Below are 121,896 nucleotides of genomic sequence, written 5' to 3'. Positions count from 1 at the left end.
AGTGGCTCTTCCTTCTAAGATTCATAAGGTGGCTACGTCTTACAGGGTTCTTATTTGCAACCACAGACATTTCTCTCAGTCTTATAAGCAGAAAGGGTCTTATTATAGGATACTGATAACTCACAGAATCTCAGGGAGGACAAGAGAAGCAGGTGTGGAAACCACACAGCCAGGAACAATGCAGTGACAGCAAACCACACCAGGTACAATTTTAACAAAGCCATCACGGTGTCACCCCATTGGCACCATGCACACCCAGAGCTAGACTGGAGAAGCTCCGTCTCAGCCTCCCCAGAGAATCTGAGACAGGAGATAGATGGTCTCCTGGGCTGGACAGCTGGTGTTTGTCAAGGGCAGTAAGATTGAAGCTTTGTTCTCACCCAGATACTCCAAGGACAAAGCTAGTGGCAGAAGCTGAGCTCCGCTGAAATAAAGAGATAAGATAGCCACTCCTGAGGTCAGGAAAACTTCCCTGACTGCACATGCGCAGGAAGGCTCCTTGGGGGTCAGAAAGGGAGGGGGCGCCACTGCATATAGTAAGTGTGGACATGCGCCCACAGGCCTCTGCGGTGGGATCCACCTTAACGAAAAGTTGCGCATGCATGTTGGGGAGTGTCCTGGGACCAGTCAAGTGTGGAAAAAGAAACAAGATAATTGGTCAAGTGTAAACAAAGACCTGGAAGGACTGTCCTATATAAGTGATTTAAATCATCTCTTTCCTGCACTCCCCATTCAGGACTCCCCAACTGTTCTCTGGGTGTGTATTTCTGCCTTGCTTCTGTCTTAAATAAATGAACTGTTTCTCTGTGTGCTCTCCCACATGTTATGCTGTGTCTCTAACAATAAACTTTGTACCTGTTTTTACAGTTTTTGCCTCCTTGAAACATTCTAGCTTTCAAACGGGGAAAAGAGTCAGGGCCACTTTGCCTATGACCTCTAGCCCCTGCTGTCTCTCTGAGATCAAAACTAGATACTTCTGCTACTGCTGTGGCTGGAGGAAAGTTCTAGCTCACACAGCTGTTGCTTCAGTTTGCTCATTCCCATACCCAACTCTCACGTGACTGGCAGAGCCCACGTCACGTGATCAGTGTTAAGGGAGCCCAGCTAACGTGGTGTTTGTGGAGGCTACCTTAAGAAGGTAAAACTCAAAATGTGAGATATTAAATCAGAGCGATGTTTGAAGGACATTGTGCATCTCTGAATGACAGATGTCCGCTATGGGGCAGAATTTTCCAAATGTAGCAAGAGGTTATAGGTGTTGGCAGCCAAAACAATGACAAAGAAGAAACACGACGAGTAGCCACCATCAATATTCCCTATCTCATTTTTCTCATTGTCCCACAAACAACTGGCAACTGCTTGAATTCATCATTCCACTAAAATGGAAACTTCTTGGTCATCTCTATTTTTTGTCTGTTTTATTTACCAGTGAATCCCAATTGCCAAGAAAGCACGTGGCACATAGCAGGTGCTCCATACATATTTGTTGAATGAATAAAAGAAATTCATTTGCTGCACGAAAGAAAGACAAAGCTTCAGGTGGAATGTGGGTTTAGAAAACAGCTTGAGACAACTTTAAGCTTGATTCAAACACCTACAGCAGGAGAAGCAGCAGTGTGAACCTCTCTCTCAACCACTAGGAATTAAACGGAGTGTTAAAGTAGCGTTGGAAAACCAAGGTCTAACAGGAGGTGGGAAAGGGGTAGCAGGGGCAGGAAATCCAACACGAAATCTCATGAGTTCAGTGTAATGAGTTCAATACAAATTTAGTGACTGACAGCAGGTGTAACTTCTGAATTTTCACTACTACATTAGCCGTGTTTTATGAATCTGTGCTATCACCTAAAACAAATTTTATAAATATTCAAATTAGCAGACATAAGGGTTAGGATGTACATTTCAAAAGGATATCCCATTTCCATAGCCCAGCTGAGTGAGCTCTCATCTTCCTGTACCTTGGGTGGCAGAAAGCATAGCAGAACAATGACCCATGAGAAAGAGCAGAGCACAATAAAATGCAATCGAGACCTCTAATCCTTGCCTAAGCAATTCATCCAGGAAGTTCTGTAACTCACCAGGTATTATAGTTTACAGCCCTGGAATAAACAATGGTCCATAAGACAGCTCCATAACTTCCTCTTCACCAAAGATGATTTCCATCTAAAGTGGAGTCTCATATTCTAAGTTTCTTATTTTTTTTTAAGGGGGATTTATAAAATCCAGTTCTGTCAGTGTGACCTTTCTCTTCACTTTGCTACATTTTACAAACACATAATGTATTCCTAAACAGTACTGCACCAGTCAGGCAACAGAAATCACTCTAGTTAATTTAAATAGGCAGAGATTGAATACAGGAAATTAGGAATCTGCAAAATCTTTGAAAAGAATGGCGGAGTGAGCTCCAGACTGGGCCTTTAAGAAAGTCTCCCAGAAAAACACTACCACTGATGTGGAAGCTGTCACCTCTGCCCCAATCAGTTGGCCAGCACTGGGAATGAGTTCAAGGACACAGGGCTTAGCTGGGAACCGGGGGTCTGGAAGCAGCTCCAAGTTCTTTGAATTGAGCAGCTGAAAGGGAATGCCCTTTAGTAAGACCAGGAGCAGGCTTGGGAGGTGGGAATGCAGCCAGAGTTCTGTTTCAGTCATGAGAAACTGGAGATAGATACCCTATGAGACATTCATGAGGAGGTGCTGAATAAGAAACTGCATATGCAAGTGTGGAGGTGAATGGAAGTCTAAACCGGAGATTTCAATTTAAGTGGTTTCATACTACATAAGCATGCTGCCATTTGCTTTCTTTTTTTTAACTCAATTTTACTTTTGAGATCACCAACTTCTTGAGCAACTACTGTATGTACTCACTTTAACTCTGGTTCAGTCTTCAAACCTAGGGCAATCTAGCGTCTATCTCCAAAAACTCCACTGAAAGTGTTCTGAAACAGGTCACCCAGTGAAATCCAAGTGCAATATCGAATTTTTTTTTCCAGTTATTTCTACATTTGGGGTTGTTAATTAATTCCTGCTTCTCAGGAGTGGATCTCAGAAAACACTGTCTCAGGCACAATCCCAGAAGAGGTTATGAAGCAAGAGAAGCAAGCGTGGTCCTGGTTCACTAGAACAAGACACCCCAAGGCAGACTCATTTCTCTTGTCGATCAGATTGATGGTTGGTAGATCAAGTATTTCTTGATTTCAGCAGGGTATCTATCTCTTACAACATTCTTCTAGCTAAAGGGGGAAAATATCTTGGGTAAATTCACAGATGACACTGTGAAGGAGGGAGGGAGGTCAAGAGGGAGGTCTTCGGCACCTATGTCCTGAGCTGTGCTCATGGCAAGTTGGAACATCAGGCCAGGAGTATGTTTTAATTCATGGAGCTGACTACAAAGGCACAGAGAGTCCACAACCCGTTTGCAAGCACAGCTCGGACACTCCTAAGGCTTAGGTTTTCCAGAAACACAAATGAGCCAAGAGTGTGGTTTAAAACAAAGCTCAAACATTTTTAGGCAGCATTAGTATAAGAAGACTGTACAAAGGGGTAATCATAGTTCACATTTATTCCTTCTAAACTTCATTTCACAAAAGACTGGGATGGACGTATTCTGGGTTGGCATACAATACCTGGAGCATGATATTTTATTCTAGAAATACATTTTGCTTTGACAAAGAAGAGCGTGACTAGAGGCTCATGGTCAGGATAGTGACAGACCTGTAACTATACGTACAGAATCTAGAAAAGAAGGGCAACAAAGCTATTACTTTACTAGATATGACAACCAAAACAAATATAGAGGATCCAAATATTTAATGAAGAAACTTTTGGCATCTCTCTCTCTCTCAAGGGTCTGTGGCCTCTGGCTCTTTCTCAGGCCCCCCTTCTCTCCGGGCCTGCCCAGACTGTGGAAAGTCTGGCAAGCTCTCTTTTAGCGGTCAGCCTCTCCCAGAGCTGGGTCCACCTCTTCAAGCAGCCACTGCCGGGGCGCGGGGTTACTTAAGGCTAGGCGACGGAAGGTGATTCATCCAGAAGTGAGATTCTAGCCCCGGGTCCAGGCGCCGGGAGGCGGTGGAGATGGAGCCCCGGGCCGCCGTGGGTGCGGGTACATCAAGGGAGGCCCTGTGGGACGCAACGCCGGCTGGATCAGGACAAGGGGTTGGGGCGGAGGTGGGGCGTGGTCAAGTCCGGGACAGGGGGCGAGGCGGAGGCCAAGGCAAGGGGCGGGGCGACCGGGGCCAGAACAGGGGGCGGGGCGGAGGTGGGGCGTGGTCAAGTCCGGGACAGGGGGCGAGGCGGAGGCCAGGGCAAGGGCGGGGCGACCGGGGCCAGAACAGGGGGCGGGGCGGGTGTGGGGCGTGGTCAAGTCCGGGACAGGGGGCGAGGCGGAGGCCAGGGCAAGGGGCGGGGGCCCGTGGCCAGGACAGGGGGCGACGTGGGTGTGGGGCGTGGTCAAGTCCGGGACAGGGGGCGAGGCGGAGGCCAGGGCAAGGGGCGGGGGCCCGTGGCCAGGACAGGGGGCGACGTGGGTGTGGGGCGTGGTCAAGTCCGGGACAGGGGGCGAGGCGGAGGTCGGGGCAGGGGCGGAGCCGGGGCCAGGACAGGGGGCTGGGACGGGGCCCAGCTCGACTTGGGAGGCCCCGTCGGCTCGCCGCTCTGGTCCCGCGCCCCGGCCTTCGTCCTGGGTGGAAGGCTGAGGCGCAGGCAGTCATGGCGCTGCGTGCTGCCGTGTTCGACCTGGACGGGGTCCTGGCGCTGCCCTCGCTCGCCAGCTCCTGGGACCGTGCGGAGGAGGAGCTGGCGCTGCCCAGGTAAGGGGACCCGGGCCGCTGCCCGCACTCAGAAGCCTGCGCGGGTGGGTCCGGGCGGCAGGGGCGCGACCCCTTGGAGAAGTTGCCTTTCGGGACTCCCAGCCCTGGTTTCAGATTGCTGTTGGGCGAGAGCGCTAGGTGAAAGGTTAAAACAATTACTCGACCCTAAAGTACCAGTGTGTGTAACTAGATCCACTGTCTTTCTAAATGCTGGTTATTTAAATCTCTCTAAGGACTCCAAAATTGACCTTTATATTGAAAGCTTTTCTTAAAGTAAGAGAAATTGCTCCCCGAGCTGTCTGCTACCCGCTTACTTCTCTGTAATGGAATGGATCTTAAAGACCTAAGCTGAGGTTTCTAGAGAAAAAAGTCCTGTGCCCTGCACATTATAACAGCAAACCAGAAACGGCCCCAAAGCCTAAGCACTGGAAAATGGTAAACAAGGAAGCATCACCAGTAAACGTGACGTTCAGGAAGAGATTTCAGTGACATCAGAAAAGATCTGTCATAATAAGTGCAAAAAAACTAACCCACCAGAGCGTACAACTATTTATACAACATGGAAACTATGGAAAAACTATTTTTCAACTATGGAAAAAAGCTACATGTTGAATATGCCTGGAAGAAATATACCATAATATCCCTCTGGCTGCACCAATTTACATTCCAGTCGGCACTACACAAAGGTTTCCCTTTCTCCACATCCTTGCCAACACACATTATTGCTTGTCTTTTTGATAATAGCTATTCTAACAGATATGAAGTGATATCTCACTACGGTTTTGATTGCATTTCCTGGAAGCTCTTTTAACCACGGTGTTGTTTCACTTTTTTTTTTTTTTTTTGGCCCGTAAATTTTATTTTTTTTTTAAAAAGACATAAAAAGGGAGTAAGCTACAATATGAGATATGTTTGCACCTGTGACCTCGTCTATGTGGGAGTGAACATGACTTGTGAATATACAAGTCACAAGTATACTTGTGAGTATACCAGTGAATATACTTGAGAGTATATTTGTGAGTACACAGGTCACAAGTGTACAAGTTTACAGATGTGGGGAATTCCAAAGAGCACTGGTCTCTGAGTCAGACCCAGGTGAAAATCTCAATCCTAACACTTAGCGTTGGGTGACCTTGCTTAACCTGACTTAGTCTTAGTCAACTTAACTGAGACCTTAGTCTTAGTCTTAAAATAAGAAAACACCTCCCCCAGAAATTTTTGAGCTAGTTAGATTAGATGACATGTAAGGTGGGTGGGTAGCTGTGTTCCTGATACATTTTTTTTATTTATTAAAATCTCATGCACATTCAGAGTGATTATTGGGCATATTTCGTTCATCTAGTGTGACACTGACTCACACATTCTCCCTGTGACCACGGTCACGATTGTTCCCAGAAGCCATAAACAGGTTATAGCAAAGCTAGCTGACCCCAGGAGGTCAGAGTCCATGACTTTGACCTGATTAGCCTATGGAGTCTGTGAACTAACCATGAAGGTGTGAATTCAGACAGTGAGCCTCAAGGGCCTACCTTGCACTGGGCATTTCCAACTTGCTTGCTATCTGGTATAAAAACTCAGACATCCACAGATGCCATAGTTCAAAATGAAGGCAGTGCCACGAGAGGTACAGAGTTCTTAGTTGCTTCAAAGGTGGGAGAGATTAGGTCTGATCAGGGGGAATCAGGCAGACCCTGAGAAGGCTGATAGGCTGCTGATGAGGAGAGATGTGAAGGGAGGACTTTCCAGGTGAGGGAACAGCATGAGCAAAGGCTGGGAGGTGGAAAACAGGGAGAGTTCACAAAACACTGACTATTCCAGCCTAGCCAGACAGGAGGGAAGGCATGAGAGGGAAGTGGGGAAGTTGGCTGAGCCTGCACTGTAGTACCACGCAAAAGTCAGGCTGAGCATGTACCTAATTTGATAGCAGTTGACTCTGAGTTGAGTTGGGGTGGAGATGTAGTAAAATAATTGTTGCTCACCATCAGCTGCGGTGATGGATCAAGTACATCGGCGAGAGGAAAGAGGCCACCACTCCCAGTTTAAGATTTGAGAGTTTGGCAGCTGGAGGGGGAGCAGTGTGGAGAGATGGTGAAGCCCGGTGGAGATTGGAACGGAAGCAAACGAGACCTTCTTGAGCTAGGAGTTTGCAGGGTCATTGGCATGGAAGACGAAGATGAAGATGAAGAATCCAGGCTACAGGGCCCAGCGGAGGACAAAGGAAGCCTGTGAGGCTGGTGTTGAAGCTGAGAGTGCATTAGGGGGTGAGGGCCCAGACATCTGTAAATACCTGCCTGAGGACAAGGTGATGCGGGGGCCAGTGGCTGTGCTGAACTCCAGAAGTGGAGAGATTGTTGAATACCTGGGGTGAAACAGAGAGATGCAGATTACTCCAGCATCATACAGGGGAAGGAGGGAGAGGGAGCTCCAATCTCATCTGTGGTCCTGCAGACCAGAGGCCGCTGAGGGTATGCTTGCTGGAGATGGTGGTACCTCGGCAACTGAGGCTGACATGATCTGGAGGAACCAGGATGGTTCCTTGAGATCCAGATCTGACATGTAGACAGTCATCGTGTGCTTCATTTAATACCTTCTCACCCAGCCTCGTGGAGGGTCTGCGTGGCACCACTGGACTGACTGAACCCTTGGAATGATTAAAGTGTCAATTTCTCACAAAAATGTTTACCCTAGAACTTGAGGTGCTTGTCATATGCAATGCTCAGTGAACATTTTCTGAGCAAGAGAAACAAGTGACCAGCAAATACAGGAAGAGTATTTGAGAACCAGGACTTCTACTCATATCCTGTGTGCTATTTCAGGAAATATTTATTGAATGTTTCCAGGAGCTTCTGGGGCAGTTCCCAGATTTGGGGTTGCTTTTTCCACCTCTGGGCTTTTCTGTACTCTCTGAAGCATCTTTCCTTATTTTTAATTTTACATATGGGTTTTAATTTGACAACTGATAACATAAATGCATTCTTATTATGAAAATATTCAAATGAACAGAATAATGTAGAACAGGAAATGTAAGTGCCTCTTCACCTTTCCTTGTTCCTCTCCCCATCCCAGATATCATCTTAGTTGATACATAGTTCATCTATCCAAAACCAAGGGTTTAGTTTGTTTGTTTTCATGATTTTTTGGCAGTAAAATCCGACCTGTCTTCATTTGGTAGCAAGTCTGATCTGAATAAGCATGAGGCTATTTATTACCATTATCTATCCGACTACTGTAAATAATCACACATCTCATTGTAAACATATTAATGAGCTTGATTATGAAGGCTGCGGCAGACTCTCCTGGAGATGTTACTTAATATGTGGTATATCCCCCATTTGACCTTTACAATCGGAAAAATTCTGACTTTTGAAACTCATCTAGTTCTGAGGTTTCAAATAAGGGATCGTCAGCCTGTCACTTATTTATATGAATTTGCAGACACATTTGTGCATAGATTGGTAGGTAGGTAGATTGGTAGACAGGTAGGTTAAAAAAAACACAATAGAAACATAGAACATATATTGTTCTAGGTTTTAATATTTTTACGGAATTTTAACTATTTTATTTCATTCGACAGTTGGATATCTTCTGTGTCCGTTTACATAGATCTACCTTGCTCTTTTTAACCACTCCTTAGTATTCCACAATATGGAAGTGCCATAATTTATTTAACCATTTTTCCCTGTTGGTGGACATTTATTTATTTGTTAGTTGTCACTGTTACAAATAATATCACTGTAATATTTCTGTAGGGTAGTTTTATAAAAGTGGAGTTGCCAAGTAAAAGTGTATGTATTTACATTTAAAATCTTGACAGATCCTGCCAAGCTGTTCAAAAAATGCTGTACCTGTCCCAACATTGCATGAGAAGGCCAGCCCAGATCCTCCCTGCAGAGGAGATGATCCTCTTAAACCTTTTTTTTAAAAATAAGTTTATTTCTTTATTTATTTTTGGCTGTGTTGGGTCTTCATTGCTGCGCACAGGCTTTCTCTAGTTGCGGCGAGCGGGGGCTATTCTTCATTGCGGTGCACAGGCATACAAAATGTATGCAATATAATCTGATTTAAAATGATGGCTGGGAGGGAGAAAGAGGAGTATTGTTTAATGGGTACAAAATTTTAGGTTGTAAAGATAGGAAGATGAAAAAGTTCTGGAGATGGATAGTGGTGATGGTTGCACAACAATGTACTTAATGGCACTGATCTGTACACTTAAAAGTGGTTAAAACGGTCAGTTTTAGGTCCATATTGTTTAATGTATCGGTTAAAGCTTGAGTTTCCTTATTTATTTTCATTTTGGATGATCTGTCCATTGGTGAAAGTGGGGTGTTAAAGTCCCCTACTATGATTGTGTTACTGTTGATTTCCCCTTTTATGGCTGTTAGCATTTGCCTTATGTATTGAGGTGCTCCTATGTTGGGTGCATAAATATTTGCAATTGTTATATCTTCTTCTAGGATTGATCCCTTGATCATTATGTAGTGTCCTTCTTTGTCTCTTGTAATAGTCTTTATTTTAAAGTCTATATTGTCTGATATGAGAATTGCTACTCCAGCTTTCTTTTGATTTCCATTTGCATAGAATATCTTTTTCCATCCCCTCACTTTCAGTCTATATGTGTCCCTAGGTCTAAAGTGGGTCTCTTGTAGACAGCACATATATGGGTCTTGATTTTGTGTCCATTCAGCCAGTCTGTGTCCTTTGGTTGGAACATTTAAACCATTTACATTTCAGGTAGTTATCAACATGTATGTTCTGATTACCATTTTCTTAATTGTTTTGGGTTTGTTATTGTAGGTGTTTTCCTTCTCTTGTGTTTCTTGCCTAGAGAAGTTCCTTTAGCATTTGTTGTAAAGCTGGTTTGGTGGTGCTGAACTCTCTCAGCTTTTGCTTGTCTGTAAAGCTTTAAATTTCTCTGTCTAATCTGAATGAGATCCTTGCTGGGTAGAGTAATTTTGGTTGTAGGTTTTTCCCTTTTATCACTTTAAATATGTCCTGCCACTCCCTTCTGGCTTGCAGAGTTTCTGCTGAAAGATCAGCTGTTAACCTTATGGGGATTCCCTTGTATGTTATTTGTTGCTTTTCCCTTGCTGCTTTTAATATTTTTTCTTTGTATTTAATTTTTGATAGTTTGATTAATGTGTGTCTTGGCATGTTTCTCCTTGGATTTATCCTGTATGGGACTCTCTGCACTTCCTGGACTTGGTTGACTATTTCCTTTCCCATATTAGGGAAGTTTTCAACTATAATCTCTTCAAATATTTTCTCAGTCCCTTTTTTTTTTCTCGTCTTTTTCTGAGACCCCTATAATTCGAATGTTGTTGCGTTTAATGTTGTCCCAGAGGTCTCTGAGACTGTCCTCAATTCTTTTCATTCTTTTTTCTTTATTCTGCTCTGCAGTAGTTATTTCCATAATTTCATCCTCCAGGTCACTTATCCGTTCTTCTGCCTCAGTTATTCTGCTATTGATCCCTTCTAGAGTATTTTTAATTTCATTTATTGTGTCGTTCATCATTGTTTGTTTGCTCTTTAGTTCTTCTAGGTCCTTGTTAAACGTTTCTTGTATTTTCTCCATTCTATTATCAAGATGTTGGATCATCTTTACTATCATTACTCTGAATTCTTTTTCAGGTAGACTGCCTATTTCCTCTTCATTTGTTTGGTCTTGTGGGTTTTTACCTTGCTCCTTCATCTGCTGTGTGTTTCTCTGTCTTCTCATTTTGCTTAACTTACTGTGTTTGGGGTCTCCTTTTCACAGGCTGCAGGTTTGTAGTTCCCGTTGTTTTTGGTGTCTGCCCGCATTGGGTGAGGTTGATTCAGTGGGTTGTGTAGGCTTCCTGGTGGAGGGGCTTGGTGCCTGTGTTCTGGTGGATGAGGCTGGATCTTGTCTTTCTGGTGAGCAGGACCATGTCCAGGTGTGTTTTGGGGTGTGTTTTGGGGTGTCTGTGACCTTATTATGATTTTAGGCAGCCTCTCTGCTAATGAGTGGGGTTGTGTTCCTGTCTTGCTAGTTGTGTGGCATAGGTGTCCAGCACTGTAGCTTGCTGGTCGTTGAGAGGAGCTGGGTCTTAGTGTTGAGATGGAGATCTCTGGGAGAGCTTTCACCGTTTGTTATTACATGGGCCAGGAGGTCTCTGGTGGAGCAATGTCCTGAACTAGGCTCTCCCACCTCAGAGGCTCAGGCCTGACACCCAGCTGGAGCACCAAGATCCTGTCATCCACATGGCTCAGAAGAAAAGGGAGGAAAAAAAAAAAAAGACAGACAGACAGAAAGAAAAATAAAATAAAATAAATAAAGTTATTAAAATAAAAAATAAAAAAATTATTAAAAAGAAAAAAGTAGTAAAAAAAAAAAAAAAAAGTAAGAAGAGAGCAACCAAACCAAAAAAACAAATCCACCAGTGATAACAAGTGCTAAAAACTATACAAAAAAAAAATGGACAGACAGAACCCTAGGACAAATGGTAAAAGCAAAGCTATACAGACAAAATCACACAAAGAAGCATACCCATACATACTCACAAAAAGAGAAAAAGGAGGAAAATATATATATTTATAAAATTTTAAAAAAAGAAGAGAGCAACCAAATCAATAAACAAATCTACCAATGATGATAAGCTCTAAATACTAAACTAAGATAAGCATAAAACCAGAAACAAATTAGATGCAGAAAGCAAACCCCAAGTCTACAGTTGCTCCCAAAGTCCACTGCCTCAATTTTGGGATGATTTGTTGTCTATTCAGGTATTCCACAGATGCAGGTACATCAAGTTGTTTGTGGAGTTTTAATCCGCTGCTCCTGATGCTGCTGGGAGAGATTTCCCTTTCTCTTCTTTGTTCGTACAGCTCCCAGGGTTCAGCTTTGGATCTGGACCCGCCTCTGCATGTAGGTCGCCTGAGGGCGTCTGTTCCCGCCCAGACAGAATGGGGTTAAAGGAGCAGCTTCTTCGGGGGCTCTGGCTCACTCAGGCCGGGGGGAGGGAGCGGTACGGAGGAGGCGGGGCGAGCCTGCGGCGTCAGAGGCCGGCGTGACGTTGCACCAGCCTGAGGTGCGCCGTGCGTTCTCCCGGGTAAGTTGTCCCTGGATCACGGGAGGCTGGCCGTGGCGAGCTGCACCGGCTCCCGGGAGAGGCGGTGTGGAGAGTGACCTGTGCTCGCACACAGGCTTCTTGGTGGCGGCAGCAGCAGCCTTAGCGTCTCTTGCCCGTCTCTGGGGTCCGCGCTGTTAGCCGCGGCTCACGCCCGTCTCTGGAGCTCGTTTAGGCGGCGCTCTGAATCTCCTCTCCTCGCGCAGCAGGAAACAATGGTCTCTTGCCGCTTCGGCAGCTGCAGACTTTTTCCCGGACTCCCTCCTGGCTAGCACCGAAGCCCGAGCCTCAGCTCCCAGCCCCGCCCGCCCCGGCGGCTGAGCAGACAAGCCTCTCGGGCTGGTGAGTGCTGGTCAGCTCCGAGCCTCTGTGCGGGAATCTCTCCGCTTTGCCCTCCGCACCCCTGTGGCTGCGCTCTCCTCCGTGGCTCCGAAGCTTCCCCCTCCGCCACCCGCAGTCTCCGCCCGCGAAGGGGCTTCCTAGTGTGTGGAAACCTTTCCTCCTTCACAGCTCCCTCCCACTGGCGCAGGTCCCGTCCCTGTTCTTTTGTCTCTGTTTTTTCTTTTGCCCTACCCAGGTACGTGGGGAGTTCCTTACCTTTTGGGAGGTCTGACGTCTTCTGCCAGCGTTCAGTGGGTGTTCTGTAGGAGTTGTTCCACATGTAGATGTATTTCTGATGTATCTGTGGGGAGGAAGGTGATCTCCACGTCTTACTCCTCCACCATCTTGAAGGTCCCCCGCTAATCTCTTTCAAGGGTTTTAATTTCTCTTAATTTTGTAGTTTTTAGTGTAGAGGTCTTAAACCTCTTTCATTAGATTTATTTTTGTGTTTTTTTTAATGCTAAGGTAAATGATATTTTTTAAAAATTTCATTTCCAATTGTTTGTTATCATTTCTTTTAAACCATCTCTTTCCTGTCCTCAAGATTTTTATTTTGCTCTGTCTTTAAGTTGACTAGAAGTCTTTCTTGAATTCTTTTTCCAGGAAAGGCGTGATAGCAAACTGTCGTATTAGTTTTACCTGTCTGAAACTGGTTTGTGTGCTTCTCAGCTTATCAATAATCAATGCTGTGGTCGGACCAGTCCTTGTGGTTCTACTGTGACTGCAAGACGCCCTTCAGGAGTAGTCATCAGGGAAAAAAGTAAAGGTTTGTTACTTACAAGCCCTGGAAATTACACAGCACTCCTAGGGCCACACAGTGAGGACGTGAGGAGAAAGAGAGCGAGCACATGGGCCCGAATTCTGCTTTTACTGGGGATCATGGTGGGGGCCGCCGTGGTTTTGTGGGCTCACTCTTTATCGGTGAATTTAAAACAAGAGCAGGAATTTAAAGCATGGGAAGAGGAAAAACCAAATGACCCAACTGGTCAGTTATTGAAATCAACCAAGATCTCTAAAACAAAGGCACCTCACTGGACATAAAGTAAGTTGTCTGCAGATAGATTTGGGGGGTATTGTTTCTAGTTATCTTTTTATCTCAATGTCTCCTGAGTATTACTCCACAATCTTCTCACATTTAAAGTTGCAGAATAGAGGGCTGTTATCAGTCTGAATTGTTTTTCTTTTGTGTATAATCTGTTTTTCTACACAGAAGGTTGTCTGTTATACTTTCTTATCCCAGGAATTAAAACGTTTCCCTACCCTATGCCTGCTGTGGTTCTTTTTCATTAATTTTGCCTGGTGTTTGGCGAACACTTTTGATTTAAGAGCTCAGATTTTTCTTCAGCCCAGAGATATCTTCTCCCATTATTCCTTTGACTATTGCTTCTCTGATCTTTCCTTCTGTGATTTTTCTTCTTTATTGAAGGAATTTGGCCTCCATAGGTCTTATCTTTTTGCACATTAATTTTAATTGCTTCATCATTTTACTCTTTGTTCTTGGAAAATTTGTTGGGTCTTTTGATTGACTAATTTCATTTTCTGTAATAGCCATTTCACTGTTCACTGCTTTTATTAACCTTAAAATTTGAAAGTCATGCTTTCCAATGCCAACAACTTATCTGAAATTGCTTCTTTTTTAAAAAATACTGCCTGCTTTTGTCCTATAGAGTCACTGACATCTCCTTCCTCTATAGCTTTATTCTTCCTTCAGTTCCTCTTCTTTTATCAGCCCCTAATCTTCAGGCAGAAAAAACAATTTTCCCTTTGCTTTTCCATCTCACTCATCCACTGTGTAATAGTTATTTGTTTATATGTTGCCTCCCTTGTTCTCCTGTGAGATCCCTAAGAATAGATCCAAATTTTTCCATTTTTATATCACGGCATCTGGCACAATGCCTTGATGCCTTTGGTCCTCAGTGCAAGATTGTTGAGTTGAACTGTATATTGCTCCTTGAAATTGGATGGCAGCTGGGGAAGGGCATGAGGGATCTTTTCGAGGTGATGGAAATGCTCTAAAACTGCAACGTGGTGATATTTGCACACCTCTATAAAGTTACTACAAGTCATTGAATCGTACACTGAAAACATGGGAATTGGGTGTTATGTAAGTATAATTTAACAATGCTGTTTTTTAAAAAAGACAACCGATGGCAAAGATGTGCCAAAGCCACTGCGGATACTGGAAAATTGAGCAAGGCTACAAATAGTAGGGATATATATTTTTTTAATGTTTTGTCTAAAGTTGATTATTGTTACCTGCAAGAGGGTGAGTCAGGTAAAAGGTTGTTGACTGTTATCAGATATGAAACTCCCAGATATTTGTTCTCTTAACACGGGAATGGTAAATACTTTTAACTGGGTTGCCAATTCCAGTCCATTGTAAATATTTGCCTGGAACACTGTCCTAAGAGGGATCATAAATCAGTGTGTGGAGGCAGTGGTATAGGATGTGGTGGTGGGTTATTAAAATCGGCCGGGGACTCGAGGGAACAGAGTTGTGCGGGCATGCCAGGTACGGGCCATCCGTTATCTGGCTGCTGTCACCCAGCCAGCCATGCTGGGGTCGCTCACCATTACTGGGTGTGGGAAATGATGAAGGAAGTGGAATGGACCTTATGTTTTGTAATGTAGGGCAGTGAGAGGGTAATGAGCTGGTCTCTCTCTGTGTCTGCTACTCCTCAGGACCACATATAAGAGATGAATATGAATTGAGGTGTATTAATCACCTAGGGTTACCCTAACGAAGGACCACAGACTGGGTGGCTTCAACAACAGCTCCAGAGGCTAGAAGTCCAAAATCAAGGTGTCTGTCCCCTACCTGCCATTGTGATGAAGTCATTTGAACGTTCCTGATGTTTCTTTGTGTCTTGCAGAGGCTTTCTGAATGGAGCTTTCATGAAAGGAGGCCCAGATGGTTCCAGTGCCCGCATGATGAAGGGAGAGATCACATTTTCCCAGGTGTGGCGACACCTCATAGACCCCCTTGAGAAGGTGTTCTGTAACTACACACCCATCTCCCCCGCTGACCGTAAGCTCCGTGAGGGCAGGGCCATGTCCGCCTCACCCGTTTACCCCTTATAACACTTAACTCACAAGGCTGGGCTGGAGACATTTAAGACTGTTTATTGTCTCTTTGATCCAAGCAGAGGGCCACACCCCAGTGATTAGGAAATCTCCAAGCCCTTGAATTTCTATGCCAGGGAATTACAGCAGCCAGAGTAACTTTTTTTTTTAACCCCCTTAAGCTGTGGTTAAATACACATCACATAAAATTTACCACCTTGATCATTTTTAAGTATACAATTCGGTAGTGTTAAGTATATTCATGCTGGGTAACCAACACCACCGTCCATCTCCAGAACTCTTTTCATCTTGCAAAACTGAAACTCTATACCCATTAAACAACAACTCCCCATTCCTCCTTTCCCCAACCCCTGGCAACCACTACTGAACTTTCTGCCTCTATTTAGCTACTATACATATCTTATATAACTGGAATCATGCAATATTTGTCCTCTAGTGACTGGCTTATTTTGCTTAGCATGATGTCTTCAAGGTTCATCCATGTTGTAGCATGTGTCACAATTTCCTTCTTTTTTAAGGATGAATGATATTCCATTGTATGGATAGACTACATTCTGTTTATCCATTCGTCTATCGATGGACATTTAGGTTACTTCCTCCTTTTGGTCATCATGTCTAATGCTGCTAGGAACATGGGTGTACAAATATCAGTTTGAAATCTTGCTTTCAGTTTTTCTGGATATATATCCAGAAGTGGGATTGCTGGATCATAGGGTAGTTTTCCATTTTTAGTTTTTTGAGGAACCACCATAGTGTTTTCCATAGTGGCTGCACCATTTTACATTTTCCTCCAAACAGTGCACAAGGTTTCCAGCGTTTCCACATCCTTGCCAACCTATTATTTTCTGTTTTCTTGATAGTAGTCATCCTTAGTTATTTTCAGACAAGGGCCACTGGGTCAGGGGAAGTTTTGTTAATTAATAGCTATAAGATGGGTGGACTTTGGAATCTGATGTCGGGATTTGGATCATAGCTCCCACTTACAGACGTGTGAGCACAGCAAGTCACAGAACCTCTCAAAGTCTCAGTTTTGCCACCTGTAAAATGAGATCGATAACATGCTCCGTCTCCTAGGTTGTTATGAAGCTTGGAAAGTGCTTAGCACAATGCCTGGCACGTAATCAGTGCTCAATGAGTAGTAGTTATTGTTGTTACTACAACCTCGAGTTTTTTAAATTGAAGTGTAGTTGTAGATTATTTTTAAATAAAGTAATCAGGATCTAAAACCACTTCAATTCTCAATTAGTGCCTCAGAGAAGAAAGGCTATTGAGAATCTACTCTATGAGCACACAGATAAAACAGTCTGTTGTTTTTTTTTTAATTTATGAATTACAGCCACCTATCAGTCTAACAGGGAACTTGGGGCCCATCCTAATAGAAAGCAAAGCCCACCTTTCCAGTGAAGACAAGTGTGGTCTTAGTGTGGGGAGTGTAGTGAATTGTGGTCACTTTAAAACTCTCTCTCTTTCACATACACACACACATGCACACACACACACACACACACACATATTTTGGCAACTTGTGAATGAAAACTGTAATGATACCATTGGGGATAAACATTACTGAAGCTTGAATCAAAAAAAAAGCTGCAGTAATATTGTTGGAAGGTAAGGAAAGGGAGAAGTGGTATGAATTTCATTCATTTACACGTGACTATACAGTTTTCCCAACACCATTGATTGAAGATACTGTTCTTTCCTCATCGTGTATTCTTGGCTCCTTTGTCATAAATTAATTGACACGTGGGGTTTTTTTCTGGGCTGTCTATCATTCTGCTATTGATGGGTAGTTGGGTAATTTTTAGTTTGGGACTATTATATACGAGACAAGAGTGCTACTATGATAGTGTATAAATATACCACAATCCATTCTGCTATTAATGGGTGTATTTGTTTGCTAGGGCTACCATAACAAAATACCACAGACTGGGTGGCTTAAACAACAAAATTTATTTTCTCATAGCTCTGGAGGCTAGAAGCCCAAGACCAAGGTGTTGGCAGGGTTGGTTTCTTCTGAGGCCTCTCTCCTTGGCTTGTAGGTGGCCAACTTCTCCCTGTGTCCTCACATTCTTTCTTCTGTGTGTGTCTGTGTCCTAATCGCCTGTTCTTATAAGGACACCAGTCAGATTGGATTAGGGCCCCCCCCCCGACCTCACTTTTGTCGTGGTCCGAACGCAGGTTGGAAAAGAATTTCCAGACACAAGGCAGAATGTAAAGAAGATAGAATTTATTAGAGGGAGGGGTGGCTGCCTGAACAGTGGGCCGGCTGACTTCCTAGTAGTCTGGGAGAGTCAAGCCCGAACATGTGCTATTGATCAGTTTTTATAGCCAGAAAACAAAGGAATGGTCCGAGGTGAAAATTTCATTTACGGATTGGTCGAGGCACATATACCTTCCTTCTATAGGGTGGAGTGGGACAGGCAAGATGCCTTTCCTTATTTGGGACAGGTCCCGTTGCCCAGGTGGGCATTGCCCAGGTGGGCGTTGCCCAGGTGGGCTCAGGAATTTCATAACCATCGCAACATGGTGGGAAGAGCGAGTAAGAGTCCTGTAGGGGGTGTAACGCTGAAACTTTTACAGGCAGGGTCGTCCTTTGTCCTTGAAGCACCATTGTCCTTGGAGCACCACAATTTTACCTTAATGATCTCTTTAAAGACCCTCTCTCCAAAGGACAGTCACATTCTGAGGTCCTGGGGGTTAGGACTTCAACATGAATTTGTCGGGGACCCAGTGCAGCTCTAACAGGGGGATTTGAGTAGTTTCTAGTTTGCAGTTCTTAGGAAAAGTGCTGCTATGGACATTTTTGTACGTGTCTTTTGGTGAACATATGTAGACATTTCCACTGGGTATGTGTCCAGGAGTGGAATTACTGGATCACAGGGAATGCATGTGTTCAGATTTAGTAAATGCTGCCCAAAGCTTTTCCAAGTGCTTTCACCAATTGACAATCCCTCATCAATTCACTTTCACAGTGGATGCCATTCATGGAAGAAAACTGCAGGAAATGTTCTGAGGACTCTGGAATCTGCCTCCCTGAGAATTTCTCTATAAATCAGATCTTTGGCAAGGCGCTTGCAGCAAGAAAGGTCAACCACCCCATGCTTCAGGCAGCTCTCACTCTCAAAAAGAAGGGTAAGGATCTGATACTGGCCGTTCTCTGACCCAACCACACCAGAACCCTTGGGAGGGTCAGGTCAGAATGCATCTAAATGTGCATTGAGATCACGAATCTTCTGGACCTTGATGAAAAGCTGTTCTTCAAACATAGCCTCAAAGTAAGTTTCAACGAATGGCCAAAATCAGCCCTGTCAGCTGGAAAAATGAAAGAATTTTGTTTAATAAAGCGATTTATGCCTCATGAGCAAAATTCTCTCCCTACCAATGTACTAGTAATGACCCTAATGACCCAACCTCTTGTCACATTTATTAGAAAACAAGGCCTTTTTTTTTCCCCCTAAGCATGCAGAATCTTAGTTCCCCAACCAGGGATGGAACCCGTGCCCCCTGCAGTGGAAGCGCAGAGTCTTAACCACTGGACCACCAGGGAAGTCCCCAAAACAGAGCCTTTCAAGGAACCATGATTTTCTTAACCTCTGATGTCAGAGTGGCTGAGCTGTGAGCTGGCTGACACGGATTCAGGCAGTGTGAACTAGGCTAGGATACGAGGTCATGTTCAGTCAATGGGAATTTATTTATTTATTTATTGCACAGAAAATTTAATTGTTAATTACAAAGATGATTTTAAAATATGGAAAAATGCTTTAGACGTGAGGTTAAATAATAAAAGCAGAATGCAAAACGGTCAGAACACTAAGATCACAGATATGTAAAAATGCAGTTGGATGTAGAGAAGGAAAAGGCAAGGTGTTGTATTGATAGGATGATAAGCAATTTCTTTTTTTTTTCTTTTGAAAATACCCTTTAATGTTCCTATGATATTCTTATAAGAAAAGTTATTTTAAGTCAAAGACAACCCCTTATGAAAAAGTTAGTCACTCCTTACCATGAAATCCATAAAATAAAACCTGCATGTGATAAATGCTGAAACATTTTTTTTTCAGGTTCAAAAATAGTGTTGGAATCTGCCAAGGAGTCGGCTCACATTATTCAATGACAGGCACATTTATACTCATATGTGTTAGTAATTCCTTCGGTTGATTTTCCTCGAATAGGCATTTATTTAGTGGCAGAGCCCAGCTCTTCGTCACAGGCATATTTGAGGTCATCCTACCCACTTACCAGGAGCCTTACCTGGTTGTGGCTGAGACACATTTTTCCTGGTCCATATTTCCCACTGGTCCGTATTTCCCACTCATATTACATGGAAAGGGTGTGTCCATTGACTTATCCTTGTCTTGTTTCCAGCATCTCCTGGTTCTTGTCCTGTCTGGTTAGGCAGGGGATAATGCTGTCTCTGTTTACATTTCTCTAGTTTTGAAATGGAAACACCATCTCTGCCAAGGCAGGTGTCTTGAAGCGTGGTCCAGCAGAGTTTGCAGTAATGTAGACTGGGAGGAGGGCTGGAGTGGCAGTCCAAAGGTGGGATTCTGGGCCCGCCTCAGCTCTGCCTGCAGTCTGCGGCTCTGGGCAGCTTATAATTTGTCTGAGCCTCCATTTTCCCGTTGGTAAAAGTGGGATGGTAAGATCTGCCCTGCCTGCCCCAAAGGTGTGAGGATTGAGTGGGCTGATGAATGTCAAAACACTGATCAAGTGAGCTGACGAATATCACAACTTCTTGCTCTACGATTGCAAGAAATGAAGGGATGTAGTGTTTCCATCTGAAAGCCCTTGGTGCACACTGTTAGCTGGCTCTAGCGCCTGCGCCGGGAGGGGCTTATGGGTAACGATGGTGCTTTTCTGACTTGTCAGTTTAGAAGCCAGGCATCAGGAGATTGATGTAAGTGAGTAGAACCCCGCCTGGCCCCGTCTTGGGGCCCCCTGTGGGATACCCGGAGCTTCTCAGAGCCAAGTTCTGTAGCTGGTCTATTCACTGGCACCTTCTCACTCAGGATTTACAACCTGCATCCTCACCAACATCTGGCTGGATGACAGCACCCAGAGAGGCAGCCTGGCCCAGATGATGTGTGAGCTCAGGCCGCACTTCGATTTCCTGATTGAGTCATGCAGGATCGGAATGGCCAAGCCTGACCCTCAGATCTACAAGTTCGTGCTGGACGTCTTGAAGGCCAGCCCCAATGAGGTACCTAGACACTGCCTTTCAGTGGAAAAAAATGTTCTAGAGATATTGCAATCAAGAAAAATTGAGGAGGCGTGAACAGATGGGGGACGCCTGGGGCCTGGCAGGGTGGTCCTATGTCCAGTGACAGGTGCCACTTCTCCCAGGCCAGGACTTCTAAAGGGCTTTTACCCACCCCTTCAACCTAGAAAGTTCTACCGGAGGTGGGCATGTGGCTTCTCTCCGTGGCTCTTACAGGACCTTGGTTAAAACAGGTATTGTCAAAAGTTGCCAGACCAGCTGCCTCAGTTTACCTAAAAGAAACGTAGACCCTGGGAGGCTTTCCCAAGACATAGGCTAGTCAGGGTCACCCCACCAAAGGCTGGGCGGGAATGGGCTCCAATACTGCAGGAGTCTCCTTGTAGGGTATCCCCGCACCCCTAAATTCTGTCTTCATGCCGTCTCTAGATTATCTAGTCTAAAATGCTGTTTTTGTTGTGTTTCCCTACTCTAATCTCCAAAAAGGCCTTTGGACCAAGATGAAATTCCTTTCTCTGGCATTTCTGACCCTTTCTTGTTAACCCTGCTTCACCCACACGCTGATCAGAGGGAAATCCTTACCTGTTCAATCCCAGAACTCTTCCCTGTCCTCTCAAACTTTGCTTCTGCTCTTCTCAGCCCCCAGATTAAGCATTATAACTGCGCTGTAAATTTTAGTATGCATATAAATAAAAGTCTTTTCATTGATGGCTTTTAGGTTGGAGGAACTGCTTAGATATCCAGGCCTGCCCTAATCCAAGATTATTAATAACTGCCCCACGCTTTCTTCTACAACTTTAAGGATTTTCTTTTTTCTTTAAGGATCATTTCTTTTGACATTTAAATCTTTGATCTATTCAGAACTTATTTGGGGAATAAGTGAAGGAAGGACCCACTTTTTTCCCCAAACAGTTGAAATAATTAAATAATCTTTTAAATAATCTTTTTCCTCACCAATTGGGCATGACACTTTTATTAGAAACTAAATTTTCATTTGTATATGAGTCTATTCCTCAACTCTCTTCTATTTCTTTAATATGTTTATTTCTTTTCTAGTACCGAACTTTTTCTTTTTATCTTTTGTAGCTTCATAGTTTTTCTTTTTTTTTTTTTGGCTGCACTGTGCAGCCTGCGGGGTCTTCCCCGACCAGGGATCGAACCCTGGCCCCCCGCATTGGAAGCTCGGAGTTTTAACCACTGGACCGCCAGGGAAGAACAAGTAGCTTCATAATTTGTTTTATTATCTGACTTTATAATAGTTCTTTTCCAGACATTTTTGGGGGGCTCTATTCATACATGTTGATTTTCCTAGACGAATTTTAATGTCATCCTGATAAGTTTATATTCTTCTTTAATCTTTTTACAGTTTCAGAATTCAGGGAACATGTGTATCTATCTGTGTGTTTATGTTTATGCTTAGGTAATTAAATGTTTTTAATTTTAAGAGTAAACAGTTACATGGAGAGAAAAAATAATTCTTAATCTCTGATCAATCAATCTTATTATGAGATTATTGATTCTTAATCTCAACCACGGTTCTCACTTTAACGTGTTCCTGGCCGGTGGCCCTTGTGCATGAGTTTTGCTTTGGTCGAAGTGATGCTAGTGTCCATGCTCTGCATTCAGGTGGTTTTCTTGGATGACTCCGGGGTTAATCTGAAGCCGGCCCGTGACCTGGGGATGGTCACCATCCTCGTCCGTGACACTGACACTGCCCTGAGGGAGCTGGAGAAAGTAACCGGGATGCAGGTAACTTGCTGTCTGCGCTGAGTCGCATTTCCCGTCGCTCGTCTGTGTTTAGGTACGCAGGCGACAAAACAAGTGAGGGCATTCCCTGCTCCCGGTGTGGTTCCCAGTAGGGAGCTCCTCGGTGGGAGACCGTGACCCTTTGTGCAATCAGCATGATGTCCCTGAAGAGCTTCCTCTTTCCTTCTCTGCAGTCAGTGAACAGGGAAAGGACACTCTGAGAGAAAGAATCTATACTGGTCAGACTTAGGGGACCAAGACTTGAGTGGGGCCTTCAAAGCCACCCATTCAGAGTAAAAGTATACTGAGAATGCAGCTGCTGGGTTTGCCCCTGGGGTGTGGATGGGCCCCCAGTCCTCCTCTGCTCTGCCTGGTCATGCTGCTCGCGCTCAGGTGTAGTGGCTTAGTTCCACCTGGGTCACGCCCTCTTGGCAGTCAGAGGGAAGGCTCCTAAGTCAACCTGTCCTGAGCCCGGGAGGCTGGGACACCCGTAATAATGCCTCTGGGGGCTGATGGGATTAGCCTGCTCTGCCAGAGCTGAGGCACCTTTTGTTCTTGTAATTTCACCTAAGATCACTGATCCCACTGAGTCTGGGAGTGACAGTTTCGTAGGCTTTTGCAGGCCATGATTTGCTCGTGTCAGTGTGATGGGAAAGGAAGTGCGGGAGCCCATACACTTGATTGACGTAAAAGGCGTCACACTGTTTTTGCAAAGGGAACTGTATTAGCTCCCTACGGCTGCCAGAAAGTAGCACAGACTTGGTGGCTGAGACAGCAATCTCACTAGGAGCCTGGAAGTCCAAGAGCAAGTTGTGAAGGGTTGGTTTCTTCCGAAGCCCTCTCGCTGTGTCTTCCCACGGTCTTCCCCTGTATGTGTCTCTTCTTGTAAACACGCCAGTCAGATTGGATTCTGCCTCCAGTGGGCCCACTACAGGGGCCTCATTTAAGGTTCATCACCTCTTTAAAGACCTTATCTCCAAATATTAGTCTCATTCTGAGGTCCTGGGGGTTAGGACTTCAGCAGAGGCATTTGGAGGGCACACAGTTTTGCCCCCATAACAGGAACAGCTGACTTTTCGTCTTTAACAAATAAATTAAGACGTGTATCTAATGACTCTACAACCTTAGAGCATCTCACCCAAGCTTGATGTGTCCTTCTGCAAGCCTGGAGGTCTCGTGCAGCAGAGACGAAATCATCCCGACTTGGAATCGGAGCATCCTCTTGCTGGTCCCACTTACCAGGTTCCTCCCCTCATTACACCTGAGCCACAGACACCTGTCCTGTAAAATTGGGAAAGTGAGCCATTGTCCCACCTATGTTTTCCTCAGGGGTATGGGGAAGGTATAAGGAAAAATGAGAGTCATTTCTTTTTAAACAGAAGAGAAGCGCCTCTTGTCTCTCAGGAAGGCTGTGGGAATCATTCATGAATGGGCTTTATAAACTGGACAAACACATAGCAGAATCATTACAGTAGGAAACCCGCACCCTCCCCACCCCTGGAACCAATGGGACATCCCCTGGTGTGTGACCTAGGAAGTCGGGGACACATCAGATAAAGGACCCCAGGGGACGCTGACCCTGGTGGGTGTCTGGGCTCCTTCACTGCTGTCAGAGGCACCCAGCTGCCCATCCCCACGGGCCACACCCTGGGTCCTCTCCAGACGCCACAGAGGTGGGCGCCCACCTATCTCAACCTCTGAGGTTGCCCAGGCAGACTCTTCTGTGTTTCAGAGTAGGTGAATTCCATAGTCTACTCCCCCCCATTTTAGAGGGCAGAAAACTGGGTAGTGGAGGAGAACGGCTTCTTCCTTAGGTCTCACCTTTAGGACTAAAGATGAGAAGTCAAACAGTGGGAGTCACCAACATGATGCTGTTCACAGAAGGCCCACTTACATGTGCTCAGCGTCCTGTCCTTTGTCATTTCTGTCTCAGGGAAACCGACACCAATACATTACAGAAGCTTCTTAAGGATCCTTTGCTCAGGAATTTTCCTGTTTACCCAAGATGGGCAAAGATGGGTAACCTGACCCCCCTGGGGCTCCAGAGGACAGAACTGGGGCGGCAGGCAGAAGGCTTTCATCAGCTGAATTGCGTCCCCCCTCCCACCAAGTTCATATGCTGAAGCCCTAACCCCCAGGACCTCACAATGTGACTGTATTAGGAGATTGGATCTTTAAAGAGGTATTTAAGGTAAAATGAGGTCATAAGGATGGGCCCTAATCCATTAAGACTGGTGTCCCTATAAGAAGAGGAGATTAAGACACAGACACACACAGAGGGAAGGCCATGTGAGGATACAGGGAGAAGACGGCCATCTACAAGTCAAGGAGAGAGGCCTCAGGAAGAACCAACCCTGCCAACACCTTCTTGGACTTCCGGCTTCCAGAACTGTGAGAAAATAAATGTCTGTTGTTTAAGCCCCCCAGTCTGCGGCACAGCGTTGTGGCCGCCCGAGCTGACCGTACAAGGCCCGGAGAGTTCGATTTTGGCCAACTTGAAGAAGAAACCCTTCAACAGAGTCATGTAATGATGGGATGACTGCTCTGTGAACTTGGCATTCCTGGCTGTGTCCAGCATGAGCCTGGCTGACCACTTGAGGAACTGCCCTAGAGAAGAATTATATTCATTAAAGTCCAAAATCTCAGTGTTTGGGAGCAAGTGGTGTTTATTCCTCGCAGATGCGAAATTCAGTGGGTGGTGACCAGGGGCTTGCCTCACAGCCATTCTAGGACCCAGGTTGATTGAGAACCCCCGTCTTCTACTGGTGGTTTCCTAGGTCACACTGAACACCAGATGTAAAGGGGGAAAAGAATATAGAGAATCACATAGGGATTACCACAGCTCTGGCGGTCAGGCCATGCTCTTCTTTTTTTATTTTATTTTAATGCATTTTTTATATTCTTTTCCATTATGGTTTATCACAGGGTATTGAATATCATTCCCTGTGCCATACAATAGGACTTTTTTGTTTATCCATTCTAAATGTAATAGTTTGCATCCACTAACCCCAAATTCCCAATCCATTGCTCTCCCTCCCCCCCTCCCCCTTGGCAACCACAAGGTTGTTCTCTATGTCTGTGAGTCTGTTTCTGTTTTGTAGATAAGTTCATTTGTGTCATATTTTAGATTCCACATGTAAGTGATATCATATGGTATTTGTCTTTCTCTTTCTGACTTACTTCACTTAGTATGATCATCTCTAGTTGCATAGGCCATGCTCTTTGTCTGCATCCTGTTGGCCAGAACTCAGTCACCGGACTCCACTGACCCTAGAGGAGAGGGGGCTGGGTTGGTCAGTCACCCACAGGACTCAGGAGGCCATGGCAAAGGTGACCCAGGGGCTGTCTTATGGAGTTTTGTGAACTCACTCTGAGGCCTTCTCGTGGAAGGAAGCAGAGCCGTCCCCCTCACTGTGTCTCTCTTACTTTCAGCTTCTCCAAACTGCAGCCCCCCGACCAATCCCCTGCGATCCAAGCACCGTGAGCCATGGGTACGTGCCCATAAAGGTGAGTCAGCGCTCTCTAACCATCAGCTGAGTCTCTCTAACCAGCCCCCCTAAAACGACTTGTGAGACGTTTGTGAAATCTCAAGGGTAGCTACACATCCATCATGTATACGGAAATGGTATTTCCCACAAGTATGATTCCTCAAAAATCAATAGCAGACGTGGACCAATGTGGTCAGACTCCCACGGAACAACAGACCACGTGGGGCCTTGCTCTGTCCCCACAGCCTGCGTGTCTGGCACTTTATTTCATTATTTCCTCCAGTGGGTATTATCGGCCCTTCCTTTGTGTCAGACACGGACCAGATAGGAGGGATGCGGGGAGGCACCAGACCTGCACCAGATACAGAGAGGGAAATGGGCAGTCATTAGCCCAGGGGTCAGGGCTGCAGCAAGACCAAGGCCACGTGCAGAGGGGCCCTGACTCCTGACCCAGCCGGGATACAGAGCAGGGCTTTAGAACATCTTCTCAGGTTCACTTTGCGATCTTTCTTCATTTGTCACTGTGGCCATTTAACTAAGGACCTAAAGCTACAGGTTAGCTCACAAGCAAAACAAAACTCAACAGTTGCTTTGGAGCCAGATGGAACCAGTTTGAATCCTGGCTTTGGCACTTACTAAGTTGCCAAATGTGGGCACATTTCTTATCATTCTGGACCCCAGTGTACACAGCTTTATAATGAGATGGCGATAATACCTCCCCTCAATGTTCTTGTAAGGATTAATTGAAATACCCCATGTTGATCACGGGGTGTAGTACCTCGTGCTCCATAAAGAAGAGAGCTGGTGTCCTGAGCTGTGCAGGTCTGGGACCTGGGGAGGACCTGCTGCCCTGGAGGAGAGCCCCATGGATGTTCGGTGAGCATTTGCTATTTGCTAGGCACAGAGAGAAATACCTAGATGAATGGAGGTCTTCTGTGACCTCAAGGATTGTATGGTCTGCATTCTGCCGAGGTAACATTCCCTGCAGTTACATCACAGGATGCGGCCCTAACAGCAGTGGCTCAAGCACTCAGAACGGGCTCTGTAGAGGGTGGAGAAAGTGACTGTAATTGCGGGGGATGAGATTCAGTGGTGAAGTGAGCATCAGAGGATGAGTGGGATTTGGATAGCAAGAAAGGGCTTTTCTGGTCAATGTGGCTGCTCTTATAACCCTGGGTGCTCCTGGACCGGTTTCATAAGGTTTCATAAGCTCCCTTCAGACCTCGTCTCTAATATTGATGCCGAATAAGGGGCTCTTTGCCTGGGGCTGGGGTCTGTCTGGGCTGTGACCCTGCATCTCTCATTACTCTCATAATCCTCCTGATGCTTGCGTATCCAGCCAGTTTCAGTAGATTCCACATTTGACCTTGAAGGAGTGTGATCAGAGCTGCCTAACCACTTCCTCTGCCCTCACCCCAAAACTAAAGAGCTGGGCAGTGGCCTCTGGGGAGCCCAGGCTCTGGGAGTGCTATTGCCTTGATGCTAATGCAACTCAAAGTGCGTTGATAATAGATCTTTTCCGTTTTCTGGCTTAAGGGCAATTTTAGAACACACTGTTCAAAGGATGGGAAAGTGCATGCATTTGCTGAGCTACTCAGCTGAATCAAATATGTAGCAGCAAGAGCGAGCCTTCTAGTTAAGATCCATTGAGGACAGAGGCGGATTAGGATCATTTGATTGGACATCAGAACTATAATATTTTTCAGTATAAAGGAGCATAGAATTTAAAGTTCAATTCCCTCCTTTTGCCAAGTACTAAAGGGAAGACTAGAGAACATATTCTGATAAAAAAAAGACTGTAGTCCAAGAAAGGGTTTGTAAAATGTCAGCCCGACGTTTTCTTGAGCAAAATAGCTGGTTGGGAATTGTGAATGAAACTTCCGGTTTGGAACGCCAGCTTGGAGTAGTGTGAGATGCAGCGAAATAGAGTTGTTCCAAGTGGATTTCTATAAAGTGAAGCTTATTTCTCTCATTTGTTTCCACTAGAAAGTTAGAGATAAGGTACTTTGGGGGAAAAATAGGGTACTTTGACTATATATTGCTTTAGTTCTTTTGCTTAGACCCCCCTGTAATAGTCAGAGCAGGCTCAGTGCTGTAACAAACAGCCCCATGCTTTCAGTGGCTTGACTCCAAGTTTGTTTCTGGCTTGCAGCACAATCCCGTGTGGGTTGGGAATGGGCTCTCTCCTCGCAGTCATTCAAGCACCCAGGCGCCTTCTTTCTGCAAGTTCTTCCTTCCTTAAGGCCCAGTCCATTCAGGTGCAGATAGGAAAAGAGAGGGAGAACCAGGTGCACGGGAGGTTTACGGCCCAGATGGAGCACACATTTCTTCTGCTCATATGCCACTGGCCAGTCACACGGCCACACCCACTGCAGGAAGGTTGGAGGAGGCCAGGAAAATACCAGCAGGAGCCAAGAAGAAGGAAAGAAGGTGGATATTGGGCCCCAGCAGTCTTGGCCATACCCATGTAGCCCACAAAGGACCAGAAGTATAGCAAAGCTGGAAAAAATTTTCATATTCAAGAGATAAACAGCTTTTAATGAAATAATCATAGTATTCTGCACCTTCATGTGAATACCATGCCCTGTACAAAATCAGCCCCCAGTTTAAAATACGGAAAACATGTCAAATGACAGCAGAAACTCTGACAGGATGAGGGCCTTTTAGGGAGGAAGGCCAAGGTGTTTTGTTTTCCAACATTATGATCTTCTTTTCAGGCTCTTCTTGTTCCAGTGAAACTGCCTGTTTTTATTGCACAGTTTGATCACTTGTCTCTTCTCAGACATTTTCTTCTAACATTGGTGGGTTTTTAGCTGAGAAAGCTGGGTCAGGTGCGATCTGGCAACGTATTGAAATGGCCCGGGGCAATCTACGGAAGAGGTGCCTGGTTACCCCCGGCCTGCGCTGAGGTCACTCCCCGCTCACCTCTCTCTTCTACAGCCTGGGATGTGTCTGCATTTTGTGGAGCTGGGCTCCGGCCCTGCCGTGTGCCTCTGCCATGGATTTCCGGAGAGCTGGTTCTCTTGGAGGTACCAGGTAAGGGAAACTGGGGGAAGTGCGCCCCAGTCAGGGTGAGGGGAGAGAAGAGTCTAGATGGTGTGAGGCAGCCTGGAATATCATTAAGAAGCTGGCACCTTACCGTGGAACATCATCTCCCAAGTATGACCACGATATCTATGAAATGTTGGGGCCGGAGATTGCTCCAGAGCTCAGAGCTGTGCTAGCCTGTAGGCCACCTTTGCAGATTAAAAACAAGCATACTTCCTCAAGATGCTTTATGCCACCTGCTGGGAAATCTCTGTAATGAATATAGAAATCTGCAAGGTCTTTGCTAGGAAAGGTGCTCTGTCAGGTGTGGCATTAGGTGCAGTGCACAAACCCTACCACCATCCATGGCAGCCGGGTGGGCTCATTCCAGCCCCATGATGAGGACACCAGGTCGTGCCGTGTGGCACTTTCAATTGAGCCATTTACAATAACAGGGAGATAGAAGGAAGCAAAGAGGTGGTGTCAGCAAAACACTGATGAGCCCACACTGGAGAGGGTCTGAATTGTTTCTTTTCTAGATCCCTGCTCTGGCCCAGGCGGGCTTCCGGGTACTAGCTGTGGACATGAAAGGCTATGGAGAGTCATCTGCTCCTCCTGGTGGGTTAGCTGTTTTACGGCTGTCGGTGTTGGTCATGCCTTCTGACTGTCTGAGCTCTCCAACTGCACTGTCTTCCCCTGGTCCCAGGTCAGAGCAGGCAGCCCTTCAAGGGGGTCTGACTTCCCCCTCCCTTCCCAGCTCCTGCAGTGTCCGTGTCTGTGCACTTTCGGCCCCAGATGTCTCTCCTCCTCATACTCTGAATGAATACAAGAAACCCAATGGCCTGTGCCCCAAGGGACTCTCCTGCTAGCCATTGAGGATATAGGATGTAGGAGGTACCATCCAGCTCCAGAACTATTTTCATCTTGCAGAACTGAAACTCTGTACCCATTAAACAATAACTCCCCATTCTCCCTCCCCTCAGCCCCCAGCAAGCGCACTTCTGCTCTCTCACTCTATAAATTTGACTAGTCTAGGTACCTCATCTAAGTGGATCATACAGTATTTATCCTTTTGTGACTGACTGACTTCACTTAGCATAATGTCTTCAAGGTTCATCCATGTTATAGCATATGTCACAATTTCCTTCCTTTTTAAGGATGAATAATATTCTGTTGTATGTATAGACCGCGGTTTGTTTATCCATTCATCCATCGATGGACACTTGGGTTGCTACTGTGAATACTGCTGCTATGAACATGGGTGTACAAATATCTCTTTGAGTCCCTCCTGTCAATTCTTTGGGGTATATACCCAGAAGTGGAACTGCTAGATCATATGGTAATTCATAGGCCAGATTCTTAACCCAGCGTCTATGGATCCCAGTGGGAATCTTTCCAAGGATGGGTGTCAGGGACCTGTGGACCCTTGAGAACATGTGTGGGTCTATGAGCATTTTCCTTGGGGAGGGGGGAGTCCATTGTTTTTATCAGTTTCAGAGGGATCCTCAGCCCCAAACCTTTAAGAACCCCGGGTGGAGGCAGGAATGGGAAGCGGCCAGGTGTGCAGCAGAGTCGCTGGTCCTTCCATGGTCAGTGATGCTCTTAGCAGCTTAGCAAGCCGAGCAGCAGCTCACCACCCCTTTTCTGAGCTGCTTTGGCTGCGTGCACGTCAGGCCTGTTGTGTTGAGTCTGAAGCCCGCTGACACGGGCTGGGGCTCTCAGTCACTCAGGAGGGCACCACCAGGCCACTCAGGCTGTCGTGACAGAGATGTGCTTCCGTGGTTGTTCCCTAAATGTCATGGTGTCGACTCAGCTTCTGCTTACTGCCTCTTGAACAATGCAGAAGCATTTTAGACAAAAGGAAGGACTTCAGTCCAAATATTCAGGAAAGACATCTTTTTTTTTTTTACTTCATTATTTAAATGTTTATTTTTATTTATCTATACTGCAATCTTCCCTGAATCCCGTGGGCATTACTTAGTAATATAATTTTATCGTTCAAACTACAACACTATTAAAAGAGAAACTATTAATAATAACACATAAACTAAAACTGTCCTGGACAAACTGGGACTTATGGTCATACCCTAATTATGACTCTTTTTTTTTAAAGAAAAACATAATTTACATGTTAACTGTTGTCAAAGATCATACATAACATTAATTCTAAAGCCAAGTGCAATGATTCTAAAGCCAGGTGCATATATGTACATTTCAGATCATTTGTGTATAAATTTCAGATCATTTGGCAGTAGATTTTAAGTAACAAATTATTTTCCCTTAAAATTATGAAGCCTTTGTCCTAGTGTTTTCTAGCTTCCCTTGTTGCTATACAGCATTCCAGTGCCATGTTACCTTTTTTCCTTACCCTTGAGACTTTTAGGATCTTTATCTGTTGTGTTCTAAAATGTTATGGTATTGTGCTATGATATGGGTCTTTTTTCATCTACTTTGCTGGGTACACTTAACTTTCAGTTCTTGGAAATTTTCTTGAATTATTTCTTTGATAAATTTTTTCTTCTGTTTTCTCTGTTTTTCTTTCTTTTTCTTTTCTGGAATTGCTATTATTGGTAAAATGTCCATACTGCCCAAAGCAATCTACAGAGTCAATGCAATCCCTATCAAAATCCCAATGACATTTTTTACAAAAATAGAAAAAACAATTCTACAATTCATATGGATCCACAAAAGACTACAAATAGTCAAATCAATCTTAAGAAAGAACAAAGCTGGAGGACTCATACTTCTTGATTTCAAAATATATTACAAGGCTACAGTAATACAGTATGGTATTGGTATAAAGACAGACATTTATACCAATGGAATAGAGAGTCCAGAAATGAACCCTTGTGTATCTGGTCAGATGACCTTCAACAAGGGTGCCAAGGCCACTCAATGGGGAAAGGACAGTCTCTTCAACAAATAGTGTTGGAAAAACTGAATATCCATATGCAAAATAATGAAATTGGACCCTTATCTTACACCGTCTACAAAAACCAACCCAAAATGGATTAAAGGCTTAAACTGAAGACCTGACACTAAAATTCCTAAATGAAAACATAGTGGAAAAGTTTCATGATGTTGGTATTGGCAAAGGTTTCATGGATATGACACCAAAAGCACAGGCAACAACAACAAAAATAAGCAAGCAGACTATATCAACCTAAGAATTTAATATGATATATATATTTGTTTTGCCAAAGGGGCTCTTCTAGTTTGCTGGTAATTTTTAAACATGCAAATTAAGTGTATTTCTTTTATTTTTAATTGCAGAAATAGAAGAATATTCCGTGGAAGTGTTATGCAACGTAAGAAGGATCTTTGGGTAACATCTGTAACTTCTCCATCCTTGGGTTTTCATTGATATAAGACAGAAGTGTGGGTGTTCATTTAAAACCTAGGAAAGCAGCATTTCACAACAGTTGGGTACAAATTCTTTCTGAAAGTCGAAGTATTTTGAAATAATAGCCAACGTTGACTGTATATCAAGTACTTTTCTAAGCATTTGATGGAAGAGGAAACTGAGTCATGGGGAGGTTAAGTAACTGCCTGAGGTCAACAGCTTGTAGAGCCAGGTTTAAACCCTGCTCCCATGCTCCTGCTTTTAGCTACTCCACCATATCACCTTTCCATTCTGAGAATTTAAAAAATCACTTTATTGTGGTAAACACATTGTTGGCCAGATCTAGGGAGTTAGTGTGTGGACTGGGGACTGCAGAGGCGTTCCTGTTCTAAGACAGGCATACGCACCATCGGGGAGAGGGACCCTCATCTTAGAGCTTGCAGAGGAAGGCCAAGGCTGAGGTGAGGAGAGACTGCCACCCAAACCTCCATCAGCCCTGGAGCAAAAGCAAAGGCTGGAGGGACCGAGAGGAAGAAACAGCCTCCTGCTTGGCCAGAAAACTGGCGATGCCAGTGATTATGCTAAAATTACAGAAAGCCTTCATCTAGGAGGGTCACATCTCTGCCTGGAGCACCCCATCAGGCCCCACATGTAGGCTTGATGTCTCATAAGGGGAGCATGGGAAAAAACTTAGTTTCCAGTTAGGGTGTCCTTCCTTCCTCAGTTTCTGAATCTTTGCCTCTTTCACTCTGCCACTTCTTGCTCGGATCTACCCCCTGAACTTGCCAAGATCTCACCAGCCTCTATCATCTTTAAAATACAGGGTTATAGAAAACATAATGAAGATCCTTAATGGTGCTTACTCTTAAGTGCCCCTAAAATTTTTTTCTCAACTACCTTCCCCCTCAAAAGTATTGAAAACCCTTTCTTCTTAACTATAAATTTGTGTGCCAGTTCATCAAACAACTGTTATTTGTTTTAGAATGGGTACCTTTAAGGGACCATAAACCTATTCTCTGTACGTTTGTAGTCCTAGGATTCCCAATTAGGAATATTGGGATGCGACACAGCAATAACACTGTCTTCTAAAGTTCATTAACGGGACTTCCCTGGGGGTCCAGTGGTTAAGACTCTGCGCTTCTACTGCAGGAGGGGCAGGTTTGATCCCTGGTCGGGGAACTAAGATCCCACATGCTACGCAGCGCAGCCAAGATATATTAAAAAACAAACAAATAAAAAACCCCACTATCTTCTTTTTTTTTTTTTTTCACACACACACACACACACTGTATTTTATTTTTACAAGAGATAAATACACTGACACCAAGCATTGTAAATGGATGACCACAACAAAAGCAACAATGATTGCAATTACCAAACATGAAACACACTCATACTATGTCATGATATTGACATTCAGTCCAGTAATCCTCCACTGCAACAGCTCCTTTACTTTGCAGTGATAATTGATTTGTATATTTTTTGCCTCTGAGTCCTTGTGGGATTTTTTTTTTTTTATTCAAACTGAAAGTCACAAAAATTATAATCATCCTCATCAGTTCACTCAGTCCCATGTAATTAATTTTTTTTATCTTGATCTTTTGTTAGCACTTTTATGAATTCATCAGTTTTCCATTAGAGTTCTGAAAATGCTTATTTATTCAGTTCAGCAGTATAGTCAGTTACCAGAAACCTGTACTTGTCAGAGTCTTTTCCATGAATTCCTTGAAGATGAAACCCTTTTATAGGAACATTTTTGCAAAAGCATCAGAGTATACCCAGAACTGTCTGTAAATGACAAAAGACTTAAAAATGACCACGGTTAAAGATTTGATGAAAGTTCATAATAATGCAATTGACAAGGAAATTTAGTTATTTCTGAGATATACATTTTAAAGTAATAGCTAGAATTATGACTTATAACATTACCCCACTATCTTCTAAAGTTCATTAATGTTGGGAGGTTTATCTCCACCCAGTTGTCCCTTTCATTGGGTGTGACCTTGGGTAAGTCATTTAACCTTTCCAGATCATGCTGTCAGGTGTAAAATACAGTGAATGGGTGGGCTTCATGCTCTCCAAGGCCCCTCGAGACCTGAGCGTGATTCGCAGTTTGTGGGCTGTGGAAATAACGCTGAACTAGTCTCCAGCTTCTCTGTTAATTGGAAAGTGAAAAAATAGTGGCCTGCAGGCAGTCCAGCAGGGATGAGGGACACTTCATCTATGGAGTGCAGACCCTCGGGAGTCCATGAACCCCTGGTAGTGTGTGCAGAGGTTGAGGCAAAGGTGCCCATGAGTATTTTCCTGGGAGAAGACCCACAGTTGCCATCAGATCCTTGAAGAGGTCTAAGGAGACAGAGGAACCACTGTAGTTGGGGGAAAGGGGTAGGGGGATCACAACATATTCTGTCTCTCTTTTTTTTTTTTAACATCCTTATTGGAGTATAATTGCTTTACAATGGTGTGTTAGTTTCTGCTTTATAACAGTGAATCAGCTATGCATATACATACATCCCCATATCTCCTCCCTCTTGCGTCTCCCTCCCACCCTCCCTATCCCACCCCTCTAGGTGGTCACAGAGCACCGAGCTGATCTACCTGTGCTATGCGGCTGCTTCCCACTAGCTATCTACTTTACATTTGGTAGTGTATATATGTCCATGCCACTCTCTCACTTTGTCCCAGCTTACCCTTCCCCCTCCCTGTGTCCACAAGTCCATTCTCTACACCTGCGTCTTTATTCCTGTCCTGCCCCTAGGTTCTTCATAAACTTTTTTTTTTTTTAGATTCCATATATATGTGTTAGCATATGGTATTTGTTTTTCTCTTTCTGACTTACTTCACTCTGTATGACAGACTCTAGGTCCATCCACCTCACTACAAATAACTCAATTTCATTTCTTTTTATAGCCGAGTAATATTCCATTGTATATATGTGCCACATCTTCTTTATCCATTCATCTGTCGATTGTCCTCTCTGTTTTTAAATTAAAGTTCCCCTGACATCATGGGTTTGGTCTGTTTGGTTCATTGCTGCATCCCCAGCACTTAAGTAGTATCTGGTCCATAGCAGGCGCTGAGTGAGTTTTAACTGTGAGGATAGATGTTGTTAAGCAGGGAGCTTACTGGGTTGTGTGTTGGTGATGGAGGTTTGGGAGGGAAGGGATGGAATTGCAGATGCTTCTTACCAGCAGGATGAGGGGACCTGGCATGTCCAGGTATAATCCTACCTGTCCGAATGGCAAAGTACACTAAGTGAGTTTTCCAATAGATAGTTACCAGGGTAGGCCCCTGAGAATGTGTGTGCATCCAGGGCCTTCCTTCTGGAAACAATTTCACCAGGACCAGGGATCTTTCAGGAAGCTGTGAGAATGAGGCAGTTTCTTGTTAGAAATGAAATGGTCCCAGGAATAGCACAAGATTCTGGCTGCCCTGGAATTAGTGACCTTGATTCCACTTTGACCTGTGAACAGCCTCTGCAAGTTGCTGAAAAGCAAAGCCCACGCTCTGAGTTGCTTCCACAGCAGAGGCGTGGACTCAGCAAACAGCAGCCCGTGCTCGGGCAAGTCTGAGGAGCCAGTCTGAGAACCCCAAAGTTAAAGGAATAATAAAGAAAAAAGAAAGCAGAGAGATGCTATGAATAAAACTGTAGTGCTGAGGGAGTGGTTTGGACAACATCAGCTGGGGGTCCTAGAAGGAGAAGGTAAAGGCGTCCCTGCACCTATTTAATTTCCCCCATTCTTCCTTAATCGCTTCTCTCGCTGATGGGGGTCCCAGCTCACCTCAACCACTGTAGCTGGACCACAATTCTGCACCCTTCATCCCTTAGAGACACTCTTACATCAGTCTGTTTGTTCCTCATCGGGAACCTCATGGGTGCTGCCACTTTGCATGTTATAGGATTTCTGGGAAACCCTCAGCTAAATTCCCCATTAGTGTGTACGTTAGTTGGCTTGGGCTGACATAACAAGCTGACGTAACACCACAGACCAGGTGGGTTTTTTGTTGTTGTTGTTGTTGTTGTTTTTAATTTGTTTATAATATATCTTTCTTATTATTTTATTTTAATTTTTAAATTTTATTTATTTATTTATTTTTATTTATGGCTGTGTTGGGTCTTCGTTTCTGTGCAAGGGCTTTTCTCTAGTTGCGGCGAGCGGGGACCACTCTTCATCGCGGTGCGCGGGCCTCTCACTATCGTGGCCTCTCTTGTTGCGGAGCACAGGCTCCAGACGCGCAGGCTCAGTAATTGTGGCTCACGGGCCTAGTTGCTCCGCGGCATGTGGGATCTTCCCAGACCAGGGCTCGAACCCGTGTCCCCTGCATTGGCAGGCAGATTCTCAACCACTGCGCCACCAGGGAAGCCCGACCAGGTGGTTTAAACAACAGAAATGTATTTCTCACAGTTCTGAGATCTGGGTGTCAGCAGGGTCAGGTTCTGGCGAGCACCCTCTCCTGGCCTGTGGGTGACCACCTTCTCGCTGTCTTCACATGGCAGTGAGAGAGAGCCGGCTCTCTGGGACTCTTCTTATAAGAACGCTAATCTTATCAGGTCAGGGCCGCACCCTCATGACCTCATGTAACTGTAATTACTTCTGTAAAGACCCTGTCTTCAAATACAGTCACACTGGGGATTAGGGCTTCAAACATAGGAATTTTGAGGGGACACAGACATTCAGTCCATATAATAGAGGGTTCAAAAGACCTCCTGACACCATTCAATAATTGTTCCCCTCTCTTTGGGGGGGAAGATGAAAATAAATGATTGAAGTGAATTACACCAATACTGTGAGCCTCCTTCTAAAAACAAACGTGTGTAATTTCACCAGTGGAACCTGTCATCTGTGCTTGCTTTTTTTTTTATCCTTAGTTTATTATAAAAGAGAAACATGGAAATTATTTACATGATGAAAAGATTTCAGAACTTGAGTGGAATGGGCAGCCTCAGTGATGCCATTTCAATAGTGACTTATTTCAGTCTACGTATTTTCCAAGAATGTCACCATCTCTAAATAAGAAGTAATCCTTGTCGTCTAGAACTACTTTGGTGCGTCCATATTCTGGGAAGAGAACTTCATCTCCAACTTTCATGCTAACTAGTTGAATCTCTCCAACCTTTCCTTTAGAGCCCGATCCAACAGCGACTACTGTTGCTTGCAATACTTTTCCTTGAGTTTTTTCTGGAAGCATAATGCCTCCTTTGGATACAGGTTTGGCTGCACTTCTTTCAACTAATACTTGGCCAAAGAGGGGAAGAAACTTTCTAAATGCCTGTCCTGCCATGACTCCAGCCACTGTAGTTCGTACTCTGCTCTCATGCTACTGCTGCCAGGAGGGGCGTGCAGTCTGGCCCTCTGGACATGTCTGTTGTTGCTTTTTTTAAAAAATTAATTAATTAATTAATTTGTTTGTTTATTTATTTATTTATTTTTGGCTGAGTTGGGTCTTTGTTGCTGCGTGCGGGCTTTCTCTAGTTGCGGCGAGCAGGGGCTACTCTTCATTGCGGTGCACGGGCTTCTTATCGTGGTGGCTTCTCTTGTTGCGGAGCACGGGCTCTAGGCGCGTGGGCTCAGTAGTTGTGGCTCGCGGGCTTAGTTGTTCCACGGCATGTGGGATCTTCCTGGACCAGGGCTCCAGTGTCCCCTGCATTGGCAGGTGGATTCTTAACCACTGCACCACCAGGGAAGCCCTGTTGTTGCTTTTTAATATTGCTTTCAGGGGCCAATGAGAGGCTTGCCCATTGTCTCCCCACCACGTGAAGTTGGCATCATGGCCCTGGGTTTACAGGGCAGGCTTGGGGGCAGGGGCCTCAAAAGGAATCAGACATCTGTTAACAGCTTTTCCCTTGGAAGCAGTCACTGGTGTAGACAGAACTCTGCATCGCATCTTCTCCTTCCCTAAAAGGGGGTGTCCATCTTGGAAGGTTCCCCAGCAGAGGACTGAGACCAGGGTGGGGAATATCTGAACACTCTCTGATGCTCTTGGGGCAGAGATACGAGGGCTATGGGAAGAGATACCCACAGCTGTGGGCTGTGGGCTTTTGTCTTGTCTCTGTCTCCTGCTGTCCTGAAATTTCCATCTCCTTGCTTAATTTAGAAGAAAAAATAGACCCAGCCCAGAGGAGGAAGAAAAATCACCCTTTATTTTGGAAGCACCTAGAATAGTAGATGATGGAAATACAATTGCATCTATTTTCCAACTCTTCAAACTCTTGCCTGTGCAATCTCTATAGCTCCCAACGAGGACATTTATCTGGAGAATCAAAGACAAATTAAGATTACTTCCCAAATGGTAGAAAGAGGGGAGGATTCCGGAGCTGGAAAATATTTAAAATAAAGTCGTTGGTCTACGTAATAAAAAAGGATGCCTTTGAAAGTTTTGATTTTGAGGTTGTGAAATCAAATAGACCTGGGATCAGTCCCAGTCCTGCCACTACTAGCTGTGTGGTCTCGGCTGCATCATTTAACCCGTCTGAGCCTCGGTTTCCTCATCTGTAAAGTGAAGACACACCCGCTCCCTGCAGCTCCGCTTGAGGGGAGAGGAAACGATGGTGCTGAGCAAGGGCTCCATACACGCAGCTCTGTCGACGTATTGTAGCGAGCAGAGGCCCCTCGCATTGGCTCAGGTGAACGGGTGGTGCTGACAAGTTATCTGGGAGTTTTTCAGAGGAGCAGGGCTGGGAAACAGGAAGCCACAGTTGCTTTCTGCAGGGCTGGGCGGCCCATCTGGTCTCCGCTTCATTCCCTCCACATGTCTGCCCTGTCCTCCCTCCACTATGTCCCCAGCAGGGTTCCCCTACCTGCTCATTCGCACGTGGCCCATACAACCGTGCCGGCCCTGATTCTAGGTGACCCTTCCTCCCATGCCCAGAATCTCAGAACATAACTGCGTGTGGAGACACTTCCTCAGCACCTCATACACCTTTTTCAGGCTCCGTGGTTGCCGGCCATGTGGCCAGGTGTCCACGTCTGTTGGGGGATGGGGAGCAGGAGCTGACCATCCTGGGGCGAGGTAAGCAGCCAGACCTCTCCAGGGCAGTTTTCTTCCCCTTTCTCCTTCCAGGGAAGGAGCCATGATTTCTGTCTTACATTGAGAATGGTCCACTTCAGTTAGGGATGTGTGCTGACCTACCCTGAATAATTCACTGGGTCTGTTGGGAGTCTGTGTGGTTACGAGAGGATGCTGGAAGGGGAAGGGAGATAACTAAAAAGCTAGTGTGAAGTGATTGAATGTGGTGTTAGTTTGCTGGGGCTGCCATGGGAAAGCAGTATAGACTGAGTGGCTTAAACAACAGGAATTTACCTCTCACCATTCTGGAGGCTGGAAGTTCAAGATCAGGGTATCAGCAGGGTTTCATGTGAGGCTTGTATCAATAGATGACCATCTGCTGCTTTTGTCTTCACGTGGTCTTTCCTCTGTATGTGTCTGTGTCCAAATCTTCTGTCTTATATTGGATCAGGACCCACCCTAATGACCCCATTTAACTTAATCACATCTTTACTTAAGACCCTATCTCCAAATAGAGTCACATTCTGAAGTACCAGGGGTTAGGGTTTGGGCTTCAGCATATGAATTTCGCGGGGGGGAAGGTGGGGGACACAATTCAGACTGTAACCAAGGCAAACATAGTAATTCTAACCTCAAAGCCGCTGAGGTGATGGATACAGTTCTGACTTTGTGTGTGTGTTTTTTTTCTTAGGACATGGTCACCTTCCTGGATAATTTGGTAAGTAATTATTTTGAACTGATCTCTTTGGAGAATTCTGTTTGGAACTGGGCAATTAAAGAAAAGATGTAACCTTTGAAGGTGTCAGCTGTTAGAGCCCTCAAGGGAGCGGTATGGGAGGCGGAAGGTGGGATGGTGGGTCGGAAGGGATTATAAAGACAGGTTTGGAGAATATAGAGGTGAGATTGTTTTGGTTCTTGTTTCATGAAAAGCATCTTCCAGGGAATAAAATGTCTCTGTTGGCTTTAAGCCAGATGAAGAGCCTTAGTGCCAGCTGAAGAAGTTTGGGAAACATCCGATAGGCTAATAATTCCCAACTTCTTAAAACTTCCATCCCTTTTGAAATATTTAAAATTGAATGTCTTCGTTTAACATGGTTTGGAATGTCAAACTCAATGAAAACGATCAATAGTGGTCATCTGAGAATACGCTGCTGCAGGGCACACACACTGTTCTGAGACTCAGGTACATACTCTGCCATCCTCAGTCAGGTCACATGGCAGAAGGGAGACACCGCAGCATGGCTGAGGGGGCAGAGAGCCCAGCCAGGACAGTGGCAGTGCGGGGGGGCTAAGAGAGAACCTCAGAGCAGTGGGATCTTTCTCCTGTTCACTGGGTGTGCGTTGAAAGAAGCAACTGAGATGACGAAGGAGTTCCAGATCTACAGCAGGGCCTGGTGTAGGACGTGCGGTAACAATGTCACGTCCCATCCTCTGCAGATTCTCAGTCCTGTGGAACTGGCTTTTTGGAACTTTTGAGTGTGATGGGGATAGCTAAGGCCCAGTGTGGCCGCCCCACTCCTGACTATTTCTGGAAGATTTCCACCTGGCTGGGAACGTCTCTTATTCTCATGGTTGAGAGGGAGTCTCTGTGGTTGCTGGCCAGCTGGGTCAGGTGTCCGTCCCCAGCCCAGTCATGGCTAGGATATGTGGGAAGGAGACTGGGCCAACCTGGACGACCTGGGTGACCAGATGAGGTGGTCATTTGCCACCTGGAGGTGGTGCCTGAAACCTTTGGAGGAGGTGAGCTCCCCAACGACAGGCCTGAAGGCTGAGCCGTGGAATAGTCCCAAGTGAGAGGTAGAGAGGGAGTAGTAGACTCAGGGAAGTAAGAAGAGTCTGGAAAGCACAGTGTCACAGAAGCCCAGGGAAGAATGTTTCAAAGGAAATGCCTCATGCTGCTGTTGACTAAAAAAAAAAGCACAACCTAAAGGTTGAGAATTGTGTTTTATTTGGTGGACAAACTGAGGACTTAAGCCCGGATACAGCATCTCAGATAGCTAGCTCTGAGACCGCTTCCAGAGAGGTAAGAGAGGAACCAGGATATATAGTAGTTTCTGCAACAAAGACTAGGTAGTCGGAACATCAAAAGATTACTGTTAATTAAAGAAAACCAGACATCTCAAGTTAAAGAATTTAACATTTTTCTCTGTATTGGAAGGTGCAAGAGTCTGGGCTCATAGAAATCATTCCTTCGACATGCACCTCTGCTAGCTGGGGGCCGGTATCCTGCTTTTCTCCATCCTGAATCCCCTCCGGGTGCCCCACTGAGGGTGGCTGCAGTGACTGAGGGCTTGGCAGTGGGCAGCCTGTTTGTCTCCATCCTGAGTCCCCTCAGGGTTCACCATCGGGGTGACTGCAGTGACCTGATGGCTGCAACATCCTTTGTTTACTGATACGCCAGGCAGCATTTTTTTTCACTCACACTGCAGAACAATCGGAAGAATGAGAACCAAGAGGGGGAAAAGAAATTATTAGTGATTAGTAGCCTTTAAGAGAGAAGTTTCAGTGGACTTGGGCGTGGCAGGGAAGAAGCCACTGGAGGGACTTAGGAAGGTCGTTAGGGAGGCACCTGATATAAACCACTGTGAGAAGCCGGAGAACACAGGAGACGGAGCGTGGCAGAGAGCTGAGGCAAGGAACCACCTTTCCAGCTGGTGTTGAGGCTGGGGAGGATGGAGGGCCCTAAAGCGGTCTGCGGGTGGCATAGAGGAGGGGGCCTGATTTTAGGTTAGGGGACCTGGGTCTGAATGGCGGTTCCATCATTTACCATTTACGTGCAGGCTGGGCAAGTCACCCGACCCCTGTGAGCCATCTTTTCATTTGTAAAATGTGAGTTCGAAGGTTACTGGGAGGATTCCAGATAAAGGGCCTGTGACACAGAAGGTCCTCCATGAAGGGAGCTGTCGTTTGTGGTTACAGCAGCAGAGGAGAGGAAGGTGCAGGGAGAAGTTGCGAGGTAAAGGATGCTTTTGAGGCTTGTAGAAAAGATCCGAAAGAATGGGGAACAGAATAATAACCACTCAATGAAAGATGAGCACGGAGGGGAGGGGAGGGGGCATTCTAACGTGAAGACAAAAGGGAGGAAAGAAGGTGAAACAAAGTTTGATTTGTGGGAAGGTAGAGAGGGAATTCATGGTCAATGGCCTCAGTCTTCTGAGAAGATTTAAAAGGCCAACCATTTGTGTGCAGGGTCGGTGGGGCCTGTACATGGGACCAGAGGCTTCAAGGGGGAGGCTGTTGGGAGTCGCCGCTGCGGTTAGGCCTAAGGGGAGCCCCAGGCCTCCGGCTCTCAGCACCCATCCCCTGTCCCAGAAACCTACTCACACTTAGCCCCCTTCTTTGTCCTCCTAGGGGATCTCTCAAGCCGTGTTCATTGGCCACGACTGGGGTGGCATGCTGGTGTGGAATATGGCTCTTTTCTACCCCAAGAGAGTGAGGTAATTAGGCCTCGGGCATCAAGAATTTGGGTCACACTGGACTTAAATTCCCTAGACTCCTTCCTCAGGTCTTGAATTCCAGAAAACTTCTTGAAAACGATAGGTTATTATCTGGGAAGGTGACACCATAGCTCCTTAGCTCATTGGTGTATAAGTAAGGAGGGTTTAATGAGCTAATGTCTTGGGCACAAGGCCTGTCCCAATCACCAGTAATGCAACGCATAATTCAGGGCCTGAGTAGCCAGTGGGAATGCAGGAGAATGAGGGTGGACTTTGAGGGGAGGGAGTGAGGCAGCAGGGGATGTCCGATTCATAGAACTGAGTGCCAGGAGACACTTTAGCCCTGGTCAAAGTCAGAAAATGTGGCTTTCACTTTTACCCTGAACTGGCTACGGGACAAATCACTTCACCCGTTAGGCCCTGGTATCTTCAACCACAAAGTGGTAATGGTCACTCCTACCTGACTATTCAACCTGCAAAATACAGTAAAACAGATGTCAGGTTGGAATGGTCTCCAACATATGGTCTCCACCTTGTTTCATGATCACCATCACATCACTCATAATCATTCTCAGAATGACATTTCAGGACACTAGTGGGAGCTTTCAGATGGTGGGTTTTGAATCTGGAGAGTCAGGTGGTCTTTGTGGCCACACCCCATTTGAGCTGGTAACTGCAGTTAAAGCCTGTCTGACCTCCCATTTCAGCCTCGGATCTTAGCAAATTAATTAAAACAACATCCTTAGCAGCCATCTGTGTTTCCCTAGCTAATCCAGTTACTTTTTATTTGGCTGAGTTTATAGGAAAGGAAACACTGGAGAAACTTTGTTCAGCTCAACCCCAGCTCATATGGTTGGATGATCTCAAAGACCAGAAAGAATCAAACATTTCCTAAAGTATTTTTAAAGTTTTTGCACCCTGTTCTGATCTCTTTAGCTTCTCTCTCTGTCCTCTCTGTCATTCAAAAGTGAGATAAGAAAGCTCTTAAGAATCAAGTTCACCAAAAAGTTACCCTGCAGGCTGTGTTAGATGCTCCTTGAAGGGAACAAAAAAGAAATAGAGCAACAACATATGGTCTCCACCTTGTTGTTTTATTAAACTTAATCTAGTTCTCTCTCCTGTGAGAATTTTAAAAGATTTAACGTGAGCCAAGTGAGGTTTTGTGCAGAGTAACATCAGATCTGAGATGCAGGCGTGCTCTGGTTTCCCGTTCCTCTTCTCCTGTGCTGTTTCCATCCTGCCTGCTGTTGATTTCGGAGTAGTCGCTCATTCTACGTCTGCTCTCATCAAAGCAGCCCTCTTACCTCCTTCCTGGGAGGGCGGGAGGGAGACGAGACCCTCTCGCAGGGCTGTCCAGGATGGGACCCCGCATCTCTGGGTCTGGAAGCATCTTTTATTTAAGGATATTGTTAACAGCACTAATCTCTGCCTTTCTAGCCAGACAGTGAATGAAAGAAAAAAAAAAAGCCCACGTTTAATGTGGAATATTTCTTTGAATCCTTGGTTTCGCCTTTCTACTGAAATAAGCTTTGGGAACCTATTTAAAATAAGGGTCTACTCACTTGTTTGTTTTATATCCTTTCTTTAACAATCACCTGGAGACGCTGCTGCCAGAAGGAGGCTGTGGTTCAGCTTTTTCTTAATCTTAATGCAGTTGGCAGCAGCATTTATATATTATCATCTCGTTTAGTGATGATATTTTTATATATGGAATAAATGATCTGTCAAAGCGATTAAAAAGAAAACCCCATTCTGTTCAGAATATTTAGTAAAAGCTAGAATTTCTTGACTTGTGATTTAAGTAATGCTTAAAATAGGTTCACTATGGTAGCATTAGGAACTTATAGGCATCAATATAACTTATTTTATACCCTAACCTGCACTGTCTAATCGTGGCTATTGAACTTTTGAAATGTGGCCAGTTTGAATTGAGATTCCTGTAAGTAGAAAATACCTTCCAGATTCCAAAGACTTAGTATGAAAAAAAGAATGTAAAACATCTTATTAATAATTCTTAATACGGATTACATGTTGAAATTATTAATACTTTAGATATATTGGATTAAATATTAAATTAACATTTAACATTAAATTTAAAATTAATATTAAGTTAAATAATATTTAAAATTAATCTCACATGTTCCTTTTTACTGGTTTTAATTTGGCTACTGGAAAAATTTTAATTATATATATGGCTTGCATTGTGTGTATATATATATATATATATATATTTGCATTATATTTCTATTGGTTGGTGCTGGATAAGCCTCACCAGTCCTTCCACTGACTGTTTTATTTGCCCTAATTATCCCATATTTCCTATTTTATATATCTATTTCTTTTCTGGGAAAAAGTTTCCACAGGGTAAGCGTGGGATACGGAATTCTTTGCCGACCAGCTAGGCTAAATGTAGTCCTGGCTAACTTCTATCAATTCTGCCTTTGTGTGGTCTCTCAAATTCACCCTCTCTTGTATTCCTTTTGCTGCCATCCTCTTCCCCTCGGGATGACTAATGCAGTAGTCTGCTGGCTTCTCCCCATCTCTGCATCCATGTGATGGATTGCTGCTTGATACATCACTTCCTGACTGCAGCTTCCGTCCACTCTCACCTCTTCCCAGAAGCCCTCATGGCTTTCTTTGTTTTCTGAAGCTTCAAGTCCAGACTCAGGGCCCTTCATGTTCCGGGTCCCACGAGCCTTTCTGACTTCATTTCCCAAGATGCCCCATTAACCACTTGGCCTCTGGCCCTGTAGACTCCTTGCTCCATCAAACTCAACCCCAAGCTTTGCCTCCTTCTAGAAATGGCTCAGGCGAGCTCATGATGTTTCCCTTGCAGGTATCGGTTCCCCTCCCCACCTCTCCCCCACCTGTAAACGTCAAGTTCAAATGCTGTCTCTTCCATAAGGTCTTCCATGATGCCCAAACCTAGAAATCCTTTATCTCCTTGAATTTCTGTGGTATTTTGTAGGAATTCCTATGGCTCATGTTGCAGTCTATCTCATAATATAGTCATGGGTGTATTTGACTAGCCTTCCTTATTAGACTATAATAAGCTCTTGGAGTATTGGTTTTATATTTTCTCTCCCCTAGTATGTGGCATGGAATTACACTCAACACAGAGGAAACAGTGAGTGAAGGAAGGAAGAAATGACTGTGTTTTTACAAACTAGAGAAAGATTGTACTGTTCACATATTCTAATCAAGGTGGATATACTGCATGTAACGTGTGTGTATGTGTGCTTGCGCGTATGCGTGTGTGTCTTTGTCGAAGGCAAGTAGGTGAGAAATACTGCAGTTTAGTGGCAAAAAACAAAAAAACAAAAAAAAACCGCACTGGGCTGGAGAGTCGAGCAGTGTGGTTTCAGGTCCCGTTCTCCCTGCACTGCTGGTGTGAGAGCTTGTGTGTAGCACTCTCCCGCTCTGAGCTTGGGTTTTGACACATAAGGTCCTTTCTGGTCCTTACAGACTGTCTTCTTACTGGGTCTTTGTCTTGACACCTCTTCTGTCCACAGGGCAGTGGCCAGCTTGAATACTCCCTTCATACCAGCAAATCCCAAAGTGTCCCCAGTGGAGATAATCAAAGCCAATCCTGTCTTTGACTACCAGCTCTACTTCCAGGAACCAGTAAGTTTGGGGCCCTGTGAGCAGTGATCCCAGCAAGGTTTTTGTTCTTCTTTTGCCTTCCTCGCTCCTTCTTCCCGTTGATCTGATTTATCTCTGTCCCCTTGAATTTTCTGTGGCTTTAATGAGAAATGAGTTCACAGATGGGTTCAGGTGAAGCTGGCACCAGAGCAGGGCTGGTCCTTCCCGGCTGATGGTGCATTTCTCTGTGTGTGTATTTGGGATGATGAGGGGAGCAGGAGGGGGGGATTGTGCATGGGGTTCCCCTGCTTCTCTGAAATTGGGAAATGGGGGCTGAACTCTATTTTGGAGCCGCTTCTTCTTAACTCTCTGGCCGAGAGGCTGGTGAAACCCACCTCTTATTGGTGACAGCTCCTGGCCTCCTGCCAGGGATTTGATATCTCTGCTGAGGAGTGACATTTGTGATTACAGAGAGTGCCAGAGCCTAAAAGCCCTGCATCAGGCCCCAAGTGTCCTTTGAGAGATGGTGCAAAGTTTCTAGGTGTCACCTATGTGCCACAAGCTCAAGATGCCTTTCATAGATGCCCACTGGGGTTTGGATGATGTGTGATGGGTGTGGCTGCCACCTTTCACTGGGTTCACTGAAAGCAGCATCGTCAGGCCTGGCTGCACCCCCCATAGCTGCCCTCATCTGTGGAGGGTACCTGCTCCTCTGTTTGTGGGCTCTGGACCCCGATGCCCAGCTATGTCTGGGTAATTCCAAGGAGGATAAAAGATGTTTCCTAACACTCCAAAGAGAGAAGAATAGATCGAATTAATTGATAAAGAGCACGAGAGCATCTCACCACATCTCTCATCCAGCCCTAGCCCGTCTGCTACTCATAGGAGGTACCATTGCCAGTGAGGGTCACAACCATCCCAGTTTTGATTTGGCGAGTAACTCTTCTCTAAGAATGATTTTAATTAATAAGATGGTGCCTTGGAAGAGGAACTTCTTGATTCAAGCAATAATCTGACTGATTCAGTAAGACACCAGGAGCCTCCAGCAACGTCATGACAAGATGCTTGAGTATCACACCCTCCACTGAGGCCAGAGCCCCACTGCCACAGCCCAGAGTGTGGACAGCTAATGAGCTTCCTTTGGCTTGAATTGAATCACAGTGTCTTGAATTAGTTTGATCTTGAGAGAGAAAGATGATTTAGATGGTATATTAGTCAGCTAGGGCTGCCATAACAAAGTGCCACAGCCTGGAGGGCTTAAACAACAAAATTTATTATCTCACTGTTCTAGGGGCCAGAAGTCCGAGATCAAGGTGTCTACACAGTTGGTTTCTTCTAAAGCTGTTCTCCTTGGTCTGTACATGGCCCTCTTCTTGCTGTGTCTTCACCATGTCATTTCCTCTGTATGTGTGTGTCCCTGTCCAGATTTCCTCTTCTTATAAGGACACCAGTCACATTGGATCAGGCCCACCCTAATTACCTCATTTTACTTTAATTACCTCTTTAAAGACCTTATCTCCAAATACAGTCACATTCTGAGGTACTAGGAGTTAGGACTTCATAGGAATTTGGGGGAGACACAATTCAGCTTGTAACAGATGGGGGACCATGAGGGTGAAGGGTGGGGACCGTGAGAAACTGACTTATTTGGACTGAGACCCGGGCTCATGGGACAGGAAGGAGGGCGTGTCCTTGTGCAAGGCCTGGAAAGCAGCCCCAGGTTTGTAGTCCATGTCGGAATTAGTAGAGAGTTATTGTAGGTTTAACGCTTATCGTAGGTGGCCCCCATCTAATTCTTTCAGCTGAACTAGAAGTCAGCATCCCAGACCAAGGTGTGATGCACTGCCGGTCACCCTTTCCCAGGTGTTTGCATCACTCAAGTGCATCTCAGACTGGTGAGAAGCATCTGGTGGTGGGAGAGAAACAAAGTGCTGCTTCTAGGTTCTTGAGTAGCAGCTGCCTCAGCCTTTAGGGATTGGGAAGGAAACAGCCCCACATAAAACTGTGAAGCTGGTGTTTGGGTCCCTCTCACCTCTTATCTGACCCTTTCTCAATCTCTGGCTCTGCTCGGTCCCCACCCCCCAAAACCCAACCCCCTCCCACTGCCCTCTGTGTGCCCAGAGGACGCCACCCCGCCTGGCTCTGCCATCACCTCAAGTGCCCCGTGCGTCAGAGCTGCTCTCACCTGCCTGCCTTCTGCCCCGGCCCAGCCCCCAGGCCCCATGGATAGGTTACGACGGGCTCTTGACGCTCTGGCTCCCGCTGCTGTGGTGCCGCACGTGGAGCATCCAGAGGGAGAGGGAGGGTGTGGGGTTGTGTGCCTGCTTCTCTCTCTTCCACCTCTTTTTTCCATTTTCTTTCTTATCCTTTTGAATTGGACGTTCGTAAGAAGACTCCTATCTGCTGCAAAACAGAGGTGGCCCGTAATTTGGGGGAGGGCTGGAGCCTGACAAATCTGTTGAAATGTCAGAAATGTTTTGACTAGTGTCAATTGTAAAGAACTGGTTCATCCAGCAAGTAGCTATGCACCATCTATTGTGTGCCGGTTTCGGGGGACATCTAGAGATGAGTGATGACCTTTGAGGGCTTAAACAACTCTTGGGGAGACAGGCACGTAACAGACACCGAGGGAATAAGGCAGCAGAAAGGACCATAATGGAGGTCCAGCTTACTCTGGGAGCCCACAAGAAAACACAGTTAACTTTTAGCAAAGGAAGGAGCATTTGAACTGGACCCAGGGAGGTGAGTAGGATTTGGGTGGGGGGATCTGAGAGAGAAGGGGCTGCCAGCCTGAGGGGACAAGTGACTGAAGATGCTTATGAAACCCCTTAACTCAGGGATAAATGTCATGAGATGAGAAAGAGAGGGTAACAAAATAGTCAGTGATCCTTTAGGTGAACTTTAGAAGGTCTGGAACATCTGGAAACTGCCCCCAGAGTTTAATAGGTGCACGCATTTTTCCAAGAAGAGTTCCTAACTTTCATCAGAACCTTAGCAGTTCGATAAAGGCTAAGAGGTGCTGAACTGGATAGCCCTGGGCTTTCAGGTGAGGTACGGAGTCGGGGAGGGGGCGGGCAGCAGCATCAGTGTCACCTGGGAATTTGCTAGAAATGCAAACTCACCAGCCCCCTTTGTGATCTGCCCAATGAGAATATGCATTTTAACCAGGTCCCCCAGGTGACCCCCGTGCACATAACCTCCCAGCTCTGACAGCTGTCTTCTGTGATTCTCAGTCAATTTCTGTGACTCTCTAGTCCGATGATCCTCAAATGTCAGTGTGCTTCAGAATCACCTGGAAGGCTAGTTATGACATAGATCCCTGGACACCACCTCCAGAGTTTAGATTCAGTAGGTTTTTGTTGGGGCCAAAGGATTCACATTTCTTTGGTGAGGTCCTGGAGCCACACCTTGAGAAACATGAGGTGGGTAATCCAGCCACTTCCCAGGTAGTGATGGGCGGGCAGCCGTCCTTCTCAGTGAATTGGAGACCTCTGGGCAGCTGGCTCCAGTCAAGAGTGGCTGGAGGGGACCACGCAGGGCATTGACTATCTCGTAGGGTCCCCTTTATCACAGTGATTCTCCGATATTCTGATCCCAGGCCCCCTCTGCACTCTTACAAATTATTAGGGGCCTCAAAGAGCTTTAGTTCATGTGGGTTATATCTGCTGGTATTTACCATACTAGATATTGAAATTTAAAACTGTCAATTCGTTAAAAAAGGATAATGTGCCCATGTTGATATAAATAACATCTTTTTATTTTTTTTAAAATCTTTATTTTCCTTAAAGATTTAGTGAGAATTATAGCATTGTTTTACATTTTTCGAACCTCTTTTATGTCTGGCTTAATAGAGACAGATGGATTCTCCTATCTGCTTCTGCATTCAGTCTGTTGGGATGTCACATGTTATTGGAGCCTCTGGAAAACTCCACTGTACGCTTATGAGAATAAAGAAGATATATAACATGTTAGTATTGTTATGAAAGTTTTTTGTCATGGATTCTCTGAAAGGGCCTTAGGGCTCCCCAAAGGTCTCCAGACTATATACTTTGAGAATTACTGCTTTTTATTTTTTTTAGGCTATATTAGTTATAGGAGATAGAAAAAGGGAAGTATTAGTTTCACTATGTATTATCTTTGATCAAACTACATTTAGGGTATTTATCAACAGAATTCAGCTCATTAAAAATTATTTTTCTTTATTATTTTTTAAATTATGGTAAAATACACATAACACAAAACGTACCATCTTAACCATTTTTTTTAAAGAGAAGATATTCGCCATGTATTTCTTCCTTAGGTCTTTTTTTTTTAAATTTATTTATTTATTTTTATATTTATTTTTGGCTGTGTTGGGTCTTCGTTTCTGCACGAGGGCTCTCTCCAGTTGCAGCAAGCGGGGGCCACTCTTCATCGCGGTGCGCGGGCCTCTCACTATCGCGGCCTCTCTTGTTGCGGAGCACGGGCTCCAGACGCGTAGGCTCAGTACTTGTGGCTCACGGGCCCAGTTGCTCCGCGGCATGTGGGATCTTCCCAGACCAGGGCTCGAACCCGTGTCCCCTGCATTGGCAGGCAGATTCTCAACCACTGCACCACCGGGGAAGCCCCATCTTAACCATGTTTAAGTGTACAGCTCAGTGGCATTAAGTACATTCACATTGCTGTACAGCCATCACCCCATCGATCTCTAGAACTCCTTTCATCCTGCAGAGCTGAAACTCTGTTCATTAAACACTAACTCCCCATCCTCCCCTCCCTCAGCCCCTGGCAACCACCCACCTACTTTCTGTCTCTATGAATCTGACTACTCCAGGTACCTCATATAAGTGGAATCATATAGTATTTGTTCTTTTGTGTGTGGCTTATTTCACTTAGCAGGATGGCCTCAGATTCATCCATGTTGGATCATGTATCAATTTCCTTTTTTTTTTTTTTAAGGCTGAATAATATCCCACTGTGTGAGTGTTTAGTTCATCCATTCTCCCCTTGATGGACACTTGGGTTGCAACTACTGCTTTTTGGGTGCCTGTTGGGCCAGGTGGTTCTGTTCGCAACAGTATGTGGCGTTCTTTCCCATCTTTCCAGCTGAGCAAGCCGAGGCCCTGGGGGCCTCACTCGCTAGCCTGAGATCAGGTGCATGACTGGGTCAGGATGTTGACCTCGCCTTGTTTGACTTCCAAGCCCACACACCTCCTCTTAAGCCACACTTTGGAGGGAGTTTGGACTTTCTTTGTGTGCTCTGTGCATCGAAGCAGAGAGGGGAGGAGCAAACCAGGATAAGCTCAAGGTCTTGATGGAAGGAGGGACCTCAGGGGAAAGACGCTTACTTAATTGCGGCCCTAGTAGAGCAAGGATTTTCATTTCAGGGGTTGTTACAGTCTTTGTGGAAAAATCGGTACCTTTATTGGTCTGTGGTAGCTGTTGGCGGATGGTTTTGTTCTTAGAACAAAACCTCTTGGCAGGGAAATGTTCGATATTCAAATTAGTGATCTGGCCACTAAAAGGCTCCCAGGAAGCGGTTGGGTGAATCCAGCAACTGGGGCTGGTCCGGATGGGCACCAAGCTGGGTCTTAAGGAGAAACCACGGTGGGGGGCGGGGTGGGGGGCGGTCCCGCCAGCCTGTCTGCTCCCTGTTGGTGAGGAAACGGACTGGCCAAGTCCCTTCCTATCTATGGCCCTCAGTTTCCTCATCAGAAAAAGGATGGTCTAGTTGGATGGTTTTCACGTGGATGATAGCTTTAAACGTAAGCTGAATTCAAGCCAATGAATAAAACATAACATAGAGCAACTCTTTGATTCAGGGGTGGGCACTGGGAGCCCCTCCTTCCCGTCCCTCCTCCCACCCCACCCCATCATCCCCACCGCTCTCCAGCCTGGAGGCCGTGTCCAGGAGCAGCCCTCAGGGGTCCAGACTCCTGCCCGCAGCCCTTCCACATCTTGCTCAAGTTTGCTGAGCACCTCAAGGTGCAGCTTAGACAAACGCCAGGTTAAGATCCAGCTCCTTGAGCTCTTTGAACGCTTGGCCAACGTTTACTGTCCTGTCCTGTGAATTTGCCGAGTCTGGTGGAAACTCAGATCAAAAGCTGTGATTTTCTTCTCAGAGAAGGGATCATGGCCTTTACATTTGTGTAGTAAGAAAGGGAAGAGGAGGCAGCTCTGGGCAACAAAGACAAATAGAATCAGCTGGATAATTTCAGCACCACCTGCTCCATTTTTTAAATCTTAGGATTCTTAACGTCCTTGCTTCGCCTGGGGACATCTCAGAGCCCCTTTGCCCCCCAAATCGGCGCATGTCTAGTGTATCCTATTAACCCTGCCCTCTCCCAACCCTGACACTGGTTCCTCTTTATTTTTCTGTAGCAGTGTATTTGTATTTTTATTTCTTTGGGAAAGATTGTATGGTGCACATGGGTGTGTGTGTGTGTGTGTGTGTGTGTGTGTGTGTGTGTGTAACCGTAACTGTAGGCAGATTTCAAGCACCAAAACTCACTTTTAAGTATTTAGCCAGCTGAGAAATGAGGGGATAGAGAGAAAATGAGGGGATAGAGAGAAAATGTGGGGAAAGGAAATTACAGGTAGCAGTTAAGAGAGGTGGTTTTGAGGTGGGAGCTACCTCGACATCCACAAATCATTTTCTTTTCCCTCACGGTGTTGAGTCTTCCTTAATCCCTAGAACACAGTAACTCCTCCAGCTACAGAGACAGCTGGTGGTTTCTTAACATCATTTATTTTTTAGGTAATTCATACTTGCTACTTAAAAAAAACCACACTGAGTTGTGTAAAATAAAAAGTCAAATCCCCCCTTCACTCCTGTAGAACTAGCTACTAGGAGTAGTTTGATGAGTATTTCCCAGACATTTTAAAAATATGCTTTTAAGTGTGTCTGTACGTGAGTGTGTGTGTGTGTGTGTGTGTGTATATATATTTTTTAATACAAGTGGAATCGTATTCTTTTTCATTTACTAGACCTTGGACAGATTTTCCCGTCAGTACATACAGATTTACCTCATTCTTTTTAACGGCTGCTTGGTGCCTCATAATACGGATGGACCATGATTTATTTACCCAATCCTCTGTTGAGGGACATCATTTTGATTGTTTTTCACAGCTGAATAATACATTTTAAAAGAAACTGTCACCACGTGCTACCTTATTCACCAGTCTTTAACTATCACGGTTTCAGTTTGTGTGCCTTCCGTGGAAGAAACTCTTGGCATTTTATTTTTGTTTTCTCAAGTGGGTAGTATTCTGTTATAGTGAAAAGAACCAGATAGTGAGGGCTTTAAAGTCCGGAGCTCTCGTTTCCAGCTTGGCCGTTTCTACTCCCTCTGGCTTGGAGCGAGGTCACGTGTCTACCTGAGGCTCTTGGTCCATGAGATGACCTTCCAACTCAGAGCTGTGGTGAAGAACAAAAGAGTCCACACAGGGAAGGTGGCTTCACCCAGCCCCTCCGAGGCCCTCTCATCTGCCTGGCCAAACTGCAGAGTAGTAAACAGTTTTCTCTTTTTGCCCAGATTTTAGATGACTCCATCCACTGGCATCTTTCACCCTAGGGATAACCACCCCAGCCATGTTTTCTGTCCTGTTTTGAGAGAACTCTGCCTCAGAGTATCAGAGGAATTCAAGTAAGTGTTATCAAGGTAGACAGATTAGGAAGTGGAGTAGCTGTCCCCAGCCCACTGATTAAAGGGATGCTCTGTCTTCCCTCGGAGAAGCGTCTCGTGCTGTGAACCATCGAGGGCCGGATGCTGCCCAAGCTATGCTAAGCTGTTATTTAAGTGGCTGTCCCCACTGTCTTTGCCATGAAACAATAGACCCAATGAAGTGCCCCTTCTGCAGCACACCTGTTCTACATCTTGGCAAGAACAGAAGTGCCAGCTGCGGGCACCTCCCCGGCAGATGAGATGACTAACTGAGAACACCACCCCTGCCAGCGCTCTGGGTGAAAAGTCTGGGCAGAACTTAGTCTTCTTCCAAGTTCTTTCTGGGGCTCCTCTGACACTGAGCTGAGGATGGACATGGAGACTAAACTGAGGTGGGGGGTGAAGAGAAGTCCGGGTGTTTTGGATCCTGGGAACCTCCGGATCCCCCACCTGTGTCAGCACACCTGTCGCCCGGCTGCTAGGTGGCTGCCTGACCGCACTGAACCCGGAGGTTATGTAGACCCTTATCCCTTTCCCTCCTCACCCACCGCTCAAATCAAGAGACTTCTTGAGGGGGTGGGTTATTTTCCTAGGGCTGCTGTAACAGATGCAAACTCTTAAAACAACAGACATTTAAAAAAATCTGAAATCAGGGTGTGAGCCGGTTTGGTTCCTTCCAGGGGCTCTGAGGGAGGCGCCCACCCAACTCCATGCATCTCTCCTAGCTTTGGTGGTTGCCGGAAACCCTTGACCCTCCTTGATTTGTAGGTTCATTCCTTATCTGGAGAGCCGAACTCAATTACATCACAAGGACCCTATTTTCAAATAAGGTCACATTCACAGGTACTGGGCGTTCAGTCTTGGACGTATCTTCTTGGGGGTCCACTGTTCAACCCACTGTGGTGGGGTGTGACTTTGGAGTCTGAATGAAAAAACATGGTTCATCAAACACTGCATTTCCTTTATTAATTTTTAAAGTGAATTTTAATGATCACATTGAGGAATGCGATAAGATATCCACATGGACATGTTTATCAGACACTTGGAAATATTGGAGTTGGAGTCAGGACGAAGCTATAGAGATTGATCTGGAAGCCTTGGAAACACAGGAGAAGAGAATTAGAAGTTTCCTCCTAGCTATAAGTTTCTGTGATTTCAAGTTTAAAATAGAGGAGTAGAGAAGGGGTGGCTGGTTTTAGTAAACGAGGCCAAGAGATTCTGACGAATTCTCCAAGGTCGATTTCTTTTTTATTTATTTATTTATTTTTGGCTGCATTGGGTCTTCGTTGCAGTGCACAGGCTTCTCATTGTGGTGGCTTCTCTTGTTGTGGAGCACGGGTTCTAGGTGCACGGGCTTCAGTAGTTGTGGTGCACGGGCTCAGTAGCTGTGGCTCGCGGGCTCTAGAGCACAGGCTCAGTAGTTGTGGCTCACGGGCCCAGTTGCTCCGCGGCATGTGGGATCTTCCCAGACCAGGGCTCAAACCCGTGTCCCCTGCATTGGCAGGCGGATTCTTAACCACTGCACCACCAGGGAAGCCCCAAGGTTGGTTTCTTATACTTCAAGTCCTTCATGAGCTCTACGTTGACTCTTAGGAAGTCTTTCTCCTTAAACAGCCCCAGAGTCTTCTGAGACAAAGCTCCAGGATTCATGGAATTCCAAAGGCTTTGTTCTAGGAGTTTTTCCTTAGAACCTAGAGCTGTCTTCAGTTGCCTGCCCAGGTGACAGCTTTGGGGTAATAGTAGAGCAGACTCATTAATTTTTTTTTAACTTTTTACTTTATATTGGAGTATAGCCGATTAACAGTGTTGCTATAGTTTCAGGTGCACAGCAAAGCGACTCCGCCACACATGTACGTGTATCCATTCTCCCCCAGACTCCCCTCCCATCCAGGCTGCCACATAACATTGAGCAGAGTTCTGTAGGTTTACTGCTCCCCGCCACCTCAAGCTGGAGGTGAATTACCTTTGCGACGAAAAAAATTAATCCATCAATCTAAGACAGAAACGGAAAATTTTGTTCAAGCCAAACTGAGGACTATAACCCGGGGACAGCCACTCAGAAAGTTCTGCCTGTTCGAGGTCAAAATGCAGTCACAGGGGCTTCCCTGGTGTCGCAGTGGTTGAGAATCTGCCTGCCAACGCAGGGGACACGGGTTCGAGCCCTGGTCTGGGAAGATCCCACGTGCCGCGGAGCAACTAGGCCCGTGAGCCACAACTACTGAGCCTGCGCGTCTGGAGCCTGTGCTCCGCAACAAGAGAGGCTGCGATAGTGAGAGGCCCGCACACCGCGATGAGGAGTGGCCCCCGCTTGCTGCAACTGGAGAAAGCCCTCGCACAGAAACGAAGACCCAACACAGCCACAAATAAATAAATAAATAAATAAATAAATAAATAAATAAATAAATAAATAAATAAATAAATAAATAAATAAATTTATAAAAATACTAGGTAACCCAAACATAATTAGAAAGGTACATTAAAAAAAAAAACCAAAAAAAAAAAACCCCGCAGTTACATGTTTTGACACAGGGGGCTGTATGTTAAATGATGTATTATTGACAGTTTACACAATCTAGCAAGTAGTGGGTCATGGCCCATCGTGGCCCCTTACAACATCAGGAAGGAATGTTATCTTTTAAGGAGTTGTCTTGTTGATGCTGGGAGAATATTGCTCTTCATGGTTGAGCAGGTATTTCTACTGATGCGGGAGGCTTGGTTGATGCATAATGTAGATACACAGTGCACAGGAGAGGGGAGAAAGGAGGCTAAAGGGCAGAGAAAAAAATTTTTGTTTAAATTTTTCTTGTCCTGCCATAAAATTTGGATTTTATTTCACACCCTCTTTGACGAATGTGAGCTTGCAATGGAGGGCAAGAAAATAAAAGCCACAATCCACGTGATCATTTAGAAGTCACCCCCCCCACAGTCTTTATCTCACATTCTTTCCTTTTTTTCCCCCTCTCTTCTTCCCAACCTTCTAGCCTGTGTTGGGTACCTGCTATAACCATGCTATCACAGTGGGAATAAAAATATGAGTAAGATACAGTGTGTGTCCCTAAGAAATTCACAGGCTTGTGAGGGGACCAGATCCAAAAATAGACAATTCTCATGCAACTAGATAACTTTAACGATGGAGAAAATAATAATAACAACAGTCACCATTTATTGGCCTCCCTCCTATGTATCTACCAGGCATGGTCAGAAACAGGCATGATCACCTATCATCCTTACAAAACTCCCATTTTATAGATGAGGAAACTGAGGCTCTGGAAGATTAAGTTGCCCAGTTAATAAGTAGTAGTAGTGGGGCTTGGAAGCTTGTTTGTTGGATTCCAAAGTTCATCCTTTAATTCCTGTGATCAGGAGCACAAAGGGAGGAGCCCTATCCAGCTGGACTGGTGGGAGGCTTGTCATTGGTCTGTGGGACTTAAAAATAGGGTATCACCTTTTATGAATTACACAGCGTCTGATGGTATCAGCAGGGCACACAACCAGAGTACAAATGCTCTTATCTTCTCCCCTTTCTGGCCCTCACCTTTGTCCTCTTCATCCCTGTTGACCTGACACGCTTTCACGTGGGTGGAGAGACTTATTTACCTTTGGGCTCTCTTTGATTTTTTATTGACCCTTTTGACATTCATTTGCTCTTCTACATACTATTTGAGCTCTGCAGCCAGTCCAGACCTCTGGACTCGTGGAGATTCCTCCACACACTGAGACACATCACAAGCTCATGAACAGCAGCTAGGGACTGCTCTCAGTAAATAAGAATGATGACCCGTGGCAACATGCAGGGCGTTTATTGAGCACGTAAAATGTACTGCCTTCCATGGCTGTTTCTCGCCTCGACATTCATCACATAACTGAAGGCCACGATTGATTCTCCGTCATAATGGAATCTTACACATGTGAGGGGATTGTAATTAACATGCCGGCACTGCTTTCTTCAGAAAATCTCGAACTGCAGATCCAGCACTGCTTGATGATAAATGTTTCCTTGCCTGCAGTGCTGCTGTCTCGTAGATCCAGAGCTCTCATGATGTGCAATATGCAGAACAAATGAGTGCAGGGTAGCAGGACCTCTTAAAGTGTGCAGGGTCTGAAGGCCGCTGGCCACCAGAACGCTTTGCTGACCTGGCTTACAGGACCCTTCTCTGCAGGAACATTACTTGGAGGAAAGGAACAAACATACATTCAGCCTCTGCTCCATCCGGGACCAGTCACAGATGCCCTGGGGAAGAAGATGAGTAGGAGCTTGCCTGCTTTCAGGGTGGACCATGGAGAGGACATGAAAGGCTCTGTGAGGGGTGCACCCATTCAGAAAACATCCTGCAACTCAGTTTAGCTGGTTCAGGTGAGCAGTTGGAAAGGAGGAGAAGAAAGTAGGCCGGCACTGTGCTCTAGACTGAGTGTTTGTGAGCCCCCCAAATTCGTGTGTTGAAATCCTAACCCTGATGTGATGGTATTAGGAGGTGGGCCCTCAAGGAGATGATTAGGTCTTGAGGGTAGAGCCCTCATGAATGGGATTAGTGCCCTTTAGAAGAAACTCCAGAGAGCTCTCTTGTGCTTTCCTCCATGTGAGGACACAGTGAGAAGATGACCGTCTATGAACCAAGAAACAAACTGTCACTAGATCCTGAATCTGCTGTTGCCTTGATCTTGGACTGCCCAGCCCACAGAACTGTGAGAAATAAACGTCTGAGCTTATAAGCCACCCGATCTATGGTATTGTGTTATAGCAGCCAGAATGGACCACCATACACTTCCATACTCTTACTATTATAGGCTCCCCAGCCTATAATATAAAGTGATTATTATAAGTAATACATTCCCACTGTAGGGATTTAGATAAACAGAAAAGAAAGCAGCAGCAATAAACCCACCTCCCCGGTGCGGGGCAGGGTGGAGGGGACCACTGTGCGCATCTCATATTTTATTCAAACCTTTTTTTAAAATAAAAAAAAAACGTGTTTCAAGATGAAAATTCAAATTCATGCATTTCTTTTTTTAAATTTTTTTTTCTGCCTTTATTTTCTTATTTTTTATTTTTAAATTTATTTATTTATGGCTGTGTTGGGTCTTCGTTTCTGTGCGAGGGCTTTCTCCAGTTGTGGCATGTGGGGGCCACTCTTCATCGCGGTGCGCGGGCCTCTCACTGTCGCGGCCTCTCCTGTTGCGGAGCACAGGCTCCAGACGTGCAGGCTCAGCAGTTGTGGCTCACAGGCCTAGTTGCTCCACGGCATGTGGGATCCTCCCAGACCAGGGCTCGAACCCGTGTCCCCTGCATTAGCAGGCAGATTCTCAACCACTGCGCTACCAGGGAAGCCCAAATTCATGCATTTCTAATGAGACTTGGGCTGGATGGGACAGAGGCTGGGGGCTTCTGGCTTTGGGTCAGATCAGTTTCCAAGATCTCTGCTGAGTCCTTCATTTTACTTTCTTGGTTGTTCTAGGGAGTGGCGGAGGTTGAACTGGAACAGAACCTGAATCGGACTTTCAGAAGCTTCTTCAGAGCAAGTGATGAGGTGAGGGGTGTGGGGGGCAGAGTGGGGGGTGAGCAGGAAGTGGGAGCTGCAGGGGTGCAGGTCCCCAGATGGCTTCCCTGGGAGGATGTGGGGATAGGGGATGTCAGGGTCTGAGAATAAGCAACTTGCCTTCTTTTCTTTGACTTCTGTAGTTAGGGCAGTTAGGGTCCTCACTCCACTGGTCCCTTCATTAATGGGGAAAGGCCCTGTCCTCACTGTCACACACCAGTGGGGCTTTGAAACCCAGATCAAAGAAGGATTATAATGGTGACAGTTTAGAAATTCTGCTGTTATTACCATTACCATTTTCATATGGATAATTGCTTATCAAAGTGCAGAATTAATTGATGCTTCTAACCCTTTTCTTGAACAACCACAGGAGCCTAGGATGCTTTAACGCAGTAACCCCACCCTCCTGTCTTACGTGTTAGGAGTCACTGTTGCTGCTGCTTTATCTGGTCAGTGCCTACTTAGATGGCCTGATTTTTGCCAGTTTCTTTGCTGACCACTTCTGGCACCTCACTCTTTTATACTGAGTTCAAATTTCTTTCTTCCTGAAGTACCTTCTTTTGTAGTTTTCTCAGAGTCTGTTAGCAGTAAACTCATAATTTTTTGGCCTGAAAATATCTTTATTTTGCTTTCAATCCCAAAGAACAGTTTATCTGAGTATAGCATTCTAGGTTGACAATTATTTTCTTCTAGAAGCTTCTGTCATTGCTTGTAAGAAATTGGTCTCAGGTCTACCTTCTGGTGTATTATTTGTCTTTTAGTCATGTCTGATCTGCAGTTTAGCCCATCTTTATTTTTGAAAGTTGCATTTGGTTCTTTTTCAAAGCATTCTGATCTCTTTCAATAGAGTTTTGCTCTATTCTTGTTGTTCAGTTCCTTCTTTTGTCTTTAATCATTTTAAGCATACTCATTTTTCATTCTCACTCTGTGCAAGTTCTATGATTTGGTATTCTTGGAGAGTCTTGTTTTACTGTTTGCTATGTTTGCTGTCTCCTGCAATGGGGCTTTAGTGTATATGTGCAGGGGGTGGGGCAGGGTAGGGAGAGAGCTCTGTAATTTGGGTTTGTGAGCTCATCTTCAGCAGCACTTACTCTCCTCCAACCTGCTTCAGCTGAGATGGAGGAAATGGCCCTCCTGGGTGGTTTAGCATTTGCTTCTCCTGCCAGGCCTTCTGGTGGCATTACCAGCCCAAGCTCACTTTTGCTGTTGTTGTTTACTTCACTTCGCGGGGGTTTCCAGATCTCGTAGTGTGGATTCAAACTGAAACACGTGTGAAGGCAGGCTTGTGGCTATGAATTCCTAGGGGAGCTTTTTTTGGTTTCCTCTTAGTACCAAACTGAATGGTCCAACTCCTTTGACATCTCTCTGTCATGGTGGGTGGGTTTTTTCTAGCTCACCCTTTAACTGAGGACCCCAGATTGACTGGATTCACCGTGGAGGGGTGGGGAGGATCTCATTTTTACCTTCGCATCTGACCTAAGGTCTCATCTCTTGCTCCCACTGGTCGATACACCCAAGTCCTTACATTCCCAAGACCCACAAGCACCCAGGAGCAGTCTTGGCCTTGGAGCTTGGTTGTGAGCTGCCTCTGCTCTGACCACTCAGGACCCGCCTAGCTCTCTTGGGCATTTAGCATGTTTGTACAGTCTGCTGGCACTTGTAGGGTTTTTAGATGCCCCGTTCCTACATATTTCCTTTGCTTGACCCATGACATCCTTTCTAACTTTTCTCCCTACAGACTTTTCTCACCACGAACAGAGTCTGTGAAATGGGTAAGAGACATTCTCAGGAGGGAATGGAGACAGGAGGGCCATGATGGGAACCAGCCAAACGTTAAATGAGCGTTTCTCCATCTGCCAGCCCTGAACTAGTTAAGCCCAGACTTGCTTAACATAGATCCCTGCTGGTGAATCGCACTCACCCTCACCCTGGGCTGACCACACAGCCTTGGCTTCCTCTCCCCCACGAAGTTTTGGATTCAAGATCTTAAACAGTAAGAGCTTGGAGGACTCTCAGAGCTCTTCAGGGCAGATCCACCCTCTACTGATTAGGACAGAGACCCAGGAGAGGAACTGACCTCTGCAGGGTCACCTGGTGCAGGCACAGCAGAAATCAGGCCAGACCCCCAGCCAGGTCTCCTCTGTCTTAGTGCCCTGGCCTCCCCTCCGTCAGGCTCAGTTCCATCCCGTGAGGACAGCCCCTGTTCTCCCTCCCAGTGTGGATATAAGTGAGGAGCCAGAGCCGGGAGCAGACTGGCGCTCATCCCCTTGACTCCTGGACCCGGCACTGTTCCCACAGAACCTTGTTTGACCCCAAGCCTGTGACTTTGCCATCATTCCCTTGTATTTTTATTAATAATGATGATTGCTGTCACTTGTTTGAGCACCTACTGTGTGCATCAGACACTGAGCAACCCCCTTTAGTATTATTGTTTATATTTCTCGTGACATCCGTAAAAACTCTATTATCTCTATTCTACACATGAGGAAAATGGGTCTCAGAAGAGTTACAAAATTTGCCCAGAGTGGCCAGGCTGGCGTTAAACTCCTCCAAGCCTAAAGACCATACTCCTCTCACTGGTCAGGAGCACCTCTCCCTTCCCTCCTTCCACCTCTTTACTTATTCATGTAATCAATCGTTCAGTCCTTCATTCCTCAACAGTTTTGAGCGCACACTTGGTGTGAGGCAGGGGCAGGTATCCAAACGCACGAGTCAGAGCCATTGCCCTCCGGGAGCCCAAGTCTCCTGGGGAGACAGAGAGCAGTAATGAAAGAAGGAGAGGTGGTGAAGGGTCTCAGAGGTGTTGCAACTTGGACACCTGACCCAGAGGGTGGGAGAGGAAACAAGTGGCTTTTTGTAGGAGGACTCTTTGTGAATACCCCAGAGGAGCCCAGCCTCAGCAAGATGGTCACCGAGGAAGACATCCAGTTCTATGTTCAGCAGTTCAAGAAGTCTGGTTTCAGGTAAAGAGAATGACACCCCGAACACAGGAGAGAGAAGGTGGGCAGACAGGGGCTCTTCTGCTCTCGCAGTGCTGGGTGAGGCCCAGGGCCAGCTCAGTCCCAGTGAAAGTCTGGCCAGCCTCTGCTTGAATGCCCCCAGTGTCGGGAGGCTCATTATCTGACGACGCTCAGCCTGCTCGAGTTTGGAAAGTTCAGCTTGTTCTCCCTTATGCTTAGGGGCCCCTTCAGAGCAGATGTTTTTAACTTTTTTTTCATTGATGACCTCTGTGAGGAACAGATGACAGCGCTGGGTTCTTACTTCAGGAAAACACAGAACCCCACGTAACCTCAAAAACTGCATACATGCTTGGTGGTGGGGGCGGTGGTTATAGGCTCAGCTTTGCTGAGCTCTAACTCACACACCATAGAATTCACCCTCTGAGAGGGTACAGTTCAATGGTGTTTAGTCATTTCATGGAGCTGCGCCGTCACGATACGTTTTATGGATCCCGTCACGATACGTTTTATGGATCGCGCCACGATCCATTTTAGAGTGTTTTCATCTCCCCAAAAGCAGCTCTGTTCCCTTTCACGGTCACCCCCACTTCCCCTGGGCCCCCGGTTCTGGTCACTCCCCCGTCTGCTCTCCGTCCCGCTGGAGCTGCCTATTCCAGATGTTTCACGCAAACGGAGTCGTACGCTGTGTGGTCCTTCGTGTGTGGCTCCTTTCACTCTGGTTCGCCCATGTTGTAGTCTCTGCCAGACTTCGTTCCTTTTCCTCAGGTCTGTTTTTATGCTGCGGTTCAGGGCCCTGCCCTGAAATCACTGAGAATCCCTCTTAACAGCCCCTTTTCTGCATGTCCCTTCAAGTATTTGCATATTGCAAATCTTCGAAGCTCGTGAGTCCTTCAAGGGCGCTGCAGGTCACCGCGTTTCCATCCTCCTCCTCTCTCCTCACACCCCCATCCTTCACTCAGACCCAGGGGCGCAGAAGGAGCCCAACAGCAGGACCGCCTTCGTCAGCCCAGCCCACAAGTTCACAGTGTGGCGCCCTTGGCCGTGAACACCCGTGGTGGCCTTTAGACCCCAGTGTCTCCAGTATCACAATTTCAACCCTTCCCTAAGCATCTCCTTTCTTCCCCCCCCCCCCGCCCCGCACCTGAAGTGGGTGACAATTTAAGAGTCTCAGACTGGGGGACAGAGGTTTTCTGGAAGGGAACATATAGGCAATCCGATCCGACCCCTCCTTGCACAGGAGGGAAAATTAGAAGTCCCCAAAGGGCACGTGGCTTGTCCAAGGTCTTTCCGGGCCCTCCCTTTCACCGGAAGCCTCAAGGGCCGGACAGCACCAGCCCATTCCATACCTGAGGATTGGGAGAATGCTCCAGGTACAGCCCTGGAGCCACCCTACCTGTCCGGAGGAGACACCGCGGCATCACTTCCCGATGTCACATTAGGAGGAAGCACCTCCCGGGGGCCCTTTTCTGTGGGCTCCCTGGGACAGGGGAGTGGCCCTGGCTGGTGAGGGCAGTAAACCAAGCTCCCCACCCTCTTCCGAGACAGTCCCGGGAGGAAATGGAGAGTCCTGTAGGGCTGACTTCCGTGTGTCCCCGGACGCCCACTTCAGAGAACAGCAGCCCTCAGCCCCGCGCGTGCCTACGCCAGGCCGTGCCCGATAAAGCCCAGCAGGCACGCAGGGCACCGGGCTGTGGATCCTGGGCTCTGTCCTCTTCCCCTGCAGGAGCCTTTGCTCTTCCTGGGAAGACTGGCTCTATGCTGAGCGGGTTGCTGGTGGGGTCTGTAGCACAAGCATCTACTAAAAGCTTTCCTCTTTTTATTCCCTCGTCCGCCTCTCCCAGGGGACCTCTAAACTGGTACCGAAACATGGAAAGGAACTGGCAGTGGGGCTGCAAAGGCTTGGGAAGGAAGGTGAGTTCGGCGCTGTTCTCCTCCCGCACGAGTCACCCTTCGGGCATCCATGGACCCAACTGATAGGCCGCTGGGTCAGAGCCCGGGGTGGGCAGACCGGCCGGCTGCTTTTGGAGGTGCCTCCACTGCAGGGTTTCCTCTTAGGGCCTCTTTTGCTGCTGCTTCTCCTGGAAGGGCAGAGAGTGGGGAGAGGGTGGGGACAGGGGTCTGCCAGGTGACTGCAGCAGCGGTCTGGACGGCCTAGGTCTCCCGGCGGTGCCCCAGCTCAGGGCGCAGGTGGTCCAGTTAACTCCCAGAGGTAACAAGGATGAAACTCCTGGCTCACGGAGGAACACTACGTGCTCTCAGAGAGACGGGGCTTTAACCTCTGGCTGTGCCACCTCGACCGAGTCAGTCCGAGTCTCCGTTTCCTTGTTTGTCAAGCAGAAGCCACGTTTCCAACCCCTGGGTCTGCAAAGGGAGTAATGGGGCCCCTGGTTTACATTCAAAACATTAAAAACCTAAGGGAAATTGCATTTTCACGTTCCTCAGCTCACTCGGTAGCCCTGGCCATCTTCTTGATTCAGTCACAAATGAATGGCCCTCTATATGCCAGGAATGGTGCAAATAACACAGGCGAGGTCCTGACCTCACGGGGTTAGGTCTTGAGGCAGTAGAGCATAAAAACAGTGGTTCAGAGCAGGCTGGGCAGAGAGTTGGCCTGGGAGGTAATCCCTGTGTGACCTTGGGCAAGGCACTTAAACACTCTGTTCTCCGTGGCCGCCAATATGGAAGTGACAAGAACGGTGCCTATCTCAGGCAGGAGCTGTGTAAGGATCAAGTGGGTTGACGCACATCAAATGCTGAGTTACAGCAGTGCCTAGTACGTAGTAGTGGTTTAATTAATGCTCTTAAGCCTATCATCACTCTAATCTGTGGTGGACAAAAATGACAAAACTGCAGTTTGATTGGCAGACTCTCTCAAAGCATGAGGGACGAGGAGGAGGTCCTCGGGGAGGTGAACCCCGATGGCAGTAGGTTTGGGGACCCCCTCTTCTGCAGTTTCCTTCCAGATCTTCCTCCTCTCCCACCTCCTCCCATTGCCTCCACCGCCGCTTTACGTTTTCACCTGGAACATTCTAGAGTGTCCATCCCACCCCCACAGCAGCCTCAGGATTCGTTTCAGCCACAAAACCACCCCTGGGTCTTCACCCCTTGGTGAACGGGGCGCGGTGAGAAGCGCACAGTTCCGCGTTGTAGGTAAAAAACGGTGCGCATTCCTTACCCAGGGACAGTGAATGCCATTTGGAAATTGTCTTGGTAGCGTGAGAACACAGAGTAAAAGGAGGTTCTCTCGACCTTGCGGTGCCCCATGTATCAGTAGACAAAAAGTGAAGTCCCTTTGCTGCCTGTAATGTCACACCGGCCCCAGCGTGGCTGGCCCAGTCACACTCTGGCTGCCCTGGTGAAGCGTCCGTTCAATTCATAGAAAAGAAATATTGATCTCCGTCTAAGGGCATCTCTCCTCCTTCCCAGTGCCATCTGTTTGGTGTCAGGAATATCAGTCACACAGAGCGGACCACACGCATGTTCTTACTTATACACACGCACACAGAGCCCGTGTGGTCAGTACGTGGCTCAATCCATCCGTATGAGAAAAACCCAGTTTTTTCCTCCTGTGTGTCTCCTTTACTTTCACACAAATCACTTTCTTGCTGACACTTCTTATCACCAAATGTGTGGAGGTTTTTCCACACACCACCAAGCAGTTCTCTGCAACACCAGCTGGGTGGCCTACAATTTAACTCAGTTCTGGCACTGTCTACCGGAGACGGCGTCAGAGCCCACAGGTTAAGGGCTCAGTCCCACAAGTCTGCTCCCCACTTCAGATGCCAACCCCAAGTCCAGGTTGTTACCTGCGCTTCCAACTGATTGGCTATAAATTGGAGGCTCCCAGGACCTCCTCCTTGGGTCTATTAATTTTCTAGAGTGGCTCACAGAACTCTGGGAAACACTTACTTACGTTTACTAGCTTATTAAAGGATTTGATAAAGGACACAGATGAACCGCCAGACGAAGGAATCCACAGGGCGAGGTCTGGGAGGGTCCCAAGCCCAGGAACCTCTGTCCCTGTGGATCTGAAGTGTGTTATCCTTTTGGTGCGGATTTCACCAACCTAGAAGCTCTCCGAACCCATGCTACTGGGATGGAGACTTCCTCACGTAGATGCGATCAATTATTAACTCCATTTCCAGCCCCTCATCCCTCTCCCCTTCCAGACGTGGGGCAGGAGGAGGTAGCTGAAAATCCCAAGTATCTAATCATGGCTTTGTCTCCCTGGTGACCAGCCCCCATCCAGGAGCCCAGCCAGAGTCACCTCACTGGAACAAAAGACGCTCCAAGTGCTCTTATCTCTTAGGAACTTACAAGGGTCTCAGGGGCTCTGTGCCGGGAACCAGGGGCAGAGAGCAAGATGTACGTTTTCTAATCTCGCACACCATCATTTCAGATCTCTAGTAATACTGGTGCCTCCTTCACGCAAAGCACGTGGTGGAAACAAAGCCAGACCACAGAGGTGCTGTGAGGGGTCTTCTGCGGGGGGGTTAATAGTGGAGGAGGCCCCGCGGTGTGAAAAGAACCATCTCCTTGCCCGGGTGAGGGGGGCCCTGAGCATGCAGGCTGCTTCTCCTTCCCGTTATCCCTCCCCAGATCCTGATCCCGGCCCTGATGGTCACCGCGGAGAAGGACTTCGTGCTCGTTCCTGAGATGTCCAAGCATATGGAGGACTGGGTGAGGCAATGGTCCTGCTCGGGGCCGTCGTGGCTTCTTGGAGGAGGGCACGGGCGTCCCAGAGGCTGCAGAGGGGGATGTTCGGGGGAACCACGCGCTTGACGAGGGCTTCCTCGGCAGCATCACTGTCGCCTTTTGGGAGCAGCGATTAAGATTGCTGCTTCCTGGACTTCCCTGGTGGTCCAGTGGTTAAGACTCCACGCTTCAGGGAACTAAGATCCCGCATGCCACGCGGTGTGGCCAAAAGAAAAAAGAAAAAAAAAAGACTGCTGCTTCCTTTCCCCTTCACTGATGCAGTCTCTCATCACTCACTCATTCTTTCATTTCCCGGGCTTTTCCTGGGCACTTAGATGAGCTGGGACAGTGCTAGGTACCAGGGAGGTAAAGAATGAGGTGCAGCCCCCACCCCGCAGGAGGTCATGTCCAGCAGTTAACCCCACATGCAGGAGGCTTGTGTGGACGAGGGCACAGCTGGGAGCGAGGGCTGCACAGAGGTGCTGACCACTGTCCCTGGCCTTGAGGAACTCCTAAGCCTTGCCCGGCAGAGAGAGAACGGGAGAGGAGACAGGGTGTTGAGAGGTGAGGATGGATGAGAGAGGTCAGAGGGTGGGGCTGGGAGGCTATCCTGAGCCCACTGGGCCTGAGCTGTGTGGACCTATGGGTGAGGGGACTGTTGAAGTGGAGAGATGGATATCAAACCTGTGGTTTGGAAGCACACTCTGCTGACAGCGTGGAGGTTGGTAGGGTTTGGGAGACCTGCAAGTGGGGTCACCGTGACTGCTCGTGTATCCTGGCTGGATGCGGAGAGCGTTCGCCTGCACTTGGCCGTGGCTTTGTTAGCGTCATCCAGTGCGGTGGACAGAGTGTGTTTCAAGGGATGTTGCCAAGGACGCCCTTCGTGTGTGGTGGAGCCAGTCAAGGGAGGGCTGTGACCCACTTTGGGGATTCAGGTGCCAAAAGGGAGACTGAACAGCCCTGCGTGCAGACCACCAGGGAGGAGGGAGGTGACATGGGAAGGGGACGCAGTCATGGCTATAGGGCAAGAGCCAAGCTCGACCTGGCATTTTCCAGGCAGTGAACGGGCCAAGTCCTAATGGTTCTGGAGGGAGACAGTCTGTTGTGATGAGTATGGGTCAGCCTGAATTTGAATCTTAGCTCAGCCACTCTCTGTGTGGCCTTGGGCCAGTTACCTAACCTCTCTGAGCCTTCATATTACCCGAAGGATCATGGTCAAAGATAAATAAGGCAGGGCTTCCCTGGTGGCGCAGTGGTTAAGAATCCGCCTGCCAGTGCAGGGGACATGGGTTAGAGCCCTGGTCTGGGAAGATCCCACATGCCGCAGAGCAACGAAGACCGTGCGCCACAACTACTGAGCCCGTGTGCCACAACTACTGAAGCCCGTGCACCTAGAGCCTGTGCTCCGCAACAAGAGAAGCCACCGCAATGAGAAGCCCGTGCACCGCAACGAAGAGTAGCCCCCGCTCTCTGCAACTGGAGAAAGCACGCACGCAGCAATGAAGACCCAACACAGCCAAAAATAAATAAATAAAATAAATAAATTTATTTTAAAAAAAAAGATAAATAAGGCAGTGCATGTGCAGCACCTAGCACATAGTAGGAGCTTGATCAGTGATCATTCCTTTCCTAAATCATGCGGGGTTTTCAGGGGGGTGGCCCACAGGGAGCAGAGAACTTGCCTTCTGCCGTTTACTTTTCCGGATGGGGTTTTCTTCCAGATCCCCCGCCTGAAAAGGGGTCACATTAAGGATTGTGGACACTGGACACAGATGGAGAAGTAAGGAGATGGGGGTCCCTGGGTGGGGGACGTCAGGGCTCCCTGTTCGCCTCCAATAAGCCGCTTGCTTTACCACCTCTGCCTTCACCTGAGTGAGGGAGTGCGTCCAGACAGATGCGAATTGCCTTCTGTTCCCTTTCCAGGCCCGCAGAGTTGAATCAGATCCTCATTGAGTGGCTGAAGACTGACGCCAGCAACCCACCGGAGGTCTCGAAGCTTTAGGGTGTGACTTGTGTCAGCCGCCAGCAGGCACTCCAACCGCTTCATCTGCTGGGGGCGCTTCTCTGGTACCCGGATGGGGCCTTACCCGCATCTCTCAAAACCAGCAGCGTTGTTCTGAAGGGGTTTGCAGCAAAGAGTGATTTTCTCTAAATGAAATGAGTCAGATTTGACATAATTTTAGATACAGGAAAAATCACGTGTGATTAATTCTCTGGGTATAAACGTATCCCTTTATGTCTAAGGATTCTGTGGGGGACAGAATGGGATGGCCAGGGGGTGATTTCTCTTTGGCTAATCAAGTCAGCGTTTTGATGATGCAAAATCAGCAGTTGAGAAGCTTTTCAGCAGAGGTGGGAACTCCTTTATTCAATAAAATGAAGACAGCTGCCATAGTGCTCCTTGTGTTCTTGGGAGGAAAGCAGAGTGATTGTTCTAAGAAAGTATCGCGTTTGGGTGAACACTGTTCACTCTGAGTCTCTCTACGAGTCTCTGCGTGATCTGGAACAGTGCTGTCTGGTGGAACTTTATTTTTTTATTAATTTATTTTATTGAAGTATAGTTGACTTACAATGTCGTGTTAATTTCTGCTGTAGAGCAAAGTGATTCCGGTACATATGTGTATCCATCCTTTTTCATATTCTCTTCCATTATGTTTTATCACAGGATATTGAATATAGTTCCCTGTGCTATACAGTAAGACCTTGTTGTTTATACGTTCTATATGTAGTAGTTTGCATCTGCTAATCCCAAACTACTAATCCATCCCTCTCCGGCCCCCCCTCCTCCTTGGCAACCACAAGTCTGTTCTCTATGTCTGCGAGTCTGTTTCTGTTTTTTAAATAAGTTCATTTGTATCATATTTCAGATTCCACATGTAAGTGATATCATATGGTTTTTGTCTTTCTCTTTCTGACTTACTTCACTTAGTATGACAACCTCTAGGTCCACCCATGTTGCTGCAAATGGCATTATTTCATTCTTTTTTATGGCTAATATTCCATTGTATATATGTACCACATCTTCTTTACCCATTCATCTGTTGATGGACACTTAGGTTGCTTCCATGTCTCGGCTATTGTAAATAGTGTTGGAACAAACATAGGGTGCATGTATCTTTTCAAACTATAGTTTTCTCCAGATATATGCCCAGAAGTGGGATAACAGGCTCAGAGGGCAACTCTATTTTTAGCTTTTGGGGGAACCTCCGTACTGTTTTCATAGTGGCTGCACCAATTTATATTCCCGTGGAACTTTCTGACACGATTGAAATGGTCGGTTCTGTGCTACCAGATAGAGTGGCCACCAGCCACGCGTAGCCATGTGCCCTGTCTCCCTGCTCCGTTGGCATGGTGTGCTCACCAATCTATGTTCACCTCCCTCGCTGCTCGTTCTGCAGGGCAAGCTTGTGGACAAGGTGGTGTCTCCAGGCTGAATTCTGAATTAGGATGAATGTAAATTAACCAGGCAGAAAAGGGTATGTATGTCCAGGTGTGTGCAGAAAAGAAATGTTAACAGCGTTCATTCTTAAATATCCCTGTGTGCCTGGAGCCCTACACTGACCAACTCTTATCCTTCCCATTTAACAGATGGGAAAACTGAGGTTCAGATAATTTGCCCAAGGTCACTTGGCTAGTGCGGGGCAGAGCCTAGATTCAGATGCATGCTCTCTGGTTCTGCAGGTTGAGCTCCTTCTACCAAAAGCTCTTTTCTTTTCTAAATCTGGGGTGAGACTACCCAGATCAAATCCCTGCTCGGCCACTGACCACAGAGTGACCTCGAGAAAGAGGTCCCTGTGCCTCAGTTTCCTCTATTAGAAAAGGACATTAATAGCACCAAACTCATAAGTGATCGTGAGTATTAAATGAGGTAATACATACAGGGCCCTAGAACGGTGCCTGGCACAGAGGAAGTGCTACTGATGTGTTAGCCATAAAATTTCCGGTTTATCCCAGGATGAGGCTTCTGAGGGCTTTAAACTTCCAGCCAGCCCACCACCACCTCCTCCCTTTTGGATCAGAGAATTAAAGGACTCATTTAAAAAGCAAATGTGTGCTCTGGGGGAATGACTACAGCAGCCGGCTAACATTATTTCACTAACTGCGTGTGTCCAGGCGTATTTGTCCGGGATTGGTTGGAGGAAACAAGAATCTTAGAACATCTCTCATCTGAAGAAGCACAAGTAGGCAAGCCTATTCGGCCTGTCTCCGTTTCCAGTATTCTCCCCAGTAATCTCTGTAAACCATTCAAAATGTCCAGAAATTCTACTCTTTCGGCAAATAAGGGCCGGACGAATCTAGTTCATAGCATTGCGACACAAATATCACCAGTCATACAAGATTGAGGGTCATAAAAAAAACGCTCCGTTGGAAAAGGTCTTTAGGTCATTCCCGAAAATACTTTTCAGAGGCCTTGTTAAGTACAAGTTGTTTGAAGTATGTTCAAATTGATTTGATTTTAAAATGTTATTTTTATTTCAGACTACAAAGGGCATAAATAACAAGTGTATTTACCTCTGCAGAGGGAATTAGCTTTTTAGAAGAGGCATGGAAGACCCCACCCACGTATCAGTGAGATCATAGAGCTCCCTCCAGGGAGCTGAGATCACTCACAGGTTCTGTCCTCACACTCAATGGCTGTCAACTAGCAGGGTCCAAGGTTTCCAGGAGAAATAGCTTCTAAAAATGCATCTATTTAGAACATGCGACAAAAAGCTATTCCTGTCTCTCTTGGGGTATAATGAACCCATGGTGTTAGGCCTGGAAGTGACTCTAAGGCCCACTGTTCACACTGACATTACCATGAGCACAAATTAAAACTAAACAATGGTTAAAATATGTAGGTCAGAAGCTCAAAGGTCTTGGCAACAAGAATTGGGTGGGAAATATCATGCCTCGCAGTTCAAGGGAATCCATCTGGCCACAGATAAAATACTTTCTTGGCAGTTGCGGAAGTTTCTCCCCAGTGTTGGCTGCTGCACCCAATTGTTAATTGTTTCTTCTGCCAGACTGTCAGGTTCTTGGGATTGGAGCCTGACTGTCTAGGTGATTCATCCTTGATCCTAGCCCAGCGCATGCCTGGTGTTTTGAATGGGTAAATGAGTTAGTTTCAAGTGCTTGATTTTTGATGTCCTGCTTCATGAGATGGACGACCAATTGTCTGAGTATTTTCACTGTCCCAAGCCTTGGTAGATCTCTTACTGTTGGCATGTGTGCCGATAGCACTAAATTCAGGAGAAGAGACATCTACACATCTTCCCTAGGATCCACTGGATAAACCACGAGGGTATGTCACTGAGCTTCTGCTTCATGAAACAAATGTGATAGTTATTTTAATAACACAGTTGAAGTATTTGAAGATACTGTAGGTTTTTACAGCTTTCATATTTATAAGGCATGGGTAGTCATTTTGGCAGTTTACCTAAATACATTTTGTCTTATTTCCATACATATTTCCTGGATTTTGAGGCCGGCACCTGCTTTAGAAAGAATACCAGTGATACCCCTATTCCTGTAAATTCACTTTTTTTAAATTGTGGTCAAACTTGCATAACATAAAATTTACCATTTTTCAGTGCATAGCTCAGTGGCATTAAGTACATGCACATTGCTGTGTAACCATCACCACCATCCGTCTCCACAACCTTTTCATCTTCCCAAACAACCCTGTCCCCATTAAACACTAACTCCCTTTTCTCCATCCCCCAGTTCCTGGAAACCCCCATTCTAGTTTCCATCTCTATAATTTGGCTACTCTAGCTACTTCATATAAGTGGATTCATACCATATTTGTCTTTTTGTAACTGGCTTATTTCACTTAGTATAAGATCCTGTCAGGGAGGAAGAAAACTTTCCTCTACCCTTCTGTGTTCTTCTGGCTGGTCTAAGAATTAAATTGACATGAGATAGATTAACAGGAAAGATCAAATTTAATTTTGCACATAATGGGAACCCTACATACATGAGAGGGTCAGAAAGAGAAAGGTAAAATGAGGTATATATGCCACCCTGAGCTAAGGAATGGGATAGGAGCCTGGGGCTTCCAAGTACAGGAGGGTCATTCACAGGATGATAAAAGGAGGAGCAGATGCTGGGTACTTAGGTATTTGCCCTGCCATATACATGGTGCCACTCAGACAAAATTTATCTCCGGTAATAACTCTTTTCTGGGAAAAATCCCCAATTTAAATTCTTGTAGGTAGTTGAGGGAGGAGCAGTAGTTTCTCTTGAACCCACAGGGGCTCTATTGCCTTTAGCTCCTCGTGCAAAAGTAACACATTTTGGGGAGGCTCGTTCTGAGCCCCTAAAATCCTCAAGGCTCATCCATGTTGTGGCCTGTGTCAGAATTTCCTTCCTTTTTAAGGCTGAATAATATTCCGTTGTATGTATGTTCCACATTTTGTTTATCCAATCATACATCAGTTGACACTTGGGTGTACAAGTATCTCTTAAAGCCCCTGCTTTCAGTTCTTCTGTGTACGTACCCAGAGGTGGGATTGCTGGATCATACGATAATTCTCTCCACTGTACTATTTTCCACACTGACTGAATCATTTTACATTCCCATCAGCAATGCCAGGGCTTCAATTTCTCCACATCATCATCATCACTTGTTGTTTTCTGAGCTTTGGGTAATAGCCATCCTGATGGGTTTGAAGTGGCATCTCTTTGTGGTTTTGATTTGCATTTCCCTAATACTAAGTGAGGAGCATCTTTTCCTGTGCTATTCACCATTTGTATATCTTCTTTGGAGAAATGTGCATTCTTTGCCCATTTTTAAATCAGGCTTGGGTTTTGGTTGTTGAGTTGTAGGAGTTCTTTATATCTTCTGGATATTAATCCATTATATGATTTGCAAATATTTTCTCCCATTCTGCAGGTCATAAACTCACTTTTTTTTTTTTTTTTACTTTTTTTAAAATTTAATTTTATTTATTTATTTTTTATACAACAGGTTCTTATTAGTTCTCTATTTTATACATTTTAGTGTACATATGTTAATCCCAATCTCCCAATTCATCCCACTACCCCACCCCAACTTTCCCCCTTTGATGTCCATACGTTTGTTCTCTACACCTGTGTCTCTATTTCTGCCCTGCAAACTGGTTCATCTGTACCATTTTTCTAGATTCCACATACCTGCATTAATATACGATATTTATTTTTCTCTTTCTGACTTACTTACTGTTAGCAGTTGCCTTATGTATTGAGGTGCTCCTATGTTGGGTGCATATATATTTATAATTGTTATATCTTCTTCTTGGATTGATCCCTTGATCATTATGTAGTGTCCTTCCTTGTCTCTTGTAACATTCTTTAATTTAAAGTCTCTTTTATCTGATATGAGTATTGCTACTCCAGCTTTCTTTTGATTTCCATTTGCATGGAATATCTTTTTCCATCCCCTCACTTTCAGTCTGTATGTGCCCCTAGGTCTGAAGTGGTTCTCTTGTAGACAGCATATGTATGGGTCTCGTTTTTGTATCCATTCAGCGACCCTGTGTCCTTTGGTTGGAGCATTTAATCCATTCACGTTTAAGGTAATTATCAATATGTATGTTCCTATTACCATTTTCTTAATTGTTATGAGTTTGTTTTTGTAGGTCCTTTTCTTCTCTTGTGTTTCCCATTTAGAGAAGTTCCTTTAGCATTTGTTGTAGAGCTGGTTTTGTGGTGCTGAATTCTCTTAGCTTTTGCTTGTCTGTAAAGCTTTTGATTTCTCCATCGAATCTGAATGAGATCCTTGCTGGGTAGAGTAATCTTGGTTGTAGGTTCTTCCCTTTCATCACTTTAAATATATCATGCCACTCCCTTTTGGCTTGTAGAGTTTCTGCTGAGAAATTAGCTGTTAACCTTATGGGAGTTCCGTTGTATGTTATTTGTCGTTTTTCCCTTGTTGCTTTCAATCATTTTTCTTTGTCTTTAATTTTTGTCAATTTGATTACTATGTGTCTCGGTGTGTTTCTCCCTGGGTTTATCCTGCCTGGGACTCTCTGTGCTTCCTGGACTTGGGTGGCTATTTCCTTTCCCATGTTAGGGAAGTTTTTGACTATAATCTCTTCAAACATTTTCTCAGGTCCTTTCTCTCTCTTCTCCTTCTCAGACCCCTATAATGTGAATGTTATTATGTTTAATGTTGTCCCAGAAGTCTCTCAGGCTGTCTTCATTTCTTTTCATTCTTTTTTCTTTATTCTGTTCTGCAGCAGTGAATTCCACCATTCTGTCGTCCAGGTCACTTATCCGTTCTTCTGCCTCAGTTATTCTGCTCTTGATTCCTTCTAGTGTAGTTTTCATTTCAGTTATTGTATTGTTCATCTCTGTTTGTTTGTTCTTTAATTCTTCTAGGTCTTTGCTAAACATTTCTTGCATCTCCTCGATCTTTGCCTCCATTCTTTTTCCGAGGTCCTGGATCATCTTCACTATCGTTATTCTGAATTCTTTTTCTGGAAGGTTGCCTATCTCCTCTTCATTTAGTTGTTTTTCTGGGGTTTTATCTTGTTCCTTCATCTCGTATATAGTCCTCTGCCTTTTCATTTTGTCTATCTTTCTGTGAATGTGGTTTCTATTTCACAGGCTGCAGAACTAGTTCTTCTTGCTTCTCCAGTCAGTAATTCTTCTTGCCTGTTCACTCGGTGCCAGCCCTTGTATGCCAGCTGTTGTACTGCACTACTGTACCTTTCAAGGTACTGTACTATAGGATTAAAAATGTCTTCTCTATTTTTTGTGTTTGTTTGTTTGTTTCTGTATTATTTGTGTGAAAACTATTATAAAGCTATTACAGTACAGGACTCTATAGCCAATTGTGTTAGTTGCGTACCTAGGCTAACTTTGTTGGACTTACGACCAAATTGGACTTATGAGCATGCTCTCAGAATGGAACTCATTTGTATGTAGGGGACTTACTGTAGCTATGACATTGTTCACACTGATTGGTTTCTGTCTCTATCTTAAGATAAACAGACAGATGTGTGTGTGTGTGTGTGTGTGTGTGTGTGTGTGTTAATACCACCTTTTGCTTTATTGAAATTGGGATTTGAGTCTGTAACTATAAGTTTCTTGGAGAAAATCTACCTGCTCTGGTGGTAGTGATATCATTGATTCCTACCACTGCCTCGTGCTTTTACTCAATCCTTTACTGGAAGCCTTTTCTCAGATTGATGGTGGGTGATGAGGCCAACTGGCATCTCCATTATTTTTAGGAAAGCCTGAAACTGGCCTTTCCTGTTGATATTTCCCTCATTTTGGATACCAAGTAGTTGAAGTCAAATAGAGAAGAAAGGAAGATGTGAGTGTGTGCATCTTTGTTACTCCAGGGGCCTTTCTAAGAATCAAGAAATAGAACAGTTAGGCAGAAGGGTAACTGGACTCTTGTTCTGGCTCTGCCATTCTGTCCCTTTTCCTCCCAAGGCATCAGGTGCAAGAGGACAGGGTAAACTGGGTTGTGCTGTGACCCCTCCAGGCACAGTGACATCAGTAAACAACCTCTTCCAAGCCATTTCCCCAGGTTTCCCCCTATTGGCAGCGGCTTTTGGCTTGATTGGGTTCTGTCTCTGACAAAGGGGCACATTTAATGGTTAGTCTTTATGAACCACAGTTAGGGTTAGGGATAGGGTTAGGGTTAGGGTTAAGGTTAGGGTTAGGGTTTAAGGTTAAGGTTAAGGTTAGGGTTGTGTTTTGCTTCTGTCCAAATAGGAATCTCATAAACTCACTTTTTAATCAAGTAAAAATTTACTTCCAATTTTAAAAGGACCTGGGTTAGGACCTAACCTCTGTTTTGTATGTAGTTCGTCACTGTTTTCTATAAAGTTACTGCCAAGATGGATGGGCAGAACGCCTCAGCACTGGGGAGCTTGTGTGACTATTCGGCTTATGTCAGAATTTGGAAGACAAAACCAATTCTTTGTTTATGCAAATCAAGGTAAGAAAAATCCAGAGAAAGCCCCAAACAGTGGTCTTTGTTGCCGTTGGAATAGATTGAGGAGATGTATTATTTGGTCACTGTCTCCATCAGTTATCCTGGACTGAGATGGAAGAGAACCCTAAGAAGCGGGGGATACTTTAAACCTTGCCATCCAGCTTTGTCATTTGTTGAATGAACTTTATGCCTTACAGCAGACTTTTTATTTATTTATTTTTAATAGATCTTTATTGGAGGATAATTGCTTCACAATACTGTGTTAGTTTCTGTTGCACGACAGAGCGAATCAGCCACATGCATACACGTGTCCCCATATCCCCTCCCTCTTGAGCCTCCCTCCCTCCCACCCTCCCCATCCCACCCCTCTAGGTCATCGCAAAGCACCGAGCTGATCTCCCTGTGCTGTGCTGCTGCTTCCCACCAGCCAACTAGTTTACATTCGGTACAGCAGCCTTTTTAAAGAGAACGAGCTGGCTGAGTGGGACTAGGAAGTAATACCTACCGATCAGAAATCATTAAACACTCTTCCAAATGTTCACAGTGTTTCAAAGAAATGTGTTAAGTTGCCATGTACAAATTGTATATTAAGGACTCGTTTTCACTGATTAATAAGCACAGGAGGGGAAAAGATTTTTTAAAAAAGCTTCAGTGGCCGTCGGGATGGTAACATTAATTTCCCTTGCCAACAAATGTGTGGAAAAGTTAAGACTCAGCAAGTACAGAAGAAGCTGAGTCCTTCAGACAAGAAGAAAGGAGCAATATACCATCGACCTCAACCACGAGATGGTGGCGAGGCAGATTGAATTAACTGATAGACACCATTTTTGCTGATCTTTATATTTCTTTTCATGTCATTTTATTTTTTTTTTTCGGTAAAGGCGATTCATAAAAGTGATGCGACTGGCTTGGGGGTGAGGGAGGAAGCGTTCCACGCAAGGGCAGTAGCACAGGGTGAAGAAAGCAAGCCTGGTGGGTGACTCCAGGCTCCAGGAAATCTCAGCAGAGGAGGGAAGTGAGCCTGCAGGCAGTCTGGGGGCACAGGCCAGGCCCACCGACACCCGTGGCATCCAGCTTCTGGAATGTCCTGCCTCCGAATGCAGTCACCCAAAGGAGAAAACCTGGCTTCCACTGTAGCTGCAGAGGAACATTTGTGGGTGGGCACAGGGTACATTTCGCCTGAAGCTGTGGGACAGGGCTTGAGGGTGAGCGGGAAGCAAGCTATTTATTTGGGGTGGCGTCGGGCTGTCCCCTCCCCTCCTTGCCACGGGCCTCTTTGCCCTCCTGGCATGATGCTCACCCCACCCCATCTGGTGGCCGCAACCCCTGGACCCCCTTCCAACTCGGAGGAGGGACAGTAACCAACCTGATAGGTGCGTTCTCCATCCCTCAGCGCTTGGGCCTCCCCACTGCACCCCTACCAAGGCCTGCCTCTCCCAGGCAGGGAGTCTATGGGGAGGTGCCCTCGGGTGATGGAGCTGGCCGCCTTGGAGCGCCCTGGCCCTGCCTTCCACCAGGGACAGCCCGAGGGAGACAGCGCAGAGGCAAGAGGCCTTGCTCTCCTCCCGCACAAAGTCCTTGGTGGAGACCCTAGCACGGAGGCTTGCAGACAGCCAGAGCGAAGAACCACAGACCGAGTGGCTCCAACAACGGGCGCTCATGGTCTCACAGCTCTGGAGGCTGGAAGTCTAAGGCCAAGCGGTCGGCAGGGTTGGTTTCTCCAGAGGCCTCTCTCCTTGGCGTGTAGACAGCCGTCTTCTCCCTGTGTCCTCACCTGGCCTTCCGTCTGTGTCTGTGTCCTAATCTCCTCTTATCTAGACACAGTCATATTGGATCAGGGCCCATTCCAATGACCTCATTTTAACTTAATTACCTCTAAAAATCCTATCTCCAAATACAGTCACATTCTGAGGTCCCGGGGGTTAAGGCTTCAACCTAGGAACTTGGTGGGGGGAACACGATTCAAACTAATACCTCTAAAATCCTATCTCCAAATACAGTCACATTCTGAGGTCCCGGGGGTTAAGGCTTCAACCTAGGAACTTGGTGGGGGGAACACGATTCAGCCCATGACACAGGTCCCAGCTCTTGTGCCAGATCGGCTTGGTTCTGTGGCCCTGAGCTCTGCGTACCTGGGACTTTCCTCTCTGCTGTTGAGCTGCTGCTAAGCGATCATAAACAGCATCTCCACTGGTTGGGATCCCCCTGTGGGGAACACGTGGCTACCACTCCCCCTCAGCACACAACTTTGCCGTTGGGGAGTGTGATCGCACACACACACACATGCACACGCACACACATATGCACCCGGCAGCTGGAGGAGATCCTGGTTTGGGGGACACAGGTGTCCCCCAACCCCCATTCCAGAACTTCTGTGTATATCTGACCCCAAGCTCCGATCCTCCAGCCCAGCCTCGCCTCCAAAACCCTAGAGCTGTTGCTCACGCTTCCCGCTAGACCCCAGCTCTTGGCTTGGAGAGATCGAGTGCCAAGATGCTCAGTGACTGATTAATCTGTTCATTGCACAAACATGCCTCAGAGGCTGGTGCGGTGCCAGGCACTGAGCCAAGGGGTGGTGACGTGGACAGGAACGTCCCAAGGAGCCTGCCACCGAAAGCTCAGCGCTGGGGGCAGATGCAAGAGCTTGATACCTTCGCAAGCTCTGATGGTGTCCCGGTGCTTCTCAGACGTCTGCTCTAACCTTTATGTCCACCCAGAGGATTAGGCAAAAGTGCCACCACTTTATTGGAGAGAAAACTGAGCTTCACAGAGGTTAACCGGCAAAGCATGGAAGAGGAACCCAGGTCTGCCTGCCTTAAGGCCTGGGGAAGGAAGACCTCAGCTAGAAGACTCTGCCTGGTCTGAGTGTCACTCGTCCGCCCCCCACGTCCCCCGTCCCCCGCGTCCCCGTCCTACAGCCACCAGCATCCTGTTCTGTCTCCCTATAGCGATGGGCAGCCTGGTGTATCCCTCCCCCAGCTCTGACAAATGAACTAACACACGGGCCCCCATGTCACAGCCTCCCCTGACCTGTGGCATTAAGGCCGGGGGTCCTTCGGCTCCAGAACGCCTTTACTTGGTGTCAGAGCTCAGCAGCTTTTGAGAAGAGAGCAGCCGCCTTATAAATGCTGCGTGTCCAGCCTGCGGCCTGAGAGGAGCCCCGGGGCAGGGGCCAGCCCAAACTGCTGTTTGTCTGGGTGGAGCCTGTTGTCACACTGTTTATCCACCTCTGCCGGGGCCCCAGGCCCCTCTGTGTGCTGCAGCTGCAGAGTCGGCCCTGAGCTCCTGCGGTCACCGTCACCGCGCTGCTGGTTCCAGCCCCCCGCTCCGCCTGGCCTCTGCACCCTGCTGCCCCGTGCTCTGCTCCACGAGGAGGCCAGAGTCAGCCAAGGCCACGGACCCGCCGCTGGAGCCATGGTAGGGCCACGTGGCCAGCCGTTCAGCCCTGCCCGTCTGCATCCAGGCTGCGCCTGTGAACCCGGCTTGGGAGGGCAAAACGAGGGCGGGTGTGGGGCTACTGGGAGGCCACGGGGAGGCCACAGGGAAGCTCTTGAATTAGACTCGTGGCTCTGGGGAGCCGCTGGGGTGCTGGGGAAGGGATGGAAGAGGAAGGCCGGGGTTGGACTCCTGTGTCTTTCCTTGGTTGCTCTGTGAGCTCAGGGAGGTTACTCTACCTCTCTGGGCCTCAGTTTCTGCTCCTGAAAATGAGAGTAATATTACCTATTTCATGGCTTTATTGTAAGGCCTAAATAAGGTATGACATGCGGAGAGATATGACATGTGGAGGACCCCAGAACAGTGCCCGGCACACAGCGGGGATCCCACAAACGGGAGTCTTTTCCCCAAGGCTCTCTGCTGTGGCCTCCAGGCCAGGAAAGGCTGCTGTGCTGTCTCCCAGGGCTGCACCCCTGATCTCATGTAGCCCCCTTCTCCTAAGGGGGGGGGCCGAGTTTTCTGCGTGATCTGCTCCCCTGACCATGGGGGTCAAGGGAGATCGTAGCAGGAAGACCGCACGTGGCTGCACGGCTGTAGAGCTTCCACTGTGTGTTTGAGCTTCCCAGTGGCTCAGCGCCGTGGCCCCAGCCTCCCACCTCTACAATGTTGGGACAGTGGGATGGGGGTCAGGGCAGCCCTAGACCACTTACTGGTGGTGACCCGGGGTTTGTCCTATCACAGGTCCATGGGTACAAAGGAGTCAAATTCCAAAACTGGGCGAGGACCTATGGCTGTTACCCGGAGATGTACTACCAGCCCACGTCCGTGGAGGAGATCAGAGAGGTGAGTGCCCATCTCAGCACAGGGCCCAGTGGTCCAGCCGCCGGACCTCCAGCTCCATCTGGGCCCTGTGGACCAGGCCAGCCCCAGGGAGGAGGTGGACTTCCCAGCTAAGACCCTCATCCCCACCCCAGAACTGCCGGTGGGGTGACAGCTCCATGTGGTCGGCTCCAGCTGAACTCTGCTGCTGCGTGACCACCTGTGGTGTCTGCCAGTGACCGCCAGATTTTTATTTCTGGCTCAGGTCTCTTCTCTGAACTTCAGATTCGCTTTTGACTTCTTTCATCGAAGACATCACAAACTTATATGCCCCAAACGATGTTTTTGATGTTTGTTTGCTTTCAACCTGTCCTAGTGTAGTCTTCCCTGACTCTGTACCAACCACGGGATTGCTCAAACTAGAAGCCAGGAAGTAGGTCACTGTCCCTTATCGGACCTCAGCAAGTCCTGCCTCAGAAGTTTCTAGAACCCACCTCCTTCTCTCCGGCACTGTTGTCACTAAGCCCGGACCACCATCCCTTCCTCACATGCCGTGGCCTGTGATGGCCTCACCCCTGATCTCCCAGCTTCAGTTCTTACCTCCCTCAAATGCACTTTCCATAATCAGCAAAAGTAATTTTCTTAAAATGTAAGTTGAATTGGGCTACTTCCTTGCCCTTCAGAGGCTTTCATTGTTTGTGGAATAAAACCCCAACTCCTGACCCCAAGGCCATGCATCCTCTGGGCCTGTCTCTCCGGCCTCCCTAAGGTCCCTCTCTCCCTGGCTCGCTACCTCCGTACCTTAGTACTTGCTGTTCCCACCACCTGGGATGCCGGTCCCATCGCTTTTAATGGGACTGACTCCTTTTCATCCTTTAGGTCTCAAAGTAAATCACCTCCTCAGAGTCTTCCCAGACCATCTTATCTGAGTATTTCCCCATCTTCTGTATCTCAGCTCCTTGCTTATTTCTTTCATTGCATGTTCAAAACCTGTGGTTATTTCGTTGACATGAACATTTGCATGTTTTTGTCTCTCTCCCTCATAAGGATTTAAGACCATGCTTGTCTTGTTTTCTATTTTATCCTCAGCACCCAGCCCTGTGACCTGTACACAGGAAGCACTTACTGAATATTTGTTGAATGAGTGAGTGAATGAATGAATGAACGGACATGACCCAACTTCTGCCCTTAAAAGGCTTGCCCCTAAGACAGGCTGCACGTGACTAACCCCAGAGGATGCAGACGTTTCACTAGCACCAGCAGAGCACAGAGAAGGGAGAAATTCATGCTGCGCGTGGGTGCATGGGTGTGAGTCTGTGCACAGGTGTGTGTGAGGGCACTTGGAGGAGAGCGGTGGGAACGACACTGTCACCACTAAGTGATCAGCACCACTGCTTCATATCTGTGGTCTCATCCATCCCCACAACCCCCTGTGAGGTAGTGATTATTATCCCCATTTTCCAGATGAGCAAACTGAGGCTCAGAGAGGCTTTGTAATTTTCCCATATTAGTAAGTGTCAGAGCCAGGATCCAAACCAGGATTCAAAACCCCCAACTTCTCATGCATGAGAATGAAGGAAAGTGGTCACTGAGCCGGGCCCTGGAGGATGCATAGGAGCTCAACAGGGAGCTGGGCAAGGGCAGTGTGAGGTGAAGGAAGGTGAGGAGGACACCTGGAGAGTCGTCAGACGTGGCTGCATGGGGGAAGGGGAGGGCAGAAGAGGGAGGCTGGGAGGCGGAGTGGCTTTGAACAGATCTGAGGGCCTTGAATGCCGAGGCAACATGCTTCATTCTGAGCTGAGGGGAGAGGGTGGAGGGGTGCTGACGCCCTGCGCGCGAAGGCCGTTCCTAGCCGTGCTAGCCGGCACGACTGTGAATTACAAATAGGAGGAGGTTACTGCAGGCCCGTGTTTCCCTGGAGAGCTGGTAGGGTCGGGGGGCGGGGGGGGGATAAAAATAGTTGTGTGGTCAAGGGAGTGCGAGGGAGATGCTGTTAAACAGATGTCTTCATTGTACTGACATTCAGTAGAAAGAACCTGCAGCCTTACACGTGCTTCACGCATGGGGGTGGGCGTGGAAGACAAGGGCTATGGAGCATTTCCCAGTCTTCCTTGACCCTGGAACCCCTCGAGGTATAAATCCGGAGACTGGCGTTCCACGCCCAGACACAAGGGTGAAAGAGTATGGATTCCTTTGAGTGACACCACGCATTCATTTCTTTATTCATTCAAGATCACTAGAGACGGCCTATTCCCGTCAGGCCCGGGCTAGACACGGGGCTACAGTGTCAAATTAAGCCACCGCCCCTGCCCCCGGGAACCTTCATCCCACCCTGGGAGGCAGCTGAGGCCCATGTGGGCCAACACGAGGAGAAGGGCCTTCTTCTGAAGGTGCCGGGTGCCTTTGAAAGGTTTTGCCCAGGAGAAGAATGTGATCAGGTTTGCCAGCTGCCTCGGGGAGCACGCCCAGGAGCCCCACTTTAGGGTGCTTCCTTGGTTCTGCCTCCCGCTTGCTTCCCGGCCCGTCTCTCTGGCTCTTTCCCGGAGTGGCCTGCACAGCGGCCTCCAGCCAGGCAGGGCCTTGGGGGGCTGGGGGCCCAGAGCCTGGGCGGCCCGGCGGCCTCACGGAGAAGGGCCTGGACCGGGGCTGACGCAGGCGTTGCCTCAGCAGGTGCTGGCCCTGGCCAGGCAGCAGAACAAGCGGGTGAAGGTGGTGGGCGGCGGCCACTCACCGTCAGACATCGCCTGCACCGACGGCTTCATGATCCACATGGGCAAGATGAACCGCGTCCTCAAGGTACTCGGAGCCCTGGGCTCCCCACCTCTGCTGGGCCCCATGCCGGGCAGCCATGGCCTCCGTCTCAGAGTCCAGGCGGAGACTCCTTAGCCTTATCCCTTGGGCCTTATCCCCTCCCCACCTCTGAGTCCCAAAGTGACCCCCCCAATTCCTGGTCCCCGGTGATCAACCCTCCCCAGGGTCCTGCCTGGGCTTGCTCAGGCCTCTCGTCTGGTCTGTGCGCCCCCTTGTGGCCACAGAGAGGATGTCCTTCCTCCCCTCCGGCCAGAGCCTCCTCTCCACTTCTCTAGAACAACAATGGCAAGTCAGGCCCCCAAAGGTGGACTCACAATGACAAATCCAGAAGGCTTTGCAATTAACTTGTTTTACGTATGGGGAAACTGAAGATCAGAGAGGGAGAGTGATTTGCCTAAGGTCACACAGCCGATCAGCAGCAGAGCGGGCCGCAGACTCAGGGGCCTGATATCAGCCCTGTGCTGGGATACTGTTCATTCAATTCAGCCATGAATTCAGGCCCCACCAACACCCCCTCAGGTGCCTGCCTGAGAGTGAGAGTACTGGCAGGCGTGCCGCCCGTTAGGCAGGCTCCTGTTCCCACCTGACCTGACGGGGCCAGCTCCCCTGAGCTGTAATTTTTGCCAGGTACCCTCCCCTCCAGCCCTGCTAGCAGAGGTTCTGGGTTTCTCTCTACTATTTATTTCCTGATTTGCTCAGGCTGACGGTCACCACCCCATAGGAAATGTTCCAGTCAAGACATCAGTCATGGCAGAAATTAACTCTGATCGCTAATTAGTGAGGCCTGGGATCCAGTAATTAATTTTGCCAGGCTCTGGGCTCGGGGTCAATGGAATGTGTGTTTTGGAGTCACACAGATGGGATTCTCATCTCGGTTCCGCCACGGATGTTTGTGTGACCTTGGGCAAGTGACTTCAAGTCCCTGAACTTCAGTCTCCTCGCTGTGAAATGGAGAGAGCCTGCTCCTCCCCCGACCCCCGGGGCAGCCATGGTTGGGGGCGGTGGGTCTCAGGACACAGCACAGCTCCCCCAGTCCTGCAGTGACTTGGGCAAATCCCTTCTCTTCCCTGCTTCTTATTTCTTTCCCCTGTGAAAAGAAGGGTTACGCAGAATAGTCCCAAAGCCCCAGCACGCTAGGGCTCTGCCTGCACCCCTTTGGCTGCCTGCAGCGGGAGACATGCTTGTACCCACAGCCCTGCGGGGCTGCAGGACAAGGACTGAGCGACGGCCTAGCTCATCCCAGTCTCCGCTGGTCTCTTGCAGGTGGACACGGAGAAGAAGCAGGTGACCGTGGAGGCCGGCATCCTCCTGGCTGACCTGCACCCACAGCTGGACAAGCACGGCCTGGCCTTGTCCAAGTAAGAGCCGCCTCCCTGATTCCCAGGTGGGCCAGTGACGGCCCCTGCTCCCTGCCCTGGCCTTGGCTGGACATTCAGGCATCTGTCAGGAGCCAGAGAGAAGCGCTTCTTAGGATGCACCTGTTTCTCTGGACCCCTGTTCCTCCCCCACAGAGTACCCATCTCCCCATCCCCTGTGTTCAGGGGCTATTGTGTGAGAATAGAAAGAAATAGGCCAGCATTAAAAAAAGTCTAGTACAGGGATGGGAAAACCATGCATTAAGTCTTTCTTAAAACTTGCAGTAAAACTATATGAACCCAAACAGAAGGATATACAAAATAAGCACTCAGAGAAGCAGAAGAGCATGCTGATTGAGACACAGGGCTTCCTGGTATACCTATATGTGGCTTCACTTGTTTCTCCTTCCAAACATGGTATCAGTGAATGCTCAAGTTTAATATCAGGAGGCTTCCACTGAAATAAGAAATGAATTTGGCTGAATGCAGCCAAAGGAGTGAATGTCTAACTGTGAGGTTTCAACCACTAGAAACAAGTGACAGAATTATTTTGGATATTGAGGTAGCAATCTCTTCACAGCTGGAAATTGCAACCATAGAAGCCTGTGGTTGGTCTTCAAGTGTGGGTGGTCCATTCACCTAGCTTTCTCATTGCAGGCCCTGAGGCATCACTATACTTTATCACTCTGAAAACCATTCTGTTTCTGCCTCTCCAAGGGTCATGGCAACTCAAACATTTATGGAGTGTCTACCATGTGCAGGCTTTGTTCAGGCCCAGAAGAGGCCAGGATGAATAAAACCCAGACCCACTCACAAGGAGCTTCCTGCAAGGGGGGAGACAGACCCACGAAGTGACAATCATGACACAAAGCAAGAGGCTCAATGCCAGAGGAGTGTTCAGGGCACCGTGGGGTTCTTGGGGGCCCATGTTCAGCCTTGGCAGGCCGAGGAATGTGTGAATGGATGGGAATCAGGGCAGGCTTCCTGCAGGAGGGGCCCCTTGGTGGAGCCCTAAAGGATGACCTGGTGTGAACCAGAAAAAAGAGAGGAGAGAAGGGCTTCAGGCAGAGAGAGCAGCGTGAGTGAAAGCCCAGGAGAGGGAAGGTGTGGGAGTGTGCAGAGGTCTGTATGCAGCTAGCGGACACATCTCCGTGACCAGCGACTACAGGAGATATGTTCCGTTAATCACAGGCTTTAGCTTCTGGGCCCTGGAGCGTCTCTGTGCCCTGCTCATGATGTATCTCTGTCCTCCCTGGGGACCCAGTCCTCCTCAAGTACCTGCCTGCACGGGGCTCATCTGCCTCTCAAAGGGAGTTTGGATGTCCTGTCCTGTGTATGCCAGGGGCCACCTAGGTCTGCAGCTCCAAGGATGCTGTGGGGACCTCGGGAGTGGCTGGGGGCTTGGGGGGAAGCACAGAGCTGTGTCAGGCCGCATGCCGGTGGCTTGATGCCCTCTCTCATCATATCATCATCCCTGGGAGGAAGGACTGGAACCCCCATTTAAGGATGCAGAAAGCAGGGTCTTGAGGCAAAGGTGCTTCTCAAAGTCACACAGCTGGAAAGCTCTGGAGCTCCCACTGTGTGGTGAGCCAGAGGGAGCAGGCCGCAGGCGCTGTTCCTAAGACAGCAGCTTGGTGAAGACCCCAGCTCCAGAAGCAGGCCTGGGTGCGAATCCTGCTTCTACCTCGTACCAGCTGTCACTCAAGTTCTTTGACCCTTCTGGGCCTCAGAGTTCTCATCTAGAAAATGGGTCTGTGAAATAGGGGTGCTCAGAGGCCTGCGTGAGTCAAAGGTGCCCCACATAGTAAGGACTAAGTAAGTGTCGGTTCCCCCTTCATTTTCCTGGCTGTGTCTCACTGCACAGACTCCGGAAGTGACCCTTCCCCTTGGCTTGTTCTCTCCACCCCTCAGGGGACAAAGTCTAATCCTTCCTTCCTAGGTCTTCCTCCCTGAGGGCCTCACGTTTATCCAGCTTATTTCTTTTACTTATTTATTTATTTTTATTGAAGCATAGTTGATTTACAGTGTTGTGTTAGTTTCAGGTATACAGGAAAGTGATTCAGTTTCATATATGTGTGTGCGTGTATTCTTTTTCAGATTCTTTTCCATTATAGGTTATTCCAAGATATTGAATATAGTTTCCTGTGCTGTACAGTAGGTCCTTGTTGATTATCTATCTTATATATAGTAGTGTGTATCTGTTAATCCCAAACTCCTAATTTATCCCTCTCTTTCCCCTTTGGTAACCGTTAAGTTTGTTTTCTATGTCTGTGCGTCCACTTCTGGATTGTAAGTAAGTTCATTTGTGTTGTATTTTAGATTCCACATATAAGTGATAGCATATGGTATTTGTCTTTCTCTGTCTGACTTACTTCACTTAGTATGATAATCTCGAGATCCATCCATATTGTTGCAAATGGCGTTATTTCATTCTTTTTTATGGCTGAGTAATATTCCATTGTATATATGTACCACATCCTTATCCATTCATCTGTCAATGGACACTTAGATCAGCTCTTTCTTTTAACATGGTCCCAAGCCCACTTCCGTGTTGCTCTGTAGTCTCTGTGGGCTTCGTGGACAAGGGTAGACTTACTGCAGGTTGGTGAAACATCCCCTCCCCTGTCACGGGCACATGGCTGTCCTCAGTTCTTCACTATCGTTCATGACGCTGTGATGAACACCTTCGCGCATCTGCCTTTCCACATGCTGGGGCATTCCCTGCGACAGGATTTCTGTGGTCTTCTTTTGACATTCTGGTATTTTCACAAGGGGTGATATCACCAAGTCACCCCACTAATGTGGACAAAAAGGCAAGAGTGACACAAGGGTGAGGGCAGAGGAAGGAAGAGGCTTTGGTTTCTTTCATCCTCTTCCTGTTTCACCAGGGCTGCCCCAGGTCCCATTGCAGGAGGGTATGAGGCTAGATTTTCTCATCATTGTCAACCTGCCTCTTTGGAAGCCAGGGCCCTCCTGCCTCAGGGGCCCTGGGTCTGCGCTGAGGGCCAGGTTGGGTCAGATCCCCGCCCTCCCGGCCGGGCCCATTTCTCAAGTGTGAACCAAGGCAACTGGGCTATCGTGAAGCTGTCGTGTAGCGTGCAAAGCTCTAATCTCCTTGGCCCCCAGTGGGCCTTCTGTAAACACTGGTTCCTTTCTCCTTTCAGCCGGGGCTGGGATGTCTCAGAGAAAGCTCCTGAGAAATAAGATTTCTTAAAAATTCCTGACCCACTCTCTCTCCTGGACCCTGAGATCTGACTACATCTTTCTAATTCCCGTCCTCAGAGCCCACGCCGGTGGAGGCGTCTTACTCCCCTTTAGGAATCTGGTCCTCGTGCACACGGCATCCTCTTATTATTTGTTCCAGGGCCTGGAACACCAGGCTGAGGGGTGCGGGCTTGATCCTGGAGGCCCCGGGGGACCCTGGAGGTTTCTGAGCAGGGTGTGACGTGGTCTCCTTCTCCTGCGTCCTCCTACCATCCTGGGACGGCTGTGTGTGCAATTCTGACACGGGGACTCTACAGGCCTTGATAGGCTGGATCTGGAGAAGTCTTAGTAGGAGCGTTTGGCCTGCGGTTGGCGGAGAAGATATTGCTGGCGGATGGAGGTCGGAGGAAAGGGGTGTCCTAGGCTGCAGGAAGCCTGAGGCAGGCAGGCAGGCAGGCCTCCCCTCGGAGCTGAGCCGTATCCCCAACAGCTCATCTGACGGGCCACGCGGCTCACAGACAAGGGCTGGCTTGAGTCAGATGATCTAAGCTGTGGTAAGTTGGGGACGAGATTCCCGGGCAGGAGATGGATCAACTATCCTGCTCTGAGGGGCCTCACACCGAAACCCCAGGGGGCATTGTCACAGGAAGCCTCACTGGTCCCTTCGTGCCTCCCCCGCCCTCCAGCCTGGGAGCCGTGTCAGACGTGACTGCAGCTGGCGTCATTGGGTCCGGAACGCACAACACGGGGATCAAGCACGGCATCCTGGCCACCCAGGTGAGTCTATCCGCTTCGCCACTGACTGCCAGGGAGAGGGGAGGATGGGACGGAGCCCCTTTCACCCTTTGCACCGTGGCTGCTGGACAAGCAGGTACTCCAGGGCAGTGTCGGCAGCTCCACAAGGGCCTCAAGCCCATCCGGGTCTCGCCTCTGACGGAGACTCGGCAGGGGTCCTTCAGAAACATCGTCTCCCCTAACCCTCATCCGTTCCCAGCAGACACAAGTGACGAAGGCGCCCTCGTGCATGTTGACGCTGCCCTGCCTCTCGGGAGCCTCCTGGCCACCCTGGGGAAAAGGGCAAGCAGAGCAAAGGGTTCCATCCCCACTGAACGGTCTGAGGCAGGAGCCAGGCAAGGCAAGGGGCCTTTCCAGATTAGCAAGTCGGGGAGGAGCCAGGAAGGAGCCCAGCACAGGCGGGCCTGGGATCCGCACCTGACCTTCACCAAAAAGCATTTCTTAAACTTCACGAGAGCCCAGTTTGGGGCACAAGTTTAGGACTCAGACCTGGGCCCCAGACCTAAGTCCGATGTGCTCTGTGTGTGGCATGTGGGCAGGTTATTTCACTCATCTGGACATCCGTGTTTTCAGCTGTCACCTGGGGAGAATACTCCTCAACCCAGGGAGGGTGGTCAATGGGACAGCGTGTGTCAGTGCCGGGGGCTGGATGACAGTTCACGACGCCTGCGTCAGGAACCACCCCTTTGGGGGGCAAACTCCTTTAACTTTCAGTATTAGGAGGAGCTTCTAACAGGCCAGGCTACGGCCCCGTGAAGCAGGCCGCTGGGGGGCACCCGTGGAGGCTGGCCACTCACCCTCAGGGGAGAGAGTGAGACCCTCGTGCTGGCCGTAGCTCACCGCGTGCTTCCCTGCAGAAGTCCACCTGCACTCTGGGCCACGTGGCCTCTGGCCATCAGAGCATCACTGCTAAGTGCTGGGCTTTGGCTTTTGCCTCCCAGCTCTTTGACTCTTGTCTGTGTGACCGGGGAGGGGACAGGTCTCTTCACCTCTGGCTGCCTCAGTTTGCGCCCCTGGAGAATGGGGATGATCACGCCAGCAGTGCGTGCAGGGTGCTTAGCTGAGTGCACACAGTTAGTGCTCAGTACGTGTCTGTGATGGACTTGTACGTAGGACAAGGCCCTTTCCAGAGCCCACACTCTACGCTGTCAAAGAAATTTCAGCATCGTGGCGGCACTGACCGCACTGATGACTTACGTGTTCCCCAGTCAACCAGCCAGGAGCACGGCTCCCCTGTTCTAAGGAAGACGGACACCCCGGCAGGTGCTGTCTGACTGTGGCTTCTGGGAGCTGGTCCCACGTGCTCCAGTCCGGAGCTGCACTGGGTGGAAAGAAAATGGCCAACAGCACTTTCCAAGGATTCATTTTGTTTTCTCACCACGAGGGGGAGCCACTTCAGTTACTGTTCCTTAAATCCGCACTTTGCTTTCTCATCAGCCTTATGCACGCACACCGGTGGCCCTTGTCCTTTTCCTCCCCCCTCTTTCAAGCACAAAAGCCCCAGAGACTCACCAGGCAAGGGAGAGGCATCCTGAGGGGATGCCGTGAGCCAGGGAAGGGGAAAGGCCCAGGGCATTCGACCACGAAGCAAAGCAAGGTAGGTTTTGTGGGACCTGATTCCCAGGCACTCAGAGCCCTCCGTAGACTTGTCGTTACCCGCTCAGGGCGGGGTTCACTGTCCAGGAGAGCCCAGTGGTAACTGGGGGTGAAGGGTAATAAACCACCCCTCCCAAGATCTGGCCACAGTCCTAGTCTACTCTCCAGGGGTGAGGTCAAGCTGGTTGCCTCAGTTTCTACAAAGTGATCAGCAGAGTATGGAAAAGAATTCTGAGTGGTCAGAAATCAAAATGCACGTGAGATTTACTGGCCACTTCCCTGAGGAGGCTCAGCTGAGCAGGATGGGCCCCTGCACGCAGTAGACGGGAGGGGACTGGCATCTTTAATATCCACTGTACCCCAGGCAGTTAGCTGGGTGCTTCACATACTCTCTCAGAATTGCTTATTATCCTCATTTCACAGATGAGGAAACAGAGAGGTTAAGTCACCTGCCCAAGGTCACACAGCTGGTGAATCGTTGTCCGCATTTATTGTCACTGGACCCTGCTGCAGTGTTTCACTGGCAGCTCTCAGGCTCTGCCCTGGATCTCAGACAAAGTCTGGTTTTTATAAAAGTCATTCTGGCGCCCTCACTCCCACAGAGGGCCACCGTGCCCCATTTCTGCCAATTTCTCCTCTTTGGTCTTGGCTGCTGTTGATTAGAATTAGTTCAGCTTTATCTGTTCTCTCACCCTGAGCACCCAGCCACCAGCTGCACACGTCGAAAGCAATTTCCATCCAAATGAGCAGGTAGCAGAAAAGTACTTCCACAGGCAATGAAAGAGGAGTCCTCTGGAAATGGGGGCCAAGGGCAAGGATACTGACGTTAACCACCTGTCTTCAACTGGGCAGCCCACTCTAAAGGCAGAGACCAGAGGTTTCCAATTGTGTGTGGCCACGTAGGGGAATCTAGTTCCTGAGGCAAGTGAGAGGTCCCCGAATGAGAAGATGGACTTGAGTTGGTGCCCAGGGGGGCGACAGGCAGAGAGAGCCTGCAGGGGACCCTGGTCCCCGGGCTGCGTGTTGGGACAGAGGGCCAGCTCTCCCCCAGATGCACACACATCCTCCCTTTGCCTTCACAAGCCACTTCCACCCAGGGCCTCGGGGCTCTTTGGAGCCTGTGTCGTCTTAGACTTCTTCCGGGCAGAGGACAAGCTCGCTGCATCCTGAGTGTGAAGTCCACAGAATGATCAAGGCAGCGGTGGGAGGACAAGCCACCGGGGTCCCACGGAACCACATGTGGTATATGGGCCCCTTCCCTGCTGAGGGCTGATGCCACCCAGACACAGCCTCCTTCTCCCCATTTCCCCTTCCTCCCTCCCCCAAGACTGAGGCTCCCTCAGGCTGCGACTGGAGACCCAGCTGGGAAAGTTCCCTGTGACCAGATGATGGTGGTCTTCTGGGAATAGAGATACCTGGCCTCACTTCCAAGGACAAACAAGGAAGTGAGGGCTTCACGCAAAGTCTAGGGGTTCTGAAACGTGGCTCGTCTCCCACTGCCAGGTGGTGGCGCTGACCCTCCTGACGGCCGACGGGACCATTCTCGAGTGCTCTGAGTCCAGCAACGCGGAGGTGTTCCAGGCGGCGCGGGTGCACCTGGGCTGCCTCGGGGTCCTCCTCACCATCACCCTGCAGTGCGTGCCCCAGTTCTACTTGCAGGAGACTTCCTTCCCCTCGACCTTGACAGAGGTACTGTCTCTCCTTCATCAGAAAATAAATGGAGGGCATTAATAAGTCATGTTCCACTGAGAGCCCCCGCGGCTCTGTAGGCCCCCTGAATGGGACAGTGGGCTGACCTCACCAGACCTTCGCTGGCCCTAGGTTACTGTAGCAGTATCCCTTTGTGAGCAGGTCAGGGGAGCTCAGAGGAACTGGATGATGGGGGGCAGAAAGCATAGCTTCTGATTGATAGCAGTGTTTTTTTGAATGAATGAAAACCCATGTTGGTTAGCTGGATGGATGGATGGATGGATAAATGGATACATGGATGGATGATGGATGGATGGATGAATGGATACATGGATGGATGATGGATGGATGGATGAATGGATACATGGATGGATACATGAATGAATGGATGGATGAATGGATTATGGATGGATGGATGGATGGATGGATAAATGGATACATGGATGGATGATTGGATGGATACATGAATGAATGGATGGATGAATGGATTATGGATGGATGGATGGATGGATGGATAAATGGATACATGGATGGATGATTGGATGGATACATGAATGAATGGATGGATGAATGGATTATGGATGGATGGATGGATGGATGGATAAATGGATACATGGATGGATGATGGATGGATGGATACATGAATGAATGGATGGATGAATGGATTATGGATGGATGGATGGATGATGGATGGATGGATGAATGAGATGGATGACTGGGTGGATGGATGGGTAGCATGGAATAGGCCTGAAATGCCTGGCAAGCATGGATCTCTCCCTGGTAATCACTAAGCTACAGGACTCAAATCTATGGTTCCAAGTTCCTTGGCCTTTGAGTTCCTCCATAATCACCTCACCATTCAATACAGGTAGACCCTCTGTGCAGATGGAGTCGGCAGTGATGCAAGCACTACTGGCCCCACATGGTTATGGTGGGATTGGGGATCAAAGTGATCTGGCCTTGAATGCTGGCAGTACCACTTCCAAGCTGTGACCTTGAGCCAGCCATTTAACCTTGCTGAGCCTCAGTTTCCTCATCTAAAAGCAAAGTAAATCATGTCTACCTTAAAGTATTGAATCTGAGGATTAAATCAGATAACACCTGCAAAGTGTCTAGTTCAGTATTAAAACATGTTCCCCATGGTACCTAGTCAGTGACAAATGGAAAATATTGTTACCTAGAATCTGGTCTAAAAATCCCTACCATTGGAATTTCTAATGCATTAAAACCTCAAGGCAAAGGATTTAGATCCGGAAGGCCCTTTACTCAGAGGCATGGTGGTTGGTGAAACTTTAACCCCAGAAACTTTAATCCCAGTTGGTGGCTGAGACAGTGATTCCGGGGATGCCGTAGGGGACGCAGCACTGATCCCTAGGGTACCAATGCTGAGCCTGCACGGACCAGTCTTGGCAAATGAGCTGCCTGATGCTTTGGCCCAGTAAGGAGTTGTTTGGCAGTGACAGTGCATGGCTAAGCCGGGGAGCCCCATGAGGGCGGGGCTGGTCCATACGACTGCCTGGAAGCACCCCAGACTCTGAGCTCTCTGGGGCCACCTCCAGTCTGCCTCCCCAGACCGGCGTTAAGGGGCAGATCTAGGCCTCTTGTTCACTCCAAGCAGGCCCTAGCTTCAAATATAGCCACATTCTGAGGATGAGGGCTTCAATATATGAATTTGGGGTAGATGCATTTCAGCCCAAAGCAGAGATCAACAGCCCCCTGGGCGATTGACCATGGCAGAGGATGAGGTCACCCACGGAGAGAGGGTCTGGGTGAGGAGAGAAGGGAGCCTTACTGCTTAGTGCCCAGGACAGAGCAGCCAAGGGTCCAACGCTGTGGGGAATCAGGGATCGACACGAGGGTCTGGTCATCCCGAGGCCGTCGCTCACCTCGGTGAGAATGGTCTCAGTGGAGCAATGGACAGGTTAAAGGGTGGGTAGGCATCTCAGGCAAAGAAGGGAGCTGGGCAGAGACCACCTTCAACCAGAAAGGGGCAGTAACGTGCTGAGTTGTTGAATCCATTTTCCTGCCTCTCACTTAGGTCAGAACTTGTTCATTTCGAAGCTGAATACTTTGACCCAGAGATAAAGAGATTGCTTCTTTTTTGCAAGTAGGACTGGCCCCCGGGCGCACACGCACACACACACGCGCACACACACAATTACACAGCAGTAACACTCAACAAGTATATTGTAAGGGCTCTGGGGAAGCAGGCAGGGCCCCAAGCCTGACTGTGCAGCTCACTCTGTGTGACCTTGACCAAGTCCTTCAAACTTCTGGAGCCCCGGTTTCTTTGTCTTTTAAAAGTGGGGTCCGATTAGGTGAACCCTGAGGTCCTTTTCAGTGCGGACGTTCTGTAAACCAGTGCAACACTTCGATACAAAACTGTGCCCGCACCTCATCGCCCAACCCTGGAGACGGAGGGTCCTCTCTTACGTTATTCTTTCTTTCCCCTGGAGCGTCTGGTGACGTTCTCGGCCCTTATCCCCAAGGAGGGGCATGAACCCTGGTGGGAAGGCCCCCGTCCTTCCCCTGTGACCCCAGCGCATCCTGCAAGGCCTCAAGGGGCTAGATCCTGCTTCTCCCCCTCTTCCATGAGTCAGCAGGTCCTCCGTGGATTCTCTCCCTCCCCACTAGCGGCTCCTGATGCTATTCCACCCCGCGTCATACACCCAGCTTAGGTCTCTGTCGGGCCCGTCATCAGCATCCATGACACCCACGGACAGCCTTCCCTGCCCCCAGTCGCCGGCCACAGATAAGGACTGCGCAGAGGGTGGGTGGCATTTACAACCCTGGCATTTACTCCCAGCAGTATGTACAGTCAATCGCCCCACATTCAATTCACTTTTGCCCTCTCTCCACTCAGAGCAGCCTTTAAGGGGCCCCTTCAAGGGGCTGGGAATGCTTGGGAAGAAGAGTAAGATGGAGGTGGGACCCGAGACCCAAGCTGCTTCCCTAGGAGGAAACAGCCCATAGAGGAAGGAAAGAGGACCAATCAGAAAACCATCACTAGAGCAGATTCTCCTCACTCTTGAGTTGCCTGGAGGTTTTCCTTCTAATCCAAAAGGGAAAATAATGGGACCTCACTTCCAGGAGCACGCAGGATCCTGAGAACCGATAGGAAGACAGTAAACCTTCCTGGGTTCATACGTTGATATCGGCTCCCAGTTTCTTGCCATTCAGGTGTCTAGGAAGCTGTCCCACCTCCCCTGGGGCTGCAGACCATGCTGCCCCGAGCGTTTGCCTCTAAGTAGCAGCTGCTCCGAGATGCACACAGCCCCCCAGCCTCATGTCCCCTCTAGACGAGGGTGGGCTCCCTGATGGCCAAGCCCTCCAGGTGGGCTGGTCGTGAGCCACAGGAGGGCATTGGAGGAGAGGACAGAAGCCAGGACAAAGGACTATGACGATGGCTTCCTGCATGTAAAGTCGGGTTTGAAGAGTCAGCTTCTCGGCCATTTTTCCTTCCCTTGTATGTCTTTCCTTTCCTTTCCTATTCCCTTCCTCCCATCCAGCACGTGTAGCTATCTTGGGACTTCCAGCCTGAATTCTGGAAGAGTCCCAGGAAAGCCACCACGAGGGTGCAGTGTAGAGCCTGTGACACCTCTCTGAGTCAAACCGCCCTCTCCACTGACCCGCTGTGACTTTGCACAATTCCTCCCTCCCCCAGCCCCGGCTTGGATTCCTCACCGATACAGTGGGGATAAGAGCACCACTGCCCCCACGGGGCTGCTGTCAGGACTCAAGGACACACAGCACTTGAGTCCTCGGCCCTTTATAGCCTCCGAGAGAGGGACCCTCAGTCCATCCTCTCTCTGGCTTTATTCGAAGAGAATACTACCTACTGGTACCTGCTCTGTAGGTAGATTCTAGACTCTGAATCTACACTGCACTTTCCAGACCACACATGCTGGTTGCCCTAATTTGCTCATGAGCCTCTTAACATTTTTTTTCCCTCCTCCTTCCTGCTCGGTGGTCAGTTTCTGGAGAGCAGGGATGTTATCTGAGGTCTTTTTACCTCCCCATGGTCCACAAAATACAGACCACAACACCAGGTAACTCAAGGTCAGTTGGTCAAGAATTTATTGAAAATCCATCCCTTTCTGGGATTTTCCACATCTCCTCCCTCCCATGCTGTGTGTGGTCCATCTCAGATGCAATTCCGTGCTTCCCATGACTGATGTTCTTAACTACATCTCAACACGGTTTCTGAAGGTTGCTCAAAGCCATATGAGGGGAAGGGGGAGTTCGGAATCAGGGCTTCTGGGCAGTGAGGCCAAGAAAAGGGCAGGTTTCATGGCTTTTTATGACAGTCTCAGCATTTCTGACTCTTTGCAGTCTGATTGGTACGAAATCACAGCCAGTGAGAAGACATGAGGATTCTGGAAATTGCTGTCAACCTTTTGCCCTTTATGCCATGCAAACCATAATGAGATGTGAGGAGTACAGCTGGCTGCCTGCATCACCCGCTCCCGCTACGCTCTGGGAAGCAGGTTCGGTCCCAGGGACACACCGGCCTTGTCAGCAGTGTCCCAATGCCTGCCACTATCTTGGGTGCTCGTTCGCTGGTGACTGGGTAGCCCCCAGCCATGGGACATGGAGCTCTCAGCTTCTGCTCTTGAGCCTGGTAACCACGTCCCAAGAACCAATTCAGTAGTGGCACTAATTTTGGGGGAATGAATCCTCTAGAACCCTTCATGCCAATAACATGCGAAGGAAGACACTCCTCTGGGGCCCAAACCCCTTTGATGGTGCTCCCAGGAACCACAAGTCAGACGGAGGAAATCCATGATCCTAGGGACCCTCCTCCTCCAGATGGGATTGTTTGTAGGCCCTGAAGGGAGAGAGTTAAGCTCACAATGGGATGGGGCTTGGGGCGGCTCCATCCTTCAGCCAACACTCCGTGCTAAGTTAGGGACCACAGAGGGTACAGAGCTGGAGCGTACGTGGGGCATGCCTCCAGGAGCTTAGAGTTTAGTGTCGGGGAAAAGGATATGCCTTGTCCCTCTAATTCAGGGAGGAAAAGAAATGACAGATGTCAGGAGAGAGGCACAAAATGTGATGTGAGAGTGGCTCTCATCACTCCATTCGGGGTGGAAATCTGGGCACGCATCTCTCAGTCACCAGAGCTGAGAAAGGGGCGCCATTACATTTACTGCTAAGATTCTGGGCGATATAGGATGGCCTTGGATGCTGGGACACGAGGAAATGGGGGATTTTCTGCTCTCTCGTGTCCTAGCCCCATCCTCCATCCAAGCCCCAGGCTGTGTTCCCTGCTCTCCCAGGAGAAAATCAGCTCTGCCCGGAGGTGATGGGTCATGGGTCCACCACCCAGTCAGGAGGGAAGTGATAGTAACAGGGTTCTGGAGTTTCTTCCTGAACTTTTCCCAGGTCTATAGCCCAGCAGAAAAGGCCCTCCTCTTCAAATAAGGAATCAGGGCCCTCCCGCATTTACTGTGTCCAAGGAGCTATGCCAGCAGCTCTAGGGCAAGGGGTTGGGAAACTACGGCCCACAGGGAAGAGCTGGCTTACTGCCTGCTTTTGTAAATAAAGTTTTATTGGCACACAGCCACGCTCCTTGTTAATGTATCCTCTGTGTCTGCTTTCACGCTACCATGGTAGAGTTGTGTAGTTGCAACAGAGACGGTAAAGCCTAAAATATTTACTATCTGGCCCTTTACAGAAAAAAAATTTGCTGATCTCTGCCCTCGGGGAGAAACTAAATATGAATGAAATAGTCACTGACCTATAGGAGACGCTTGATGAATTTCAGAGACAGATGTATGCTTCAATACCTGTAATATACTTCTGGGATGGATGTGATATAAATAGAAACTGCTTAGACTGGAAGGAGAGAGCTTTGGGGCGGTGGGGGGGGGGGGTTTACATTGAGCTTTAAAATTACAATACATCTCAGTTCAGATCCCACACTTTCCAGGTGCTCCATTGTCACTCGTGGCCAGTGGTGAAGGTACCGGACAGTGTCTGTAGGAGGCTTCTTAGCGCTGAACTGTTTGGGCTCGATTCCGTAGGAAATGGAGCGCTGCTGGGGATTTTTGAGCTGTGTCTTGGGGTGCTTCCCTGTGACGTTGTCTGGAGAGATGAAAAATGGAGCAAATTATGAGGCTAGTGCAAGAGGGCCGGTGAGAGCAAAGAAGGCAGCTAAGTCAGCCACCTTCCTTGGCAGCAGGAGCGGATTATAGGGAGGACTGGAGAGACACGTGCGGAGATGCAATAGGGTGACCGACAGCCTGGGCCTGGCATGGGCCAGGTTTAGCATGGCAGCCAGGTCACTGGAAGGCAACCCATTCCTGTATCCCCCAGGCCCCATCAAGCATCGGTTAACAAGTTAAGTGTCCTCCCTGAAGTGATGACAAGGATCCAGGATTCTAAAGTTCCCCCACTGCTCCCAGATGCTCCAAACTGAAGTTCTAGGTGGGCTCACCTCAGTGCTTCATCTTGGCTTCACTTCCCTTCCTGGTCAGATGTGGAAATCACAAGTTGTGTTTAACAGCTTATAAACTGCTTTCACATCCATCAACTCCCTTGGTCCTCACAACAGTCCTAGAAGGAAGGAAGGAAGGAAGGAAGGAAGGAAGGAAGGAAGGAAGGAAGGAAGGAAGGAAGGAAGGAAGGAAAACTATTAATGTCTTGGTTCTACAGATGAAGACACGCTGCCCAGAGGCCTCAGAGGGCTTCTTGAGACTCACAGCTGAGAACTCGGGGGCTGGGGAGTAGGGCCGGGGCCCTAAATGTGTGCCAGCATTGCTCACATTCAGAGACACGACTCTCCACTGGGCACATGCCACGTGGCAGGCACTCAACTTGGAAGCTTCAGCGTAGGTTATCTCATTTCATCTGCACAAGTGCCCACATGTTACTGGTGGGAAAACCAAGGCTCAGAGGACGTGGTTCCTGCAAGGTCGTGCAGCTGCAGAGCCAGGACTTGAATCCAGAACTTACTCCAAGACCGGTGCTCCTCCCCTACCTCCCGGCTGCCTATCAAACCCCAAATCTGTCTCTGCTTTGGCTCAGAACTTGCCCTCTATCAGCTTGATGGATGTCAAGGAGACATGATTTGCTGTGCGATGTTATTTCCACGTGTGCAGATGATAAGCCATATTCGAGCAAGGCTCTCCTGTCCATTTTACTGAGGGCCCTCGACATGTCAGGCCTTGTGGGGATAAGAGGTGATGACAAGGACAATGTAAGAGTAATAGTAGCAGCAGCACCCTGCACCTGTACAGGGCTCACCAAGCTTGTGACACCACCTTAAGCACTTTCTAAGCATTAGTGCATTTAATCTTCATCACAAGCCTGACATAGGTACTGTTATTAATCCCACTTTACAGATAAGGAAACTGAGGCACTTGCCCAAACTTACATAGATAGTAATTATTCAAGCCAGAACACATGAGAAGTCATTTTTGTCCTCTAAGTTACTAAAGGAAGTCAACCTGTAAGTGGACCATTTTAATGTCCAGCATCTTATAAGACACATTCTGTGCTATTTGGCAATGTTAGGACAATTTCAGGTATTTTCTTTTGATGGTGGGCTCTGACTTCCAGCATCCCAACCATCATCCTGTGACCAATACAATCTCTGCTCCTTCCTCCTGCCTCGAACAGGTTCTTGACAACCTGGACAGCCACCTGAAAAAATCCGAATACTTCCGCTTCCTCTGGTTCCCACACAGCGAGAATGTCAGCGCCATCTACCAGGACCACACCAACAAGGTAGCCGGGGCATCTTCCCCTCCTCACGCACAGCCCACCATTCCCACACGGCCCCCCCCCCCCCACCCCCAGCTCCCAGGGCGCCTGACACCTGTTATCGTGCTGATGAGCTGTGAGAGGTGAGAGGAAAAGCAAGGGTGAGCACCACTGAGCCTGAGGAGAGAAGCATGAAAGGCCAGAGGGTGGAAGGAAGGAGGAAGGTGGACCCAGTAAGGGTCCGTGTGTCTGCGGGGAAGGATGCATAGGGGTGAGGTCAAGGGACAATCTAGGTGTGGGGCAGGGGAACAGGGGACAGAGGTGTGGGCAGGACAGGATAGGCTGAGTCCTAGGAAGCTGGGCTAGACCTCAGAAGCCAGCTAATACATCCCACCTTCCCTCCAGCACCCCCATCTTTCCCACCTACAACCGTACAGGTGAAGAAACCCTTGGTTTTGTCTCCCCACCGTGACCTTAGCAAACAGGCTGCTTCTCAGCAGAAGAAAACAAAACCATCACTTAGGATGATGTTGATTGAACAAGTCAGGCAAAAGCCAGGACACCTACTGTGTGTAAGGGGCTGGCGTAGGGTTCATAAAGGATGATTGCTGGACACCGGCTCATGGGCTCTGAAGAGGAGGGGCAGATGCACATTTTTGTCTTGTGCAAAATACATGAATACATGAACATATAAAAAATCACGAAACAGAGGGGATAGGGCATGGGAATCAGCAGTAAGAAGTGAGGCTTTCAATCGTCCTGGCAGGTGGGTCACCCTTCCCCCATGACACACACACAGTCTCTCCTGGGACACATCTCCCTCTAAGGAGATACTCAGCTCTGGCGCCAAACTGACCACAAATTCTGCTTCCCAGCCTCCCTCCTCTTCAGCCAACTGGTTTTGGGACTATGCTGTTGGATTCTATTTACTGGAGTTCCTGCTCTGGATCAGGTAGGAATGCAAGTGTCTCTTTTCCCAGCACCTGCCATACACTGTTGCAGATGTGGTCCATCAGAAGAACAACATCCTACCTAGTTGTGCAAACTGTGTCTGTCTCCTGGGTCCAGAGCAGGGGTTTTCAACCCTGGGGGACTTTTTAAAAAATACCAGTGCCCAAGTCTCATTCCCTGGTTCACAGGTGATGTGAAGCTTCGTATTGTCCTGTTTCTTACCTCCTTCCCAGCCTGAAGTCTGTGCTCAGGCTCAGGCCCCATGTCTGCCACGAAACATGTAACTATGAGTGATGGGGAAGGTTTTATGGGGCCTTGAGTGCTGACTCTGTATCCAGCCAAGACATGGAATGGCATCAGATAAAGATTTTTGAAATGTTTCATACATGTAAATAATATAGGCAGCACAAATTTAAAATATAAAGAATAATATAGTAAGCACTCACATCTTGTTGTTGCTACCATATTAAGAAGTGAGACAACACTAGTAAAATTGGAGTTCTCTTGGTGGAACTCCCAGATCACAGTATCTCCCCCAAAAGGTAAACCACCACCCCAAACTTTATGCTTATCATTCTCTTGCTTTTATTGATACTATAGTTTTCTGAATCCTGAAATAAAAAATTGGTAATTCAGCTTTGATAGTGATATTTTTCCATGTTGATATGAATAACTGTAATTACTCATTTTTCACTGTATGCATTTACCACAATGTATTTATCCATGCTCTTGTTGATGGATATTTAGGTTGTTTCCAGGAATTTTTGTGTCCATGCTCTTGTTGATGGATATTTGGGTTGTTTCCAGGAATTTTTTTGTCCATTACAAACAATGTTCCTGTGAGCATTCTGGAAAATTGCTTCTGATGTCTTGAGTATATAATCATGAGTTGAATTCCTGGGTCACCAAGTATAAGCATCTTTAGTATTATAAGATCAAGTTGTTCTCCTAGGTAGTAATACCAGGTTAACTGCCAAGCACTGTAAGATTCTCTGTCCTCCATAAGCTGGACAAAATTGGACCTGTCAGGCTTTTAAATTTTTGTGTGCTATGTGTTAAATGGTATCTTATTATGGTTTTTAAATCTTATTTCCCTGATTATTAGTAAGGTTGCCCAGCTTTTCAGTTTATTGATCCTTCAGATTTCTCTTCTGTGAGATGCCCATGTAGGTATTTTGTTCTTTTAAAAAATTGGGTTGTTTTTTTCTTAGTGTTTTGTACAGCTTTATTTACATGTATTTTGAGCACCAGTCCTTTGCTGGTTATGTGTGTTGCATCACCTTCTCCCTGTTGATGTCTTATCTTTCACTTTCATGGTGTTTTATGATGTGTAGATGTATTTAATTTTATCAAATGTAGCATCTAGTCTTTTATCTTGAGGACTTTGGTGTCTTTTTAAAGACGGTGAGCCCAGCCTAGAGGCCATCGCTCCATCAGATGACGGATCGGGGGTGAGAGTGGAAAATGCCCAGCCAGCTTCTCTCCCCTTCCATCACAGCAGCCTGGCAGCTTTATGTGCTTGTGTCTGTGGAGTCCGGGCCCAGGGAGCATCCAAATAAATTGGGCTCTAAATCACAGTTGGCACATCCCAGCCAGGGCGGACGCTCCGAGGGAGCTCCATGACCTCTGAGCCCAGCCCATGTGGCCCCCCTTTTCGTGTCTTCTGGAAACTGCATCCACCCAGCCTCATCCCTGCAGCTCTGGGCCTCTCGCTGAACTACGTGCCCCAGGATGCGGGAATGAAAACTAACATAATGGATTGGGTACCTGGTGACTTAATGGCTGCTTTGCGATCAGACGCACTGTAGCCCCATGAGGGCAGGGATGCCGTCTGTCCCGTCACTGTCAATCCTCAGAGCCCCAAACAACGCCTGGCACCTAGAGGAGGCTCAGAGTATTTGTGTAGGGAATGCTAATGAAAAGCTCGGTCCCTGTCCTTGAGGTGTTCAGTAGCGGTCAACCGTAGGGGTGATGGTGTTGGCCCTGGCTGACCAGGACAGAGAGACAGGCTCTCTCGGGAACAGATCCCTGGAGGGTCAACCAGGACCAGGGCCAAGCTCAGCTCCTGTGCTGAGAACAGCCCTGTGCCCTGGGGCCGGTGGGAGCCGCCCCGCGGCCATGCTGGCCTGGGACACCAGAGAGCATCTGCCTTGAGAGAGACAGCGTTCTCTTCCCCTTCCAACTCCTGCAGCATGTACCCTTCCTCCCCTTCCAACCCCTGCAGCTTTTACCCTTCCTCACCCCCCGACCCCACCCCTGCAGCGTGTACCCTTCACCCTCCCAACCCCTGCAGGAGAAGGAGAAGCAAGGAGAAGGATGATTTTGCTTTCTTGGCTTCCCAACACATCTACAGTGAAAATTTATTTCTTTTATAAAGACAAAAAAAATGAACTTTAATCTGTGTGTGTAAGTATACATTTGGAAGAATGTGACTTGGTGAATGAGTTTCCCAGAGCAGAAAGCCAGGTGACAGCTCCTTCGTGGCCCAAGAAGCGCAGAGCCTCCCCTCTGCAATTCCTTGGGCAGCTCATTTCCAAACACAAGAATCCATAAGCCCAGCCCCCATGCTAGGCCACTGGCCCCCACTGGCCACTTACAACAATCAAGTCCTCCCAGGATGGCCAGGTGTGGAAGGAGGGTGAACTACTACAGTCCTTATGTAAATTAAACTGGCAGCAACCTGCTGAAATTAAAACTCTGCCTGCCCTTTGCCCCAACAATCTGGTAAGGATATAAGTACAAAGACGTTTGTTATGGTGTGGCATGTGGTGGTACTACACCGAAAATGACAGGTTTTGGCGAGGATGTGGAGAAATTGGACCCTTGTGCACTGTTGGTGGGAATGTAAAATGGTGCAACCTCTAGGGAAAACAGTATGGAGGTTTCTCAAAAAGTTAAAAATAGAATTTCCATATGACCCAGCAATTCCACTTCTGAGTATATATCAGAAAGAATTGAAAGCACGATTTCAAAGAGATATTTGCACACTTGTGTTCACAGCAGCATTATTTACAACAGCCAAAAAGTGGAAGCAACCCAAGTATCCGATGGATGACTGGATAAACCAAATGGGGTATGTCCATACACTGGAATACTATCCAGCCTTAAAAAGGGAGGAAATCCAGACACAGGCTACAATGTGGATGAATCTTGAAAACATTATGCTAAGTGACATAAGCCAGACACATAAAAGGACAAATATTGTGTGATTCCACTTATATGAGGCACCCAGAGCAGTCAAATTCATCGAGACAGGAAGTAGAATGGGGGTTGCCAGGGGCTGGAGGGAGGGCGCAATGGGGAGCTGTTGTTTAGTGGGGACAGAGCTTCAGTTTTGCAAGATTCTGGAGGTGCACCACACAGCGATGTGAATATACTTAACACTACTGAACTATACACTTAAACAATGGTTAAGATGGTAAATTTTATGTTACGTGTTTTTTTTTTTTAATCACAGTTTGGGTTTTTCACCAAACCCAAACCCTGAAAATAACCTAGTTACTAAAGGGGAAGAGAGGGATAAAATGTGAGATAAAATCCATAACTGGATCACGGGGCAGCCATGGAGAGAGTGATGGAGGGCGATATTCACGTTCCCTGGAGGGATTTCCAGGCTGTAGGTAAGCGTACATGGCAGAGTATGTGGAGAATGAAGTCCTGGTTTGTAAAGGACTCAGCCCGGCGCCCAGCAAACAGCCGGCACTCACTCACTGCTGGATAATACGATGATCACAGGCCCCTCTGCCCTGCCCCCCCAGCACCTTCCTGCCAGGCCTCGTGGGCTGGATCAACCGCTTTTTCTTCTGGCTCCTGTTCAATGGGAAAAAGGAAAACTGCAACCGCAGCCACAAGATCTTCACCTACGAGTGCCGCTTCAAGCAACACGTGCAGGACTGGGCCATCCCCAGGTAGGGGCTGTGTGGGCCAGCCTGCGGGTGGGTCAGCAACAAACAGATCCCCTTGGGTCCTCCCCACAGCCCTAGCACGTACACTGCCAACCAGGCTCCCCGTTCTACCTGTTATTAGCGGGGGGCAAACTGGAGGCTCCGAATCCCCATCCGGTGCCCTTGCACCATTGTGCCTCTCAGGGAAACCAGCCAGGGGATCCCCTCCGCTTCCCCATCAGCTCCTCTCCAGCCATGAGGCCGGGTAACAGCAGGCTTGGGCTTGAAGCATAGTGCTTCCTGGCCAGCATCTGGTGTTTCTGAAAGACTGTCCCCTGCGTTGTCCCTCAGTCGGCAGAGTCCATGGAGCAGGCTGGGGGCCGGTATTCTGCATCTCAGTCCCGAGGGACACGCCCCCACAGGACTGAGGCTAGGTCTGTAGCCCAGATCACTGCAGCTTTCTCTCTGAATTGCCCCTCTTTGACCCTCTCCAAGAAAAGGGTGGGGGTGGGGGGTTGGTGCCCAGGGCTTAAGGGGTGCCTCTGTTACCATGTTCAGGGGCTGAGGCCACCACACTCTTGGGGCAGGACTATTAGAAAAAGTAGAAATCTTGGAATCAGAGTGACCTGACTCTGTCTGAAGAAGAGGAGGCCGGGGCATGGGACAGCTGTGGCCAGAGACCCAAGGGGAGCCCCCGATTGGGCGGGGGCCCTGGGATCTGAGCTGGGAGCAGTAGGTAGGTCTCCTCTTCTGTGAGGAGGACTTTGAGAGCAGCCATGAGGAAGGGGCCTCCTGGGGACCGGGATCCCCGAGGCCCCCAAGGCTGGGAAACCGTGCAGAGCCTCATGGGAGCTCAGGAGGCCCCTTCCTGAGGTCTGGGTTCCATCCGCCTGGGCCGAGTGCAGAGAGAAGACCAAGGAGGCCCTGCTGGAGCTGAAGGCCATGCTGGAGGCACACCCCAAGGTGGTAGCCCACTACCCCGTGGAGGTGCGCTTCACCCGGGGGGACGACATCCTGCTGAGCCCCTGCTTCCAGCGCGACAGCTGCTACATGAACATCATCATGTACAGGTGACCAGCTCGCGGAGGGGGCGGGGTGGGGCTGGACTCCCTACCCCCACCCTGCCCCCCTGCTTCGAAGGGACCCCTCTCCTTCCCCAGCTTTCAAGGCCAGTTCAAATGCCACCTTCTCCCGGGAGACTTCCCTGATCCTGGCTGCAGAAAATCGTCTTTCTCTCCTTCGAGTTCCTACAACCACCCTTTCTAGCCTATGTTATGTTAATGCAGTCATTAATATTAATGAATATGTAATATTAATGTTAATGTTAATATGCATAGCTACTACTTGTGAAGCTGATATTACGGAATGACAAGTCTGTGCTATCTCATGTGCCTGCCCTAGTCAGTGATTCCAAGAGCCTGGAACTCTGTGTCGAGAAGGATTCTGAGGCCAGGTTTCAGTTCAGCCAAAAAGAGAATCAGGCCTGGATGCATTTGCCCATCTTAACTGGTTCCACCAGGCCCTGTGCTGATACCTTAAGCTCATGACTGCGTTATCTTTTTCCTAATTAGTTGCACAGTAATCTCTTGTATGAGGCTTACAGACATGCACGGTTTAAGAAGCTCCTCTTTTCTAAAACTTCCTGCTTAAGACATGTCTTCCTTCCTTCCCATCCCCCATTGATAATAGCCCTTCTCTGACTTTGCAAAAGACAAATATACTCTCTCCCAGCCTGAATCTTACTATGCTGTATTTCTCCAGCATGTAAAAAACCCCAAACTCAAGGGATCCCAAGGGACAATTCAAGAAGGCGCTGTCCTGGCGGGAGTCCCCGAAGCCAGAAAAGAGTTTCTGAAACACGTACTGAATGAGAGGCGGCTTATTTCATGTAGGGACAAACTTGCAGCCAGGCTCATCCACACCTGTCTGTCTGTCTGTCTATTTTATCCTTACCTGTGCATGCAAATTCAGAAGTGAGAAAGTTGCCGTGGGGCTGCATCATAACATTTGAATTTTTTAAAGCTCTGACTTCGATTTTTTCTATCAGTAAATTTGACTCCCCTGGACTGACCAGCTAGGTTATATGGCCATGTTTTCCATACATCAATGAGGGGATTCTGATATAAATATTTATTTTTAAGATTTGTGTGTGTATATATATATATCCTTAAAGTAATCTTTACATTAAAATTTTTTTAATTTACATTTTTAAATACTTAGATTTAAAATTGAAATCTTCAAGCTGCATGAGTATATAAATATGCATACATATATATGTGTGTATGTGTGTGTATATATATATATATATATATATATACACATACACACACACAAATCTTTAAAATTATTTAAACTCATGACAACTTTCACTGGCCAATTAAAAAATATGCAAGAGGATGTAAACCTTTTCCAAATCCTTCTGAGCAGAAGCCCTCAAGGCGCTGGGTCACTGCTGTCCATGTCCTGAGGGCAGAGCCAAGCGCTGGGCCCAGCACAGGCCAGGCGCCTGATAACAGTGGGTGGGACCATGCAAAGCAGGGAGAGGGCCTCACCTCCTTCTGCCCCCTCGCCAGGCCCTACGGCAAGGACGTGCCGCGGCTGGACTACTGGCTGGCCTACGAGACCATCATGAAGAAGGTGGGAGGCAGGCCCCACTGGGCCAAGGTAGGATGCTTCATGGGGGGGTGTCAGCTGGGCAGCTGCTGTGAGCCGGTGCTTCCACCAGAGGGCGCCTCTCTTCCCGATTGCCCTGCCCGCCCAAGGCTCAGATGTGGGGAAACTTGGGCTGAGCAAGTGACAGGAAGGAGGGCCTCCACGACCCTAACCAGACCCATCTTCCCTCTGCATTCATGTTCCAACAGCCCAGTGACTGTAATTCTCTCAGAGTTTTCAGAAAACTTCCTCACCTTTCATTTTATTTAATTCTCATAGAAACCCTACGAGCAGGATAAGGCAGTGGGTCCATTTAACAGACAGGAAACTAGGGGTCTGTCAGAGGTGACGGGACTTACTTACTAATTAGCAGTTGAATTGGGGCCAGAGCCCCTCCACTGACACACTGCCGGGTGGCACAGGGAACGGGAAGTTTAATGCTACATTTTAACACCTTCCTTCTTTACTTTCCAAGAAACCCCTCCCTCCTCTTTGGGTCTCTACACTATAGGTGCGTGCGAATGAATGCACGCGTGTATGAGCTTGTGTGTGCCTGGGGATAGGAGCGTCACGCATGCAGGCACCCAGATGTGGGTGCCTGTTTGCAGCCCCGCTGAAATGCCGCTTCCGGGGAACGAGGCCTGTCGTATCTGGTTGCTTCCTCAGGCCCACAACTGCACCCGGAAGGACTTTGAGAAAATGTATCCTGCCTTTCCGAAGTTCTGTGCCATCCGAGAAAAGCTGGACCCCTCGGGGATGTTCCTGAATGCGTATCTGGAGAAGGTGTTCTACTGAAGTACAAACAGAAAACAAGTCGAGCCCACCCCATCCCGTCCCCCAGGCCCACTTTGCATGAGGTTGAAGGCTCCGTGTCCCTCTGGCCTGGTGGGGAACAGACCTCTTCCCCCAGGCCCTCTGCCACGGTGCCCGCAGCTGCCCTGGCCCAGAGTGAGGAGCCTGGATCTGGGCAGCTCCCACTTCCCTCATCCTCACAGGAACCCCATGTAAGGAAGAGCACCAAATCCCCATTTACCTCTTCAGCCGCATCCTCTTAGCCCAAGCCTGCAATCACCACATCCTATTTCCCAGAAGACAGAGAAGCCCCCAAATGTTCTGTGTCTAGGAGGTCAGGATTCAGCCTTTCACAGGTTCCACACGCTGGTTGGGTGTCTGGAGCTCCAGGGATCCCCCGCCCACCCTTGCAGGGAGGGGTCCCCCTGGCATGTGTTCGGGCACAGAGGTCGTGTGTGCTGTGCTCTGCTTTCTTTCACTCTCGAGGGTCTTTCAGATGCTCAGGTGCGTGCCCCCTGCCCTGGGACTGCCCTCTTCCAGAGGGTCCACCTGTCTATCTGACCTCCCATAGCCCGACCTGCAGTGTGTCTATTCCAGCGGATGTTTGGGGAGTGGGACTCTCCTTGCCTCCTTTTTAATAAAGGCCAAGAGTTCATTCACTCTCTGCTCCCTCCTCTTCATCTCCAAGGTAATCCTTTGGGAGCAGGAGGCTCCCTGATTCCCCGGCTGCCTCCAGAGGTAATGGGTCTTGGACTTGCCTGGAAAATGCTCTTCCTATTCCTTTTGCAAACTTAGTTTCAAGCTGCCTCTGACCTACCACACTTTGTGGCTATTCTTTCACCAAGCTTTTGTTGAACATCTACAAGGTGCCAAGTGCTTTGGGGGAATTAAAAGGACCTTAAAGGGCTTCCCTGGCGGCGCAGTGGTTAAGAATCTGCCTGCCAATGCAGGAGACACAGGTTCGAGCCCTGGTTCAGGAAGATCCCACATGCCTTGGAGCAACTGAGCCCATGAGCCACAACTACTGAGCCCGAGTGCCACAATTACTGAAGCCCGCGCGCCTAGAGCCCGTGCTCCACGACAAGAGAAGCCACCGCAATGAGAAGCCCACGCACCACAACAAAGAGTAGGCCCCGCTCACTGCAACTAAAAGAAAGCCCGCATGCAGCAACAAGGACCCAGTGCAGCCAAAAATTAAATAAATAAATTTGTTTAAAAAAGAAAGAACCTTAAGACAGGTTCCTGGCATCCAGAAATGTATATTTTAATCATATGTTTCATAATAGGTTAATACGCAGACTATATAAGAACTCCTCAACAACACAAAAACAAACAACTGATCAAAAATGGACAAAGGCCTTGAATACACATTCCTCCAAAGAAGATATACAAATGATCAGTAAGCACATGAAAAGATGCGCCACATCACTAATCACTAGGGAAATGAAAATGAAATCACCATGAGATATCACTTTACACCCATTAGGATCACTATTATCAAAACAATAATAACAGAAAATAACAAGTGTTGTCGAGGACATGGAGAAATTGGAATCCTTCTGCATTGCTGGTGGAAATGTAATGAAATGGTGCAGCTGCCGTGGAAAATGGTATGGAAGTTCCTCAGAAAACTAAACATAGAATTACCACATGATCCAGCAATTCCACTTCTGGGCATAAACCCAGACGAACTGAAAGCAGGGACTCAAAACAGATATTTGCACACCCATGTTCATAGCAGCATTATTCACAGTTGCCAAAATGTAGAAGCAACCCAAATGTCTACTTTTGGATGACTGCATAAATAAATTGTGGAATATACATACAATGGACTATTACTCAGCCTTAAGAAGGAAGGAAACTTTGATATATGCTACAATTAATGAGCCTTGAGAATATTCTGCTATGTGAAATAAGACAGTCACAAAAAGACAAGTGCTGTACAATTCCAATTACATGAGGTACCTACAGTAGTCAGATTCGCAGAGGCAGAAGGTAGAACAGTGGGTGCCAGGGGCTGGGAGGAAGGGAGAATAGGGGATAGTGTTTAACTGGTACAGGGTTTCAGTTGGGGAAGATGAAAAATTCTGGGGACGGATGGTAGTGATGGTTTCACAATAAAGTGAATGTACTTAATGCCACTGAACTGTACACTGAAAAATGATTAAAATGGTACATTTTATGTTAGATATATTTTTACCCCAATAAAAGTAAAGAAATTTATATTCAAATTCAGGGAAACAAGACTAACGTGCATAGGACGTTAAATAGCAATACCAGGGAGTATGTAATGAAGTGTCAGAGAAATGGTACAGCCACAGAGACCTGGCCGGTCCACTTGGACTCAGCTTCCCCAGAGAGGCTGGCTCAAGACCTAAGTCCACGGCCTCGAGGGCAGGAAACTACCCCTTCAGCAGGACCAGCTGTGTAATTCACAGGGCCCAGCCCAAAACAATTAAGAATTTCACGAGGGCAACTATACTTCAACTAAAAAAACAAAAAAAAATTTCAAGAGGGTGACAGCAGAGCATTAAAACAAGCATGGGGTCCTTCTGAGCACTGCACAGGCCAAGGACCCATGAAACCAGCCCCACTCACCGCCACCAGGTGTGGACAGTAGTTATGTGTCAACTTACTGGGCTACAGTCTGAATTGTTTCATCAAACACCGACTTAGATGTCGTTCTGAAAGAGGTATTTTGTGGAGGCACTTAACATCTACCATGAGTTGACTATAACAAAAGGAAATTACCCTCAAAAATGTACGTGGGCCTCATGCAATCAATTGAAAGGCCTTACAAACAAAAACTTGAGGTTTCTGGGAGAATAAGTTCTGTCTCAAGAGCTCCTGGCTGAGTTTCCAGCCTGTGGGGCTGCCCTACAGATCTCAGGCTTGAGCCAACTCCTTGAAATCAGTCTGACATAAACATATACATTGGTTCTATTTCTCTGGAGGACCCTGACTGATATATAAGGAAAGAGATGCATTGGTGAAGTTAATACAAAGACAAGCTGGCAGGCTAAATCTTGAGGCTTGGGAAATGGCGGAGTCCGAGTCACTCCCATGTTCTACAGATGAGGAAACAGAGGCTCAGAGAGGTGAGGATGCTTGTCCAATGTCACACAGCAAGTTAGGAAAGACAGTGCCAGTAAACCAAAGTACATCTTGAAGCCCTGTATTTTCAATAGCTGGAATTTAATTTTTTAAATCTATGAATTTTGCATTCTGTTGTATCATGATTGTGTTTTAAACTTTTGAGTAATGTTCTATTTTCCAACTCTTTAAATGACATTTCCGCTCAAGGCAGGAGTGCCTTGTTTGTTGTGTGCTTTTATGGCACCTCACATCTACCCCAGGGGGAGAAGTACAGACATTAAGGAACACAGTGCAATGGCTTAAGTCCCAAACCCTGAGGTTCAGTAAAACTTCAATTCCTGGAATGCTGAGGCAAAAGAATGTTCTGGAAATAGACTTTCTAATTACCAGAGAACCCGGGTCCCCTTTCTGGATCAGGCTTTTGATGAATATAATTTACTCTTCCTTTGATTTGAGATCTTTTGATGCCTGAAGGTCATCCTTCCCCCAGAAAATTCTCCTTGCAGAGTTCTTTTGATACCAACTGTGTACTGAAGCCTTAAATTGGGCTCCTGAAGTCATTGCTAATCCAGATCCCCTTTTCTCTCCTCCCTCGCCTCCTCCTGGCCACTGCTGGTCCAGGTTCCCACTGACTGGCTTCTCGTCTCTCCCAGCACTGCCCTCAGGTCCAAGCCTCAGGTAGCGTGAGCCCTAGAGGCACACACTGTCCTCATCTCAGGGGACGCGAAAACTCGTGGGTGCTGAGGCTCAGAGCCTGTACTTCTAACAGCAAACAGTGATTGCCAGCGTCAGCTAAGGAATCGGCTGGAAGGATGAGGAAGGGGGTCCCCCTGGGCCAGTGTGAAACTAAATCAGAGCACAGCATCAGAGCTGTTGGGCCGTGAGTGGCTCTCAAAGTTGAATTTGGGGTGAGTGGTCACCAGCCAGAAGGAACCGTATAAATCTCATCAAGCAGAGTGAGTGAACTCTGGGCAGCTCTTGCCCTCAGGGCGGCCGCCTGGCCCCAGCACCCCACAAATTCACAGCTGAGAACGAGAGGGCTCCGGGTGAGCTCTGAGGGTCCCAGAAGGATGCACCACTGCTCAGAAAGCCTGCCCAAATGCAAAGAGGTGGGATATTTAAAAGCCAAGCCAGACGCCCCCTCACTTCAATTGTAGGTGTCTCTGCATGGGGATAACCCCAAATCTGCAGAGTCAACTTGGCCACCTGCAGGGGCTGGGCCCAGAGGACAGATACGCGGAGGTGGGTGGGTCCCCTGACTGGAGGGAGAGAGGGCAGCGAAGCCCAGCCAACGGCGGAGCCAGAGCGCAACTCTGGTCCTTCTCTCAAGGTCCGCATCCGCTGTCAGCCCCGGAACAGGGATTCATGCCGCCCCCTGGTGGCAGCTGTCGGGATCCTTCGAGGTGCGGGCGCAAGAGGAGCAAAGCCTCCCCCTCTGACCTACAGGCGTGAGGCTGGCCAGTCCCAAACTCTAAAGCGACCAGGAAAGCCTCAGAGAAGGGAGCAAACCCCGAGGGACGCCCTGGAGGAGGGGCAGTGCCGAGAGGGACGAGATCTCGCCACAAAGGTAGGTTTCACAGTTAGAAGAGGTGTCTCTGGGTCCGCTACTAGGAAGATCTTACCTGTAGGTCTCCAGTCACTAAAATGAGGCCAAAGCAGGAGTTATTCCAAGGATGGGGCAGTGGGAGCTGGAAAAATAGCTACGAAAAATAACTACGAAAAATAGTTCCGTGAGGAACCCGTGAACTAAGGGGGAAAAAATACAAGGCAGTGTCTGAGTGAAGCTGCACTGAATACCCAAGCCTGGCTTATCTTAGTTTCCATCCTGAGTTTCTTTCCCCATGTGGCAGGGTCAAGAGCGGCCCAGACACTTCCAGAAAGCTCCCAAAAAGAGTTATCAAAATTTTGGTTTGTTTTCATTTTTGACATCCACAAATGGATGTTTTTACACACACAGAGTGAGAGAATGTTACACTAGGCTCCAGATAATTGCTATTTAAAAAAATGATACCTTGGGACTTCCCTGGCGGTGGGTCCAGGGGTTAAGACTCCGAGATGCCACTGCAGGGGGCATGGGTTCCATCCTTGGTCAGGGAACTAAGATACCCCCATGACGCGGGGCACGGACAAAAAAAAAAAAAAAATTTAAATTAAAAAAAAAAAGGAATGATACCTTGTGCACTCTGGGCAGGTGGGCTGGGGAGGGGTCGCAGGCTCGAATCTGGGGAATGAACACCTTCCTTCGGTGCTGTGAGTGCATCTCTGTGATTTTATACCTGTGCACGAAGCCCTTCCCAAAGAGGGCGAAAGCCTCTTTATGGATGTGAGGCTGGAGTATGTGGTCCACCCATCACCCACACCGCCGTGATGTGCCTGTGTGGCGGTCAGCCTGGGTCAGGTGCTCGTTTTTATTGAATTGGGCACCAAACAGTCTGGATATCAAGGGGAGGTTGTAGGAGAACGTCTGGTCCCAGCTGAAGGTCGCTATCTTTACTCCTTTGGTGCTGGAGGCAACAAACACATGAGGGCAAGTAAAGTGCTGACCTGTCTCCATTCCCTCTCCTAGCCTGAGTGAGTCCCCTTCCCCAACCTGGGAGTGGACTTGACCTGGCCGAAGGCAACTGTTGACCGTTAGTGAGCGAGGCCTCAGAGTGGTGGGCGCAGGGCAGGAGGCGCTGGACCAACGGCCGTCACCCCGCCCCACCCTGCGCAGTGTCAACCTCCGGGAGGATTCTGACCGAGGGGTGGAGATATCCCAGAGGCAAACAGAGAGTTCATTATTAACCTCGTAAATTTGTTCCACTTGGCCTGGCATTCACTTGCGATCATATTGACTGATTTGGTAATCATCAGTTCTATTAATAAATTCTGCAGACCCGAGTCCCTCTCGAGCTGTCTTTAGATCCATTTCATACTTCCTGGGTTTGCCAAGCTATCCTGTCACAGCGAGAAAACCCTGGGCAAATGCTGGGTCTAGAGAGGATACTAAGGTGGGAACCTGGGCGGCGAGGGCCCCATGGACCCCAGAATCAGACCTGGGTTTGATCCCAATTCTGCACGACTGCAAATAAATGGTCCTTATTATGTCTACACCCGCACTCCCAACTACCGCCCCCCGATCCACTTCCTGTCTGAACCTCATGCTCAACTGTGGACGCGACTCCGGGAATCTGTTTATGGTGGAGTTTCGATTCCTTTGGCGGCACAAACATGAAACAATTTGATTCACTCTGACCACTGTTCCCATCACTTAACAGCTCATGCAGATTGGGTTTTTCTCCCTGAAAAGGTCACAGTTACTAAAAAGATCCAGAGTTTACTATGGAACGTCACCCTCTCATCCAAAGCAAAACTCTTCCCGTCCCCCATCAGAGGAGGACGGGTGGAGGCGGTGAGGGGCACACAGGCTGCCCTCCTTCCGGTCTGGGCAGAGTAGGGAGGGGGCGTGGTCCCACGCTGGACCCCCTCGTCTCCCTCGCTCCTGGTCAAGCTCCTCTGAGGCGAGGCAGGGTCTTGCCTGGCCTGTTGACCCGGGCTGCTACTACCAAGTGGTCTCCTCTCCTCCTAGACAAGTGGGTTGTGTCCTTGGGCCAGCCTTGAACCTGGTGCTTGTGTCCTCCTTAGGCCCCTGCCAGCAGTCTAAGCCTCCAGCGTCCTGGGGGTGGGACAAAGTTTCTGTTCTGTGGTGAGCATTTTCCTCCAATCCCGTCACTGTGACTCTGTGACCTTGTAACCCCAGGGGAGGTGATGCCTAAAGGAGCCTAATTGGAGGCCTTTGGGGGAAGGGAAGCCTGAACCAAGTGGCCCTCACCACTAGGTGGCGAGCTCTGCTCCGAGCACTCTGGCAGGGCTTCCGGGCTCCCACGGCTCCCCTATTCCCCACTCCTTCACGGTGCAGGACTGCAACTCAGGGTCCCCGCCTATAGCCTCTGTGGACCACAAGGAACTGGGGTGGGGTGTTCTCCCCTCTAGGCCCTCCTGTCACAGGGCACTTCTCTAATGAAGGCTACTCCTGGAAGCCTTTGTGCTGTGCAGGGGGAAATAACCCCTGCCCTGAGGGTAATTGTGAGGACCCGATGGGATTACACAAAGCAATTGGCCCAGGGCTTAGAGCACTGTGCTTGGCCCAGGGCTGCTGGTTACAGTTGCCCAAGCTCCACACGGCACAACTCTGGGGTCGTTGCACCTCATCAGAGATGATATCTAATTGCAATTTTCTGGCAGAAGGCTGTCAAGTGTCAACACAGAGGCTGACAGTGGATTTGTGCGGCCCCCCTTGCCAGGCAGAGGACAAGCCCTCTCTTCTCAGAACAGCAAGCCCTGCTCTCACTCTGCTGCAAGGATCCTAGAAGCCAGAAACCAACATCTCATTTCCTGCTTCGGACTTCCTAGGGCCTCAGGCTGGAACTTCTGTTGGGGATGGAGGGACGTCCACGGACCCTCAAACCAGGCCACTGTGCAAAGAAGGAAGAGGGTGGGGAAAAGGGGTCCCAGTGAAACTGAGTCAGCTTTAGCCTCTGAATTTTAAGGGGCAGGTCTAGGAGAGTTTAAAGGAGGTTGCATAAAAAGAAGCAACAGCTTGGTGTAGTGACTGCCAGCATCCAGCAACATAATGGAAAACAGAAAATAATTTTTGAAACATAAGCTGTGACGATTATGTAATATATAATTTACAATTATGGTCATTTTAACAAATGCCTTCTGAACCATAACCTTAATTAAGGTTATGGTATATCTTTAAGTGAGTCACCCTAACTTTACTCTGAATTTCCTTGATAGCAATACTAAAGTACTAGCTTCTGTGGACATATACTAAGCCATAGCGTTTGTTGCTTGTGTGGCAGGGTTGTTGATAACTTAGAAAGGAGAAACAAGGAATGGTAAACTAAGAATATTTTAAGCTTTTAATTTACATGTGGACTTTGCTATAAACCTGGGATGCATCCAGATGGCTTTTATTTCCATTTGAAGTGTATTTGATGAACAGAATTCTGTAGAGAAGATTCATAAATGGAAAGGCTTCTTAATGTGAAGTACTGTGGTTAGTCACTGCCACCTGCTGGCAATGTAGGGTCCTGCAGGCCAGCTATGTTACAGAGTGAGGGGTGAATAGTCATCACGAGAAACCCAGGCAGAGGAGAAATTCCTGGGGTTGAGGGAAAGATATAAAGGTTGTATAGACAGACAGTGGCCAATCAATGCCACAGTCAAGAAGGTGCCACAGGGATTCTAGGCTCTTACAACTAAAAGAAAATTACCTTGTTTTGTTTTTGGGGAGACTACTTTTTCCATAAGGAAAATATCAATTATGTATGGAAATAACTGGTATGCCTTAATTTTACCCCTTCTGCACCCTAATTTTCAATGTATTCCTTCAGGGTATCACCCCCCCCCCATCAGAATATGTATCTGCTTTATAATGGAATGGAAAAGATTCATTTTTCAGAAACATATTTTAGCTGGCTATAGGGAACATCTCTCTTCCTAAAAGCAAGAAATCTTTGAACTGGGTCAACTTCACTGTCCCACTCCTTTTATTCTCAACTATATGAGAATATACCATCTTAGCCATTGCTTTTTCTCTTCTCCTTTTTTCTTCCACACCCAAATGAAGGTGTGTGGGAGATTAAAAAAAACAAAACAAAACAAAAATAGCATAAAGAGGACACAGCAGAGCATTCAGATTACAAGGCGGTTTATTGAGTTAGTGGCATGCGGGGAAGTTCTTCCCGTGATCAGCAAATGCAGGCATTACAGTGCAAATCCAGAGGGAGAAGCTGGGTGCGGTCAGGAGGGCCTCGAGCCCAGGGCCTGGTCAGCTGGTGACGTGCAGAGCTCTCTAGAGGGGACTGTGCCTCATCGCGGGGACAGCTGGACGCAGACACCCCCGCACTTGGAAGAGCAACGTTCACGTCTCACTCCTCCCTGAAAAAGAAGGCGCGGAGGGGAAGGTGAGGCCTGATATTCACCGAGAGGCAGCAACCAACACTCCAATTCTTATCAACGCAGAGAAAACATCCTCCAAAGGAAGGAGAAAATTCCCAGTAACTTTGTGGCTTCCTGCCTGCGCTGTGGCTGCAGGAGCAGCGATTCCCAGGCCAGGTCCTCTGCCCTTCTCTCAGTCCCCAGGGACCTGATGGGCCCAGAGGGACCGCAGGTGAGGCCCGCACACTCACCGGCTCTTCTGGCGGTATTGTTGCAGCGCTTTCTCTGCCACAGTCTCCATAAACTTAGGACTGGAGACTTCTTGTGGGACCGTCACAGTGAAGGGGTAGGAATCAAAGAGCTTCACAACCACCTTAGTGAGGCCAGAGGGAACGCTGGGGTCGGAACTGTGGGAATTCACCTAAAAGGAGAAAAGTCACGAGAGGGCGGAAACAACGGTCAACACGGACTCATCTGGCACCTGAAGTCAGGCTTAATTCAGATCAGTTGACCCCTTTGCTTTTTACTGACCTCGACATCTATACAACTTGGTGAACAGAAATGCCCTAATTCAGAGACCCTCATTTGTGGGTGTAAATGTCATTCACGAAGGACCAACCCGGGGGAGCCCCACCGAGTAAAACATGTTTCCTTTGAGCAGCCACTGGCCACGCGGTGGTAGAAGAGGAATCAGAGGAAGAAAAAGAAAAGGTTCCCAGCGCTAGAGGAAAGCTTCTTATCACTGGAGGAGAACAATGGGCCGATTCATGAGCCATCCTAGGCGGGACAGGGCAGCAAGGCAGCTCCCCGGAAAGAGCACTAGCTCTGCAGCCGGGCAGACAGGTTCAAACAAACACCCAGGAGATCACCCTGCAGATAGGAGACCCTGGGTAAGCTGTTGAACCTCTCAGTTTCCTCATCTGTAAAATGGGTTCATGACATTCCACGTCACTGAGTGATGAGGTTTCCATGCACCACTGGACCTGAGGTTTTTGTTTCCTGCCATATGACAAATGCTCAGTGAAAAGCAGACATGCCCTCTTGAGCACCTTCACCCCGTTTCAGCCCTGGGGCAGGATCACATGAGCTCCAGACAACACCTTGAGCCCAGCTTCAGTGTGTGGCCAGGACAGACTCACCGTGGAGACGTGGAGATAGTGCTGGCTGTCGCTGTGCGTGAGGTTGGCCAGCTGGGACACCCAGGTGAACTGCTCGTTCAGCTGCTTCAGCAGGGAGGACGTGTTCAGCATCTTCTGCTGGTAGGACTGGAGCAGCTGGTCGTACAGTTTGCTGAACTTCTCCGCCAGCTGCAGGGACATGTTCAGCTGCTGGCGCAGCTGCATCTGAGAGGAGTCGTTGGCTGAACAGTCTGCCCGGAGATAAAAAAAAAAAAAAAGACAAACGACAGAAACGTGAAGGGAGAGCTAAAAAGGGATGAAAACAAATGGTAACCAGTTCACGCAGCCAGGACCTAAGGCAGAGCTACTCCAAGCTCCAGTCTGCCCAGCGTTCGCCAGCAGCCCAAGACAAAACAGACGGCTCGCCCCGAATGTAGATCGGCACGTGCGTCCTTCATTGAGAAAGTCTTGCTCTGGGAGACAACGTCAGCTGAACTAAAGTGTCTCAGGGACATCACTGATTTCTCTTTGGGTGCAAGACCCTGTCTCCTTGGGGACCAGCAATGAGGGGCACTGCCCACACCTCAAGAAGCACGGACCTCAGGGCTGCATGTGCTCAGACCTCCCTGCCCTCCTCCCTCCATTAGTCATTTCAGGAAACGGTGATGTTACTTGCAGCTGCCGTTTGCGTGGTACCTGCTATGTACCAGGCACCACCAAGTGCTCGGGATAGCCGTGATCTCTAATAGTCACATGTATTCTGACGTTAAGTCTTATCAAGAATGAAACTGAGGACCAGAGCGGTAAATCATTTGCCTAAAGTCATAGGGTGAATGATTGGCGAGGGCAGGATGTTGAACCCCGGGCTTTCACTCCTAAACTTGGGCTCTTCCTACTCTGAGTCTGTGGCTCTGGAAAATTCTCCAAGCTTGCCTATACCTATAGAGTTGGAAATTCTGGCCCCAAGAGCCTGGGTAGCAGAAGAGCTGGTCAGGACCCTCGGGCCACAGAGCACAGTAGCCTGGGGCTGGGCATCTGGGCTTGCCCACCTGCCCACCATGGCTGGTCGCCAAGCTCACCAGAGAGCAGGGAAGTTCACTGCTTTTGGTCACCAGGTGCTCACTGCAGGTTGTCAGGTGGATAAGAGCTGAAAACTACCCACTCTCTCTCTCTAAAAACTACTGTTTTTCTCTCCCTTGATTTTTGAAAAATATCCTCCAAAGAGCTCATCAAACCCAAGCAAGTCAGGGGGAAGGAGGAGTTCTTTGCACACTTCACCATGGTGGCTGTAATCATTTCTAAAATAAAATAAAACGTCAGGTGGGGCAAGACATAGGATTATTAACAATAAACTGGGTTGAAAAAGATATATAATGACGAAACTTAACTCTTCTTACCAGGGAATCATTGAAAATAAGGACAGTCATTGAGAGCTGGGTAGCAGTCTAGAGCAGCGGCTCTCACCTGGGGCGGTGCTGTCCCCAGGGATATTTGACAAGGTCTGAAAACCTTTTTGGTGTCACAACTGGGGTGAGGGAGGGAGGCTGCTGGCATCCAGTGGGTAGATGCCGCTAAACATCCCAACGTGCACAGGACAGCCCGCCACAAAGAAGGATCTGGTCCAAAATGCCAGTAGTACCGAAGTTGCGAAATTCCAGTCTGGAGGTCCCGGGCAGCACATGTCAAGTGGCTGCAAGCACCTTAGATAAGAGGTCATAGGTCTTCCTCGATGTAGAAAAGAAAACCACCGTTTCAGGAAGCTGTGATCAGTGAACGTTAAGGTCAGCGCCAGGGGCGCCAATCTGAGCTTGGGGATCTGTAGGTCTCTTCTTCTGGCCCTAACGTGACTTTCTCACGGTGTGATTTACACTCTTCTAATCATGGTATTTTATGGGATAAACCCAGGAGGTTGTGTACTCACCTCTCGCTTCTTCATAGATCAGCCTCTTACAGCACTTGTATTTCTTTTGCAGTAGCTTCTAAAATCACAGCAATGAGACTAGGAATATTTAACTAGACTCTGAAGGCCTGCCCGGGCAAACCCAAAAAGTATTAAGTAAGAGCAAAGCCGCAAGATCGATCCGCCTGGTACAAGGGAAACAATTAACTTTTTCTGAGCAGACTGTTGTGGGCCAGGAAGTGTTTCGCCACTTTTATAGCTGTTACTTCCAAGTAAGAAGAATTTAGTCTGCCTGATAAAACCGAAGGAAACAGTGGAAGCGAGGTATTTCCTCTGCCTCAGGGACCAACCTATCAAAGGTAAAGTTACCGGGAAGCTAGGGTACCACTAGGAGAGACCCACGTGTTCAGAGTAGAGAACACAGCAGCACTGGTTGGGAACACATCACAAGCGCCCCCAGGGCGTCATGTAATCTTGGGCAGGTCACCAAACCTTCTCTGACTGAGTTTCCTCCTCTGTGAGACAGGGATGGTAAGTGTAGCCACCCAGTTATTCCAGGGAAAAGAGTAAATGTTTGTAAAGTGTTTACAAGAGTGTTTAGTAACAAACACATGCGAAGAGTTTGTTTAACAGACTCCACACTGCCTAAACTCTCATTGTCTGCAGCAAAACATGAGGACGTCTACCAGGTTTGGCCCTTGGGAACAGACCAACTGGGGGAAGTCAAAGGATGACAGCTCTTTAGAAAAGCACGGCAGCTCCTCCCACCGTCGGCCTGTTGACCGTGAGCTGGATGATGTGGTAAGCACCTTGTATTCTGTCTCCCGACTTCAGGGACAGCCCCTCATCTTAACCCGCGACCCCAAATGGGGACCCAAGCAGAGCTGGGCAAAGGACTCCCCCACCCAGAGTCACAGCTGGAAGGCAGCAGAGCTGGCATTTGAACTCCCGTCCGTCTGAGCCCATAAAGGCAGCCCCAGTGAGGTGCTGGAGACCCGAGGACACAGGAGACCACGGGGCCCCCCGACTCACCCATGGACAAGATCTCCTGGCACTTTTCACACTGGTCCTTCATCTTCAGGCATCCCGTGGAGTTGTGGCGGATTTCCTTGCACACGGTGCGGTCACTGCTGTTTTCTGGAGACACATGAGGGAAAGTCATACAGAGCGACACAGAGATGGACCACCCCGATCTCCCAGAGCCCTTCCACACTACTGTCT

The 121,896-nt window shown here is 48.0% G+C and overlaps 4 protein-coding genes across 5 annotated transcripts in view; 2 read left to right on the top strand and 2 right to left on the bottom strand.

The window, feature by feature from the left end:
- The first annotated feature begins 4,554 nt into the window (after nucleotides 1–4,554).
- EPHX2 (epoxide hydrolase 2) lies at nucleotides 4,555–69,425 on the top strand. The gene is made up of 19 exons (XM_036855683.1): nucleotides 4,555–4,802; nucleotides 15,142–15,226; nucleotides 18,328–18,487; nucleotides 20,365–20,555; nucleotides 22,197–22,319; nucleotides 25,749–25,823; nucleotides 28,745–28,840; nucleotides 29,371–29,449; nucleotides 32,105–32,139; nucleotides 39,874–39,900; nucleotides 42,534–42,619; nucleotides 46,132–46,243; nucleotides 59,298–59,369; nucleotides 61,117–61,150; nucleotides 62,239–62,341; nucleotides 64,180–64,249; nucleotides 66,938–67,018; nucleotides 68,755–68,813; nucleotides 68,957–69,425. The coding sequence occupies exons 1-19, from the start codon at nucleotides 4,702–4,704 to the stop codon at nucleotides 69,033–69,035; spliced, it is 1,668 nt and encodes a 555-aa protein (XP_036711578.1). The 5' UTR covers nucleotides 4,555–4,701; the 3' UTR covers nucleotides 69,036–69,425.
- Nucleotides 37,092–37,518, bottom strand: LOC118896990 (10 kDa heat shock protein, mitochondrial-like). Its single transcript, XM_036855684.1, has one exon. It carries the CDS (start codon nucleotides 37,455–37,457, stop codon nucleotides 37,149–37,151), a length of 309 nt encoding a protein of 102 aa, XP_036711579.1. The 5' UTR covers nucleotides 37,458–37,518; the 3' UTR covers nucleotides 37,092–37,148.
- Nucleotides 69,426–80,170: 10,745 nt separating the features above from the next.
- Nucleotides 80,171–109,295, top strand: LOC118896333 (L-gulonolactone oxidase). The gene is made up of 12 exons (XM_036854126.1): nucleotides 80,171–80,363; nucleotides 81,123–81,224; nucleotides 83,871–83,996; nucleotides 85,275–85,369; nucleotides 89,257–89,347; nucleotides 92,465–92,650; nucleotides 100,274–100,381; nucleotides 101,233–101,309; nucleotides 105,067–105,216; nucleotides 106,098–106,262; nucleotides 107,766–107,856; nucleotides 108,511–109,295. Exons 1-12 carry the CDS (start codon nucleotides 80,361–80,363, stop codon nucleotides 108,637–108,639), a joined length of 1,323 nt encoding a protein of 440 aa, XP_036710021.1. The 5' UTR covers nucleotides 80,171–80,360; the 3' UTR covers nucleotides 108,640–109,295.
- Nucleotides 109,296–117,410: 8,115 nt separating this feature from the next.
- Nucleotides 117,411–121,896, bottom strand: part of CLU (clusterin) — a 14,859-nt gene continuing 10,373 nt past the window's right edge. For both annotated transcript variants that reach the window (XM_036855357.1, XM_036855358.1), the window contains 4 exons: nucleotides 121,708–121,812; nucleotides 118,797–119,026; nucleotides 117,909–118,078; nucleotides 117,411–117,657 (listed from right to left, as the gene is read on the bottom strand). In XM_036855357.1, coding sequence (XP_036711252.1) covers nucleotides 117,648–117,657; nucleotides 117,909–118,078; nucleotides 118,797–119,026; nucleotides 121,708–121,812 — 515 coding nt within the window. In that variant the 3' untranslated portion in view covers nucleotides 117,411–117,647. The remainder of the gene's footprint in view (nucleotides 117,658–117,908; nucleotides 118,079–118,796; nucleotides 119,027–121,707; nucleotides 121,813–121,896) is intronic.

The sequence above is a fragment of the Balaenoptera musculus genome, chromosome 6 (assembly GCF_009873245.2).
Source record: "Balaenoptera musculus isolate JJ_BM4_2016_0621 chromosome 6, mBalMus1.pri.v3, whole genome shotgun sequence".
Taxonomy (NCBI): domain Eukaryota; kingdom Metazoa; phylum Chordata; class Mammalia; order Artiodactyla; family Balaenopteridae; genus Balaenoptera; species Balaenoptera musculus.
The sequence above is the reverse complement of the archived record's forward strand: the minus strand, read 5'-3'. Positions and strand labels throughout refer to the sequence as shown.

Excerpts from the sequence above, each read along its gene's own strand:
- EPHX2 (XM_036855683.1), top strand. The coding sequence starts at position 4,702 with ATGGCGCTGCGTGCTGCCGTGTTCGACCTGGACGGGGTCCTGGCGCTG. Across the intron at positions 22,320-25,748 it reads AGAAAGTAACCGGGATGCAG|CTTCTCCAAACTGCAGCCCC; the intron begins GTAACTTGCTGT and ends TCTTACTTTCAG. Across the intron at positions 67,019-68,754 it reads CCAAGCATATGGAGGACTGG|ATCCCCCGCCTGAAAAGGGG; the intron begins GTGAGGCAATGG and ends GTTTTCTTCCAG.
- LOC118896333 (XM_036854126.1), top strand. Across the intron at positions 92,651-100,273 it reads TCCCCTCGACCTTGACAGAG|GTTCTTGACAACCTGGACAG; the intron begins GTACTGTCTCTC and ends TGCCTCGAACAG. Across the intron at positions 105,217-106,097 it reads CAGGACTGGGCCATCCCCAG|AGAGAAGACCAAGGAGGCCC; the intron begins GTAGGGGCTGTG and ends GGCCGAGTGCAG.
- LOC118896990 (XM_036855684.1), bottom strand. The coding sequence starts at position 37,457 with ATGGCAGGACAGGCATTTAGAAAGTTTCTTCCCCTCTTTGGCCAAGTA.